The following is a 120,400-nucleotide window of genomic DNA, read 5'->3' as shown; positions in this document are numbered from 1 at the left end:
GTTTTTTCATTTTTGGGTTTTTTTTCCTTTCCTGGTGCTTGGAAAAGCACTTGAAGTGCCAATCTCTAGCTGTACAATAATTCACTGAAGACCTTTTGTCACTCAACCAGCATTGCACTGATGCCATTTTTAAAATCACTGTTAAAGCATTAGTGGATTCACACATCAGCATCAGCCAATGCGAAGAGAGAACTAGGTCAGCCTGCGAGCCTTTACACGTCTTACTGAAAACAACTTGCATGCGTTTCCAGGTTTTGGACTTGAATTGTGTTGGAGAGGTGTGTTTTTGTCACTCACTATTCAAAACGTGAACTCGCTGACTCGAAAGACAATAAGGGAAATTTACTGAATCTAACTTGTGTGTTTTAATATATTTTTAAAAATTACAGCTGGTGTTGGAAGGGCAGAGAGATGTCATCAGAATCAGTGTTGAGTCATCTGAGGTTAGTACAAGTGCTTTGGCTTCTTAGATATCAGTGAGAGTCTGTGGTGAGCATTTTAATAAAAGTGGAACAAGGGTGTGTTCACCGTGCCGTTGTAAGCCCTTCTCTTCGTTCAAAACGACATGTGCCACCCTGATTTTAGTGTTGGCATACGTCACGTATTACCAGTTTAGAATTTAAAGCATGCAGCCTCTTTTAATGGTTCTCACGTTTAATACACACCTATTTCTATTCACTTTTTTAATTAATGCTGAAGCATTGGGAGGGAAGTCATGGACTTGAACTGCGTTTACATTTTAACAGTGTGCCATGCAGTTTGTGAACAGTGAGTAAGCAGGGCACAGAGTTTGAGACGGTTGGCTGGATATTTTTTGGATACGTCACAAAATGTATTTAAAAGCTGAAAGCAGTGTGCTGCAGATGTTTTGGTGTTCAAGCCAAAAAAAAAAAAAGTGATTAATCCATGACAAGTTTGTTTTAAAGCTTCACGAGAAGGAATAATTTCTAAGGTTATGCTGTAATACATATTGGACAAAAATAATCAGTCACATAAATGTTTCATTTGGCTTAAGTTACTGAACGGACAAAGAGATTTGGATGGACTGGTGTCTCGGATACGGCGTAATATTGGATATACTACTAAAATGTTTCAGTTAGTGTTCACATAGGAACTGATGTGTGATGTCATGGATTAATTGACACGTTACTTTTTTTTTTTTTTTTTATACTTTGGCTTGATTTTTATCCTGCCACAAGAGACGAGTTTTTTTTTCCTTGAAGGCTGTCTCGGGGAACAGCAAGCTATTGACGGATAGTCGCAAAACACGGCATTGTTTGAAACTCTTTCTGCATTTCTTGCTGAAAAGCTCCTTTTTAAAAAATAAATAAAATCTGCGGAATGGACTCTTAGATCATGTGTGATCAGAGGAGCTTTGTAGTGACTGATATGTCTCGGAAGAATTTCATTGGGTTTCCTCTACCTCTCATGTTGCATTTGTTTTTATTTTGTTCACATTGAGTTCAATTTGTTTCTTTTGATCTACTTGAAGCCTAACACTGTAAATGACGTGCACATGTATACTGAGGTTTGACAAAGAGTAGCTATTTGTTTTTGTTTTTTCACTCAGCATAATTAGATAAAGATTCAGGAAACACACTGTTTAAGGGCTAATCTCATTTTGCCTATGCAAATATGTTAAGTGTCAGATTGATGGGAGAGACAATGGTCGAGGGACGTTTTTCAAGAAATCGGATGGAACATGGTTTACATTTCCCTTTGCTGAAATTCTTCAGTCTAGGTCGGAAAATATGTTTTGTTTTATTTCTGTATATAAATATATAACGTATATATGAAAACAGTATACCTTATTGATTAAAAAAAGATACTCCATTAACATTAAATAAATTTGTGTTGTGTCAGCTGTGGTTGTTTCTTAACAAATGTGAAATGCACACACTCAATGTACAAGTGTCCAAAAAATATATTTTCCGGCACAGCCTTCTGTATGACACAGGAAGGCTTCGGGTGCGAGGTGGCGTCAAGCTCATAAATTACAATCCAGTCATATAGAATGAACCAATCAACACTCAACCTGTGTTTCTAGTTTTTATGGTGCGTCAGTCCCTTTGACACATGTCGAAGGGCTGTTTTAGGCACTTTACCATGCTTTTCAAGATGATCTTGACCTCGTCTCGTCTCGTCTTCTTCCGCTTTATCCGGGACCGGGTCGCGGAGGCAGCAGTCTAAGCAGGGAAGCCCAAACTTCCCTTTCCCCAGACACCTCGGCCAGCTCCTCGGGAAGAACACCGAGGCGTTCCCAGGCCAGCCGAGAGACATAGTCCCTCCAGCGTGTCCTGGGTCTTCCCCGGGGCCTCCTCCCGGGGGGACATGCCTGGAACACCTCCCCAGGGAGGCGTCCAGGAGGCATCCGAAAAAGATGCCCGAGCCACCTCAGCTGATTCCTCTCGATGTGGAGCAGCAGCGGCTCTACTCCGAGCTCCTCCCGAGTGACTGTGCTTCTCACCCTATCTCTAAGGGAGCGCCCAGCCACCCTGCGAAGGAAACTCATTTCGGCCGCTTGTATCCGCGATCTTGTCCTTTCGGTCATTACCCAAAGCTCATGACCATAGGTGAGAGTCGGAACGTAGATCGACCGGTAAATTGAGAGCTTCGCCTTTTGGCTCAGCTCCTTCTTCACCACAACGGACCGGTAAAGCGACCGCATCACTGCGGAGGCTGCACCGATCCGCCTGTCGATCTCACGCTCCATCCTTCCCTCACTCGTGAACAAGATCCCGAGATACTTAAACTCCTCCACTTGAGGCAGAACTTCTCCACCAACCTGGAGAGGGCAAGCCACCCTTTTCCGGTCGAGAACCATGGCCTCGGACTTGGAGGTGCTGATTCTCATCCCAGCCGCTTCACACTCGACTGCAAACCGCCCCAGTGCATGCTGAAGGTCCTGGTTTGAAGAAGCCAACAGGACAACATCATCCGCAAAAAGCAGAGATGAAATCCTGTGGTTCCCAAACAGGATTCCTTCTGGCCCCTGGCTGCGCCTAGAAATTCTGTCCATAAAAATTATGAACAGAACCGGTGACAAAGGGCAGCCCTGCCGGAGTCCAACATGCACTGGGAACAGGTCTGACTTACTGCCGGCAATGCGAACCAGACTCCTGCTCCGTTCGTACAGGGACCGGACAGCCCTTAGCAAAGAGCCCCGAACCCCATACTCCCGAAGCACCCCCCACAGAATACTACGGGGGACACGGTCGAATGCCTTCTCCAGATCCACAAAGCACATGTGGACTGGTTGGGCAATCTCCCATGAACCCTCGAGCACCCTATGAAGGGTATAGAGCTGGTCCAGTGTTCCGCGACCAGGACGAAAACCGCATTGTTCCTCCTGGATCCAAGGTTCGACTATTGGTCGAATTCTCCTCTCCAGTACCCTGGAGTAAACCTTCCCTGGGAGGCTGAGAAGTGTGATTCCCCTATAATTGGGGCACACTCTCCGGTCCCCTTTCTTAAAAAGAGGGACCACCACCCCAGTCTGCCACTCCAGAGGCACTGTCCCTGACCGCCACGCGATGTTGCAGAGGCGTGTCAACCAAGACAGCCCCACAACATCCAGAGACTTGAAATACTCAGGGCGGATCTCCTCCACCCCCGGTGCCTTGCCACCGAGGAGCTTGCAAACCACCTCAGTGACTTCGGCTTGGGTAATGGACGAGTCCACCTCTGAGTCATCAGCCTCAGTCTCCTCAGTGGAAGACATGACGGTGGGATTGAGGAGATCCTCAAAGTATTCCTTCCACCGCCCGACAATGTCCCCAGTCGAGGTCAACAGCTCCCCACCCGCACTGTAAACAGTGTTGGCAGAGTACTGCTTCCCCCTCCTGAGGCGCCGGACGGTTTGCCAGAATTTCTTCGAGGCCGACCGATAGTCCTTCTCCATGGCCTCCCCGAACTCCTCCCAGTTCCGAGTTTTTGCCTCCGCAACTGCCCGAGCTGCAGCACGCCTGGCCTGCCGATACCCGTCAGCTGCCTCGGGAGTCCTGGAGGTTAACATGGCCCGATAGGACTCCTTCTTCAGCTTGACGGCATCCCTTACTTCCGGTGTCCACCACCGGGTTCGGGGATTGCCGCCACGACAGGCACCGGAGACCTTGCGGCCACAGCTCTGAACAGCTGCGTCCACAATGGAGGTAGAGAACATGGTCCACTCAGACTCAATGTCCCCCGCCTCCCTCAGAAGCTGGGAAAAGCTCTCCCGGAGGTGGGAGTTAAAGACCTCCCCGACAGAGTGCTCGGCCAGACGTTCCCAGCAGACCCTCACCATACGTTTGGGCCTGCCAGGTCTGTCCAGCTTCCTCCTCCGCCAGCGGATCCAACTCACCACCAGGTGGTGATCAGTTGACAGCTCAGCCCCTCTCTTCACCCGAGTGTCCAAGACATAGGGCCGGAGATCAGATGAAACGACTACAAAGTCTATCATTGACCTCCGACCTAAGGTGTCCTGGTGCCACGTGCACTTATGGACACCCCTATGCTCGAACATGGTGTTCGTTATGGACAAACCGTGACTAGCACAGAAGTCCAATAACAAAACACCACTCGGGTTCAGATCGGGGAGGCCGTTCCTCCCAACCACGCCCCTCCAGGTGTCACTGTCATCTCCCACGTGAGCATTGAAGTCCCCCAGTAACACAATGGAGTCCCCAGTCTGAGCACTCCTCAGTACCTCTCCCAGGGACTCCAAGAAGGCCGGATACTCTATACTGCTATTTGGGCCATAGGCACAAACAACAGCAAGAGCCCTCTCCCCAATCCGAAGGCGCAGCGAGGCGACCCTCTCGTTCACTGGGGTAAACTCCAACACATGGCGGCTGAGCTGGGGAGCTATAAGCAAGCCCACACCAGCCCGCCGCCGCTCACCACGGGCGACTCCAGAGAAGTGGAGAGTCCAGCCCCTCTCGAGGAGCTGGGTTCCAGAGCCCAAGCTGTGCGTGGAGGTGAGCCCGACTATCTCTAGCCGGTACCTCTCAACCTCCCGCACAAGCTCAGGCTCTTTCCCCCCCAGCGAAGTGACATTCCATGTCCCAACAGCCAGCTGCTGTGTCCGGGGATCAGGTCGTCGAGGCCCCTGCCTTCGACTGCCACCCAATCCACATTGCACCAGTCCCCTACTGCTACCTCTGTGGGTGGTGAACCCACAGGAGGTCGGGCCCACGTCAGCTCTTCGGGCTGAGCCCGGCCGGGCCCCATGGGCAAAGGCCCGGCCACCAAGCGCTCGCATACGAGCCCCAACCCCGGGCCTGGCTCCAGGGTGGGGCCCCGGCTGCGTCATCCCGGGCGACGTCACGGTCCTCGGATTTTTCTCCATAGGGGTTTTGGTGAACTGCTCTTAGTCTGGCCTGTCACCTAGGACCTGTCTGCCTTGGGAAACCCTGACAGGGGCATAATGCCCCCGACAACATAGCTCCTAGGATCATTCAAGCACACAAACCCCTCCACCACAATAAGGTGGCAGTTCAAGGAGGGGATCTTGACCTATCTACCTTTTTTCTTTTCTTCTTCTTCTCCCCCATTCATTCTATCCTCGTATCTAACTCATGGCACTTTCTCAGTTCAGTGGCTTTAATTCAATGTGGAAGTGTTTGACTTCGTACTTGCAAATGGCACCTCATGTCAAGAACACTGTGAAATGGAAACCTCACAGAGGAAAGATTAAGAACAAAAGCTCAGACATTACACTGTCAGAAACTGGTACAGTTGGAGTCCATTTCTGTCCCCCAAGGTACAATCTACACTAATGTACCCCCTAGTGATCATTATTGGACCTCAAGGTAACATGCATCCCTTTTTAGGGCCAAAAAGTGACACGTATGTTCCCAAGGAGTATATAAAAGGTACAAGTAAGTACCTTTAGAGGTTCCTGTCCCAATGACGAGCCATTGTACTCCTAAAGGTACGATGACGTACTTTATTTTCTGAGAGTGTAGGACTCTGTGATAGTGAGGGGAAGTACTGCCACACTCGCAGAAGGGGTAGTCAGCTGTGCGTTTCCTTGTTGCTGGGGTCGTCGTGGTGGTCTTTAAATTGTATTTTTTAAAGTGTCTTTAACCTGGAAATATGGATGTAGTGTAGCTTTAAGAATGATTTGAATGTGTGAACTGTAATTACCTTGTGCAATGCACTAAATATACCTTTCTAGGTAAAAGATGCGTACTAAAGGTACTGAAGATAACAAATTTAGCACTGTGACCAAGAAACATACAGTTAACAACTTTTCCCCCCTGAAAGTGTGAGAAACAACGCTTGATGCTGTCTGTCTTACACTTCTTTTTAGAGAAGTGTCTGCCAAGTACGTTAGGCTGTTGTACTGATGCGTAAAGTGCAGTACTGTGCAAAAGTCTTAGGCACATGCAATGAAATGCTGTAGAGCAAAGATGCCTTCAAAAATAATGAAATTAAATGTTTCTACATTTAAAAAAAAAATAGTCTCCGGTACAATGAGTGCAGTTTTATAAGGAAATGACCTGAAGGTTTTACTGAGCATCTTACAGAACCAGCCACAGTTCTTCTGGACATTTTGACTGTCACACTTGCTTCTTAATTTTCCTGCTCGGATACAAACTTTTTTTTTTTTCTTAAACTGACTTGATAATGTAGAAGTCATAAAATAGAAATCTCTAACAGTTTGTATAGGGGGGGAAAATAGGGTGCTGACTTTTTTTGCACAGTACTGTATATCCATCTATGATAAATCGATTTTAAAAAAAAATCATTATACTAGATCCAACTAATAGTTGCTCTAAAATGTTAATGACCTAATGGTCATGGTAATATTTAGTCTCTATACACTGAGCATTCAGCCAGAGGGTCAATATCGTTTACTGGAAGAGGAAGACAGGCCAATAATGCCATGTGACCACACCCCAAGAGAACATATTGACTCGGTGTTGCACCTTAGAGCCACACCCTTCCATGAGCGTGTTTACGGCTTTGAGAGCCAGCAAAAGCACTGAAATTGTATTGGTCATATTCATGAATGCGTGCACTAAGAACACTAAGCAGATAAACAAACTTCCCTTCTATTTTTATTCATTAGACTTTCAGAATTCATGAGCACTGATGCCGAGACTAGGCTTGCACATTGTCCTGGTCACTGCATAGCAGTTCAGTTCCTGCTATGCCATGTATTCATATTATATTTTAACAACTATTCCATGAAATCAAGTCGTACACGAGTTGGCTATAAGCCATGTACGATGAGATTGAGTGAGTGGAATAACTGTCTTATTCTATCCACATTCACTGGATTTTGAGAAATGGAGCATTTTTTATTTTCTGCAAATTTGATAAGTAACTTTATACAAAACGTCCAAAATAATTTCCGCTTAGAATGTAAACAAACCTGCGAAATGATGCAGCATTTTTCACAAAATACTACTATAATAATTCTTGAAAATAAAGATATACATTCTTGCCATCAAATGCTTTTTGTGGTTTTGCTTTCGAGTAGTTTTTATTTCGTCCTCGGTTGGTTCAGCAATACGCCACCATTTTTTGTTTTTCTCTCCTCATGGTATATGACCTAATAGCCTAGTAGTAGAGCAGCCAATCAGAGTGCATGATTGCTCATATCCAGTGAATGTGGATAGAATATACTGTATTAATCACGAACAATATATACTGTACGCATGCTTTTTGTGTAGTTCATTCATTACAACACATTGACGACGGTTTTTTTTTTTTTTTTGCCACCTTTTGATTTACAAGTGCAAATTGTAGCACTGGTGCATACTGTATTTGCACCAATTTACAGATTTATTTCCTGCTAAATGTTTACTTAATCTGCCGACATGCGGTGATAACATGGACAATTGACAAGGATGAACTTTTATCACTTGCAAAGAAAAGAAGGGTAAAAGGTATGGGGTGTGTCTGTATGCAGGAGGATCACATTCAGTTTGTGAAACATTTTATAAGGAGTGAAGAAGGTGGAGAAAGCTTGAGGTTGTATTTATTTAACTTGGACATAATTGTGCAGCAGCATGCAGAGTGCATGAGCAGAAATACACACTACAGTTCACTAATTATATTAATTTTTCATCATTTTATTGGATGAATTTATAAAGTGTAAACTAGATACATATAACAGTTGATATTAAGGACTGGGACAACAATTTGAAAAGGGTGTTTTTGGTTGAGAGAGAAAATAAATTGCTACAGAGCCAGTAGCAACTAGTGGGGTTTTGTTTGTTTTTAATATACATCTGCATCTGATGATGCCAGGAATGTTCTATATAATCTATATTTGTGCTGTTTAGTCCAAATACAGAGGACCTATCTGTTATAGCTTCATAATTTATTACTTTTTTTTTTGTTATAGAGATCATACTGCCTAGATTTGCAATTCCATTGAGCAGAGGCATTATTACTGACTTAGGAATCTGTCCAGAGATCTGGCATGCATCACTGAATACTCAAGAGCTCACTCAAAAAAACCTCCCATAATGAGAAGTAATCGAGGCAACAAAGAGGTCTGTAGATGATTTCAACGTTTAAAAATGATTTTTTTTTTTTCATTCCAGCCGTTCTGAAGTGCCTTTATAAGCAAACTTTAATCTTTACTTTTTGTTACATGGGAATGTGTGTCCGTACAGATAAAATCACATAAATGGGGGGGAAAACAAAACAACTGCTCACTGAAGTGAATGCAAATCTAATTCTCTCCAGCATCAGTGCTGTTCTACTTTTCAGCCCAAACTTCTGTAGATGAGTACCTAACGCATGCTGTTTGAAATGTCTGTGTACTCTGGAATTACATTTTACACCAGTGTAATTCTTAAAATGCACCCAAAAAGCATTTTTTGATGTGTTTTTAAGTTTATTATGGCTGGAAGGTTTCTGTCTAGTTGTATTGACTTTTCTCACAACAACCAGGATGTGATTCCTTAAAGCAGCTACATAAACAAATCCCTGGACTTAAATAGGAAGACGAACTTAAATAAAATTTACTGACACTTCTGCTTTTGTAGGTTCGGTAAGACTATTCCTGCTACTCAAACTGCACCAGTGTCTTCCAACAAACTCCTATATCCTCAACCAGTATGTGTTCTAGTAAACGTAGACATCTTGTAGAGCTTTGGGTTGAAATGAAGGTTGAAAAGTTTTAGAATAATTACACTGACATTTGACTTAGATTTTTGGGGAATGTCACATTCACTGTTGTGACTAAATGAACCACAGAAATAAGTAATTGCATGTACATGCTGCCAGTAGCTATATATGGAGGATATTACATGAGTGCGTGAAGAGATGTTTATCTTCAAGTGGTGAACATATTCACAAGTGAAATTTTCAATGCTCGGAGGTATAAACTTAATTTCTTCACACCACCGTGTACTGTTTATATTATATGGACACATCCACAGACGCACAAAAAAATACGCATGTTAAGAATTTTGAACCAGTTTGCCATTTTGATAATGCACATCTAATGTGCGGGAAAAAACTGGGAGTGACATCAGAGTGAAAGATCAGGAATTATTATACATACAGGACACTTTTTTCCGATGGAATAAACATGTATTCTATTCCCTTCTAGCAGGTTTGATAGCATGCGGTATTGTTAGCATATCACTTCTACGTGTATTATGTCACACTCTACCCAATGGAGAATGAGCGCTGAATATGGTTTACGATATTGCATGCTTGTCAAGACATGGCGTCACACGTCGCAGCTAATGCGACTATTCAATAAGAGTTTTCTGCTGCGCATGTGCAGAACCATTTCTTTGTGTGCTGGGAACGAGAAAGACGCGTTGAACACCCGAAAGGCTGCCAAAACTTCATTCGATATTCTTTACCCATATTTTTACAAGAGAAAAACATACCAACGGACATTGAAAAACTGGAAGAGTGTATTGGGGTTTTTTATTATTTATTTATTTTTCATGGTGTATCAGATATATTCCATTCCTCTAGCATGATGCTGAACTCCTCCTTCGACTTGTTCAGTATCATGCTAGCTGAGTGGAATATATCTGTTATACCATGAAAAAAAAGCCCGCCAATATTATTTAAATGTCACCTTAGAGCCACAATGTATTTCATATGAAAACTGTGGGGGGTTTTCAGCATGAGAAGATAAACTTCATTTCTTTAGGCCAACTTGTGTTTTTTTTTTTTTTTTTAAATAATATAGACACATTCACAAAAGTACTCATTTATCAAAACAATTCTTCAATTTCCTCATGAGACGCATAGAGATTTGTCACGAGTTTTGGTTCTCCATGTCCCGGCTGTAGCTCGTATGAAAAATGAGTGGTGTATTTCCCAGTCAAACACTTGTCCATATTATGTATACTTGTACATGTTTGGTTTGTTTGTTTGTTTTTTTGTCAGCAGGGTGCTCAAAACCTGTTTCGGCTCACAATCAGAAGCTGCATTTAAAAAAATAAATAAAAATTAAAAAAAAAATAGATGAGTAATCCCTGATGTAGCTTGAGTGGGTTTTTTTTTTTTTTTTAAATAAAGTTGATCAGAGAAGAAATTTTTCAAGTCCGGCAGAATTTATACACTTTTTTTTTTTTTTTTAAATTAACGTTATTACTGCTTTTGTTGTCCGGGATAAAAATAACCAGTACCTTTTTTGTATACGTGGGTGTGACTTTACTTAACAAATGAAAGATAAATATAAATAGTTGACTTATTGAGAACACAGCATACTGTATGAGTATGTCTTAAAGTACTGCAGTCTGCAGAATTTCTCCACTGAGTAATGTTTTTTTCTTTTAGTTGGACTTGGGGGAGGATCTGGGTTTGTTTTTTGTTCGTTTGCTTGTTTTAAATCTATAACATGACCTTGTAACCATGATGTACCAAAAGCCTCAGTATTGGATTTAACTTGAATTTTCATACTATTCCATCAATAATAGGAATGATTAAAATTTCATGTCAGTCAGCTTATTGGGTGATTTTGATGATGGTGCAAAAAGTTATTCATCCTAAAGCATATTATTTAGGAACTACAATGAAACTAAGATGAAATGTACAGAGTTAGGAGATTGAAGATCTGGGACTTGGTGACGCATCCTGGGAGTTCAAGGTGTTTAATAAGATTCTGTTTGTGCTTTTTGTTTGTAGGTGTATAAACATGGGTGTGAACCTTGTAGCCAAATTGAAAATACTAGTGCTTCTGCTCTGTGTAAGATTTACAGTACTGTATTTCATGAGCTATATAAGCCAACTTTAAGAAATAATTATATGTATCTGTTCAAAAAATGTTATTTTTAATAAGTAGGTGCTTGTACACTGTGGCCAAATGTTTGTAGACACCTGCCTGTAAGTGCCATGTGTCTATTTTGGATACAAATTTGTAAGCATACAGTTGTAGAGAGTAACTTGTATACCGTGCACAAAGTGAGGTCTGTGAAGACACGGTTTGTTGAAGCTGGCGTGAAGGAACTTGAGTATCCTGCACAGAGCCCTGACCTTAACCCTACTGAACACCTTTCAGGATGAACTGGAATGCTGACTACACACCAAGTTTCCTCGCCCAACAGCAGTGCCTGACTTCACTAATGCTCTTGTGACTGAACGAGCAAATCCTCACAGCCATGAGCCAAAATCTAATGGAAAGCCTTCCCAGAAGCTCAGAGCGAAGGTTATAATAACAGGAAAGGGGGCATACATCTGGAATGGAACATTCAAAAAGCACATAGGCATGAGTGTCAGGTGTCTACATACTTTTGGTCATGTACTGTATCTCGGCATGGAGGAGGGAGGATTTCACCAAAATTGTAGCATCTACTGTATGTGGAGGGAATAATGGACTGTATGGCAAGTATAATAATGTAGTGGTTCTAAATCCTTCACGGGGGATCCTCATGGGCTCTCTTTTGAGAAGCAACTGCATCAGGTCTATAAATGAAACCCTCTTTCTGGGAACTACGTAAAGGCTACAGTGATTTTCTGATACTCTAGAGTGCACGCTAAAATGTTCAGCGTTGTCATTGTGTGGGAAGCCAAGTTATTAGCATGGACATGTTTTGTTCACGATGTTCCTTTCAGCATAAACACTACCTTTTTTAATTATATTTATGTTGTATAACATCCTAAACTGAGGTACGTTTAAGGAAGCGCTTTAGCTTACTAATTCATCTACTCCCCCCCCCCCCCCCAAAATCCGATTCAAATCCAGTGTCATTTTTGCCTGTGTGGTAAAATCTATTTATTTATTGACTGCACAGTTGTGTGTTGTCTATGCGAGTTTTAAATATGAGCACTAACATGCATTTCAATACCAGATGATTTCATCCATTCCTCTATAACTGGCCTGTCATATCTGTCTTGTGCAGGGAGGCAATGCCTGACTCGTAGCTGTATATGAAATCTCAAAATAACACTTTTTTTTTCCTTCTCCTTCAGTGATGCTGAGCCAATCGTTTTGGGATTATTTATTTATCTTGTTTACAGATTACAAGTGGCTTTTGTAGAAGATGGACTGATTGGAGAGAGATGTTTGATATCAAACACTGTAAGGCTGTAGGCTATTCGTGTGTGTGTGTGTGTGGTGTTTTTTCAGATCTACTAACTATATTCTACATTTACCAACCACTTCATTAGGAATACAAGTACACCTGCTTATTCAGCCAGTCAGCCAATCATGTGGCAGCAGCACAATACACACAGTCTTAGTCAAACACTTCAGTTAATGTTCACACCAAACATCAGAATGACCAGGTAATGTGATGGTTTTTCCAGTCCCTTCAGCTGTCCAGGTCCCCCACAGTTGTAAAGAAGGGCTAGTTGATCACATTTTCCCTCATTATGATGATCAATTAATTTTCTAAAACAATACAGATAAAACCGAAATCATGCTTATCGGCCCCAAATCTTCATTGTCCATATCCTCCAGTTTCAGTCTTAACATCGACGATTCACTTGTTAAATCTTCATTTGTCATTAGAAACCTTGGAATATTGCTTGACCCCCTCCCTCAATTTTGATCCCTGCATTAAATCCCTCACCAAGACTGCTTTCTTCCACCTCCGGAACATTGCCCGTCTTCGTCCCTTTCTTTCCACTAGTGATGCTCAAACTTTGGTCCACTCCTTCAGTATGTCCAGCTTAGATTATTATAACTCCCTTTTCATTGGCCTCCCTACTAAATCCCTTCAAAGACTACAATACATTCAGAACTCTGCAGTGAGACTCCTCACGCATACCAAACGATCTGTTCATATCACCGCCATTCTTACTCAGCTTCACTGGCTACTACCTGTTCTGTCCCATATTAAGTATAAAATCTTATGACTCTTCAAAGCTCTCCATAACCTTGCTCCTTCTTACACGTGATCTTTTGACCCCTTATACTCCATCCTCAAAACCTCAGATCCTCTAGCTATAACCTCCTTGCTGTTCCTCGCACTAGACTCTCTACCTTGGGTAGCAGGTCCTTCAGCGCCATGGCCCTCAAGCTCTGGACTTCCCTTCCTCAACCCCTCCATGACTGCTCTTCTCTTCCTTTTCTTCAAATCTCATCTCAAAACTTTTTGTTTCATGAACACTTCACCACTAGTACATAAACTCACCACTCCTTAGCATTTTCCCCTTTGACCTATGTAAAACAACTTTGAGTTTGAGAAGGGCACAATATAAATTTATTATCATTTATTAATTTGAGCATGGGGGCGGCACGGTGGTGTAGTGGTTAGCGCTGTCGCCTCACAGCAAGAAGGTCCTGGGTTTGAGCCCCGGGGCCGGCGAGGGCCTTTCTGTGCGGAGTTTGCATGTTCTCCCCGTGTCCGCGTGGGTTTCCTCCGGGTGCGCCGGTTTCCCCCACAGTCCAAAGACATGCAGGTTAGGTTAACTGGTGACTCTAAATTGACCGTAGGTGTGAATGTGAGTGTGAATGGTTGTCTGTGTCTATGTGTCAGCCCTGTGATGACCTGGCGACTTGTCCAGGGTGTACCCCGCCTTTCGCCCGTAGTCAGCTGGGATAGGCTCCAGCTTGCCTGCGACCCTGTAGAAGGATAAAGCGGCTAGAGATAATGAGATGAGATGAGAATTTGAGCATGAACTGAAGCTCTTTACCAGTATCTACATGTATTACACTGCAGAAAGAAGATGGACTGATTGGATAACTGAATAAAAGTGATCAGGATAAGTTTATTAATTGTTTAAGTGGAAAAGTTGAATCGTTATTTGGAGTGCTTATACATGATCGTTTTTCCCATCCCTGTGAGGGGTGCCAAAAATTCCAGAGTTAACTGCAGAGAAATAAAGGTGTTGTTAATTTTTAAATAACCTTAACAAAAAGATAGTAATTAAAATAAATAACTTCAGTAGGTTTGTTGAATTTTTTTTTTTTTCTGCCAAAATCTCCTGTGCAAACTTTACAGCATGTTTGAGCCTCTTATCAAACAAGAATACTCGAAGGTCTTTAATGATGGTGCCTTAGTGTTTCCATTTCAGCGATGAAATTTTGTCCATGAAATCCTTCATAAATAAATATTCCTGTGCAGTGGGGTGGCTTTTGGTTCTTGCATCAATCACTCCGTTATCATATAGTGATGTTTCCCGGTTGAGAAAAGGACCTTCATAGAGAACTTTTCTGAGAAAAACCTTCCATCCTAGCTTCCTACATCTTTTTAAAAATGTCTCTTCGTTGCATTAAGCAGCTTTCAGTAAGATCATCCTTTTTCTTTTTCCTTATGAGTCAAAAAGCAACGGAAATGGCATGTCCATTACTGCTGTGTATGTGTACATTTTAAAAAAAAAAAGCTAAAGTACATTTGTGCCCTGATCCAGGAAGTTGCTAAATATAGAGTCCTAATTTCTCTGTGCAATCTGATAAATTGGGCATGTAATAAATGGATATCTAGCGGTTGATGCACAAAAAAATTTGCTTAACATTTATGTTCAAAGAATAATAACTGGCATATAATAAAACCTCAACAAATAAAACCGGGACAGTACAATAAAAACAGCAAATAAAACAGCCTGTTTTCATCACGTCAGGAAAAAGAAACAATACAAAGTCAAAACTAGAAGGGCACTCGGGTGCATACCTAGGCCAAGCAACATATCTAGATTTGTCTCAAAATCTAATCAATTGCTCCTTGGCCTATGACTCCCCTTTCCTCAAAATTTCATCAGAATCTGTTCACAACTTTTTGAGTCATGCTAGGAACAGACACACAAACAGAGGTGAAAACATAACCTCCTCCACCAACTTGGTTTTGAAAATCACAATGCAAAAGGTTCTCCAAATTATTAATATTCATAATTTTGGAAAATTAAAGGAACAGTCCACCGTACTTCCATAATGAAATATGCTCTTATCTGAATTGAGACGAGCTGCTCAGTACCTGTCCGAGCTTTGCGCGACCTCCCAGTCAGTCAGACGCGCTGTCACTCCTGTTAGCAATGTAGCTAGGCTCAGTATGGCCAATGGTATTTTTTGGGGCTGTAGTTAGATGCGACCAAACTCTTCCGCTTTTTTCCTGTTTACATAGGTTTATATGACCAGTGATATGAAACAAGTTCAGTTACACAAATTGAAACGTAGCGATTTTCTATGCTATGGAAAGTCCGCACTGTAATGACAGGCATACTAACACCTTCTGCGCGCTTCGACAGCGCATTGATATCTGAGCTCCGTATCAATGCGCTGCCGAAGCACGCAGAAGGTGTTAGTATGCCTGTCATTATAGTGCGGACTTTCCATAGTATAGAAAATCGCTACGTTTCACTGGTCATATAAACCTATGTAAACAGGAAAAACGCGGAAGAGTTTGGTCGCATCTAACTACAGCCCCAAAAAATACCATTGGCCATACTGAGCCTAGCTACATTGCTAACAGGAGTGACAGCGCATCTGACTGTGTCTGACTGACTGGGAGGTCGCGCAAAGCTCAGAGAGGTACGGAGCAGCTCGTCTCAATTCAGATAAGAGCATATTTCATTATGGAAGTACGGTGAACTGTTCCTTTAAAATTTAAAACCGAATGCTTTATAAAAAAAAAATTAGTCATGATTTTGAGAAGCCTAGTCAGTATTATTTTAAAAAGACTCAGTTTTGAAAAACTTGATTATGAAAACTTGAGTCATCATTTTTGAGAAGCAGTCAAACTGAATCATAATTTTCAGACTCATTGCTTGTTATGAAATCAGAAAGTCAGAGTTTTGCTTGCATGCATACAGTACATACATGAAAAATACAGTCTCATATAAGCAATCCTGTGGCAGCAGCACAATGCTCACATGTTCAAACATCAAAATGGGGAAAAGTGTGATCATCATCCCTGTGATTTTGACTATGGCATGATTGTTAGTGCCAAATGGGCTGGTTTGAGCATTTCAGAAACTGCTGAGAATTTGACACTGCAGAACGGCATGAGGAACAAAAAGACATCTTGTGAGCAGAGGGTCTGCAGGCTGAAACACCTTATTTGTGAGAGAGATCAGAGGAGAATAATCAGGGGTGGGTTTCCCCAAAGCATCGTAGCACAAAGATCATTGTTAAATGGTCAAGCAAGCAGCACAATGAACACACTCTCTCCTAGTTGAGATGCTCTTAGCTTTAAGAGGCTTTTGGGAAACCCACCCCAGACTGCTCCAAGCTGACAGGAAGTCTACAGTAACTCAAATAAGCAGCCTCGTTGATGAGAGATGTCAGAGGAAAATAGGCAGATTTGTTCAAGCTGCCAGAAAGGATATAGTAACTCGTATAATCACACTTACAATCCCGTATTCTGAAATGTTTTTCTAGTGTTCATTACTATTTGCTTTCTGTACTGTGATCTCGTAGGGAGAACTTCTTGGCTGATGTGAACCATTGATTGGCCCTTTTGATTTACTATTATAGTGCTTTGTTGCCTGGAGTTTGCATGTTCTCCCCGTGTCCGCGTGGGTTTCCTCCGGGTGCTCCGGTTTCCCCCACAGTCCAAAGACATGCAGGTTAGGTTAACTGGTGACTCTAAATTGACCGTAGGTGTGAATGTGAGTGTGAATGGTTGTCTGTGTCTATGTGTCAGCCCCGCGACGATCTGGCGGCTTGTCCAGCGTGTACCCCGCCTCTCACCCATAGTCAGCTGGGATAGGCTCCAGCTTGCCTGCGACCCTGTAGAACAGGATGAGTGGCTACAGATAATGGATGGATGGATGCTTTGTTGCCCATGTTAGTTCATGACCTAGTCATACCTCATCATAGCACCCATCCATTATCTGTAGCCGCTTATCCTGTTCTACAGGGTCACAGGCAAGCTGGAGCCTATCCCAACTGACTATGGGCGAGAGGCAGGGTACACCCTGGACAAGTCGCCAGGTTATCGTAGGACTGACACATAGACACAGACAACCATTCACACCTACAGTCAATTTAGAGCCACCAATTAGCCTAACCTGCATGTCTTTGGACTGTGGGGGGGAAACCGGAGCACCCGGAGGAAATCCATGCAGCCATGTGGAGAACATGCAAGCTCCACACAGAAAGGCCCTCGCCAGTCGCTGGGCTCAAACCCAGGACCTTCTTGCTGTGAGGCGACAGTGCTAACCACTACACCAACCGTGCCGTCCGTTCATCATAGCACGTTCTCATCTCATCTCATTATCTCTAGCCGCTTTATCCTTCTACAGGGTCGCAGGCAAGCTGGAGCCTATCCCAGCTGACTACGGGCGAAAGGCGGGGTACACCCTGGACAAGTCGCCAGGTCATCACAGGGCTGACACATAGACACAGACAACCATTCACACTCACATTCACACCTACGGTCAATTTAGAGTCACCAGTTAACCTAACCTGCATGTCTTTGGACTGTGGGGGAAACCGGAGCACCCGGAGGAAACCCACGCGGACACGGGGAGAACATGCAAACTCCACACAGAAAGGCCCTCGCCAGTCGCTGGGCTCAAACCCAGGACCTTCTTGCTGTGAGGCGACAGTGCTAACCACTACACCAACCGTGCCGTCCGTTCATCATAGCACGTTATATATAAATATATATGTAATCTTTACAACTGTACTGAGCAGAAAAGCATCTCGGAACACCCAACACATCAAACCCTGAGGTGGATAAGCTACAACAGCAGAAGCCCACATTAGGGTCTACTCCTGTCAGCCATGAACAGGAATCTGAGGCCATCAAGGGCACAAACTCACCCAAACTGGACAGCTGAAGACTGGAAAAAAACCGGCTGGTGATTTTTATTTATTTATTTATTTATTTATTTATTTATTTATATTTTATCTTCATCTGTCCAGTTTGGGTGAGTCTGTGCCCATGTTAGTCTCAGATTCCTGTTCTTGGTTAACAGGAGTATGGCACCTGATGTGGTCTTCTGCTGTTGTAGCCCATCCACCTTGAAGTTCAATGTTTTGTGCATGTCTGCTCACCATGTTTGTAAAGAGTGATTATTGGAGTTACTATATCTCTCCTGGCAGCTCAAACCAACCTGGCCATTTTCTTCTAATCACCCACAGAACTGTCGCTCACGCAATGTTTTTTTTTTGTTTCTCACACCATTCTGTGTAAACTCTTGAGACTGTTGTGTGTGTGAAAATCCCAGGAGATCAGTGGTTTCTGAAATACTCAAACCTCAAACATCCGTGCCATGATCATCATCACAGAGATCACACTTTTTCTGCATTCTGATGTTTGATGTGAACATTAACTGAAGCTCTGTATGATTTTATGCATTGTACTGCTGCCACGATTGAGTGATTTGGATAACCGCATAAATGAGACGGTGTACAGGAGTTATTCCTCGTATTGAAGTGGACGGTGAGTGTATATTCTAGAGGCTTTGATCCATCCGTCCATTTTGGCATATCACTACAGTGACGTGGCCGTTCTGACGGCTTCAGCTGTCAAAGTGTCTAGGGAACATTACAGTAGTGGTTTCCTGTTGCCTTCTACTGGATTATTATAGAGGTTTTCTCTTCTCAACCATTCACACTCACGGACAATTTAGAGTAGCCAGTTAACCTAACCGTACTGTATGTCTCTGGACTGTGGGAGAAACTGGAGCACCTGGAGGAAACCCACACAGCCACGGGGAGAACATACAAACTCCGCACAGAAAGGCCCTCGCCGGCCACTGGGCTCAAACCCAGGACCTTCTTGCTGTGAGACGACAGTGCTAATCACTTGCACCACCGTTCTGCCAGAAGCTTTGATATGGGAACAGAATAATATTCTTTAAAGTTAATTGTCTAAGATGACTGCTAGCATGGATGAAATGATGAATAGTTAAAATGAGAGTTCGTAGAAAAGACCAGTGAACAGTTTTCTTTTATTACAAACATGTTGGAGTGGATTCCTATGGTTGAGAAAGTGATTCTCATGTTTACAAGCCTCCTAGCATTTAGGATTTAACAATACCAATATCATTAGTTTTTTTTTTTCTTTTTTATCAGACATCTAGTTTTTGGGTTTGTTTACCTGACGTTTCGACGTACGACTGTCGTCTTCCTCAGAGTGTCACCGGATGTTAATTGGTGACGCATCTTTTATCAGCTGATGTTTCTGAAGGCGTGGCCTTCCTGTCTGGATTGACAGGTCGGTCACGCCTTCTACTGTCTGTTTGTCCCCTGCAAGATGGCACTCCAGGTGTGGGAGAGCATGTACGCTCCCTCATCCCGGTTGATGGTCCTCGGGCTTCGCTTACGGATCTCCATGGCCTCCCTGATCCAGCGCTGATGTTTGTTATCTTCTGTGCGGATGACTCTGGCATTCCCCCAGTCCATAATATGATTTTCCCTTTTACAGTGATCTGTTATAGTAAGCGAAGCCCGAGGACCATCAACCGGGATGAGGGAGCATACATGCTCTCCCACACCTGGAGTGCCATCTTGCAGGGGACAAACAGACAGTAGAAGGCGTGACCGACCTGTCAATCCAGACAGGAAGGCCACGCCTTCAGAAACATCAGCTGATAAAAGATGCGTCACCAATTAACATCCGGTGACACTCTGAGGAAGACGACAGTCGTACGTCAAAACATGTCAGGTAAACAAACCCAAAAACTAGATGTCTGATAAAAAAGAAAAAAAAAACTAACTATATTTAATATAAGACATAATGAACGTAATCGAAATACCAATATCATTAAACAAAAAATACAACATGACATACACAGTATATTCATATTGTGTACGCACAGCGAAATACTGTCATTAACAGACGATTCTGAATCTCATTCAGTGGAGTCATTTATCTACGTACGTGTCTAAATCATTAGACGATATATGTACTCAACAGTCCGAATGACATACAGACCCATTTAATCAGATATTTTTATTGGATGAGGTCATTTTTGTGAGGTACTATTGACACTTCAGGTTTAATTAATCATCAAAGTACCATCTTAATTAACCAAAAAAAAAAAAAGCACATGCTGCAGGAACCAAAGACTGTCTTATAACAGATGTGTCAGCTTTTGATGCTGAAAATATTTCGAATCCACCATCACTGTATTAAAATCTGAAAATTGAGAAAAGGTCTTAATGAAGATATCAAGTGTGTTAAATTTTTGTAGTTAAATTCTGAACATTAAACTGTGCAGAGGAATTAATTTATTTTAGTGTCCATGCTTTTGGGAGCCATTGTGCATATATAAAGCAGCGACACAGTGATCATGTTGACATCTAATGTCCAGTGATGAACTGCTAAGGAAATTATATTTATTTCATTTTTGCATTGGATATTCAGTGCAGTGTCTGAGCAAGCATTCCACTTCTCGCCTTGTCAGTATTATTTGTCTCTATTCAACTCCCTAGCGATGACGGACAAATTTCAAGTGATTGTTGGTCGGTTTTGTCATTTTTATTTTCTGTAAAGGGAGGCTACATGCTTCAGTGAGGTCTTATAGTCTGTGGATTTTGTGGCTGAAGGTAGTGTTGGCACCTCACAGCTCCAGGGTCACCAGTTTGGTCCAGATATCAGGTTACTGGCTTTGTGGAGTTTTTTTCCAGGTTGTTCGTGTCTGTGTGGGTTTCCTCAGGGTTCTACAGTTTCTTCCAACCTCCCAAAAACATGCCATGCCAGTAGTGTGTATGTGTAATGTACTGGCATCCCATCCAGGGTGCATTCATGCCCAGTGATCCTGGTTATAGGCTCCGGATCCTCTACTACAACCCTGACCTAGATAAAGCATTTGTATCTTGAGCACACAAGTCATAATCTTCTGATCACAGTCCCACAGGAAATCCAGAGTTCCCACCACACTGAACACTTTCAGTGCTCAGATCTGCTACACTTAATCCAACTCAACACACTCGACTTCTTCTGGAATGCTTACTTCCCCTGTTCTATAGTAATACCTTTTAATACTGAACCTTTATAATGATTTAGTTTATAAATCAAGTCTTATGAGTTGTGTGGACAAGTTGAGAAGCTCTCAGGTGCTCTTCTGCTCTGGTTTCTCCTGGAAGCCTGAGCCCGAGCCCGAGCCTGACATTTCCTGGCTCTTCTCACCCGATGCTGTGTTGTCTTTTGGCCCTGAAGTCACACTGGATGTGGCGTCTATGCTCTCGTATGCTTCTGATGTCCACTGTCAACAACAAAGAGGACATTATTAATTGTACACAACTGTTTCCATCTCACGGACACAAAGCCATCATTTTTAAATGGAATATCTCAAGTATCTCTAATGGGGGAAATAGAAATGCAAAGGCACAGGTTAGAGTGGGAATCCGAGACGTAGGACCTGTGGAACTTTGTTGTTCCAGAGTTGAGTCGTTAGTGTGTGTTCATTAGAGAAACAATTTCTGGTAGGACTACAACAACAAATCAATACAGTTCAAGAGCAAACAATTAGGCTATAAGTAGTTAAACTGATAAACATGAAATGATTTTATTTACGTAACTTACACAATGTCTATTTTTAATATGCAGTATATGTTGTGGGCGGCACGGTGGTGTAGTGGTTAGCGCTGTCGCCTCACAGCAAGAAGGTCCGGGTTTGAGCCCTGTGGCCGGCGAGGGCCTTTCTGTGCGGAGTTTGCATGTTCTCCCCGTGTCCGCGTGGGTTTCCTCCGGGTGCTCCGGTTTCCCCCACAGTCCAAAGACATGCAGGTTAGGTTAACTGGTGACTCTAAATTGAGCGTAGGTGTGAATGTGAGTGTGAATGGTTGTCTGTGTCTATGTGTCAGCCCTGTGATGACCTGGCGACTTGTCCAGGGTGTACCCCGCCTTTCGCCTGTAGTCAGCTGGGATAGGCTCCAGCTTGCCTGCGACCCTGTAGAAGGATAAAGCGTCTAGAGATAATGAGATGAGATGAGCCCTGCTTTCGGTTCACAGTGAGAGTGCTGGGAGTTAATCTCAAAAAGGGTCCCTGATCTGGGAGTCAATCCCAGAGCTTCAGAGAACGCACCAAAAATGAGTCTCCTTACACAAACCCAGCAAGCAAAATGAATTTAGCATACAGTTAGTGAGCCAGCGTATATTAGCTCATCCAGTCCACAGGCGATGAGCTTATACCATCGTGTGTTATTCGTCGTCCGTCCATCGTCGTCCACATTTCATGAAAATCGCTTCTTCTCTCTCAGTTCTTCACTGATTTGTATTCTTTTTGTCAGGAAGGTAGGTCTGCCTGGGGTGCATGTGGCTTCGACCCAAGTTTGCATAATTGCAATTAATAATGAAGATATGGAGTAATTAAACCCTAACAAGCAGTTTCCACACAAATCGCTTCTTCTCCCTCAATTCTTCACTGATTTTGATTCTTTCTGGCATAAAGGTAGGGGTACCTAGGGTGCATATAACTTCTATCCAGATTTGCTTAATTACAATTATGAGTGAAGTTATGGACTAATTAAACCTTAATGAGCAGTTCAACAAAAATCACTTCTTCTCAGTCAGTTCCTCACCATTTTGGATTCTTTCTGCCAAATAGGTCGGTATTCCTAGGGCGTATATAGCTTGTAACATTTATTGCATAAGGTGGCTCACTTTAGATCGTTCCTTCTGGACTAGACGGGGCTGGAGTGAGCTACGTCGTCATTGACGGTCTCGTTGGCCTTTACAAAAACATCAGGACTTGAGATGCAGTAAGACTCTCTTCCAGTGATTAAGACCATCACTGTATGCAACACTGATGTGATAATGTGTGCTGAACCAGTAGAGAAAAATGTACAGAATACCATGACCTCATGCTATTCTGGCTGTCTAATTAAAAAAAAAAAAGTGGTTGATTATAATCAATTGATAATATTCTCATGCTGTAACAGATTACAATACAATACACCATTTATCAGATAGTGACCTATTATTTAATTAAGACAGGTTAAGAGTTGTGAAGTTGTATTAGTGGATTGAAATGCTGCAAAAAATCTCTTTTTTTTTGTATTTAGTATTTTCTAAAAGATTCCAATTAATCAATAACTTGAACAGATTAAACCATTAGCAACAAGAAATCATCAATTGCAGCCCTAATTTTAGCCCTTAATTTTTTTTAATTATCAGCAGGAATATAAAATATATAGAGGATATTACACGGTGACGTGAAGATATTAAGTTTATCTTCGAGTGGTGAACATATTCACAAATGAGTGAAGTGAAAATATTTTCAACACAAGAAGATAAACTTCATATCTTCACACCACCATGTAATATTCTTTATATTATATGGACACATCAACACAAAGAAAAATGCAAGTTAATCAAAAGAATTTTAATTTTGAACCGGTTCGCTATTTTGACAAGAAGTGTCTAGTCAGTGGGAAAACACTGGGAGTGACATATTGGGAATTACTATACATCCAGGACACTTTTTCGATGGAATAAAAATGTGTTCTATTCCCTTTGAGTGGGTTTCATTCATTTGATTCGATAGCAGGCAAAATTGTTAGCATATCGCGTATCCTACGTGTATCCTACGTGTACTCTACCCACCGCAGAATGAGTGTTGAATATGGCTTACAATATTCCATGGTTGTCAAAACAACATGACGTCACACATCAGAGATGTAAAACTTCCGCGTTAGCAAGCGACCATAACAATTTGTAAACAAATATGGCCGCCAGGGTTGCTTCATTAAATACGGAAGATTTTGAGAGAATTTTGAAAGAGAAAGATGTATTGAACACCTGAAATGAATGTATATGTATAATAATAATAATATTGGCTGGCTGGGCGGCACGGTGGTGTAGTGGTTAGCGCTGTCGCCTCACAGCAAGAAGGTCCGGGTTCGAGCCTCGTGGCCGGCGAGGGCCTTTCTGTGTGGAGTTTGCATGTTCTCCCCGTGTCCGCGTGGGTTTCCTCCGGGTGCTCCGGTTTCCCCCACAGTCCAAAGACATGCAGGTTAGGTTAACTGGTGACTCTAAAATTGACCGTAGGTGTGAATGGTTGTCTGTGTCTATGTGTCAGCCCTGTGATGACCTGGCGGCTTGTCCGGGGTGTACCCCGCCTTTCGCCCGTGGTCAGCTGGGATAGGCTCCAGCTTGCCTGCGACCCTGTAGAAGGATGAAGCGGCTAGAGATAATGAGATGAGATGAGATATTGGCTGGCTTTTTTTCGAGGTATATCAGATATATTCCATTCAGCTACTCGTCTTCGACTCGTTCAATATCATGCTAGCTGAATGGAATATATCTGATATACCACTCAAAGCTGGCCAATATTATTCAAAGGTGTCACTTAGATCCGCGATGTGTTTCATATGAAAAATGCGAGTTTTTCAACACGAAAAGATATAAACTTCATATCTTCAAGCCAACGTGTGATGTTCTTTTTATTATATGGACACGTTCATAAACAAAAAGTATCCAAATTTATCAAAACAATTAATCGATTTCCTTACAAGTGACATATAGAGATTTATGTCACGGTTTTGGTTCTCCATGTCCTGGATGTAGCTCACAAGAAAAATACGAATGGTGTATTTCCCAGTAAAACACTCGTGTCCATATAATATAAAACATTATGGTTAAGCAGTGTAAATTGCTATAACAGTATGATAAGTCACACCACCTTCCTCATACGTGTGTGTGAAGCTGTACCTGTGTGTGGCGTACTGATGGTCCCGGGGTGATGATATTGACTGAGCTGGATGACTGTGTGTCACTGCTGTTTCCTCCCTCAGCGGCGGAGAGACCCGACATGACCAGACCACTGGAGAAGCTGCGCTTCCCGAACAGCAGGCTGAGAGTGGAGCTGGAGGAGGAGGCCTGACTGCAGCGTGGCTGAGTTGAGAGTGCGGCGCCCGCCGCAGACACACGCGGCACCTACAGTCATCATTATCATTATCAACTTTAGTTGTAGAGCAGGTCTTCTATGTGGAATGCAACTCAGCATAGAAATAATGGAAGTCATTAATATTATTACAGTATAACAGAGCAATTTAATGGAGCTGTTTGTAACTTTCAGAGCCCTCTGTTGCCTGCAAAGTGAATTACAACCGCAGTGAAAACACTGAGGAGTCACTGGAGAGTCGACTGCACTACAGACATTAGTGAGATACAGTGCATAGCAGAAGCATTCCAGTAATATCTTCAAATAGACTGGTCACATGCAAGTGGCGTCTAATTTTAGATTTAGAAACAAAAATTCTTCAAGGATTACATTTTTTGGGGGGGGGATCATCAAGTCCATTTTTATGGACTTGATGATCCCAAAACTGTAATCCTTGAAGAATTTTTGTCTCTCTACCCTGTATATGGGAGTGCAAAATAAACTTCCACGTTTATTACAGCTCTGAACATTTTCAACTTAAAGCTATTTATATAGTCATAGTCTAATTCAGGAAGGTCGACACACTTCTGTTTCATTTCATTTTGTGTTTTCTCAAGTCTTCCCCATGCTGATGAATGACATGGCTAAGAAATTAAAGCAGTAATTGTGACACATATGGCTTTATTTAAAACACACACACACAGTACCAGTCAAAAGTTTGGACACTCCTCCTAACTCAATGTTTTTTTTTCTTTATTTTTATTAATTAAAAGACACTTCTTGTCTTAAAGTAATGATGGATGTCGTTTCTCTTTACTTAGTTGAGCGGTTCTTGACATAATATGGATTACTACAGTTGTGGAATAGGGCTATTTATTGTCTCATCTCATCTCATTATCTCTAGCCGCTTTATCCTTCTACAGGGTCGCAGGCAAGCTGGAGCCTATCCCAGCTGACTACGGGCGAAAGGCGGGGTACACCCTGGACAAGTCGCCAGGTCATCACAGGGCTATTTATTGTATTGTTATTATTTACTATTTGATCTCAAACACATTAAGAAGGCAAGAAATTGCACTAATTAACTTTTGACGAGGCACCTGTTAATCAAAAATCATTCCAGGTGACTACCTCATGAAGCTGGTTAAGATAATGCCAGTAGTATGCAAAGCATCATCAAGGTAAACGCTGGCTAATTTGAAGAATTGAAAATATTAAACGTTTTTTTTTTTTTTTACTTTTTTGTTTACCCCATAATTTCATACGTTATTTCATAGTTTTGATGGATGCATTGGAACGAAGAGGAATGAAGGTGAGCAGTAGTAAAACAGAATACATGTGCATCAGTGAGAATGGGGATGAGAGTGTAGTGAAGATGCAAGGAGTAGACGTAAAGAAAGTTGGTGAATTCAAGTATCTGGGGTCAACTGTGCAGGAAAATGGGGGCTGTGATAGTGAGGTGAGAAAGAGAGTGCAGGCAGGGTGGAGCAGTTGGAGAAGGATTTCAGGAGTCATTTGTGATAGGAAAGTCCCAGCAAAAGTGAAAGGTAAGATGTATAAGACAGTAGTGAGACCAGCTGTGATGTATGGATTGGAGACCGTACCCTTAACGAAGAGACAGGAGGCAAAGTTGGAGCTGGCGGAGTTAAGGATGTTAAGGTTTGCGACAGGAGGTTGGACAGGATAAGGAACGAGCACATCAGAGGGACAGCACATGTGGAGAGCTTGGGAATTAACTCTTTACCCCTTAATGACAACCCTGTGTATATCCCATAATGACGACGTATGACGCCTTGTCTAAAACCTTGTCTTTAGACTTTTTTTCTTGTAAATATGTTCTAAGGGTGAACAGTATATACATATATATAAGGGTGGCTGTAGCAACTGCTTTAAGGGGTAAAGAGTTAAGCTAAGAGAGATGAGACTGAGATGGTATGGGCACATCCTGAGAAGAGATGCAGAGCATGTTGGAAGGAGAATGTTAAGGATGGAGCTGCCAGGCACACGAAAACGAGGAAGGCCAAAGAGGAGATACATGGATGTGGTGAGAGAGGACATGAAAGTGGCAGGTGTGGTAGAGAAGGATGCGGAAGACAGGGAGCAATGGAGACGAAAGATCCGCTGTGGCGACCCCTAATCGGGAGCAGCCAAAAGAAGAAGAAGAAGATTTCATAGTTTTGATGTCTTCAGTATTGTTCTACAATGTAGAAAATAGTGAAAACACAGAAATCCCTATGAATGACTAAGGGTTTCCAAACTTTTGACTGGTACTGTGTGTTTTTTATATATATGAGAGAGAGAGAGAGCGAGACAGAGACACGTGTTTTACTGGGAAATACACCACTCGTATTTTTCATACAAACTACATCCAGGCCTTTGAGTAACATTTTTCAATTTGTCACTCGTGAGGAAATCGATTAATAGTTTTGATAAATTTGGGTACTTTTTGTTTATGAATGTGTCTATATAATAAAAAGAAAAATCACACACTGGCTTGAAGATATGAAGTTTATCTTCTTGTGTTGAAAAACTCACATTTTTCATACGAAATACATCACGGATCTGAGTGACGTATTTAAAGAATATTGACTGGCTTTGGGGCGGCACGGTGGTGTAGTGGTTAGCGCTGTCGCCTCACAGCAAGAAGGTCCTGGGTTCGAGCCCCGGGGCCGGCGAGGGCCTTTCTGTGTGGAGTTTGCATGTTCTCCCCGTGTCCGCGTGGGTTTCCTCCGGGTGCTCCGGTTTCCCCCACAGTCCAAAGACATGCAGGTTAGGTTAACTGGTGACTCTAAATTGACCGTAGGTGTGAATGTGAGTGTGAATGGTTGTCTGTGTCTATGTGTCAGCCCTGTGATGACCTGGCGACTTGTCCAGGGTGTACCCCGCCTTTCGCCCGTAGTCAGCTGGGATAGGCTCCAGCTTGCCTGCGACCCTGTAGAAAGATAAAGCGGCTAGAGATAATGAGATGATGAGATGAGATGACTGGCTTTGAGTGGCATATCAGATATATTCCATTCAGCTAGCATGATATTGAACGAGTGGAAGATGAGTTCAATATCATGCTAGCTGAATGGAATATATGTGATATACCACAAAAAAAGTCAGCCAATATTATTATTATTATTATACATTTTTCATATCAGTATTCTCGAAGGCCAATGCTAGCTTACCCGCAAGTTAGCGCTGTGAGCATGGTAGTGAAGTCACCTTCCAGCCGCTCTGGCGTTCATCATTTGCACAGGCTAACAACTGAGAAACTAAGATTTCTGTCTCCAGACTCTTCTTCCACACACACTCACCATAGTACTTTTCATTCAGACTTAAGTATTCATTTCCCTGTGTAATTTACTTAGTTACTTTTAAAATCAACATCGACAGCTACACACAACGGAGCTGGCAGCCAAAATTCTCTCAAAATCTTCCGCTTTTAACGAAGCAAACCTCGTGGCCATGTTTGTTTACAAACTGTCACAATCACTCACTTGGCGGAAGTTTGACATCTCCGATGTGTCTCTTTTCCAGTTTTTCGATGTCCGTTGGTATGTTTTTCTCTTGAAAATATGTGTGAAGAATATATAATGAAGTTTTGGTAGCCTTTCAGGTGTTCAGCACGTATTTAGTTTCAGGCTGACAAAGAAATGATCATGCGCATGTGCAGCAGAAAAGTTTTGTCACTGGATCTTTGCATGAGCTCTAACGTGTGACGTTGTGTTGTCTTGACAACATGCAATATTATAACAATACTGCACACTAATTCTCCATTAGGGAGAGTGGCGTAATACATGGAGGATAAGCGATATGATAACAATATTGCATGCTATCGATAAACCCACTAGAAGGGAACAGAATACATGTTTTTATTCAATGAAAAAAGTGGTCCGGATGTACAATAATTTTCAATAGGTCATTCATGAAGAAATCGATGAACTGTTTTGATAAATTCGGGTACTTTTTGTTTGTGAATGTGTCTATATATCCATCCATCCATTATCTGTAGCCGCTTATCCTGTTCTACAGGGTCGCAGGCAAGCTGGAGCCTATCCCAGATGACTATGGGTGAGAGGCGGGGTACACCCTGGACAAGTCGCCAGGTCATCACAGGGCTGACACACAGAGACAAACAACCATTCACACTCACATTCACACCTACGGTCAATTTAGAGGCACCAATTAGCCTAACCTGCATGTCTTTGGACTGTGGGGGAAACCGGAGCACCCGGAGGAAACCCACACGGACACGGGGAGAACATGCAAACTCCACACAGAAAGGCCCTCGCCGGCCGCTGGGCTCAAACCCAGGACCTTCTTGCTGTGAGACGACAGTGCTAACTACTACACCACCGTGCCGCCCTGTGTCTATATAATAAAAAGAAAATCAAACGTTGGCTTGAAGATATGAAGTTTATCTTCTTGTGTTGAAAATATATAATTCCTTCACTTCATTCACTCATGAAATATACATTCACCACTCAAAGATAAACTTCATATCTACGCGTAACTGTGTAATCTCATCTCATCTCATTATCTGTAGCCACTTTATCCTTCTACAGGGTCGCAGGCAAGCTGGAGCCTATCCCAGCTGACTACGGGCGAAAGGCGGGGTACACCCTGGACAAGTCGCCAGGTCATCACAGGGCTGACACATAGACACAGACAACCATTCACACTCACATTCACACCTACGCTCAATTTAGAGTCACCAGTTAACCTAACCTGCATGTCTTTGGACTGTGGGGGAAACCGGAGCACCCGGAGGAAACCCACGCGGACACGGGGAGAACATGCAAACTCCACACAGAAAGGCCCTCGCCGGCCCCGGGGCTCGAACCCTGACCTTCTTGCTGTGAGGCGACAGCGCTAACCACTACACCACCGTGCCGCCCTAACTGTGTAATATGATATATATATATGTGTGTGTGTGTGTGTATATAATATATGTTTGATAAGGCTTTTCTTGCTTGTTTTCAGTGTAGGATTTGTTACTTAACCATAAAGACATTTTAGAACCTTCTTTTATCCATCTTTATTGGGATGCCAATAATTCTAGAGCTCACTGTATAGTGCTTAATTTAACAAAAACTGGTATAAAGGTGGTATGGTGGTGTAGTGGTTAGCGCTGTCACCTCACAGCAAGAAGGTCCTGGGTTCGAGCCCAGCGGCCGGCGAGGGCCTTTCTGTGTGGAGTTTGCATGTTCTCCGCGTGGGTTTCCTCCGGGTGCTCCGGTTTCCCCCACAGTCCAAAGACATGCAGGTTAGGTTAACTGGTGGCTCTAAATTGACCGTAGGTGTCAATGTGAGTGTGAATGGTTGTCTGTGTCTATGTGTCAGCCCTGCAATGATCTGGCGACTTGTCCAGGATGTACCCCGCCTCTCGCCCATAGTCAACTGGGATAGGCTCCAGCTTGCCCGCGACCCTGTAGGACAGGATAAGCAGCTACAGATAATGGATGGATGGATAGATATCAAATAAATATTAGGATTTTTTTTCAGTTTGCACATGAGCTTTGAGATGAACCCAGCTATCCTGGCCTTGCTAAGAGAATATGAACTCGCCTGATGATTTTTTGGGATAGTGAGTTCATCTCATCTCATTATCTGTAGCCGCTTTATCCTTCTACAGGGTCGCGGGCAAGCTGGAGCCTATCCCAGCTGACTACGGGCGAAAGGCGGGGTACACCCTGGACAAGTCGCCAGGTCATCACAGGGCTGACACATAGACACAGACAACCATTCACACTCACATTCACACCTACGCTCAATTTAGAGTCACCAGTTAACCTAACCTGCATGTCTTTGGACTGTGGGGGAAACCGGAGCACCCGGAGGAAACCCACGCGGACACGGGGAGAACATGCAAACTCCACACAGAAAGGCCCTCGCCGGCCACGGGGCTCGAACCCAGGACCTTCTTGCTGTGAGGCGACAGCGCTAACCACTACACCACCGTGCTGCCCCGGATAGTGAGTTCTGCATATAAAAAACACAGAGCACCTGGGAGAAGACAGAGGCGATGGAGGAGGTGTTGAAGGACAGCTGACTGTTGGAGAGGCGCTGCACGACGCCGTTGGAGCCCGAGCCCTGCTGGAGATCCAGGATTGGCCCCGAGCGACTGGTGACTGGGGCTCGCTGACACTGAGGCTGCACAGAGCCACTGCGGTACTCACGGCGTCCTGCAGAGGGAGACACAACAGAACATCAGCAGGTTCAAGCGAGAGATTAATCTTGAGGATATTTTGAAGACTTGAAGCATTCAGTCAGTGTGACTGACAAAATATAGAAGTCCCACTTTAGTATTTCATAATCTTTTAAAATCATTTGTGTTACTGAAGTAGAACTGGTGAAGCTTAACGGTTTTAAAGGTTGGATCACAAGTTCAAGCTCATTCATTTAACACTAGTAGACAAATATGTGATGGGCAAAGCATTTTGTATTTCTCATATTAGAATAATGTGTGAATGACTATGAAGTAAACGTCAGCCACTGTTATAATACTTCCCTGTATCCAGTATATTAAAAGAACAGCAGAAACATAAAGTTAAATAAAGAGGTTTAATTGCGAAGGTTTGAAGGAAAAATATACTATTTTCCATCTCTGCCATGCAAACTTTATAATTAATATTTGTAGTTTTCATTCATTCCTTCATCTTCAGGAAGTACTTTATCCTAGTCAAGACTGTTGTTGTTGCCAGAGTTATCTCTTGAACACTGAGCGTGAGGCAGAAATACACCCAGGACGGGCTGTCAGTCCTCCACAGGGCACCATGCACTCATATATTTAACACGTCACCAATCCACCTACTTACAGTGCCTTGCAAAAGTATTCATCCCCCTTGGTGTTCGGCCTGTTTTGTCGCATTACAAGCTGGAATTAGATTGGATTTTTGGAGGGTTAACACCATTTGATTTACACAACATGCCTACCACCTCAAGGGTGCAAATTGTTGTTTTATTGTATAGCAACATGACAACCAAGGATCACTCCAAACAGGTCAGAGACAAAGTTATAATAAATATCCCAAACTTTGAATATCCCAGGGAGCACCATTAAATCCATTATAGCAAAATGGAAAGAATATGTCACCACTACAAACCTGACAAGAGAAGGCCGCCCACCAAAACTCACAGACCGGGCACGTCCACCAGGTCCATCGGGTACCGTGTGCTGGTACATGCACGTCCTTCGCACGTACAGTACTGTGCAAAAGTCTTAGGCACATGTAAAGAAATGCTGTAGACCAAAAATGGCTTAAAAATAATGAAATGAAATGTTTCAACATTAAAAAAATACTATAAACAGTAAGCAGTAAGCCATAATAAATGAAACAAAGTCAATATTTGGTGTGAGATGACCCTTTGCTTTAAAAAAATAATGGTAATCTCCGGTACAGTGAGTGCAGTTTGATAAGGAAATGAGCTGTAGGTTTTACTGAGCATCTTACAGAACCAGCCACAGTTCTTCTGGACACTTTGTCACACTCGCTTCTTCATTTTGCACCAAAACCCAGTAGCGTTTATTATGTTTTCTTTTTTAATCTGAAAAGTCCTCTCTTATGTAAAATGCTGCTCAGATACAAACATTTCTTTTTCTGTAACATTTAATTTTGTGCTGGAAAATGAATGTTTGGACTCTAAAATGTTTTTGTACTGACTTGATAATGTAGAAGTCATAAAATAGAAATCTAGAACAAAGTTTGTATGAAAAAAAATAGGGGGCCTAAGACTTTTGCACAGTACTGTGTGTTACATACAGACATCGTATGGTCAAAAGCCATCAAAAAATCAGGTTGATGCATTACCAAATTCTCTTAAGTATGGAGCTTAACATGTTATTGGTTCATAACATGAGAAATGTCCATAATTATAAATAAAGAAATACACAAAGGCAGTCTGACCTGTACTGTGGTGTCGGGTGCGCGAGCTGCGTGGACGCGGCTGGTGTGTGCTGGCGCTTTGGGATGTGACGGAGTTGTGAGTATGACTAATGGAGGAGACAGCACAGTCCACATCCTCCATGTTCACGCCACTGTTACAACTCGTCAGATTGTCCTTCCTTACACTGACAGACAAGAGCAGAGATATTAGTGAAAATGACCGTGTGTTTATATTATAGACATCTCCAATCATGCACTGTTAACGTCACCAGAACAAAATTTTTTCACTTAAAAGATCAGGCAAAATGACATTCATATCAACCTTAAATCTAGTAACTGTGTGCTACTGTTTAATTCTTCAATCTATTGCTAGGCTTTATTTTTCTTTTACCTTCTTTCATTATTCAGCGTAAAACTGCAATTTTATTTCACATGAATTTTTGTTACATTACTAATAAAATGCACACTGAGCTGCATTTCAACTGGAAGAAAAGTGATCGCTCGTTCTGACCCACCGGAGCCATCGGGAGCAGAGCCACGTGCGGATGCCCTTGAGGCTGAGCGTGCCACCCCAGATGCTGCCCGTGTGCTTGTGTGTTCCTGCGTACGAGGTGGTGAGGGCAGACACGAACATGGGGTAACCCAGCGGCTGGTCACATGACGAGTTGATCATATTCCGCAGTGCCTGCTTTGAGTTCTGGATGCTTCCTCGCTCTGGATTACGGTTACGCAGAAAGATCAGCTCCTGCTGCTGTCCTGCCCACAGCCCACGCACACACTCTTTATTGATCTGACAGACAAACAGAGATGCATAATGGCTATTAGAGCACTTTATCGTGAGTAGGCAGGGATGAGAACCAGATTGAGGCAAAAAACGAATAAAAAGAACTTGTTCTGCAGCACTACAAGCGTGACCAACTCCTCAGGACAAGGCAGCGTTTTTAGTGTTTTCAGCTAAAATACAGTACCAGTCAAAAGTTTGGAAACGCCTCTAATTCAGTGGTTTTTCATTATTTTAAAATTTTCTGAATTGTAGATTAATACTAAAGTCATCAACATTATGAAGAAATATATATGGAATTATTTGGTAAACAAAAAAGTGTTAATCAAACCAGAATATGTTTTATATTTTAGATTCTTCAAAGTAGGCACCTTTTGCTTAGATGACAGCTTTGCACATCTTGGCATTTTCTCAGGCCAAGTTTACATTAGACCGTATCTGTCTCGTTTTCTTCGCGGATGCACTGTCCGTTTACATTAAAACGCCTGGAAACGCCGGGAAACGGGAATCCGCCAGGGTCCACGTATTCAATCCAGATCGTGTCTGGTCCGGTGCTGTGTAAACATTGAGAATACGCGGATACGCTGTGCTGAGCTCTAGCTGGCGTCGTCATTGGACAACGTCACTGTGACATCCACCTTCCTGATTCGCTGGCGTTGGTCATGTGACGCGACTGCTGAAAAACGGCGCGGACTTCCGCCTTGTATCACCTTTCATTAAAGAGTATAAAAGTATGAAAATACTGCAAATACTGATGCAAATACTGCCCATTGTGTAGTTATGATTGTCTTTAGGCTTGCCATCCTTCCACTTGCAAGTGGTAAGTGATATGCGCTGAGATCACACACACAGCGGCTCAGTCCCGAATCACTGCTCGTGCGCTATACTCGCGCGCTCTGTGAGCTGTGCAGGGCCGGAGTGCGCACCCTCCAGAGGGCACTCGCTGTTCAGGGCGGAGTGATTTGGAGCGCAGGATGCCTGCAGAGCCGAGCGTATCCGTGTATTGGTGTTGCTGTGTACACGCAAATCGTGTATTGGTGTTGCTGTGTGCACACTAATCGTTTTAAAAACGTTAATCTGATGATCCGCTGATACGGTCTAATGTAAACCCCACCTCAGTCAGCTTTACGAGGTAGTCACCTGGAATGGCTTTCAGTTTATAGCTGTGCCTTGTCAAGAGTTAATTTCTTGACCTCTTAATGTGTTTGAGACCATCAGTTGTGTTGTGAAGAGGTAGAGTTGGTATACAGTGAATGGCCCTATTTGAGTACTGTTCTAATCCATATTATGTCAAGAACTACTCAACTAAGTAAAGAAAAACGACAGTCCGTCATTACTTTAAGAAATGAAGGTCAGTTAGTCCGAAAAAGTTTGGGATGAGTTGGACCGCAGTGTGAAGGCAAAGCAGCCAACGAGTGCTCAGCACCTCTGGGAACTCCTTCAAGACTGTTGGAAAACCATTTCGAGTGATTACCTCATGAAGCTGATTGAGAGAATGTCAAGAGTGTGCAAAGCTGTAATCAAAGCAAAAGGTGCCTACTTTGAAGAATCTAAAATCTAAAACATATTTTGGTTTGATTAACATTTTAAAGTTTACTAAATGATTCCTTATGTGTTGCTGCATAGTCTGGATGACTTCAGTATTAATTTGCAATGTGGGAAAAAAAATAAATAAAAACATCAAATTTGAAGGTGTTTCCAAACTTTTGACTGGTACTGTATGTTCTTAGAATCTCAGAATCTTTTTACATAATAGGTATACTGTATTATCATACACCACTGTTTCTCAAAGTATGGTCCGCGAGTTGATGTCGTAAAATATCACGTTTTATCAGTGTCTCTCAAATCACCTGTGTGACTCCAAAAGCAAAGTTATGAGTAGCACAGATGAATTGTTTTCTATATTGAATAAAGTCCTATGTAAATTCAAATATACTGTTGAAGTAGGCTCATTGTTTTTTTTGTTCAGGATCTTTAGGGGATGGGGCGGCATGGTGGTGTAGTGGTTAGCGCTGTCGCCTCACAGCAAGAAGGTCCTGGGTTCGAGCCCCGTGGCCGGCGAGGGCCTTTCTGTGTGGAGTTTGCATGTTCTCCCCGTGTCCGCGTGGGTTTCCTCCGGGTGCGCCGGTTTCCCCCACAGTCCAAAGACATGCAGGTTAGGTTAACTGGTGACTCTAAATTGACCGTAGGTGTGAATGGGAGTGTGAATGGTTGTCTGTGTCTATGTGTCAGCCCTGTGATGACCTGGCGACTTGTCCAGGGTGTACCCCGCCTTTCGCCCGTAGTCAGCTGGGATAAGCTCCAGCTTGCCTGCGACCCTGCAGGACAGGATAAAGCGGCTAGAGATAATGAGATGAGATATTTAGGGGGTTAAGTGGTCAACAATTTTTTTTTTTTAATGGATAAAGTGGTCCTTGGTCTGAAAAAGTTTGAAAAACACTGGCATACATACAGTACGTGTATGATTTTGGATTACTGTCCTGAAATTACCTTGAGATTTAATTCCCGTTCCAGTGAAAGACACCAATACACTGCTATGTACAGTACCACATTTTTGTTAACCACATAATTCTATGTGTTATTTCATAGTTTTGATGTCTTTAGTATTGTTGTACAGTGTAGAAAATAGTCAACATACAGAAAAATCTATGAATGAGTAGGGGTGTCTAAACTTTTCATGGGTACAGTACATTACATTACAGACATTTAGTAGACGTTCTTATCCAGAGCGATGTACGATATACCCAGAGCAGCCTGGGGAGCAGTCAGGGTTAGGTGCCTTGCTCAAGGGCACTTCAGCCATTCCTGCTGGTCCAGGGAATTGAACCAGCAACCTTTTGGCCCCAAACGTGCTTCTCTAACCTTTAGGTCACGGTTTTGTTCATTTAAATAAAGAAAGAAATACTGTATGTATTTATTTAAATTCAGTGTAATTTCACATCTAATAAATACAATATAAAAATAAGAAATATCACCAAACTGAGTAATCAATCAAGAGTTCTGGATGCCCCATCATTGCTCTTGATTTGACTGATTAAGCTGTCTGCGCTTATATCAGAGCTAAAATAATTACTTTAATTCAGTGACTAATCTTTTGTTATGTTGGATAAATTTCAAATTGTTTGCTATTGTTTCGACAGAATCTATGTGCGTCACAGATCATAAGACAGCTGATCTGTAGACCAAATAAATTTCTGTGAATTTATTAGGTTTACGTTCATTTCACTATGGCACACAACCTTCTTCTTCTTCTTTCAACTGCTCCCCTTCGACTGTTCCGCATATTTGATTTGGGATAGTTTTTTACACTGGATGCCCTTCCTGACACAACCCTCCCCAGTCTATCCAGGCTTTGGACCGGCAATAAGTATGCACTGGCTTGTGTAACCCCAGTGGCTGGGTATTTTACCTAATCTGCATGTCTTTAAACTGTGGGGGAAACCAGAGCACCTGGAGGAAACCCACACAGATACGGAGAGAACATGCAAACCCCATACAGAAAGGTCTCTGTCGGCCGTGAGGTTAGAACCCGGAACCTTCTTGCTGTGAGGTGAAACTGTGTTGCCTAACCAACCAACCAACCAACGACTTGATCATAGCAAAATATTCACTGCAAGTGGAAAGTTTTCTTAACTAACTAGCAATTACACCTTTTTCAGTCTTTATGTAGACTGATTGTTTCTTTTTTTTTTAACTGGCTCCTTACCTGCATAACATGATCTTTCCAGATAGTAAATTTGGAAGGTTAATAAAAGATATAGTATTACCACATTGTTTTGGAGACCGTTACAATATTTATATTAAAGTTGTTGCGTCAAAGTGTGTGAAAGGCAGAAAATACCAGTTTCTGGCTGTTTGACAGAATTCAGCCACAGTAACAATAGAAGAAGAAGAAGAAGCAGAAGAAGTCTTTCTTTATCACACTTAAATTCAAGCACACACTCAAGCACAGTGAAATTTAACCTCTGCATTTAACCCATCTGAAGCAGTGAACACACACATGCACATATCTAGTTATGCTACAGTCCCCGGGGAGCAGTTGGGGGTTAGGTGCCTTGCTCAAGGGCAATTCAGTCCAACCTTCAGCCCAAGGCCACTCCATGTTAACCTAACCACATGTCTTTGAGCTGTGGGGGAAACCTGAGCACCCAGAGGAAACCCACGCAGACACAGGGAGAACATGCAAACTCCACACAGAAAGGCCCCTGTCGACCACTGGGCTCAAACCCAGAACCTTCTTGCTGTGAGGTGACAGTGCTAACCACTACACCACCGTGCCGCCCAATAGTATTATTATTAAGTTGAAGATTTTCATCTATACAGCGATCAATTCCATAAAAAGGTTTTAAAACGTTTTACTGCACAAAATTCTTGGACATATGCAAGCTTTCAACTCCTTCAGGAGCCTTCATCACGGATGGGAAATGACGTCACTTCCCATCCCCGATGAAGGCTCCTGAAGAAGTTGAAAGCTTGTGCAAGTCCAAGAATTTTGTGCAGTAAAAAGTATTATTATTTTTTAAAAATACTTCTATTGTGCAAATTTAGATATCAATATGATCAAATGTTGGGCGGCACGGTGGTGTAGTGGTTAGCGCTGTCACCTCACAGCAAGAAGGTCCAGGTTCGATCCCCGTGGCCGGCGAGGGCCTTTCTGTGTGGAGTTTGCATGTTCTCCCTGTGTCCGCGTGGGTTTCCTCCGGGTGCTCTGGTTTCTCCCACAGTCCAAAGACATGCAGGTTAGGTTAACTGGTGACTCTAAATTGACCGTAGGTGTGAATGGGAGTGTGAATGGTTGTCTGTGTCTATGTGTCAGCCCTGTGATGACCTGGCGACTTGTCCAGGGTGTACCCCGCCTTTCGCCTGTAGTCAGCTGGGATAGGCTCCAGCTTGCCTGCGACCCTGTAGAACAGGATAAAGCGGCTAGAGATAATGAGATGAGATGAGATGATCAAATGTGCATTACAAGATTAAAATCAATATGACAGACACAAAATAGCTCATGGTAATGTCCTATGGTAAAACGCCCTATGATTCCTATAAAAACTATAAATAATAAAACATCCTAATAATAACTACGATAACCATCCTATATTCAAAAAAGATCTTCAAGACAGATTTACGTAATGAAAAAAAAACTACACTTGTTCCTCCTGGATCCGAGGTTCGACTATTGGCCGAATTCTCCTCTCCAGTACCCTGGAGGCTGAGAAGTGTGATTCCCCTATAATTGGAGCACACACTCTGGTCCCCTTTCTTAAAAAGAGGGACCACCACCCCGGTCTGCCACTCCAGAGGCACTGTCCCCAACCGCCACGCCATGTTGCAGAGGCGTGTCAGCCAAGACCGCCCCACAACATCCAGAGACTTGAGATACTCAGGGAAGATCTCATCCACCCCCAGTGCCTTGCCACCGAGGAGCTTGCAAACCACCTCAGTGACTTTGGCTTGTGTAATGGACGAGTCCACCTCTGAGTCATCAGCCTCCACTTCCTCAATGGAAGACGTGACGGTGGGATTGAGGAGATCCTCGAAGTATTCCTTCCACCGCCCAACAATATCCCCAGTCGAGGTCAACAGCTCCCCACCCGCACTGTAAACAGTGTTGGCAGAGTACTGCTTCCCCTCCTGAGGTGCCGGACGGTTTGCCAGAATTTCCTCGAGGCCGACCAATAGTCCTCCTCCATGGCCTCACCGAACTCCTCCCAGTTCCGAGTTTTTGCCTCCGCAACTGCCCGAGCTGCGGCACGCCTGGCCTGCTGATACCCGTCAGCTGCCTCAGGAGCCCCGGAGGCCAACATGGCCCAATAGGACTCCTTCTTCAGCTTGACGGCATCCCTTACTTCCGGTGTCCACCACCAGGTTCGGGGATTGCCACCCTGACAGGCACCGGAGACCTTGCGGCCACAGCTCCGAACAGCTGCGTCGACAATGGAGGCAGAGAACATGGTCCATTCAGACTCAATGTCCCCCGCCTCCCTCGGAAGCTGGGAGACACTCTGCCGGAGGTGGGAGTTAAAGACCTCCCTGACAGAGTGCTCGGCCAGACGTTCCCAGCAGACCCTCACCATACGTTTGGGCCTGCCAGGTCTGTCCGGCTTCCTCCTCTGCCAGCGGATCCAACACACCACCAGGTGGTGATCAGTTGACAGCTCAGCCCCTCTCTTCACCCGAGTGTCCAAGACATAGGGCCGGAGATCAGATGAAACAACAACAAAGTCAATCATCGACCTCCGACCTAAGGTGTCCTGGTGCCACATGCACTTATGGACACCCCTATGCTCAAACATGGTGTTCGTTATGGACAAATCGTTACTAGCACAGAAGTCCAATAGCAAAACACCACTCAGGTTCAGATCGGGGAGGCCGTTCCTCCCAATCACACCCCTCCAGGTGTCACTGTTGTCGCCCATGTGAGCGTTAAAGTCCCCCAGTAGAACAATGGAGTCCCCAGTCTGAGCACCTCTCAGTACCTCTCCCAGGGACTCCAAGAAGGCCGGATACTCTATACTGCTATTCAGCCGGTAGGCACAAACAACAGCAAGAGCCCTCTCCCCGACCCGAAGGCACAGAGAGGCGACCCTCTCTCGTTCACTGGGGTAAACTCCAACACATGGCGGCTGAGCTAGGGAGCTATAATAAAAGTCGAGTTTGCAGTCAAGTGTGAAGCGGCTGGGATGAGAATCAGCACCTCCAAGTCCAAGGCCATGGTTCTCGACCAGAAAAGGGTGGCTTGCCCTCTTCAGGTTGGTGGAGAAGTCCTGCCTCAAGTGGAGGAGTTTAAGTATCTCGGGATCTTGTTCACGAGTGAGGGAAGGATGAAGCGTGAGATCAACAGGCGGATCAGTGCAGCCTCCGCAGTGATGCGGTTGCTTTACTGGTCCGTCGTGGTGAAGAAGGAGCTGAGCCAAAAGATGAAGCTCTCGATTTACCAGTCGATCTACGTTCCGACACTCACCTATGGTCATGAGCTTTGGGTGATGACCGAAAGAAAAAGCTCACGGATACAAGCGGCCGAAATGAGTTTCCTTTGCAGGGTGGCTGGGTGCTCCCTTAGAGATACTGTAGGGTGAGAAGCACAGTCACTCGGGAGGAGCTCGGAGTAGAGCCGCTGCTCCTCCACATCGAGAGGAATCAGCTGAGGTGGCTCGGGCATCTCTTTCGGATGCCTTCTGGACGCCTCCCTGGGGAGGTGTTCCAGGCATGTCCCCCCGGGAGGAGGCCCTGGGGAAGACCCAGGACACGCTGGAGGGACTATGTCTCTCGGCTGGCCTGGGAACACCTCGGTGTTCTTCCCGACGAGCTGGCCAAAGTGTCTGGGGAGAGGGAAGTTTGGGCTTCCATGCTCAGACTGCTGCCTCCGCGACTCGGCCCCAGATAAGCGGAAGAAAATGAGATGAGATGATAGTTTCTTAGTTTTGATAGCAGATGGTTGAAGTAGTATGCGATTATTCGATCCTAAACTATCCTGTGAATGATTCTTAATCTTAATCATATTGCATATATACTCAGGGGCAAGCCCATGTATTGCTTTAAAAATAATCATAACTAGTTTAAATTTAATTCTAAATTTCACTGGTAGCCAGTGGAAAGAGACCAAAACAACTGCAATAGTCAATGCAACATATTATTAAAGCTTGAATTAATGTTTGTGCTGCATCATTACTGACATCCAAAGGGTGTTCCAAGATCACTACACATATGTGTAAATGATATATTTTCCTTTAAAATGTCTTACCTTGATGACTTTAAAGCTGAGGTAGCGTTTATACAGCATGATGATCTTGTACTCGTCGTTGCCATCGTCCAGTGTGTGGCGTAGCGTCAGCAGTGTTTCTCTGCTGGACAGCACAGCCTTACGCCATGCTGGGTCGCCCTCATCACATATCACCAGCGAGCTCCGGTATGTGCTGATGGCCTCGTACAGCACAGCCGGCTCCTCACTCTCCTCCAGACTCGTGAAGTGGTCCTGTCATCCATATACACAGCAACAGATATGAATGAGTTTGTTTCAGAAGATGAATAGAGCCTTTAGAGGTTGCTTTCATAGATGTGTACAGTGCTGAAAACTAAACAAGGTCTGAAGAGCATGTGATTCCCAGGTCAGTGTTTCCGTTCTTCACTTTAGTGGGTTAGTAAGTATGGAGGAAACACTTATAATCTGTGTATCTAACGTATACATATTAGCATGATTGTTGGTTTATCTGACAAAAGAGACCTTTTACATAAACCTTTACAACTGTGCTTATAATTCACATAAAACTCAGATCAGTTTTCATTCATTCATGAATTCATTCATCTTTATTAATTGCTTTATCCTGGTCATGTTTGCAGTCGATCTGGCTTCTGTTCCAGGAAGACTGGCATGAGGTGAGATTATACCTGTGATGAGATGGCAGTCCATCACACCTCATCTGTTCACACCAGTGTTGTAGTCGAGTCACTAAACCTCATATCCGAGTCCAGTCTCGAGTACCCAGTGTTCAATTCCGGGTCAAGTCCAAGTCATTAAAAAAATTTCAAGTCGAGTCCAAGAGCAAGACTCCAACCGCACCATTTGACGGTGGCTGTTTTAGCTCCATTAACATTAGTTTGTTCCTGAACGTGACGTATGAACAGGTGAATGTGCATTTTCTTTATCAGGGAGTGTGAAGTATTCTGTCAGAGACGGTTGGGAGATGGATGTAAGTGCAGAAGGTGTGTTTATTAATGCAAGTGAAGACAGGTAAATAATCCAGAACGGCAGGCAAAATCGTAAAACAGTGAAACAGGCAATAGGTCGAGCGAGACACAAACAGGCTATCGTAGACTCGGCAGAATCAAAGACGAGAAGCAGGAAATCTGGGATCAGGAAACCAAACAGGAAATAAGGCTCGGTAATGTGTCAGCAACGCACCTTAATACTTCACAAAGTAAGTGCGCTTTCACAGCTTTTATACAGGCGCACTGATTGCGCCTTAATTCTGTGCAGATGCGAGTCGTTTACGATGTGAGCACGAGAATCCGCTTGGTGCGCGTGCTGTCCGGAACGTGCACAAGAGCCTATCTGATGCACGCACCAAGGTGCGCAGGTGTGACGCTCTTGCACGAAATTAATATAAAAATTAATGTAGATATAAATATGTTATGCCAAATTATTATAGCATGTTACAAAAAATAAAGAAAAAAATCAGAGTCCTCATCTCCAATTTACGAGTCTGAATGCAGTTAATGCACGAGTCCAAGTCCGAGTCATCAGTGCTCAAGTCCAAGTCGAGTCACGAGTCCTTAAAATTAGGGCACGAGTCGGACTCGAGTCCAAGTCCTGGACTCGAGTACTACAAGCTTGGTTCGCACTCCTGGACTTTCATTTAAATGTCTCACTCCTGGTGTTTACTCGTGACATGACTGATCCTCCTTATTGTCTTTGGTATCCTGGTTTGACTCTGTCTTGTTTTGGTTACCAATTCTGTCTCTGCCTTGTTTAATCTGTTTGCTGATCGCCTGACCTGTCCCTGTTCTACACTTGGGTTTGCTTTGCACTTTCAGCTTGTCTCAAGTGTTTTAATAAGACCTGCATTTGCATTGAATACATCTGTATTTAAAATGATTCCACTTAAGAAATCTGCACAACCCATTATTAGTCCTAGTGAGCTAAGACATACTGCATGTTCCTAAGTCATCATAAGATTAACCCTTTCCTAGCATTACGCTGGCGTTCCGTTCCACCGGCAGACTGGAACTCGACTTCTCGGACATTTTCAATCAAATTAATTATTTTATTGCTGCACGTCTGTTATAAGATTAGTCAGGACACTGGTGGTTATCTGTGTGTAGGAGTACCGTGACTCTGTGTTTAGCTGCTGGTGAGGAGAGCGATGGAAAATGGAGGGGTATGAGCCCCTTGCTGTGCAAACAATTCACACCTCTCCACAGAGATAAAATGGACAGCATAAATCAAGCTTTTTTGATAGTATAACACTGTATACAATTGCCACAGTAAAATTATAACATTTAAACCTAGTAGGCTAGGTAAAAAACAAATATTTATGGAAAAACTGCAAATTTTTAAAGCATGGAGTGTCTATTTTCATATGAGACATTAACCATAACTGTGGAACATGACATCACAAATAAATACAATGCTGAACACGAGCACCTCCAAAACAGACAGAAATTCCTTTTTTTTTTTGCCTCTGGTAAAGAGTTAATGATCGCAACTTATTTTGCGCTTTCCTTTTTTTATCTTAGAGTTTATAGAAATTCTTACGAATACTTTATTACAATTTGGAGCATAGCTGTAATAATTAATAAAAAGAGGACGTCATTTTAATTTCCTTTTCTTGCTCCCTATCTTCTTAGCAGTACTGCACACATTCATACCTGATGAAGTTTGAGGCTCATCCTAACCGCCGGTGCAACCACCTTCTGGAGAAAATCCATGTCAGCAAAGACCCACTCGTCTTTCGTGGCGATGCGGAAATCTCCTTTAAACAAGGTGCTAAAGCCGTACAAGAAGGACTCCAAACTGAAAGAGAAACAACAATGAGAGTTGTTATACACCTGATCCATAATTAGACTGACACACTATATAACATGAATGAGTGTATCTAGTTCACTCTATCCTCAGATGCAAAAAGTAACACTTTATGTGACAGTATAACCAGAACTTCAAGGACGTAGTAGCTCATCTGGCCTGCCATCAAAACAACCATGCCTACCCAAAACATCTAACAGAACTGAAATGTGATGGTGTGAGAGAGGACCAACCTCCACGACAAATAGTTTACAACAGGAAAATCTACAAAGGACTAAATTTTGTTCCCCAAGTGAAGATCGACCCAAAACATTGATCAGAACTGAATTCGCATGATAAATGACAGAGGAGATACAATTCTAGTCAGAAGAAAATTGGTTAAGTTGAACTAATTACTAATTTGTTCGCAAAAAATTGACAATACAATGTCCAAGTTTTTTGCAGAAGGTCTAGTCCTTTCAAATAAAACAATCAGAACTGAACTCCATTGAGAAGTGAGGGAGGAGATATGATTCAAGTGAAAGTAAACAAAGTTGTAAACAAAGTTATAAACAAATTGTTTATAACAAGAAAATCAATGAACAAATGACCAAGTTTTGTTCCCCATGGAAAGATCTACCCAAAACATCAATCAGCACTGAAATCAGGTGAGAACTGCGAGAGGAAATATAATTCTAATGAGAAGTCCCAAAACTAATCAAGTTGACCTAATTAGCAGTTTGTTAGCAAAAATTTGACAATACAATGACCAAGTGTTGTGCAGAAGCATCTAGTTCTTTCAAATAAAACCATCAAAACTGACATCCATTGAGAACTGAGGGAGGAGATATGATTTAACTGAAAAGAAACAAAGTTGTAAACAAATTGTTTTACAACAGGAAAATCAACAAGCAAACGACCAAGTTTTGTTCCTCAAGGGAAAATCTACCCAAAAGATCAATCAGAACTGAAATTGGATGAGAAATGAGAGAGAAAATTCAAGTCTAGTGAGAAGCTTGGAAAATTTGATAATTTGGCCTAATTACGAACTCGATAGCAAAAAAATTGACAAAACAACGACCAAGTTTTGTGCAGAGTGATGAGTTCTTTCAAACAAAACAATCGGAACGGAAGTCCGTGGAGAACTGACGGAGGAGACATGATTTAACTGAATTGTGGATGACGGATGTCATACCATGTCAACAGCTCATCGGCCTTATGGTCAGATGAGCTAATAAAGGCTTACACTAAGCCATTCACAAAGAACTGCATCAACATTTTACAAACAAAAACTTGCATACAACTGAGAAGTTCAGGGTTTTGCTGAAGAACCCAACAGTATTCTGAGCAGTGCTGGGATTTGATCTAAGCCCTGCTCCAATCAGTAGGCCAATGCCTTAACCTTTGAGCCACCACTTCTCTATGAAGCAGTTATAGTAAGGAATGAAGAACGTACCTGTTGGACATGTTATGTGATGCAGTTCCTAGAGATCTCCTGCCCAGGACTGACAGAGCAAAACACAGTGTGACCAGCAGAGAATCTTCATCACAGTCCACTGGCTGAGGACAGAAAGGTTGCCATTAAAAAAAATCTCTTTTTAGCATAAATGTACACATACCTCCGCCAACTTTGTTGGAGGAGGTTATGTTTTCGCCTCTGTTTCTCTTTTCCCAACGTACCTCAGAAAGTAGTGAACAGATTTTGATGAAATTTTGAGGAAAACTGAACTATGGGCCAAGGAACAATTGATTAGATTTTGATGCAAATCCGTATATGTATGCAGAGCCAGGATTTTTTTTTGTTTGTTCCCAACGTAACTCAAAAAGTAGTGAACGGGTTTTGGTGAAATTTGGTGTCCAGATTTAGTCTTATCCTAGATTCAAGTGATTTGATTTTGATGTTGATAATATGTAGCTTGGCTGAGGTACGCATTCTATCAAGTACCCTTCTAGTTGAAATGATATGATGTGATGTGTCTCAAAGCTGTAGTTATACCTTTGAGACATTACTCCAAAATGTAAAACATATCAAAATCTTTCAGTTTAACCAATACTGTGACAACAGTATCTCACTTGCTCCATCTTGCCAACGCAGTACTGGATCCACTCGAGATAGACATTGCAGTAGCTGGCCCTGGTGACACCTTGCAGGCAGTGGACATAGTCCTCATCAATCTTAACGCTGAACACCACTGGGTCTCTCTCTATATGGTGCCATTTACTGTAGGGCTGCAGGGCTTCATGGATCAATTGCTCCTTAAGCCATGTCTGTAGCTTCGGGTTGATCACTAGATAGTAGATGATACTCTAAAGACAGAAAATGTAGCATAGACATTCTTTTGGGTCATATCAGCTACCAGATTATAGTACATTCCTCTATATATTCCTTTACTTATATGTTACAGTTACTGAGCTAAAGTCCAGTGATCCACAGCGCGGTTGAGTTCTTGATTCTGATTAGTCAGATGTTGATTAATTACAGTGGATATAAAAAGTGTACACACCCCGTTAAAATGATAGGTTTTTCTGATGTAAAAAAATGAGACCACGATAAATAATTTCAAAACTTTTCCCACCTTTAATGTGACCTACAGTATAACCTGTACAATTCAATTGAAAAACAAACAAATCCGTGAGGGGGGAAAAAACATAAAAAATAAAAAACGTACAATAAGCTGGTTGCATAAGTATGCACACCCTTAAACTAATACTTTGTTGAAGCACCTTTTGATTTAATTACAGCATTCAGTCTTTTTGGGTCGGAGTCTATCAGCCTGCCACATCTAGACTTGGCAATATTTGCCCACTCTTCCTTGCAAAAGCGCTCCAAATCTGTCAGATTGCGAGGGCATCTCTTGTGCACAGCCCTCTTCAGGTCACCCCACAGATTTTCAATTGGATTTAGGTCTGGGCTCTGGCTGGGCCGTTCCAAAACTTTTAATTTTCTTCTGGTGAAGCCATTCTTTTGTTGATTTTGATGTATGCTTGGGGTCATTGTCGTGCTAAAAGATGAAATTCCTCTTCATCTTCAGCTTTCTAGCAGACACCTGAAGGTTTTGGGCCAAAACTGACTGGTATTTAGAACTGTTCATAATTCCCTCCACCCAGGGGCGTATCAAGCTTTCCAAAAGTGGGGGTGTTCTGGAATGGGGAAGCCATATCATTAGAAATCGGTTTATGGCTATATACACGCCCGGCGTGTACACTGTGATGTACTGTCAATGACCGATATGGAACTTTTTCATACCCATGGTCCATGGATGCAAATGAAAGGGAGGACAGCAGAAAGCCTATAAATCCAGTTGACTCCAGCCAAGTTCTGCATTTCATGCAGAGATCTATCATGTTGGGTTTTGGTGTTGTTACTGCCAGGGCTATGTAATTATTCAGTAAGTGAAGGCAAAAAGTATTGAGTGATAATTCTAGGTAACAGGATACTGTTCTATAACAGAGATGTCAGTATTGCTGCCTACACTGGTATACACTGATATAAACAAAACCAAAAACTTCACATAGCCCAAGAAGTCATACACAGTGTATAGATCATACACCATCATGCATAACAGTTTGGACTGGGATCACTTTGTGTGAGCAGGAGGCATGGCTAATCAGTTCATGTTGGAGAAGTGCAGCATCCTGGAAGGATCTCTTTAGTATAGCATTCAAATAAGACGGGGCAGTTCCTGCTTTTAATGTCTTTAATTATTCAAACTCGTGTACAAAACTTGTTTGCATCATGCATTACATCAGGTTTAATGCATAAAATTTGAAAATGATGCAATAGACTACACATACAACAAACACTTAATGGCCAAATAACATTACTGTACAACAATTATTGAACATTCATTCGATTTGAAATGCCTTTAAATCTCAATTGAAAAACTCTTCTATAAAGTGATAAGCAGTTATAATGCATGAAAAGTATACTTGGTACAAACACACACACTCGTAATAAAAAACTTGCCTCAACTGACTTTACAACTAGTAACTACTATTAACACAATCTTTTAGGGCATGGCACCTGGGACAACTGTTTGAACGACGGCATCGCAAGCGCTTTGAGAAGGGTCTGTCTGCAGAGCCGCAGAGCCAGGCACAGTAAGCACCGCATGCGACGTCAAACCTGGAACGGTGAATCAGGAGCGGTAAAACTGGTGTTGGCTCTGCAGCTCTGCAGACAGATACTGTATTATTGAGCGCTTTCGGCACGCTACGCAAACTGGCTATTATATTCACGCAACTGCTGATTGGTCGGGTGAGAAAAACTGTTTTGAGTCCGTTGCGTGGCTGTTTTTTGTCTAACATTATGGCAATAGTTTACTTCCTTGTTACACATTTTATAGTAGCTGTATAATTTTCATAATGATGTCATTTTAATCTGACAAAAGTGCGGGGGATGAAATTGTGTTTCAACAAAAGTGGGGGGGATGAAACGTACGCATCCCCCGCGGGTGATACGCCCCTGCCTCCACCTTGACTAAAGCCCCTGTTCAAGCTGAAGAAAAACAACCCCAAAACATGATGCTGCCACCACCATGCTTCACCGTGGGTATGGTGTTCTTTTGGTGATGCGCAGTGTTGTTTTTACACCAAACATACCTTTTGGAATTGTGGCCAAAAAGTTCAACCTTGGTTTCATCAGACCATAACACATTTTCCCACATGCTTTTGGGAGAGTTGATTTTTTTTTTTTGCAAAATTTAGCCGGGACTGGATGTTTTTCTTTGTAAGAAAAGGTGACCCTACCGCATAGTCCAGACATATGGAGAATACGGGAGATTGTTGTCACATGTAGTACACAACCAGTACTTGCCAGAAATTCCTGCAACTCCTTCAGTGTTGCTGTCGGCCTCTCGGCAGCCTCCCTGACCAGTTTTTCGTCTTGTCTTTTCATCAATTTTGGAAGGACGTCCAGTTCTTGGTAATGTCGCTGTTGTCCCATATTTTCTCCATTTCTTGATGACGGTCTTCACTGTGCTCCATGGTATATCTAATGCCGTGGAATTTTTTTGTACCCTTCTCCTGATCCCTTTCAACAATGAGATCCCTTTGATGCTTTGTAAGCTCTCTGTGAACCCTGGCTTTTGCTGGAGGATGCAACTGAGTAAATGTCTGAACTTTATTTGGGGTTAATCAGAGTCATTTTAACTGACGGTAGGTGTGAACCCAAAAAGACTGAATGTTGTAATGAAATCAAAAGATACTTCAACAAAGTATTAGTTTAAGGGTGTGCACACTTATTCAACCAGCTTACTGGACATTTTTTATTTTTTATGTTTTTCCCCCTAACAGATTTGTTTGTTTTTCAATTGAATTGTACAGGTTATAGGTCACATGAAAGGTGGGAAAAGTTTTGAAATTATTTATCGTGGTCTCATTTTTTGTTTTTTACATCAGTAAAACCTATCATTTTATCGGGATGTGTACACCACTGTATCTATAACAGCACAGCTCAGCTACTAGTGAAAAAGCATATAATTGTTGATATGGTGACATTTTTTGCGAGGAGATGTTTGTTTAGCAGTTTTGAAAAGAGTCTCCAGTGTCTGATATGAAGCTGATATAAACTTTACACTTTCAGGACTGAAGACTTGGCAGATTCTCAGTAACATTTTTTTAACTAACTTGTTTCATGGATGTTCCTCAACATAGATGAAACTATAAATGGTTAAAAGTATGGCATTCTCTCATCTCATTATCTCTAGCCGCTTTATCCTGTTCCACAGGGTCGCAGGCAAGCTGGAGCCTATCCCAGCTGACTACGGGCGAAAGGCGGGGTACACCCTGGACAAGTCACCAGGTCATCACAGGGCTGACACATAGACACAGACAACCATTCACACTCACATTCACACCTACGGTCAATTTAGAGTCACCAGTTAACCTAACCTGCATGTCTTTGGACTGTGGGGGAAACCGGAGCACCCGGAGGAAACCCACGCGGACACGGGGAGAACATGCAAACTCCGCACAGAAAGGCCCTCGCTGGCCACGGGGCTTGAACCCGGACCTTCTTGCTGTGAGGCGACAGCGCTAACCACTACACCACCGTGCCGCCCTATGGCATTCTCTCATAAACAAAAATTCTTAGCACTGGCAAATTAGTGTGGCACACGAGGAATAAAACACTTCAGGATGTGCTGTTCCTGGAAAATAATCATCATCATCACTCCAGCCACTCATTGTTTATTTTCCTTTAACAGTACACCCTGTCATGTTTTATTCCTTACATGCTGTATGACACAGACCAGGCATCTGGGATGCTTTAAATTATAATCCATGCCTCTAGGTTCCATTTAGCTACGCTGAGAGGTTTGAACGTATCTGTGACATAGCAAATGTTATGCGCATAATGACAGTGATGAGAACATTTGGCTGAAAGGAAGGTATAAATAAATGTGGGATTTTTGTGCATACATTATTATGAACAAAACATATCGGTAATTATTGTGACATGAACATTCAGTATCAGCACAATGACTCATATTTCTATTTGTGTATTTTAACTTTTGCTCTACTTTGTCAGTTTCAGTACAGCAAATCTGATCAATATAATCATCGATACCCGTATCTAACTCATAGGTTGTGTAATAAGTGTAAAATTATGTTCTGTGACTTCTCTTCTTTCACTACCTTCAAATCTCAATTGAAGACTTATCTTTTCCGTGAACAAAGCTATTGTTCATTTGGCCAATGCTCTTTCCTCTTTTACTGCTTAGTCTTTTTTCCCCTAAAGCAACTTTGGGGTTGTGAAAGGTGCTATAGAAATTATTATTATTATTATTATTATTGGTTGAATTAACCAACTGTACAATAGTAAGTAGTACCAAAGATCAAAATAAAAATACAATGTAGGGTATACAAAGCTATTGTTCATTTGGGTAATGCTCTTTCCCGAAAAAATTTACACTGGGCAGCTTGGTGGTGTAGTGGTTAGCACTGTCGCCTCACAGCAAGAAGGTTCTGGGCTCGAGCCCAGCGGCCAATGGGGGCCTTTCTGTGTGGAGTTTGCATGTTCTCCCCGTGTCTGTGTGGCAGGGCTTTACATTAACTTTTTTGCTCACCGGCCACTGTGGCTAGTGGTTTTCCCGAGTCACTAGCCATTCAGCCTTTTCACTAGCCACAATTTTGTTGCCAGGAAATCGCAGTTTTTTCTTCACCATGATACGTTAAAGTTCGGAAGATCTAGATTTAATTATGAATGGCAGCGTATAATGTATCTCTACAGTAGCACTCAAGTATTCAGTGCTGTTAAGGTAGCTCCCTATATGAAAACATGCAACCAATTCAGACAAAAATATAAACACAGTATTCTGTTTATTGAACTCAAATTCAAGCCCCTTACAATATGAAATATCGTATAATATGAAAAATAACATTCAGTACAACTGAACTGATTCTAATATTAAAAGTCCAATTCAAAACATTTATCATTGAAAAACATTTGATGTTTTGATATGCAAGTATTGTGTATTATCAAGTATTATTATGTATATTATGTATTATCTATTAATTGTGTGTGTGTGTGTGTGTGTGTGTGTGTGTGTGTGTGTGTGTGTGTGTGTGTGTGAACATGTGTAGAGAGAGACATTAAATGTCCTCATTACATTCATCATCAGATGAGTCTGAATGGTCAATGAAAAATGTTCACAGAGGTAAAATCACAGAGGTCCGTGATGTGCAAAGTGCGCGGCGAAAAATTTTCAACATATTTAAATGAGAGGGGTGAATTACACGTCACACAAGAGATCTATTCCTGAAATTACTTTTAATGGTGTTTGAACTGAATATCATCAGTTTTGAAAAAAATCATGTATGTGGCAAGAGTAAGAATAATTTAAGCTTGTTTAATGGTTTGATCTGGCCCAAGCAATGAGGACAAAAGATACCTTAACCATGTAGCCTATGGAAGTAAGATACATTAACAATCTGGCATCCATTACACCTACACAAAAAAAAAAAAATTCTGGGAAAAAATCAGTATACACCACCATGCTTTAGGCAAAGTTATCCAAGGCAAACATAAGTTGAAACTTTCCACTCTATTGCTTTGGCTTATCGAATGATTTATTTTTAAAATCACAAACAAGGTAGGCTACAACTGCGCTGCTTCGAAAATGTCAATTTAACAGCTTCATGAAAGTGCGCTGATGGTTAGCATGGAAACCCCGTGTCTCCTGCACTGCATTCCTCCCCCGAGTTGCGCGCTCATTCGCTTTTGTGTTCTTGGTCTCAGAGCCGTGCGCACCAAACACACACAGAAGACAGAATCAACGTTTAACATAATTAACAATGCACTTTTTACGGAGAAGTTTTAATGTTATTCTTTATTTTTTTTATCCAGTTGAATATTTAGCATACAAATGTATTTTCAGCTCTTAAAAATGACGGAGGTCCGGACCGCGGGGGCCTCAGAGCTGGCTACGGCCATGGAGATGAACAAGACGCTAATAGGAAGATAAGACAGTTCAATGACAAATGGAAGTTCGAGTGAGATTGGCTAGTTCATCGCAAAACCGAAAATACCATGTACTGTGAAGACTTTAGAAAGTCTGTCAAAGACAGGCACCAGTAATTTTAAACTCAAAACTATAAAGGCCATGAAAAGTCAAATGCACACATCGGTACTATAACATCAAAACCGGTGAAGATGGCTGTTCACTACAGGACAGCATTGCTTTCAGTCCCTGGCTGTCATGAAGTCGGCTGAGCTGGAGAGGATGGAGCTGCTGTTTAGAAACGTTCACGCGATTGGAAAGAAGTTGATCTCGCCCCAGCTATCAACTTATGGCCTGCTGGAAGCCTCAGGTCACGAAGACCATTTTTCATGGACCATTCAGACTCATCTGATGATGAATGTAATGAGGACATTTAATGTCTGTCTCTACACACACACACACACACACACTATTAATAGATAATACATAATATACATAATAATACTTGATAATACACATAATACTTGCATATCAAAACATCAAATGTTTTTCAATGATAAATGTTTTGAATTGGACTTTTAATATTAGAATCAGTTCAGTTGTACTGAATGTTATTTTTCATATTATACGATATTTCATATTGTAAGGGGCTTGAATTTGAGTTCAATAAACAGAATACTCTGTTTATATTTTTGTCTGAATTGGTTGCATGTTTTCATATAGGGAGCTACCTTAACAGCACTGAATACTTGAGTGCTACTGTAGAGATACCGGTACATTATACGCTGCCATTCATAATTAAATCTAGATCTTCTGAACTTTAACGTATCATGGTGAAGAAAAAAACTGTGATTTCCTGGCAACAAAATTGTGGCTAGTGAAAAGGCTGAATGGCTAGTGACTCGGGAAAACCACTAGCCACAGTGGCCGGTGAGCAAAAAAGTTAACGTAAAGCCCTGGCTCACTTATGCGTGTGTTCACTGCTTCAGATGGGTTAAATGCAGAGGATGAATTTCACTGTGCTTGAGTGTGCATGTGACAAATAAAGTCGTCTTCCTTCTTCTTCTAAAAAAAAACCTAGAAATTTAGGGAAAGGCCAATGGCTAACAAGATTTGCGAAACTCAAATATTCTCACTCGATCAGGCTGAATATCATCTTTCTAATTATCGTTTCACTTTCCCATATTACTGTTTTTTGCATTCTGTTGCAGTTTTTCTATTACATTTTCATCATCGAACAGTTCTTTAATATCATCTTTCAGTTGTTTTATTCCTCCTCCTAAACACCCTATTATCACAGGGGTTACTTAACCTTTAAATTGTTCTCGTCTTTCTCATAATTTGAAACACAGCTGTTGGTATTTTCGTTTCTTTTGGTTTCGTTTTTCTTTCTTGTTGGATTAATTCGGACACGACATATCCACGATATATATATATATATATATATATATATATATATATATATATATATATATATATATATATATCACTTTCTTTCCTGTACCCTCTAGTGTCAAATCTGGTCATCTTGCTGTACAATTTGCTCTCATTCTATGTTCCCAATCCCCAATACATTTTCTTTCCGTTTCTTTCAAATACTTTTCCTTTCTGCCATTGGAATCCTGCGAGCAGATGCTGAACTGTCTCCTTGTGTGCTCCGCATAATCTGCAATTCTCTTGATCGTCAAGTCCTCTTAGCTTCTTCCACGCTCTTGTTTCCACGAAAGATCGATGCTGTCTTTCTTGGATCCGTATCGCATTTCAGCCATCCGTGGTCTTCTCTGTTGTCTCCTGGTGGTGTTTCACGCTGTAGATTTTTCTTTGCCAAACTTTCCATTTTGTTCATTGTTTCTTCTTTGATGTTCTTCTTCAACTTGTTCCATACTACCTTCCAATTATTGCATCTTTCATTGTTGACTCGTATGCTTTCAACTTCAATTTCAACTTCCTTCTGCACTTTACTCATTGCTTCCTCTGCTTCGCTCTTTATGGATGTCTGTTCCTTGTGATATTCATTTTTCCATGTTGTTCGTATCCACTCATTCATTCATTGATGTTGCCATGTAGCATGCTAGTTTCGCTTTTTTTTTCATCGTACACTACCGTTCAAAAGTTTGGGGTCACTTTTAAATTTCCTTATTTTTGAAAGAAAAGCACTGTTCTTTTCAATGAAGATCACTTTAAACTAATCAGAAATCCACTCTATACATTGCTAATGTGGTAAATGACTATTCTAGCTGCAAATGTCTGGTTTTTGGTGCAATATCTCCATAGGTGTATAGAGGCCCATTTCCAGCAACTATCACTCCAGTGTTCTAATGGTACAATGTGTTTGCTCATTGCCTCAGAAGGCTAATGGATGATTAGAAAACCCTTGTACAATCATGTTATCACAGCTGAAAACAGTTTAGGTCTTTAGAGAAGCTATAAAACTGACCTTCCTTTGAGCAGATTGAGTTTTTGGAGCATCACATTTGTGGGGTCGATTAAATGCTCAAAATGGCCAGAAAAATGTCTCGACTATATTTTCTATTCATTTTACAACTTATGGTGGTAAATAAAAGTGTGACTTTTCATGGAAAACACAAAATTGTCTGGGTGACCCCAAACTTTTGAACGGTAGTGTATACTTCTTTGAAGCTCTTTAACCCTCTTCCTCTGTCCTCTCTTTTCTGTCCTCTGGCCTCTCTTTTATTATTATTATTATTATTATTATTAAAAGTAAAACCATAATCAAGGACTGCGTATCTGTAAGTGGATATCAATTTATGATCAAGTATATGATGTACAACAAAATCATTGACCACATTGCCGCCCAACTGTACAAACTTCAGTATGGTTTTTTGAAGGGGTTATCTACTATTAATCAGTTATTAAAGGTTTTCCATGAGATAGGCCAACTTCTTGACACCAGAATTCAAGCTGACGCAGTACACCTAGACTTCGCCAAGGCTTTTGATAGAGTAGATCACCACCTACTGCTCATGAAGCTGCGGCGGTTTGGTATTATGGGTAAACTTTTGGACTGGTTCAAGGACTACCTCTCTGATTGCTATCAGAGAGTGATAGTCTTGGGCAAAACATCGGAGCCACTTCCAGTACTCTCTGGAGTGCCACAGGGCTCTACACTTGGGCCCTTGTTGTTCCTTGTGTTTGTCAACGATTTACCCTGCGTAGTCACGTCATCGTCTGTTGCATTATACGCCGATGACACTAAGTGTTATCATGCAATTAACACCTCTGAGGACAGTGCATGCCTGCAAAACGATCTTGACAGCATATGTAGTTGGTGTGATCTCTGGAGGATGGACCTCAATCTGTCTAGGTGTGGGCTTCTGTCATTCACGAGAAGCTCCAAGCCTCTGCTGACCACATACCAACTGAAGAATGTGCCTGTCAAAATGACTGAGTCACAGAAGGACCTTGGTGTTACAGTCACACCATATCTCAAGTGGAACTCTCATGTCCAATTGGTTTTAGCTAAAGCGAGTAAAATGTTGGGCTTTGTTAGAAGATCTACTTTTAAGGTTAGAGATATCAAGGTGCAGAAGTCACTTTACATGTCTCTGGTCAGAAGCTGTTTGGTGTACTGTTCTCAGGTCTGGGCTCCGGAATCAGTTATCCTGCTCTACTCAGTTGAGAGAATCCAGAGACGCGCAACTAAGTATATTTTATCTCTTTCATTTAGATCACATGTTAACTACAAGGACAGATTGTTAAAGCTAGGACTCCTTCCTTTGTGTTGCTGGCATGAGTACCTGGACCTTGTTTATCTTTTTAAATCTATGTCAACAGACCATAATATTTCTATCGGTGTACCTAGAAGGTTTACTAGGCGATTAGATTTGTCTAGGGGAACTATGTTAAATGTACCCAAGGCTAATACTGTAACTTTTCAGACCAGTTTTTATATTTGAGGTCCTAGAATCTGGAATATTTTACCCCCGCATTTAAGGAATTTGAATCAATCACTTTCACAGTTTAAGAAGGACCTTTTTTATATTGTAGTAATTTAACTAGGCTTTATTTTGATATTGATAGACCACAGACTTTTAAATCTGTGTGTGTAAAATGTCATACACGTCGGCCAATCTCCACCCTCGGCACCAGCTTGTGCTGCTATTAGTCTGTATACTTCTAGGCCGTCCCCCCCCTTTTTCTAATATGTTTTATTTATTTATTGTACTATTTAAATTTTTGTAATTTTGCAGGACCTCAGGTATTGGAGCTTATTGTTTTGTTGATGGATTCCCTGCCATTTAATCGGCAAAGTTTATAAATTAAAAAAAAGAAAGAAAAAAACCCTTGAAAACAGCCCATGATTCATATGACACAATTTCGTAAAAATATGGTCAGAAATGAGAAGTCACTCCTGTTTAGATGCCTAAATCAATTCAGTGGCAAATCCCAATACACATTTCCTCAGTCCATGCTATTTTGAATCAGTGCAGTTGTATAAATACCAAGACTAATTTGAATCAGTGAATCTTTATACTCCAAGTTTTTTTACATGTTGTCAGTGAATCATGGAAGAAATAAAAACAATCCAAGACAAAATTCATCAGCTGTTAAAATCATGTGTTCTGTCTGAATCCAATCTGACTTTTTACCTCACCCGCGACAAAGTAAGCAGTGCGAGGTGCGAGGTATTGTAATCAGTGTGGTTTGTTTGTGTGTCTGTCTGTTAACAATCTAGCGTCTGGATGGGTGCATCAACTGACTTCAAATTTTCAGGGTAGGTGGACAATTGTACGTAGATTACCTGATTAAATTATGGGAGTAATCGGGTCAAGGTGAAGGTCAAGGTCACCAGAAAGGTCAACCTTTCGGTCAAAATAACATATTTTCCATTGTAACTCAAAAACGATTGCCGATAGACAAAGGTTTACTACTATGAGTATATAGGAACTCCCATATGGCCTTTCATTTGTCACCATGACCTTTGACCTTGGATGACTTTGAAATGTCGAACTCAAATTCATGGATTTTCATAGGACTATAACCTAACAGCTGATGATTGAGAAATATTACCATTATTAACATATACAGTGGTGCTTGAAAGTTTGTGAACCCTTTAGAATTGTCTATATTTCTGCATAAATATGACCTAAAACATCATCAGATTTTCACACAAGTCCTAAAAGTAGATAAAGAGAACCAATTTAAACAAATGAGACAAAAATATTATACTTGGTCATTTATTTATTGAGGAAAATGATCCAATATTACGTATCTCTGAGTGGCAAAAGTATGTGAACCTCTAGGATTAGTAGTTAATTTGAAGGTGAAATTAGAGTCAGGTGTTTTCAATCAATGGGATGACAATCAGGTGTGAGTGGGCACCCTGTTTTATTTAAAGAACAGGGATCTATCAAAGTCTGATATTCACAACACACGTTTGTGGAAGTGTATCATGGCACGAACAAAGGAGATTTCTGAAGACCTCAGAAAAAGTGCTGTTGATGCTCATCAGGCTGGAAAAGATTACAAAACCATCTCTAAAAAGAGTTTGGACTCCACCAATCCACAGTCAGACAAATTGTGTACAAATGGAAGAAATTCAAGACCATTGTTACCCTCTCCAGGAGTGGTTGACCAACAAAGATCACTCCAAGAGGCGTGGAATAGTCAGCGAGGTCACAAAGGACCCCAGGGTAACTTCTAAGCAACTGAAGGCCTCTCTCACATTGGCTAATGTTAATGTTCATGAGTCCACCATCAGGAGAACACTGAACAACAATGGTGTGCATGGCAGGGTTGCAAGGAGAAAGCCATTGCTCTCCAAAAAGAACATTGCTGCTCATCTGCAGTTTGCTAAAGATCACGTGGACAAGTCAGAAAGCTATTGGAAAAATGTTTTGTGGATGGATGAGACCAAAATAGAACTTTCTGGTTTAAATGAGAAGCGTTATGTTTGGAGAAAGGAAAACACTGCATTCCAGCATAAGAACCTTATCTCATCTGTGAAACATGGTGGTGGTAGTATCATGGTTTGGGCCTGTTTTGCTGCTTCTGGGCCAGGATGGCTTGCCATCACTGATGGAACAATGAATTCTGAATTATACCAGCGAATTCTAAAGGAAAATGTCAGGACATCTGTCCATGAACTGAATCTCAAGAGAAGGTGGGTCATGCAGCAAGACAACGACCCTAAGCACACAAGTCGTTCTACCAAAGAATGGTTAAAGAAGAATAAAGTTAATGTTTTGGAATGGCCAAGTCAAGTCCTGACCTTATTCCAATCAAAATGTTGTGGAAGGACCTGAAGCGAGCAGTTCATGTGAGGAAACCCACCAACATCCCAGAGTTGAAGCTGTTCTGTACAGCGGAATGGGCTAAAATTACTCCAAGCCGATGTGCAGGACTGATCAACAGTTACCGGAAATGTTTAGTTGCAGTTATTGCTGCACAAGGGGGTCACACCAGATACTGAAAGCAAAGGTTCACATACTTTTGCCACTCACAGATATGTAATATTGGATCATTTTCCTCAATAAATAAATGACCAAGTATAATATTTTTGTCTCATTTGTTTAACTGGGTTCTCTTTATCTACTTTTAGGACTTCTGTGAAAATCTGATGATGTTTTAGGTCATATTTATGCAGAAATTTAGAAAATTCCAAAGGGTTCACATACTTTCAAGCACCACTGTAGGTATAAAATAAGTGCTGCCAGGCGAGGTTTGTTTTGCCTGGCAACACTTGTTACTATAAATGATCTGTCATATGTATTTGTTACAGACCTGTGGAAACAGGTGTAAGGTAACACTAATGCAGGTGATACCTTGAGGTAGTAGGTGATGAGCAGTTTGCGTAGGTCATAGAGCTGCAGCATGGTGGCTGCATTGTTCTCACTGATGCTGTAGCTCTGAAGCACGTACTTGGTGGTAGTGAGTTCCCAGGCGAGCCAGCGCAGATTAAACGCAGCGTTACATGAGAGAACGTGGGTCAGGTGACCCGGTTCACAGCAGCAACAGCCCTCGTCCTCCTCCACGCCCTCAGTAATGGCCTCCACCTCTCGCTGCTGACAGTATGTGCCTGATCGCAATGTAAAGAACAAAAGGAAGGGATTTTACGAAAATATTTAAAATATTCTACTTCTTGTGATTTAAGTGATTTTATGTTTTTTTTTTCTGAAAGCGACAGTGACAGACAAGATGGACAGATCAAAAGAGAGGAACCAGAATGTGGTTTCCTAAAAAAATTCCATTTGAAAAGTATTTAAAAAAAGAGGTTACTCAAGGATTCATAACAGTTCCAGATTTCTAATGAGGTTTTAGTTGGTTCGTTTTCTAAACAGTGTTCACATCCAGAACACAGTTCACCAGTTTATTACCTCTGCTTCAGAGTACATATGAAAACTTTTCTAGTGTCTACACTGACTATGTTTTTAATTTCTCCCCAGTCCTGGGTAAAGTCTGAGTAACAAGGCTGTATTTTTAGAATTAAACCTGACACTGACAAACTGTAAAATATATTGCATCTGCTGAACTGCATTCTGCATTGTTTTGATAATAAATGAGGGTAAGCCTCTTGCCTCTGTCATTTAATACAGTGTTTCTCAACCACTGGGCCATCTAGTGGGCCGCAAATTTCTTTTTCAAGTTGAATCTATTTTTAGTAGGGTACAATTGCTGGGTTGCATCTGACATCACATCTGCCTGATTAGATATGCAAGACATGCAGTGGTGGCCAGCTGAGCTCACTGTTCACAAAGCGTTACCATCGCTGCGGCACCTTGCTAGTCGTTAAAATGCCCTATGCTTGCTTTGTTTTAGGGTGTTCGAATCAAACAAACCATGAAACTGATCAAAGTTTCTTCCGGGTTCCCCATGAAGTGATAACGGGTGAAAGAGGAAAGGATTTTACCAGAAGACGATGAGAAAGGTGGCTCTTGGACCTTTCGCTATGATGGAAGGGAGCTGAGTAGAAGAATGCTCGAGTTTGCAGTGATCACTTCATGAAAGGTTTATAAATTCCTCTGATGTATTTCGTTGGGATTCGCAAATCATTTTTCTCGCCATTTTCTGTTATTTTGTGATGTTTTGAAGTTAAGGAGACGCTTAAGTTCTCAGATGTGTTTTTGTTTACCATTTGATCGTGGTCACCATATTGTAAACTAACGCATATATAATATGTGTAATACCCAGGTCTTTAAAGGGGTTTCTATGGATCTTTGTGAATGATTTACCTTGAAGAGAAGAGCAGGGAGGATTGAGAATCAAGTGGCTGTGGTTTGTTTATACCTCATACTAAAACTTGTAGTTTCCTAGCAACTATCGCAAAGACGCATACAAAAAGCCCAGAAATGCCTCCTTACCCAGGTATAAACAATACAGGATTTATCTTGTAGTGTCCTGATCCCCAGATCTTTAACCCAGTCACATATAAAAAGTTGTATGCCTCCATGCTCTTCCAGGTTTTCATCTGTTTGTCCATGTAGAACAATGTCTGCAGCACCAGTGCTTTAAGTGGGCCGGTATGCACTGGTACACAGTACCGCCACTTCTAGATTTTAACCCCTGGCATACCGGGACTTTTTACAGCGTACTGGGACTTCTCACAAGCTCACAGTACCCTTTCCTGTCCTCCCTATATCAGAGTATTTCATGGCGATTCATTATGACATTTAAACTACATTACCCAGGGTGCACTACGCGACGCTCGACTCTCTCGACGCTTGCGGGATTACGTGACGCTCACTCGCTTGTTCACTGAGAAGTCGGAAACAACAAACGGGAAAAACAAAGAAACAAAAACAGGACAGTAATGTTGGCATGGCTGCAAAAGGGCACAAAGAGAATGAGAGTTGAAACGGAGTCGGATGATGACAGCTGTTCGACAGTCAAATTCTACCATGGCAGAAAATGCAGGTGGAGAGCAGCAAGCTAACACTAGCGCATCTGCTAACAGCAAAGAGCCTGTTGCTATAGCAACACCTGTTGCTACCGATACTCCAGCCAACTGCAACGTTAACAATAACCTCCTTCAACATGAATGGCCAGACTGTTGGTCAAAGGATCAAGTACAGTATTTTTGCTCACAGAACAACTGGCTTATTTGTAAAGACAAAAAGCTTGGGTGTAAGATATGTAGCTGCCCGACTCATATGCCAACAGGTGAATATGGGGAGTATCGGCACTTATTTTTTTCCACTTAAAACACTGTGCAGCACCAGGTAGTCTGAGATGTTGAGGAACTCAACAGATGAATAATTTTCCAACTCGCAGGAAAAATCCTTCTTTGTTAGCGCGTAAGGACCTAATCCCATTCAGTGGTTTCCATATCCATTTCTTTTGAGTGTACTTCTTGGTTTTAATAACTCGCTTGTTTGCTAAACACAAACATGGCAATAAGTTCTTGTGTTAATAGACCAGACTCCACTTTTGGATCATTAATCCCTTTTGACTGAGAATGACTTGCATGCATGGTTTTATGTTGGCTTCTGGCACATCCATACAGTTTTAAATACAATACCTGCAATTAAAAACAGTTTGTTTTCATCATATTTATTTAATTCCTGGGCTCCCATCTGTAACAGGGCGTGATGTTACATCCCATTAATACACTTTACAATAGATTATTAGATTCTAATAGAATAGATGAGTCAAAATAATTGGGGATCTTTTTAATGGGCCCTGACTCATTACAAGTATGAATAGGTCGGCCTTAAAGTATAAAAGATTGAGAACCCCTGATTTAATAAAATATGCATGTTGAAAACATTGTGAAGTTTTCCATTTCTCTCTATACCTACTTACCCCTGAACTCAAGACCCCTCAGCTGGAACGTGACGAGGCCATTGCCAACCTCAATGAGGTGTATGAGAGCGTTGAGGTAATCGGACGCTAGGATGAAGCAGTCACCTGTGCTGTAGTTCCCCCAGCGGCCCAGTAGCAGATCTCCACACAGAGAGTGCTGCAGTGAACGTGTCAGGTACTCATAGAAGATCGAGTTCAGATTGTTATCATCACAACCTGGAGGGAGAAATTATTTCTTATCAAGGGAATACAGCTAGTCGATAGTTCTAATAATAATACATTTACACCAAACCAATTGTTAAGCGTTTTTCTAGAAATTTACTAAGAATTTTAAGTGTCATGTTTAATATCAGTTGGCAGAAAAAAATGATCTGCTAATAGAAAAAACAATTTCATGCTTCAAATGTTTAGAAATATCCTTAATAATCTAGTGATTATATTATCATTACGGATATTAGATAGATTCAATTTTATTCTGTCCACATTCATTGGATATGAGCAATCGCACACTCTGATTGGCTACTCTACTACTAGGATATCAGCTCATATACCATGAGTAGAGAAAAACAAAATGGCAGAGCGTGTTACTGAACCAACCGAGGACGAACTAAAAATTCTACTCGAAAACAAAACCCCAGAACATATTAAAAAAGCAGCAAAATATGGAATAAAAGTATTTGATGGTAAAAACATATCTTTTGTATTTTTCAAGAATTATTATTATAGCATTTTTCACAAATTGCTCCTGTCGTTTCGCTGGTTTGTTTACATTTTAAGCGGAAATGATTTTGTCGGACGTTTTGTATAAAGTTTTTATTTATCGAATTTGCAAAAAATTTAAATAAAAATGCTCTGTTTCTCAAAATCCAGTGAATGTGGATAGAATAAAACAGTTATTCCACTCAATCTCGTCGTACATGGCTTATAGCCAACTTGGTGCTACGTGCCTCGTCGGCTATCAGCTCAGGTACGACTCGATTTTGGGGAATAACTGTTAAATATTCAACATACTGTAGATAAACTCGATACACTTTTGCAGCAGTGTTGGGACAGGATGCTTTCATGACTACGTGAAACAAGGCTTTATATATATATATATATATATATATATATATATATAAAATCCATCAGGAAGAGCAAGAGCCTTGTTTTCGAGTTAAGCATGTAAAAGTTATTTACCGGTATCCTTGTCAATCTGAGACATCAGTTGGCTGTTGGAATTATCAATACGTTTTGTGCTGAAAATGACAAATCAGAAAAATCAGTGAATAAATAATAAGTGTAAAGTGATAAAAGCATAGTTGAAATAATAGGCAAGTCTCTAGACTGCTGTGAAATCACTGTGGGAAAACAGCTGACATTCCCAAATTTCCCTTAGGGGAAGTCCATGAATCATCCAATTTCGCTGTCTTTTTCTGTACACATCAGCCTCATCAAACTACTCAAGCAATAAAAAGTAATTTTGTAATAATCTTTAAAAAAAAAAAAAAGCATGTAGACACTAGCAGAATATTCAGTGCAGTAATCTGATCCATAAGACGTGCTTCCTAAAAGAGCTTATGTATCTTCAATGAACCCTGCATTTTTGAGTGCAAGAGGTTCTTACTTGTAGTTTCTCTCCCAAAACTTGACGGGACGTGGGTAGGATGTGATGAAAATAGCACTTCCTAGAAATGGGCTCAGTGGAGTGTAAAAGACTGTGGTGATTAATGTCTGCACCAAAAGCATGGCAGAATCTGAGCACCTCTTATTAAGGAAAATCAAAACATCTGAGTAACTAATGAGTAAATGGTTATTTAGCATTCAAGCATTAACAGTAACTTGAAGGGCTGTAAATCAAAAATATTATGACAGTGATATTTACGGACTGAAAGTTACACATATTCATGAGAAAAAGCGTAATATAGAGATCTTGCAGTCACGTGACCGGAAAGTACACAACCCCCATCTTGTCGGTCAAAAACACCACTGAATACTGCTGCACTCGTGTACAGAATGGATCAATTTCAACCGATGGACTACACGGCTCATTTTTCTAATGAACAGATAACTAGATATATGTCTAAAATAAACGATCTACAGATTTGTGACCCTTATGGCTTACCGGACGGAGTTTTCACGACCGGATTTTGAACTGCCAGCGGAATACCCGGACGTGTATGATTACCTCATTAACTTTCCCTCACTGTTCAGTGGTGAAGCACTGCATGCTTATAAATCTCTGGACAGTTATCTCTACAGAAATTCAGGATTTGTCAGCGACTCAGATGTGGCATCTTGTAAACAAGAAAATAATCCTCATTGGATGGGTAAGTCACTTAAGTATTGAGTATAGCACTGACCAGCCGATTATAGAATAGAATAAGGTAATTCCAAATCGTCTGTCTTGTTTACATGGATCTGGCATTGGAGAGGTAGAGGCTTGGCAGTGGAGGTTTGAGTAGCTGTTTTCTGAGCTTAGTCAACAGGCCGGCTCTGCCTGTAGCCTCGCTTTTGCTTCCGCTCCCGACGCCGCCTCCTTCCCTTTGCTTCCAATAACAATCCACGGAGACCCCGCTGGTCTCGCCATCTCGTCCGGAATGTTATCACATGGTTGTGCGAAGATATGAAGTTTATCTTCAAATGGTGAATATATTCACGACTGGATGAAGCGAATGAATGAAAATATTTTCAACACAAGAAGATAAACTTCATATCTTCACACCACCATGTAATATTCTTTATATTATATGGACACATCCACAAAAAAAAAATAGGCAAGTTAATCAAAAGAATTTCAATTATGAACCAGTTCACCATTTTGACAACACACATCTAGTTAGCGGGAAAACACTGGGAGGGATGTCATCAGAGTGAAATATTGGGAATTATTATACATATAGGACACTTTTTCAATGGAATAAAAACATGTATTCTATTCCCTTCTAGCAGGCTTCATTCATTTGGTTGGATAGCATGTAATATAGTTAGCATATCACTTATCCTACATGTATTACGTCACTCTACCCAGTGGAGAATGAGCGTTGAATATGGTTTACGATATTGCATGGTTGTCAAGACAACATGACGTTACACGTCAGAGCTGATGTGAATATTCAACGAGAAAGTTTTCTGCTGCACACAATCATTTCTGTGTTCGTCGAGAAAGATGCGTTGAACACCCGAAAGGCTACCACAACTTCGTTAGATATTCTTCACGCATATTTACAAGAGAAAAACATACCAACGGACACTGAAAAGCTGGAAAAGAGACACGTCGGAGATGTAAAATTTCTGCACTAGCAGGCGACTGTGACAATTTGTAAAGAAACATGTCTGCCAGGTTTGCTTTATTAAATATGGAAGATTTTGAGAGAATTTTGGCTGCCAGGTCACTCCGTTGTGTGTATTTGTTGGTGTTGATTTTAAAAGTAAGTAGGTAAATTACATAGGGAAATGAATACAAAACAGAAATCTGGAGTGTGCATACTGTAGGTATTCAATCCCCCCTCCCCCCCAAAAAAAGTCAATACTTTGTAGAGCCACCTTTTGCTACAATTACAGCTGAAAGTCTCTTGGGGTATGTTTCTATCAGCTTAGCACATCTAGCCACTGGGGTTTTTGCCCATTCCTCAAGGCAAAACTGCTCCAACTCCTTCAAGTTAGATGGGTTGCATTGGTGTACAGCAATCTTCAAGTTATGCCACAGATTCTCAATTGGATTGAGGGTCTGGGCTTTGACTAGGCCATTCCAAGACATTTAAATGTTTCCCCTTAAACCACTCCAGTGTAGTTTTAGCAGTATGTTTAGGGTAATTGTCCTGCTGGAATGTGGACCTTCGTCCCAGTCTCTGGCTGAATGATTTTATTTTATTTTATTTAGGTTTTCCACATGTACATTTACAATAAAATACACATTTAACTATTATAAAGACATAAAAAACCGAGGATGACACAAAAAAGTCTAATAAAATGACTTATTTCCATTGTGGTCCTCATAAAAAATTACAAAATGGTGACAATATGATAAAGGACAAAAATTACAAAAAATGTGTAAATAAAGAAAGTGTATAAAAATAACTGTGGCAGCGGGGGCGTGGTCAAGCGCCGGTCTGTGACAGGAGGGTGGAGCCAGGGAAGGTGAGTGGCAGAATCGCTACACCTGACTGTAATTAACCTGTGTTTGTGTGTGTTTTCCCAGTAACCGCTCCCTATTTAAGGAGGCAGAGAGAGAGGAGAGGGAGCGCAACCCGGGACCAGACGAGTGTGTGTGTGTATATGAATGAGAGTAGTTAGACTGAAAAGTTGTACAAATAAAGTGCCTTATCTGCCTCCAAGCATTGTCCTGCCGTCCTCTGTGCTCCACCCACACTCGATACGCGCTACAGTGGTGCCGAAACCCAGGATTAAGGTGGAGCACCAACACAGCAGCCCCATGGAATCCTCCCCGTTCGCGGACTTGGTCCACGCCCTCGCCACGGCTCAGCAGAGCCAGCACCAGGCACTTGTCACGCTCCGAAAGGAGCAGGAGCGCCGCTTCGAAGCCCTGGTGCTGGCCGAGCAGGAAGATCGAGAGGCGTTCCGGCATCTCCTCGCGTCAGCGGGGTCCACCAGCGCCCCGGCCACGGGCCCGTCTCCCCTCACCTTGACCAAGATGGGCCCGCAGGACGACCCCGAGGCTTTCATCACATTGTTCGAGCAGGTCGCTGAAGCCTCGGGGTGGCCGATGGAGCAGCACGCGGCGCGCCTCCTCCCCCTCCTGACGGGAGAGGCGCAGCTGGCCGCACTACAGCTCCCTGCCGACCGCAGGCTGGCCTACGCCGACCTTTGCCGGGCTGTCCTCCAGCGCGTGGGGCGCACGCCGGAGCAGCAGCGCCAGCGCTTCCGCGCGCTGCGGATGGAGGAAGTCGGCAGCCCGTTCGCGTTCGGCCAGCAGCTCCGGGATGCCTGCTGGTGGTGGCTGAGGGCCGAAGATCGCGATGCCGAGGGAATCATCGACCAGGTGGCGCTGGAACAGTTCATCGCCCGCTTACCAGCTGGAACCGCGGAGTGGGTCCAGTGCCACCGCCCGGCGTCGCTGGATCAGGCCGTGGGACTGGCGGAGGATCATCTGGCAGCTGTTCCGGCGGCAGGACAGCGGACGACATCATCTTCTCTCTCCTCTTCTCTCTCTCTTTCTCCCCCCCCCTTCTCCTGTGTCCCGTCCTCGCCCCATTCCCCCACCGCGGAGGCCCGCCGCACCCGTGGTGCCCTCCCGTTTCTCCCTTCTGTGTCTGTCTCTCCCCCCCCTCAGGTGAGTGAGCCCCAGAACACAGCTGCAGAGGGAAGGCCCGGGCCGGTTTGCTGGCGCTGTGGGGAACTGGGCCACCTGCAGCAACAGTGTGCAGCGATGGAAGTGGGGGCGGTGGTGCGGATCCCCGACGCGCCAGAGGCTGCCCTCGATCGGGCCGGAGCGTATCGCATACCGGTAAGTGTACAAGGGGCTACATATCAGGCGTTGGTGGATTCGGGTTGCAATCAGACCTTGATCCGCCAAAGCCTGGTGCAAGACGAGGCATTGGGGGGAGCACAAGGGGTGATGGTGTTGTGTGTGCACGGGGATATTCACAGCTACCCATTGGTGTCGGTCCACATACATTTCAGAGGGGAAAAATCGATAGTGAAGGCGGCGGTTAATCCTCGCCTTACCCACTCTTTGATCTTGTTGACTGATTGGCCGGGATTTCGGGGTTTAATGGCACGCCTAGTAAAGAGTGGGTCCTGCCGGTTAACAGGGGAAGGTCCCGGTGTCGCTTTGGCTGGAGCTGCGGTCGCAGAGCCGTCTACGTCATCTCCGCGACAGAGTGAGGAGCCACCGGCCCCTCCTCTTTCTATTGGGGAATCCCTCGCGGATTTCCCACTGGAACAATCGCGAGACGAGACTCTGCGACACGCGTTTGACCAAGTGAGAGTAATCGATGGTCAGACGCTCCAGCCGAACGCCACCCCATCCTTCCCCTATTTTTCCATTTTGAAGGATAGGTTATACCGAGTGACGTAGGACACTCAGACAAAAGAGCGAGTCACCCAATTGTTAATTCCAAAGAGCCGCCGGGAATTGGTATTTCAGGCGGCTCACTTTAATCCCATGGCTGGACACCTCGGGCAGGATAAGACACTCGCCCGGATAATGGCCCGATTCTATTGGCCGGGGATTCGCGGCGACGTCCGTAAGTGGTGTACGGCGTGCCGCGAATGCCAGTTAGTAAATCCAGCGGCCATTCCAAAAGCGCCCTTGCGCCCCCTACCATTAATCGAGACCCTGTTCGAAAGAATTGGGATGGATCTCGTTGGGCCATTAGATCGGTCAACACGAGGGTACCGCTTTATATTGGTTCTGGTGGACTATGCAACGCGATACCCGGAAGCGGTGCCTCTTCGCAGTATCTCAGCACGCAGTATTGCGGAGGCCCTCTTCCACGTCATCTCCCGGGTTGGAATCCCGAAAGAGATTCTGACTGACCAAGGCACCTCGTTTATGTCACAAACACTGAGCGAACTGTATGGGCTACTGGGTATTAAGCTGATCCGCACCAGCGTTTATCACCCACAGACGGACGGTTTAGTTGAACGGTTCAATCACACCCTCAAGAATATTATCAAAAAATTCGTAAGTGAGGACGCACGTAACTGGGATAAGTGGCTCGAACCCTTGTTGTTTGCAGTGCGAGAGGTCCCCCAAGCCTCCACGGGGTTCTCCCCGTTTGAATTATTATATGGGCGTAAGCCGCGCGGCATCTTAGATGTCCTGCGGGAAAATTGGGAGGAGGAACCTTCACAGAGCAAAAACGAAATTCAGTACGTTATGGATCTGCGCGCAAAACTCCACACGCTCACCCACCTAACTCAGGAGAATTTGCGGCAGGCCCAGGAACGGCAAGCCCACCTGTACAACAAGGGCACGCGCCTTAGAGAGTTCACTCCGGGAGATAAGGTACTCGTCCTGTTGCCCACGTCGAGCTCCAAATTAATCGCCAAGTGGCAAGGACCCTTTGAGGTCACACGGCGAGTCGGGGACGTCGACTATGAGGTTAGGCGAACGGACAGGGAGGGGGCACTACAGATCTACCACCTCAATCTGCTGAAACGCTGGAACAAGGAGGTCCCCGTGGCGTTGGTGTCAGTAGTTCCGGAGAAGGCGGAGCTGGGGCCGGAGGTCCAAAAAGGGTCATTGGCATCACGTACCTCTCAGGTCCCCTGTGGAGACCACCTCTCCCCGACCCAACTCACGGAGGTCGCCCAGTTGCAGGCCGAGTTTTCGGATGTGTTCTCGCCCCTGCCCAGTCGCACTAACCTCATAGAACACCACATAGAGACGCCCCCGGGGGTGGTAGTGCGGAGCCGTCCTTATAGATTACCTGAACACAAAAAAAAGGTGGTTCGGGAAGAACTTCAGGCCATGCTCGAAATGGGCATCGTCAAGGAGTCCCACAGTGACTGGAGCAGCCCGGTGGTCTTGGTTCCCAAGGCCGACGGCTCGGTCCGATTCTGTGTGGACTATAGAAAAGTCAACGCGGTGTCTAAATTCGACGCATACCCAATGCCTCGTATTGATGAGCTGCTCGATCAACTAGGCACGGCTCGCTTTTACTAGACACTGGATTTGACGAAGGGATATTGGCAGATCCCCTTGACTCCATTATCCCGGGAAAAAACGGCCTTTTCCACACCGTTCGGCTTACACCAGTTCATCACACTTCCGTTTGGGCTGTTTGGGGCGCCTGCTACGTTTCAGCGGCTGATGGACCGGGTCCTCCGGCCCCACGCCACCTATGCGGCCGCTTACCTAGACGATATCATCATTTATAGTAATGATTGGCAGCGGCACCTACAACACCTGAGGGCCGTCCTTAAGTCGATGAGGTGGGCGGGACTCACTGCCAACCCGAAGAAGTGTGCGATTGGGCGGGTGGAAGTACGGTATCTGGGCTTCCACTTGGGCAACGGGCAGGTGCGTCCCCAAATTAATAAGACAGCAGCGATTGCGGCCTGCCCGAGGCCCAAGACCAAAAAGGGGGTGAGACAGTTCCTGGGGCTGGCTGGCTACTATCGTAGGTTTATACCTAATTATTCGGACGTCACCAGCCCGCTGACTGACCTCACTAAAAAGGGGGCGCCAGATCCGGTCCAGTGGACGGAGCAGTGCCAGCGAGCTTTCTCTGAGGTAAAGGCTGCACTGTGTGGGGGGCCACTTTTACACTCCCCTGACTTCTCTCTCCCTTTTTTGTTGCAGACCGATGCGTCGGACAGAGGGCTGGGGGCCGTTTTGTCCCAGCAGGTGGAGGGGGAGGACCACCCAGTCCTATACATCAGCCGGAAGCTGTCAGTGCGTGAGGGGCGCTACAGCACAATTGAGAAGGAGTGCCTGGCGATCAAGTGGGCGGTCCTCGCCCTCTGTTACTACCTGCTGGGGCGCTCTTTCACCCTCTGTTCGGACCACGCGCCCCTCCAGTGGCTCCACCGCATGAAGGATGCCAACACGCGGATCACCCGTTGGTATCTGGCACTCCAACCCTTCAACTTCAAGGTGGTCCACAGGCCGGGGGCGCAGATGGTCATGGCGGACTTCCTCTCCCGTCAAGGGGGGGGGGGAGTCGGCTGCGGGCCGGACGGGCGCCCGGCCTGAGTCGGGTGGTGGGGGTATGTGGCACCGGGGGCGTGGTCAAGCGCCGGTCTGTGACAGGAGGGTGGAGCCAGGGAAGGTGAGTGGCAGAATCGCTACACCTGACTGTAATTAACCTGTGTTTGTGTGCGTTTTCCCAGTAACCGCTCCCTATTTAAGGAGGCAGAGAGAGAGGAGAGGGAGCGCAACCCGGGACCAGATGAGTGTATGTGTGTATATGAATGAGAGTAGTTAGACTGAAAAGTTGTACAAATAAAGCGCCTTATCTGCCTCCAAGCATTGTCCTGCCGTCCTCTGTGCTCCACCCACACTCGATACGCGCTACAATAACATTAATAATATTAATAGTAAATAAATTTAAGAAATATAACTATCAAGTTTTATATATCACAAAATATCACAATTGTTATCACAGACTTATTATTTACACAGAAATTGAATGACAATTTACAAACATATTAAAAGTACATGGGAGAGTCCATTTTTAATGATTCTAATAAAAACCTTTTGACTTGTTTCTTAAACGTTTGTTTATTGGTGAGCGTTTGAACACTTAAACATGTTTTCCTCCAGAATTGCCCTGTATTTAGTGTCATCCATCTTTCCTTCAGTCCTGACCAGCTTTCCTGTCCCTCCAAATGAAAAACATCCCCACAGCATGATGCTGCCACCACCATGCTTCACTGTAGGGATGGTGTTCTCAGGGTGTTGGGTTTGCGCCACACATGGCATTTCCCATATTGGCCAAAAAGTTCAATTTTTGTCTCATTTGACCAGAGAATCTTCTTCCATGTGTTTGGGGAGTCTGCCACATGCTGTTGGGCAAACTCCAAACGTGTTTTCTTCACCAATGGCTTTTTCTGGTCACTCTTCAATCAAGCCCCACTCTGTGGCATGTACAGCTTAAAGTGGTCCTATGGACAGATACTCTCATCTCCACTGTGGATCTTTGCAGCTCCTTCAGTGTTATCTTTGGTGTCTTTGTTGCATCTCTGATCAATGCCCTCCTTGCCTGGTCTATGAGTTTTGGTGGGTGGCCTTCTCTTGTCAGGTTTGTAGTGGTGACATATTCTTTTCACTTTGGTATAATGGATTTAATGGTGCTCCCTGGAATATTCAAAGTTTGGGTTATTTTTTATAACCCAACCCTGATCCATACTTCTCCACAACTTTATGCCTGACCTGTTTGGAGGCTCCTTGGTTTTCATGTTGCTTGCTTAGTAGTGTTGCAGAGTCAGGGTCCTTCCAGAACAGGGTGATTTATACAGACATCATGTGACACTTTGATTGCACACAGGTGGCTCTTAATCAACTAATTATGTGACTTATGGAGTGAATTGGTTGGACCAGCTCTTATTTAGAAAAATCCCAGTGGCTAGGTGTGCTAAGCTAATAAAGACATACCCCAAGAGACTTGCAGCTGTAATTGCAGCAAAAGGTGGCTCTACAAAGTATTGATTTTAGGGGGTGAATACCTATGCACACTTCAGATTTGTTTTTTCATCTTAATTATTGTTTGTGTCACAATAAAAAACAATGTGCACCTTTAAAGTGGTAGGCATGTTGTGTAAATCCAATGGTGCCAACCCTCCGAAAATCCATTTTAATTCCAGCTTGTAATGTGACCAAACAGGACAAAGACCAATGGGTATGAATACCCATTCATACCCATACAGCAAGGCACTGTATAGAGATTTATGTCATGGTTTTGGTTTTCCATGTCCCAGATGTAGCTTGTATGAAAAATACGAGTGCTGTATTTCCCAGTAAAACACTCATGTCCATATAATATAATTATTTTTTTTTCGCGGTCCAGTTTCCATCAAATCCTGCTCTCTGATTGGCTGGCGAGCGGGTCCATATCCTACGATATGGACCCCAGTTACGGACCCCGGTTATGGACCTCTGGCGACTCGCTCGTTCACAACAACAACAAACATAGTAGCATTTTTTGTCAACATTTTGTCAACATCTTTTTTTTTAAAGATTTATTTATAAGATTATCAAAAATCTTATAAATTTTTGCCAGCATTTCTCAGGAGAATAGCATTAATTTTACAGCATGGATAGCAATAATAAGAGTGTTCATAGCAAAAGCGAGTTTTACTACCCTGAGGAAGAAGAAATAAAAGAAAACATTTCCGGAGAAAGCTAAAAACCTGTAACTGTTGCTAACACCAAGCAAAAACATGGCTGAATCCTGAATGACTCAATTTTGTATAAATAGGGGACTACATAGGCAGCAAAATGTAGTTTTTTTCCTGCCATGCAAGTGCACTTGTATACCGGGGAGGAAGCAATTTGCATTACAGCCGTGAATGAGGATTCAAAATGGAGGCTTGGCTCGGTTTTCCCTTTCGGGCGCTCTCGTTTTCTGTTAGAATTTGGTAAAGAAAAAAAATTAATATATTATTGACCAGCTTAAGGTCGGTCCGTATGGTGAAATACCGTGACCTTGGCCTTGAATACTGACCTCGGCCCAGAGGCCCTTGCGCAGTACTTTCAAGACCTCGGTCACAGTATTTCACCATACGGACCTCCCAGCTGGTAAATAACATATACATAGGAAGATTGCAAGCACTGTGATAAACATCTATTATCTAATACATTGACAATATATTGCTTTATATTGTGGTGAAATGAAACCGTGAGACCGTGGCACTGTGCTGATGTACTGTAACACAACAAAATGAGCTTAAGTCCAAGTTCAGACTCACACCTAACTGATACATGCCTTAATTTTACTCAAACTGAACTGTCTGAATAGTGATTAAGTCTACAGGATTGAATGCTGATGTGGGCAATTTCGGTATTCAATCATCACTATACATGTTTAACTCAACTCTGAACACAGCCCCAAATATGCATATGGTATTCTGTTTTTCCATTCGAATGTTAGCAAATAACATTTTTTACATGCAGTAATTACAGCATGCAGGTCAGACTGTAAGGATACGTGGCACGGAGAAGGGCTGGGCGAAGGCATGAAAGGCGCTGCCCCATGCTATCTGCCAGGGAGCAATGTAGACTAGAACAAAGTGCAGCTTGTGCAGAAGATCCCAAATCTGCAGACAAAACACAGAGCAGCTGACAATAAACAAACCCTGTTATTTTGGGCCATTCAGCAAATTCTGAGCTGACTCTGCAGTCAACGTGGGTAACTGATATGACACTACAAGATGCTAAAAAACAATGGAGTGGCTTGTCTGAAATCCACAGGAACGCTTAAGACACAAATTAATGCACTATTACTCTCTAAATAATGATGCAGTAGTTCAACTAAGCATGTCAAAATGATCTAAGGAGCTTGTTAAATGCCCTGAACTCTGGAGCTGTGAAGTGAAAATGCTCCCCACTGCACGAACATGCCATTATCCATTTGTATGTAATATACAGCAATTAAAATTTGGTTTGATTTTGGACAGCAATCTAGAATATTCTGAAATTATTCTGGGCATAATGCAGCCTGTCCTAAAATTTGCCCTGAGAAGTCACTTCTGCGTGCAGTAATGTCTCAGCCAGCACCTTGTGGAAGACTATGGACATGAGGAAGAAGTTGAGCAGGAAGGTCTCAGAAGCCCTGCTGTAGTCAAATTCGAAGAAAACGATGGTGAAGATGAGCGTGAGGAACTGGTAGCTGGGGTTGCAGAAGGACGAGCGCAGAAGCTTCATCCCAGCAACTGTCATCAATAAGACATCACAGCTGGAGCGAGACACAGACACCTGAGAAACTCAGGTGCAGGGGCAAGACACAGCCAAGCAAAGCACAGAGACATCAGGACAGGACGGGGAAGCTAACAGCTAACGCTGACAGGTGCTAATGCTAATAAGAGGTAAAACTGCACAAGAACTGATGCTAATAGTACGTACATACACATATAAATGTCTTTAGATTTTTAAAAACTCAATTTTTTTTTACTTATTCAAATCCATAAAAATGTTGAGTGGTCTTTATTTATTTATTTATTTATTTATTTATTGATCAACTACATAGTCACAGTGAGCATTCCAAACTGAGCTCTGTTATTCTGTTATGTTTTTTCTGATCTACTAGGACACATGACAATTTGACATGAGCTTCCCTTTTTAAAATGTGATGCTTAAGTGTGTAAATTATGAGCGCGTTTTGTTTTTTTGTGTGTGTTTTGGGTTTTTTTTTAAATCCAATGCTGCACAGACACTTACTGTATACCCAGCTTTTTCCGGTGGCTGAGGGCGAAGCCGTCATTAGTAAGGGCACTGAGCACAATGGCAGGGTACACAACATACTTCTCAAAGCTCAGGAGCCCTACATAGAGCCTCTCGAACCACATTAACTGAGCGTCCTCTGAAATGCATCCATGAAACACACACACACACACACACACACACACAGTGAGGCATTGCTTACTCTATACAATGGTGCAGGTTATGAATCCAAGAACTATATCTGCAAAACATGTCTGGAATTTAATGACAAATGATCAAAAAATACATCTAGTGGATGACATTAGTAGATACGCAGGAAACATTGGCCTTGTTATGAGTGCCAAAAAAAAACAAGAATATGTTAAGTGGAGAACACGAGTCTCCAACAGATGTCTTCATTGACCAGAAGAAAGTGGATGAAGTAGAGAACTTCACCTATTTAGGTAGTTCCATCACCAGCGTAAACGACATAGACTACAAACTGAAATGTCGTATTGGGAAGGCATTAGCAGCTTTCAACCAGCTGAACAAGATATGGAGCAACAAGAAATTCTCCCTTAAACTCAAACTATGGTTCTATAACTTAAATGTTCTATCCACATTGCTATACAGATGCGAAACCTGGCAACTGAAAACCAGCCAAGATAGAAAACTGGATGTGTTTGACACCAAATGCCTCAGAAAAATCCTAGGCATCAAATGGAACAATTTTGTGTCAAACAAGGAGATAAGAGACAGATGTTGGCAACCTCCTGTATCAACAACTATCTGCAAGCGATGCCTCCACTGGCTAGGACATGCATCGAGACTCCCCACGACAAGACCTGCAAACCAAGCCGCCGAATGGGTCCCAACAGGCAAGAGAAAAAGAGGGCGACCCAAAATGAGTTGGTGACAAACAGTGGAGATGGACCTACATTCGGTCCATAAAAATTGGAAAGATGCCAACAGAATAGCGCAGGACTGGTTGAAATGGAGCGCCTTGACTGCCTCATGCATCACTACGCGTGGGAGCGACTAAGTCTAAGTAAGTAAAATAAAAAAATATGAAAAAATTATGAAACTTTTTACCCCAGAAAACTGGAACTGTGCTTTTTCCATTGTCCACAGGCCCAGTACCGAAAGGTAAAATTTCAAAACCTTTTATGTTGATGAACTGAACAATGGTGTTATGCCAAAATGCTGGAATAGTTGCTTTTTCTGCCATTACTATGACCTGTTCATTTGTCTCTAAAGTTGGTGGAGAATTAACTAGAACTAAAAGCCCAAGTCCTGTTTGAACCAGTTCTTATTATTTAATATATGGGGGGCCTCCAAAGAGTCACATCTACGAAGGAAATGTGTAAAGCATGTGTAAAACACACAACATGAAATTGGACATCATAATCCAGCTACTAATAGTGCAAGTAAACTGTCTCACTAATGTTACTCTGAACATTAACCCCGGTCTCATCTGATTAATCGCTTACTCATATTAAAGTATTATTCATGATTCAGGAAATGTACAGTGTCTTGCAAAAGTATTCATCCCCCTTGGTGTTTGTCCTGTTTTGTTGCATTACAAGCTGAAATTAAAATGTTTTTTGGAGGGTTAGCGCCATTTGATTTACACAACATGCCTACCACTTTAAGGGTGAAATTTGTTTTGTTTTTTTATTTTAATTGTGACACAAACAATAATTAAGATGAAAAAACAGAAATCTGGAGTGTGCATAGGTATTCGCCCCCTTTCGTATGAAACCCCTGAATAAGAGCTGGTCCAACCAATTCACTTCATAAGTCATATAATTAGTTGATTAAGATCCTCCTGTGTGCAATCAAAATGTCACATGATCTGTCACATGATGTCTGTATAAATCACCCTGTTCTGGAATGATCCTGAAACAACATGAAAACCAAGGAGCACTCCAAACAGGTCAGAGACAAAGTTGTGGAGACGTACAATTTAATTCCAGCTTATAATGCAACAAAACAGGACAAACACCAAGGGGGATGAATACTTTTGCAAGACACTAAGTTTATGAGCGTGAGGAATGGAAGTCTGGACCCACAGTACTGTAAGTCCAGTAGGATTAAGGGGTTAAATGAAGATATAGAATAAGGGGCAGTACTTACCTGTGGGTTCAAACTGGGAGTACTCTTTACTCTTCAGCACTGGATGTGAGATCCACAACCAGGGATGATGTTTGCGTAACTGAGGGATGAGATAGTGGGTTACAAAGCCCACGGTTGCTGCCAGGGCATACAGTACTATGGTGACAAAGGGCTGCATTTAAAACACAAAAAAATGTTATTTGAAATGTAGCAACCTCATTGGCTATGCATATACTATAATAATGATCTCCGAAAACGATTGCATGATTACTTCCAGGACAAAAAAAAAAAAAAAAGGAACGTATTCTGCTTGGACTTGGAGCACTGACCAACAGCTGACCATTCATCCAAGTGCACAATCTAGTGACTGCACAATAAGGTTAATGATATTGGTTGATTTATTGTAACTGGTTTCTTTTTCCCTTCTATTGTTCATAACTAAAGCTTATTGCATTAAGATTTGGGAATCATACATTAATGAAGTCTGGGGAAAACTCTGTCTATGCCATCAGCGCTCATCTACAAACGATAGATAGACAGATAAGAAAAAGAGACACTGTACAACATAAAATAGAATTTAGAAGGAAAAAAATGTCATTACATTACAGGCATTTAGCAGACACTCTTATCCAGAGTGATGTACAGCATACCCAGAGAAACCTGGGGAGCAGTTAGGGTTAGGTGCCTTGCTCATTCCTGTTGGTCCAGGAAATCGAACCAGCAACCTTTTGGTCCCAAAGCTGCTTCTCTAACAATTAATCCATGGCTTCCTATCTACTTCCCGAATATGTAATGATTTTTAATAAATAAAAGTCCATCCATCCATTATCTGTAGCCACTTATCCTGTTCTACAGGGTCGCAGGCAAGCTGGATCCTATCCCAGCTGACTATGGGCGAGAGGCGGGGTACACCCTGGACAAGTCACCAGGTCATCACAGGGCTGACACAGAGACAAACAACCATTCACACTCACATTCACACCTACGGTCAATTTAGAGCCACCAATTAGCCTAACCTGCATGTCTTTGGACTGTGGGGGAAACCGGAGCACCCAGAGGAAACCCACACAGACACGGGGAGAACATGCAAACGCCACACAGAAAGGCCCTCACCGGCCGCTGGGCTCGAACCCAGGACCTTCTTGCTGTGAGGCGACAGTGCTAACCACTACATCACTGTGCTGCCCTCTAAATAAAAGTCAATATATTACAATCAGAAGAGCTCACCCTTAAAGATAGGAAGACGGTACTGGCAGTAACAGCAAAAGTCAAAACTGAAGCGACAGTGCACACGACCAGATCAGAGATCAGTATCTCTCTCTAAGAAAGGAAAAGAGTCGTGATCAGGCAAATAGACCAGCAGCGCTGCATCTGCACCACATGAACCATAAATGTTCTTACCACTGAGTTCTGGAGCTTTTTTGGAAGAGGATCTTCATTCTCAGAGGGCTCTTCTTCTACCTCGCCTTCACCCAACACTGGCATGAATTTGGACTTAAACAAAGTGCTGAGGTGAAGGACAGAGAAGAGTATTTAGTAATCAGGTGTGCAATATCAGATGTAGCTGGCTCTTGCAGAAATGTCTAATGATAGTCTAGCTGAGAAATCCACTATCCAAATAGGGTTTGCTTACAATAGTACAGAGGGGTCACTGCTTTGTCGACTGAGATGATACGACAGGGCTACCAGCAAAGCACAAAACCCAGAGAACAGGGCTGGGATGTGCTGCTCATTCCAAGGTTCCTGCACATGTTAGCAATGACAATGAGAAAGAAGTAAAATTCACCCCATGGAGACATTTTTATATGAATTGAGTGTGCCTGACTAAACATATGCATCTGATGTGCATGAATTGGCTTTGTTGTTAGTAAGTGTATGCAGCGGTATAAGCCTCCGTTGCTGGTTCGTGAACCTCCAACAGTTCTGGAGTTTTATTTTAAGGCCTATTTTGATCTACCATCATGCTCACACAATTCATTCCACACAAGTCAACTCAGTGCAGAATTATAAATGGTTTTGTGTCAGACCACATTACATTACACCACCCCACCACTGATGATTTTCCTATAACATCACACCTCATTGTTTTATTCCTTATTTTTTACCGATACAGTGTCTTGCAAAAGTATTCATCCCCCTTGATGTTTGTCCTGTTTTGTTGCATTACAAGCTAGAATTAGAATGGATTTTTGGAGGGTTGGCACCATTTGATTTACACAACATGCCTACCACTTTAGAGGGGTAAATTGTTGTTTTATTGTGACACAAACAATAATTAGGATGAAAAAACAGAAATCTGGAGATGTGCATAAGTATTCGCCCCCTTTCGTATGAAACCCCTAAATAAGAGCTGGTCACTTCATAAGTCACATAATTACTTGATTAAGATCCACCTGTGTGCAATCAAAGTGTCACATGATCTGCACATGATGTCTGTATAAATCAACCTGTTCTGGAAGGAACCCTGACTCTGCAACACTACTAAGCAAGCAACATGAAAACCAAGGAGCCTCCAAACAGGTCAGACATAAAGTTGTGGAGAAGTATAGATCAGGGTTGGGTTATTTAAAAAAATCCCAAACTTTGAATATCCCAGGGAGCGCCATTAAATCCATTATAGCAAAATGGAAAGAATATGTCACCACTACAAACCTGACAAGAGAAGGCCACCCAACAAAACTCACAGACCAGGCAAGGAGGGCATTAATCAGAGATGCAACAAAATAACCAAAAATAACACTGAAGGAGCTGCAAAGATCCACATTGGAGATGGGAGTATCTGTCCATAGGACCACTTTAAGCCATATGCTCCACAGAGTGGGGCTTTATGGAAGAGTGGCAAGAAAAAAGGCCATTGATTAAGAAAACATGTTTGGAGTTTGCCCAACAGCATGTAGCAGACTCCTAAAACACATGGTAGAAGATTCTCTGGTCAGATGAGGCTAATATTGAACTATTTGTTCATCATGGTAAACGCCACATGTGGCACAAACCCAACACCCTGAGAACACCATTCCTACAGTGAAGCATGGTGGTGGCAGCATCATGCTGTGGGGATATTTTTCATCTGCAGGGACAGGAAAGCTGGTCAGGACTGAAGGAAAGATGGATGGCACTAAATGCAGGGCAATTCTGGAGGAAAACCTGTTTGAGTCGGCCAGAGGTTTGAGACTGGGACGAAGTTTCACATTCCAGCAGGACAATGACCCTGAACATACTGCTAAAGCTACACTGGAGTGGTTTAAAGGGAAACATTTAAATGTCTTGGAATGGCCTAGTCAAAGCCCAGACCTCAATCTAATTGAGAATCTGTGGCATAACTTGAAGATTGCTGTACACTAACGCAACCCAGATAACTTGAAGGAGTTGGAGCAGTTTTGCCTTGAGGAATGGGTAAAAATCCCAGTGACTAGATGTGCTAAGCTAATAAAGACATACCCCAAGAGACTTGCAGCTGTAATTGCAGCAAAAGGTGGTTCTACAAAGTATTGATTTTGGGGGGTGAATACCTATGCACACTTCAGATTTGTTTTTTCATCTTAATTATTGTTTGTGTCACAATAAAACAACACTTTGCACCTTTAAAGTTGTAGGCATGTTGTGTAAATCAAATAGTGCTAACCCTCCAAAAATCCATTTTAATTCCAGCTTGTAATGTGACAAAACAGGACAAACACCAAGGGGGATGAATATTATTGCAAGACACTGTATGTTATTGATTGTATTAATTATTTGTACCAATGCATAATAGTTAGCAGATTAATTGACATACATTTAGAGCTCACAAATGAGGCATTTATTCATATTTGTGACAAATGAAACCAATCACTCAGTTGTATGTAAACTTTAATCACATTAATTGCCTTTAGTCACACTAATCTTGGCAGTGGGCGGTCGGTTTAAACTTGGCAGCAAGTATGTTGGCTTTCTTTACTAGGCCCTTAAACAAAGTGAGTGTTCCAGCATTGACACCGTCAGGTGGGAGACAGTTCCACACTGGTATGCAGTGAGCAAAATTAGAATACTTGTATGAGTCGATAGTCATTGTCGTCAGCTGTCCATCGCTAGCGATGATGACTGCTTCATTAGGATGTACAGAAATGGAGATGGGCCGTGAGGCCCGCACCAGAGCTCCTCTCCTAATGAAGCGCCTTGCACAGTAAGGTAAGACAAACAATGTCATGCCCCCATCGTGTTGTCTCTCTGGACCTCCAGCCCTGATGCCAAGTGCTGCACAAAAGTGCCACAGACCTGACGGGTATGGAAGTTGCCCCGCAGTAACAACTGACTTGCCGGGTGGTGCCATCTGTTGGCCATTTGAGTGGCTCTTCCGCGTGCCATCTGGTGGTGTGCCACTGACCCTGTTGGGTTCATCTGCCACACTGCACCGAAAAGCACCCTGCTGCCAGCGCCTTATTGGTGATGTACTTTTTAACCCATAGCTGGAACCCAGGCAGGTGCTACCACTCCGGATCAGAGCAGACCTGGGGGCAGTGGTGATTAAGGAGTAACTCCACTTTCCCCAATACTCAAATCCTCCCGGACCTGAGACTCACCACTGGTTGCAGTTTAAAGTCATACCCTGGACTAACGAGTTGATAGTAGCAGTTAGAAGCTTGTATGTCTTGCAATGTGTCTTTCTGGCACAGGAGGTATTAATAGACATGTCACGAGGAAAAGGTAAATCGACTAAGTTATACTGGATCTTGTAAAAGATAGAAAGGTCTATCAGTGTCATTTGCTCATGAAGCTTGTTGAGTAAAGAAAATACAACCCTGATTCCAAAAAAGTTGGGACAAAGTACAAATTGTAAATAAAAACAGAATGCAATAATTTACAAATCTCAAAAACTGATTATTGTATTCACAATAGAACATAGACAACATATCAAATGTCAAAAGTGAGACATTTTGAAATTTCATGCCAAATATTGGCTCATTTGAAATTTCATGACAGCAACACATCTCAAAAAAGTTGGGACAGGGGCAATAAGAGGCTGGAAAAGTTAAAGGTACAAAAAAGGAACAGCTGAAGGACCAAATTGCAACTCATTAGGTCAATTGGCAATAGGTCATTAACATGACTGGGTATAAAAAGAGCATCTTGGAGTGGCAGCGGCTCTCAGAAGTAAAGATGGGAAGAGGATCACCAATCCCCCTAATTCTGCGCCTACAAATAGTGGAGCAATATCAGAAAGGAGTTCGACAGTGTAAAATTGCAAAGAGTTTGAACATATCATCATCTACAGTGCATAATATCATCAAAAGATTCAGAGAATCTGGAAGAATCTCTGTGCGTAAGGGTCAAGGCCGGAAAACCATACTGGTTGCCCGTGATCTTCGGGCCCTTAGATGGCACTGCATCACATACAGGCATGCTTCTGTATTGGAAATCACAAAATGGGCTCAGGAATATTTCCAGAGAACATTATCTGTGAACACAATTCACCGTGCCATCCGCCGTTGCCAGCTAAAACTCTATAGTTCAAAGAAGAAGCCGTATCTAAACATGATCCAGAAGCGCAGACATCTTCTCTGGGCCAAGGCTCATTTAAAATGGACTGTGGCAAAGTAGAAAACTGTTCTGTGGTCAGACGAATCAAAATTTGAAGTTCTTTATGGAAATCAGGGACACCGTGTCATTCGGACTAAAGAGGAGAAGGACGACCCAAGTTGTTATCAGCTCTCAGTTCAGAAGCCTGCATCTCTCATGGTATGGGTTTGCATTAGTGCGTGTGGCATGGGCAGCTTACACATCTGGAAAGACACCATCGATGCTGAAAGGTGTATCCAGGTTCTAGAGCAACATATGCTCCCATCCAGACGACATCTCTTTCAGGGAAGACCTTGCATTTTCCAACATGACAATGCCAAACCACATACTGCATCAATTACAGCATCATGGCTGCGTAGAAGAAGGGTCCGGGTACTGAACTGGCCAGGCTGCAGTCCAGATCTTTCGCCCATAGAAAACATTTGGCGCATCATAAAACAGAAGATATGACAAAAAAGACCTAAGACAGTTGAGCAACTAGAATCCTACATTAGACAAGAATGGGTTAACATTCCTATCCCTAAACTTGAGCAACTTGTCTCCTCAGTCCCCAGATGTTTACAGACTGTTGTAAAGAGAAAAGGGGATGTCTCACAGTGGGAAACATGGCCTTGTCCCAACTTTTTTGAGATTTGTTGTTGTCATGAAATTTAAAATCACCTAATTTTTCTCTTTAAATGATATAATTTCTCAGTTTAAACATTTGATATGTCATTTATGTTCTATTCTGAATAAAATATGGAATTTTGAAACTTCCACATCATTGCATTCCGTTTTTATTTACAATTTGTACTTTGTCCCAACTTTTTTGGAATCAGGGTTGTACACTTGTAGATCTCTGATCGATGTTGAACACGAATCTGGCCGCACACCTTTGAACTGATTCTATGGTTGCAATTCCCTTTGCGATATCAGGGCTCCAAGCTGTACAAGCATACTCAGTGATGGGTCGTACAAGGACTCGATATGCATGTTCTTTAACTTTACGCAGCGCAGAGTGGATATTACATTGTAAGACAGCAAATACGCGATTTGCCTTCTTTTGTACTTCCTCACATTGTTTAGTCCAGTTCAGTGTACGTACATGATCTGTATACCCCAAGGTGCTTATGTAGTTCACAGTTGGGTAAAATAGCCTATGTATCTCTTTAAGTAAAGTGACATAAATAGTCACATCCACAAAACTGGGTTGTAAGAAATAGGACAGGAATTTTGCAGCTTCACCTGACATCAGAAAAATACCATTTTGGTTTTGGGTGAACATTATCCATAATTATTATACATACAGGACACTTTTTTGATGGAATAAAATCATGTATTCTATTCCCTTCTAGTGGGTTTCATTCATTTGGTTTGATACCATGCAATATTGTTAGCATATTGCTTATCCTACGTGTATTACGTCACCCAATGGAGAATGAATGTTGAATATGGTTTATGATATTGCATGGTTGTCAAAACAACATGTTACACGTTGGAGCTGATGAGATATCCAATCAGAACGTTTCCTGCTGTGCATGCACAGAAGCTTTTTTTTTGTTCGTCGGGAAAAAGAATGACGCATTGAACACAGGGCCGTAGCCAGCATTTTAAAATCACTGAGGTCCGTGATGTGCACGCAAAGTGCGCGCCGAAAAATCTTCGACATATTTAAATGAGAGGGGTGAATTACACGTCACACAAGAGATCTATTCCTGAAATTACTTTTAATGGTGTTTGAACTGAATATCATCAGTTTTGAAAAAAAAATCATGTATGTGGCAAGAGTAAGAATAATTTAAGCTTGTTTAATGGTTTGATCAGGCCCAAGCAATGAGGACAAAAGATACCTTAACCATGTAGCCTATGGAACTAAGATACATTAACAATCTGGCATCCGTTACACCTACACAAAAAAAATTCTGGGAAAAAAATCAGTATACACCACTATGTTTGAACAAAGAGTAGGGGTAACTTTAAACTTGTTGAACAGTTTGCCTTATCAACTGCGTACTTGTGTCGCAGTGTCTAGAACTGCGTTCTTTTGGGGGTCGCACTCACACACTCTCATAGCCTGCCCTATCTTGTTGGGTTTTTTTTCTGTTCTTGCTCTCCCACGCACACAAGATACAGACGCAGAGGACCCAATCCCACCAAGATCCTCTTACCCTCTCTAATATCACAAGGCAAAGTTATCCAAGGCAAACATAAGTTAAAACTTTCCACTCTATTGCTTTGGCTTATCGAATGATTTATTTTTAAAATCACAAACAAGGTAGGCTACAACTGCGCTGCTTCGAAAATGTAAATTTAACAGCTTCATGAAAGTGCGCTGATGGTTACCATGAAAAAACGTGTCTACTGCACCGCGTTCCTCCCCCAAGTCGCGCGCTCATTCGTTTTTGTATTATCAAATGTATTATCAGCTCTTAAAAACGACCGAGGTCCGGACCTCGGTGGCCTCATAGCTGGCTATGGCCATGATTGAACACCCGAAAGGCTACCAAAACTTCATCGGATATTCTTCACACCTATTTACAAGAGAAAAACATACCAATGGACATCGAAAAACTGGAAAAGAGACACAACAGAGATGTAAAACTTCCATACTGGTGAGTGGCTGTGACAATTTGTAAACAAACATGGCCACCAGGTTTGCTTTATTAAAAGCAGAAGATTTTGAGAGAATTTTGAAAAAGAACGACGCCTTGAACACCCGAAAGGAATGTGTATGTATAATAATAAAAATAATATCGGCTGGCTTTTTATCGTGGTATATCAGATATTCTATTCAGCTACTGTAGCATGATATTGAATGAGTCGAATATCTGATATACCACTCAACGCCAGCCAATATTATTTAAATGTCACTCCACTCACGTCAGAATAAACATGTTAATTTAATTTACTTTAATAACTAGGTAAGAACAGGAAAAACTGGCCCATGACTGGCCCATTCATCCATCCAGCTTTTCTCACATATCATCTTATAATTACAGGGCAGTAACAGTATAACACAGAATGTGTTCAAATTAAACCACACCTTGAGAGCGCCAAGACAAAATCCATACAGTAATGTTAACACCAACAGACTCCTGCTGATACAGTAGATGGCTGAGTAGAGTCCAGTTGCAGCTAAGAAGAAAAGAAATGGTCAGTGACAACCTTGTTAAATTGTTTATAACTTGTACTAAATTACAGAAATGTTTTACAAACCTGTTCCACCAAAAAAGTGTATATCAATTTGCTCGAGAAAGTAAATAACAAATGTGTTGATTTGTGGGAAGAGGCCGAGAAGGAAGGTTATCGGAAAGCAGTATGTAAATCCTAAAAGGAGCAAAGATAAAAGTAAAAGTAAGTATACATACATACACGTAGAATACAAATAGTAAAATACATTCTATATTAAAATAAAAATATAAAACATATTCTTTTTTTCTCTTTTTTACAGTTTGTCATTGACACTTCCCACCAATTTACTTTCAATTAAATTTCTTTAAATGTAATACTAGGGCTGTACTGTATACAAAAAAAATCATATTAAAATCACAATCATAATTAATTTCTCAATAAAATGTGATGCATTGATTCTGCACTCAGAAAAAATGTATGCAAAACAGAGTGCCAATATTTCTCCTTACTCACCCCGACCAATGACCATATCTACTGTACCACATGACGTCACCCCAAAAAAAGGGGAAGAAATTTACTCAAACTTATTTGTCCTAAACAAGTGTTTAACATTATCTATTGACTATTAAATTACCAGTAAAACAAAAATATCGTACTCAAAACCTTTCAGGGATATATTCCTCATAGAGCATGTTTATAAAGGCATAATTTCACCCACAAGTAGTTCATGAGCTGCTATGGGCCGAAGAACAGCCAACGAATGACTAATTATTCTATCCACATTCACGAGATATGAGCAATCGTGCGCTCTGATTGGCTACTCTATTACTAGGATATCAGCTCATATACCATGAGTAGAGAAAAACAAAATGGCAGAGCGTGTTGCTGAACCAATCGAGTATGAAATAAAACCTCTACTCGAAAACAAATCCCCAAATAATACAAAAAAGCAACAAAATATGGAATGAAAGTATTTGAGGGTAAGAGCGTCTTTTTTTCACAAATTATTATTATAGCATTTTTCACAAAATGCCACTCTCGTTTTGCCAGTTTGTTTACATTCTAAGCGGAAATGATTTTGTCGGACGTTTTGTATAAGGTTTTTATTTATCGAATTTGCAGAAAATAAAAATAAAAATGCTCTGTTTCTCAAAATCCAGTGAATGTGGATAGAATAAAACAGTTATTCCACTCAATCTTGTCATACATGGCTTATAGCCAACTCGGTGCGACGCCTTGCCAGCTATCAGCTCATGTACGACTCGATTTTGTGGAATAACTGTTATTTAATGAGCCATTAATACTGCTGGTTTCATTAACTTTGTGAGGATGTGCTATGTTCTCAGCATGCTAATTATAGCTATAATTTCACCCCCGGCTCTGAGCCAAACGCCATTATTTTGAAAAAAAATAAGATAGAACTCGACGCTAATGGCGTCAATGGGGATGCCTCCGCCCAGTAGACTACATGCCTTATTAAGTTGTGATTTGGGGATGGACATTTGACCTCACAGTAATCATGACCTGGAGAAATTACTTGTATCAGCCTTGGAGACATTGTGTTCACAAGGTTTTCGGACAGACATTTGACATCACAGTGACCTTGACCTTAGACCTTTTGATCTCAAAATCTAATCAGTTTATCTTTGTCCCCAAATGCACAAATGGTGAAAGTCTGGTGAAATTCCTTTCATTTGCCTTGGAGATATTGTGTTCACAAGGTTTTCGGACAGACATTTGACCTCACAGTGACCTTGACCTTAGACCTTTTGATCTCAAAATCTAAACAGTTCATGTTTGTCCCAAAGCGCACAAATGGTGAAAGTTTGGTGAAATTCCTTTCATTAGACTTTGAGATATCGCATTCACAAGGTTTCGGGACGGACGCATGTGGACAGACATTTGACCTCACAGTGACCTTGACCTTAGACCTTTTGATCTCAAAATCTAATCAGTTTATCTGTGTCCCCAAATGCACAAATGGTGAAAGTCTGGTGAAATTCCTTTCATCTGCCTTGGAGATATTGTGTTCACAAGGTTTTCGGACAGACATTTGACCTCACAGTGACCTTGACCTTAGACCTTTTGATCTCAAAATCTAATCAGTTCATGTTTGTCCCAAAGCGCACAAATGTTGAAAGTTTGGTGAAATTCTTTTCATTAGCCTTTGAGATATCGCATTCACAAGGTTTCGGGACGGACGCACAGACAGACGGACAACCCGAAAACATAATGCCTCCTGCACCTTACGGTGGTGGAGGCATTAAAAAAAAAAAACATGGGCAAGGGGCTAAGGAGAGAGGCGTAAACTCCTGCGAATGATGAGTCTCAGACAGCATAAATTTGAAAATGAGCCCAATTACACAGATTCTCACTCAAGGGTGGGGGATGGGGGAGTGGGCTATCCACCTCTGATTTGAGGTCATTAACATGTTTATATACAGTACTGTGCAAAAGTCTTCGGCACCCTATTTTTTTTTCATACAAACTTTTGTTCTAGATTTCTATTTTATGACTTCTACATTATCGAGTCAGTACAAAAACATTTTAGAGTCCAAACATTTGTTTACCAGCACAAAATTAAATGTTACAGAAAAAAATGTTTGGATCTGAGCAGCATATTACATCAGAGAGCACTTTTCAGATTAAAAAAAGAAAACATAATGAAGGCTGCTGGGTTTTGGTGCAAAATGAAGAAGCGAGTGTGACAGTCAAAGTGTCCAGAAGAACTGTGGCTGGTTCTGTAAGACGCTCAGTAAAACCTACAGCTCATTTCCTTATGAAACTGCACTCACTGTACCTGAGACTTTTTTTTTTTTTTAAAGCAAAGAGTCGTCTCACACCAAATATTGACTTTGTTTCATTTATTATGGCTTACTGATTACTGTTTATAGTATTGTTTTAATGTTGAAACATTTCATTTCATTAGATAAGTCCCAAACGGATGACTCTACGTCAGCATCGGCCTTGCAAGGTTCAGGATTATTTTAACCAGTAAATGCCCTTTTGAACCCATGCATTTCTGATTTTTATCTCATCTCATCTCATCTCATCTCATTATCTCTAGCCACTTTATCCTGTTCTACAGGGTCGCAGGCAAGCTGGAGCCTATCCCAGCTGACTACGGGCGAAAGGCGGGGTACACCCTGGACAAGTCGCCAGGTCATCACAGGGCCGACACATAGACACAGACAACCATTCACACTCACATTCACACCTACGGTCAATTTAGAGTCACCAGTTAACCTAACCTTCATGTCTTTGGACTGTGGGGGAAACCGGAGCACCCGGAGGAAACCCACGCGGACACGGGGAGAACATGCAAACTCCACACAGAAAGGCCCTCGCCGGCCACGGGGCTCGAACCCAGGACCTTCTTGCTGTGAGGCGACAGCGCTAACCACTACACCACCGTGCTGCCCATCTTAAAACATTTAATAAAAAAAAAATTGTGCAGCCCTTTAATACATAATACTTACCAATTAAAACATCTTGTAGAAATCGGAGCATGTCTGACATTACAATCGTAATGCCGTACAAGGTGAACACAGGGAGGTCTGATCTTTTCAGCTTCAACTCCAGAATCCAAATAAGGCCACAGAACATGCAGAAATATGCAGCTCGACTATAGGCAATGATTTGATTATGTCCCTAAAAACAACAGCCATAAAAGGTGATGAGTCCTAAATGAACCCCAATACATGCCATAATTAATGTTGTTCTGATTCGGTTGAACTCACGTGAGTAGGTGATGCTGCGTCTGGCTGGACACTCTGCAAAAACAAACAACAATTCATAACAGATAACAAAGCAACAAGTCATCATTTACCAAACAAAGTTTTATACGTTAGCGACAGTTCGTTATGGTTAATAATTAACACAGAGAGCTACATTACCTTTAATAAAGAGTACTGACAGCTGGCCATGACGAGACAAAACTGGAACACCCAGAAGTCCTTAAAGCAACCCTGGTTCAGGAGCACAAAACCAAGAAAAGCAACCAGGGATGCTAAAACCACAGCAGCCATGTTCTCCTTCCAGTCCTGATTCCTGTAAGGACCATGAAAGTGTTTTGTTTCGTTTCAGATGCCTTATATCCAAGCTAATACACACCAGTAAGTTTCTGACCTGTCCAACAGCGCCATTAAGGTCAACCGATCATACAAGATGTCGATCCATTTCCCAGGGAAAACTTTCAGCTTATAGTAGAGCTTCCGGGACGGCTTTTCCTCGGTAGTCGTGTCAGAGGAGTCGTCAAGAGAATCCTCCTCCTGCAGTCAAAAACTGTAAGCACACTGATGACCGATCTGTCTTCATCTGAAAACTGCTCATTTTACAGTTTACACAGTTTTCATGTGAAACATCATAAGAAGAAACAGAAAACTCACAAGTACAAATCTCTGTCGAATTTTCTCAAGAGTTTACATTATATATATAGTATTTGGCAGATGCCCTTATCCAGAGCAGCTTATGTTTATCTCATTTGTTCAACTGAGCAGTTGAGGGTTATGGACCTTGCTCAATTAATAGCACTTTCCCCTCCCTCTCGAGCAAGGCACCTCATCCCCAACTGCTCCGCAGGTGCTGTAGTTTTGCTGCCCACTGTTCTGGGTCTGTGTCTATGCTCGTTGCTCACTTGTGCATGCATGCATGTGTTCACTGCTTCAGATGGGTTAAATGCAGAGGAGGAATTTCACTGTGCTTAAGTGTACATGTGACAAATAAAGGCTTCTTCTTCTCCTCCTTCTTCTTCAAAGGCCTGGCAGTAGCAGCTTGGTGCTGCTGGGATTTGAACTCCTAACCTTCTGACCAGTAGTACAACATCTTAACCCTACCTATCACTTCCCTAGACATTTACAATGATATGAATGACCATTTCAATATCTATTACAGTGGCGCAGTGGTTAAAGGAACAGTCCACCGTACTTCCATAATGAAATATGCTCTTATCTGAATTGAGACGAGCTGCTCCGTACCTATCCGAGCTTTGCGCGACCTCCCAGTCAGTCAGACGCAGTCAGACGCGCTGTCACTCCTGTTAGCAATGTAGCTAGGCTCAGCATGGCCAATGGTATTTTTTTGGGGCTGTAGTTAGATGCGACCAAACTCTTCCACGTTTTTCCTGTTTACATAGGTTTATATGAGCAGTGATATGAAACAAGTTCAGTTACACAAATTGAAACGTAGCGATTTTCTATGCTATGGAAAGTCCGCACTATAATGACAGGCGTACTAACACCTTCTGCGCGCTTCGGCAGTGCATTGATATCTGAGCTCCGTATCAATGCGCTGCCGAAGCGCGCAGAAGGTGTTAGTACGCCTGTCATTATAGTGCGGACTTTCCATAGCATAGAAAATCGCTACGTTTCAATTTGTGTAACTGAACTTGTTTCATATCACTGCTCATATAAACCTATGTAAACAGGAAAAACACGGAAGAGTTTGGTCGCATCTAACTACAGCCCCAAAAAATACCATTGGCCATGCTGAGCCTAGCTACATTGCTAACAGGAGTGACAGCGCGTCTGACTGCGTCTGACTGACTGGGAGGTCGCGCAAAGCTCGGAGAGGTACGGAGCAGCTCGTCTCAATTCAGATAAGAGCATATTTCATTATGGAAGTACGGTGGACTGTTCCTTTAAGACTGTTGGATCACAGCAATCAGAGTCCTATTCTATTTTATTCTATTCTGTTATTAAGTATGTGCATCTATTCTGCTTTATTTTGTTGTACTATATGCTACCTTATTCTACTCTAATACATTCTATTGTATTCTACGCATCTCTTCCATTCTACTTGACTCTTCTGTTTGATTCTCTTCTACTCTATGCTCCGACTGCGAGATAGCCTAGTGGTTAGCGTGTCCGCCTCTTGACCAGGAGATCGTCAGTTCTACTCACGATCTGGTCATACCAAAGACCATCATAAAAATGGTTCCTACTACCGTCTGGCAAGGCACACTGCAATACAGGTGCGAGTCAGGAAGTCAAACTCTCACGGTTACCAGAGGACTAGCCCGTTACTGTAACCCTAGCTGTATAGGTGAGAGGCCGAGGGCTATCGAAACGGAAATCAGTGCTGCACCCGCCTTAAAGGGGAACTGAAGTCATTTTTAAACTTGCTTTATTTCTTAATTAATGTCTTATTCAATTACGTTTTCGGTTTTATTAACCTTATATTGTGACTCGTATTGGCATATCATATTACACTTATCGGCCTTTTCGGTTTTTAGCCATGTTGAATGTAGTTCGTTTGGTCCACGGCAGGCGTCGCTTATCCACGCGATCTTCATGAGACTTGTGCGAGATTTCAAACATGAAGTGTCAGCACCACCATTTTGAAAACTGTTTACACAGCGGCCAGATCGCCATACCATTCCAATTTAGATTCATTTCAAGATTTGCCAGCTTCATCAGTGATGGAGATTATTCCATACAACTTCGAACCATTGGTTAAATGAAAAAAAAAAAGCTTTCGGACACTAGTCCGTCATGCTGGTATTTACGTCATTACTGTCGCACAATTAAAACGTGCCAGATCAGTCGGCTGGTGGGTTTTCAAAATAATAAATACATGCATGTACAGTACAACCCCGATTCCAAAAAAGTTGGGACAAAGTACAAATTGTAAATAAAAACGGAATGCAATAATTTACAAATCTCAAAAACTGATATTGTATTCACAATAGAACATAGACAACACATCAAATGTCGAAAGTGAGACATTTTGAAATTTCATGCCAAATATTGGCTCATTTGAAATTTCATGACAGCAACACATCTCAAAAAAGTTGGGACAGGGGCAATAAGAGGCTGGAAAAGTTAAAGGTACAAAAAAGGAACAGCTGGAGGACCAAATTGCAACTCATTAGGTCAATTGGCAATAGGTCATTAACATGACTGGGTATAAAAAGAGCATCTTGGAGTGGCAACGGCTCTCAGAAGTAAAGATGGGAAGAGGATCACCAATCCCCCTAATTCTGCCCCGACAAATAGTGGAGCAATATCAGAAAGGAGTTCGACAGTGTAAAATTGCAAAGAGTTTGAACATATCATCATCTACAGTGCATAATATCATCAAAAGATTCAGAGAATCTGGAAGAATCTCTGTGCGTAAGGGTCAAGGCCGGAAAACCATACTGGGTGTCCGTGATCTTCGGGCCCTTAGACGGCACTGCATCACATACAGGCATGCTTCTGTATTGGAAATCACAAAATGGGCTCAGGAATATTTCCAGAGAACATCATCTGTGAACACAATTCACCATGCCATCCGCCATTGCCAGCTAAAACTCTATAGTTCAGAGAAGAAGCCGTATCTAAACATGATCCAGAAGCGCAGACGTCTTCTCTGGGCCAAGGCTCATTTAAAATGGACTGTGGCAAAGTGGAAAACTGTTCTGTGGTCAGACGAATCAAAATTTGAAGTTCTTTATGGAAATCAGGAACGCCGTGTCATTCGGACTAAAGAGGAGAAGGACGACCCAAGTTGTTATCAGCGCTCAGTTCAGAAGCCTGCAGCTCTGATGGTATGGGGTTGCATTAGTGTGTGTGGCATGGGCAGCTTACACATTTGGAAAGACACCATCAATGCTGAAAGGTATATCCAGGTTCTAGAGCAACATATGCTCCCATCCAGACGACGTCTCTTTCAGGGAAGACCTTGCATTTTCCAACATGACAATGCCAAACCACATACTGCATCAATTACAGCATCATGGCTGCGTAGAAGAAGGGTCCGGGTACTGAACTGGCCAGCCTGCAGTCCAGATCTTTCACCCATAGAAAACATTTGGCGCATCATAAAACGGAAGATACGACAAAAAAGACCTAAGACATTTGAGCAACAAGAATCCTACATCAGACAAGAATGGGTTAACATTCCTATCCCTAAACTTGAGCAACTTGTCTCCTCAGTCCCCAGACGTTTACAGACTGTTGTAAAGAGAAAAGGGGATGTCTCACAGTGGGAAACATGGCCTTGTCCCAACTTTTTTGAGATGTGTTGTTGTCATGAAATTTAAAATCACCTAACTTTTCTCTTTAAATGATACATTTTCTCAGTTTAAACATTTGATATGTCATCTATGTTCTATTCTGAATAAAATATGGAATTTTGAAACTTCCACATCATTGCATTCCGTTTTTATTTACAATTTGGACTTTGTCCCAACTTTTTTGGAATCAGGGCTGTATTTTTGTGATAAATACATCTTATACTGAGTGTATTTCCCACATTAATCAATACAAAGTCCCTGCTTCTTTCAGTTTTTTTAAATCAAGGCTGAATACTTTCTTCTTTGCCGCTGCCTTTTATTAAATCAAATTTGAGACTTTTAATTTGATTTCTTTCAGTGCAACCGCAGTGCATGATGGGATATATTGCTTTGGTTAGTGACCATCGGTTGTACACTACTTTTCGTGATGCATTGTGGGATATTTTGAGTGCACTATATAGGGTGTAAATAATCCTCACTAAGGTTTCGGACAGCACTACAAAATGGCGTCCTCACTATATAGTGCCCTATATAGTGAGTAGGGAGCGATTTCGGACATGGGGAAAACTTCCGGCTTGATTACATCAGCATTCGAAAGAGGGAGCGCGCAGCTTTGACAACGTTGGCAGATGTTGGTCACTTTGATTTCCGCTGTACGTTTTACTTCTGTCCTATGATGTCTCGCACAGGTCTCAGCGAATCTCGTTTACGGCCATTGCTTTGACATATGGACTGATATACCGTATTACAGAGCATATTTCAAACACTCATAACTTGCTGTAACAGTGACAAAATAGCTGTCAGAAATGCATTCCTACATTTTATAAAATGAGAAATAGAATTTTGATGATTAAAAATTTGCCTTCAGTTCCCCTTTAAAGAGTTAGTACTGGGACAGGAGACTGCCTGGGAAGACCAGATTCTGGCATGAGAGGGACTTTGACTTTTTGACTCTATGCTCCATTAATACGTATACCATTCTATTCTGTTCTCTTCATAATCATGTATTATACTGTGCTCTATTCTATTCTATTGTATTCTACTCTACTCAAATTCATTCTACTGTATTCTACTCATCCATTCTACTTGACTATTTTATTTTATGCTCTATGGCCAGTATTAGCTCTGTTTACAGGTAATGTACAGTACTGTGCAAAAGTCTTACGCACATGTAAAGAAATGCTGTAGACCAAAAATGGCTTAAAATAATGAAATGAAATGTTTCAACATTTAAAAAATACTATAAACAGTAATCAGTAAGCCATAATAAATGAAACAAAGTCAATATTTGGTGTGAGACAACCCTTTGCTTAAAAAAAAAACAAAAAAAACGTAGTCTCAGGCAGGGCCGTAGCCAGGATTTTTCAAATACCGAGGTCAAACATGGCTGACAGCACCGAAGCCCCCCGGCACAACTTAAATAAATAAATAAATAAATAAATAAATAATAACCAAGGATAGATTTGGTGGTGGACACATTTATTTTAACAATTCTAAAACTGTGGCACCATAACTGTGGTGTTTTATCTGACATAAAAGTAGAAAGGTAGTGAACTCTTGAACTGAGTATACATACCTAAAGTACCAGTTACCTAAAGTATTGGCATTATTTACATTGACGCATACACATGACAGAAAGGGTGTGAACTGCTGAATTGTAAGCTTTAGTATTACACCTTATAATAATAGTGTGAGAGTGTGTGTGTGTGTGTGTGTGTGTGTGAGAGAGAGAGACTGAGAGAGTTTGTGTGTTATTTGTGGGTGTCCGTATGCGTAGAGACATTCTGAGCAGTAATGTAAAGGCATCAGTCTATCTGGCTGTCTTGAATTGAGATGCATTTGCATGCATTCTCTGAAACAGAGTGTTCTCACCATTGCCTGTAATGTAAGTTTGGCCCACAACACATTTACTTTAACAATTCTAAAACTGTGCCATCAGAACTGTGGAGTTTTGTCTGACATAAAAGTCAAAACTGAACTGAACTGAGTGTATTGCTCAGCTACCTGAAGTATTGGCATTATTTACATTTCATTATCTTAAATTACATTAGAATGTAGGGCTATTAGTTCTGTGTGAAGACTATGTATTAGAGAGAGTGTGTGAGAGTGTATTATTTGTGTGTCTGTATTTGTGTGTCTGTGTGTATGTGTGTGTGTGTGAGTGAGTGAGTGAGTGAGTGAGAGTTATGAGAGAAAGAGAGAGAGTTACTCGAACAAGCCCGTTTAGTCAGCCCTGCACAGGGCTGCCTGTGACAACGTAGTTTTGAATGTTTCTCGAAATGCTAACTAAAATGTAATAGGCAATGACAATGAAACGTTTCCCCTTGGAAAGTTGGCATGACACCGCTGAACGGTCTGCCACTGCACTGACAATATTTTCTCACCTTCCCTCCTTCTCTTTCCCTGCTCTTCTGTTGGCTGTCCAAACCTTAATTTAGTTTGTTGCAACGTTTTCATTTTGCACTCGGGTAAAGCTCTATAATGCGATGTGACTATTAGCCTACGTTAGGTTAGGTAGGCATATGTGATAGAGCGTAGACTACACCCTGCCTGTTTTATCCAAAACCCAACTTCTCCGGCCGACACTAGTATAGGCTACGTCGCGTGACGCTGAGTTAGACACGGCAACGATAGAGATAGAGGCTGAGAGATTTCAGATGACATTAGACAAATGTGAATTTTATTGGGGGGGGGGATACAGATGACATGTGGATGCGGACGCTGCGTTTTACATTGATCACTGCTCGAATTCAGCGTAGACCAATTTGAAATTTCTGAAAAAAATACCGAGGACATGACCTCGGTGTCCTCAATGGTAGTTACGGCCATGGTCTCAGGTACAATGAGTGCAGTTTTATAAGGAAATGAGCTGTAGGTTTTACTGAGCGTCTTACAGAACCAGCCACAGTTCTTCTGGACACTTTGACTGTCACACTCGCTTCTTCATTTTGCACCAAAACCCAGCAGCCTTCATTATGTTTTCTTTTTTAATCTGAAAAGTGCTCCTTTATGTAAAATGCTGCTCAGATGCAAATATTTATTTTTTCTGTAACAGTTAATTTTGTGCTGGAAAACGAACGAACGTTTGGAACTCTAAAATGCTTTTGTACTGACTTGATAATGTAGAAGTCATAAAATAGAAATCTATAACAAAGTTGGTATGAAAAAACATAGGGTACCAAAGGCGTTTGCACAGTACTGTATATCATTTACTGATCATATTTTTCATTTCAGTACTTTTAGTAACACTGACATTTATAAAAACTCATGTCCCTCAGTGTATGGTAGTATAACACATGAGTCTGTGGTGACGAAATGCATTCTCCTGTCCAGCTGGAAGATGAGAAATAGGATTTCTTGCCTGAAATATCTCAGGGTGTGTTCTCCTGGGTCGAAGCCGGTGAGCTGGAATGATGCGGCGCTGAAACGGACAATCAGGATGCCCACCCACTAACCCATCCTGGCACTCCGAGTTGGAGGACGTGGAAAGGAGATCACTAACAGAAGATAATAAGGGAAAGCTAATCATACAGGTCAAGATGTAGATTTGAGTTTCTTTAACTACAAGTAATGGCTGCAATCTCTGTCTGGATAAGTACTGAATATTAGCCTTAAATTTTGGAATAGGTTTGTCAAAATCTGATATGATATTCCAGGCTTTCCACTGTACCATATGTTCCCCGTGATGAGTTCAGCACCAAGAGGTAAATTTAGCGCTCTTTCATTGTACAGCTTTCGAGGTCTGTCCCCTGAAAAACAGTTCCCATTTCCTATTAGCCTTGGTTCTTCATTTAGAAATGACTTAAAAATAATAATTACTGTAATACTTTTGCCATGGTTCAATTATCACATTTTTTTATTTATTTATTTATTTTTACTATTTGTCACTTACGGTGTACTGTGTGGAAGGTGTAGGCCTCTTCTTTGGATGTTGCTTCTGGTCTACAGATGACCTGCAGCATCGAGCTCTCTGATTGAGAAGTCTGAGAGGGCAGAGAGTCGTAGTCTGGATCCCTTTCCTTATCTGTCTGAGGACTGGCAAAGTGAAGAGAAAATGGTTATTTATGCATTCTCTATTGTCTGTCCAACAATATGGTTTAGTTAATGTGTGGTGGGTGCGTGGTTGGTTTCACATTGGTGAAATTAGAAACTAATTAGGGCTGCATAATATTGAGAATTATATCAGTGTATGTGTATCGTATGCATTTTTGCTACAGAAATAGCAAAAACACATACGCTTTTCAAATCAATGTCAACAGACCTTAATATTTCTATCAGTGTACCTAGAAGGTTTACTAGGCGATTAGATTTGTCTAGGGGAACTATGTTAAATGTACCCAAGGCTAATACTGTAACTTTTCAGACCAGTTTTTATATCCGGGGCCCTAGAATCTGGAACATTTTACCCCCGCATTTAAGGAATAGGAATCAATCACTTTCACAGTTTAAGAAGGACCTTTTTTCATATTATAGTAATTTAACTAGGCTTTATTTTGATATTGACAGACAACAGACTTTTAAATCTATGTGTGTAAAATGTCATACACGTCGGCCAATCTCCACCCTCGGCACCAGCTTGTGCTGCTATTAGTCTGTATACTCCTGGGCCGTTTTAATTTTAAATTTTTTTTCCAACTAGGATTATTTATTGTTGATTTTATTGCACTATTTAATTTTGTAATTTTTTGGGACCTCGGGTTCTGGAGCTTATTGCTCTGTTGAGGACTCCCTGCCGTTTTTAATGGCAAAGTTTATAAATAAATAAATAAAAATAAATATTGGGATTGATATATGAGCGGTCCAAATGCCTTTAAATTCTTGAACTATCTTGATACTGGTTAAAGATGCACTTGCCGGCCACTTTAATAGGAACTTGTTCTTGATTCTAAGATTCCTGTTCTTGGCTGGCAGGAGTGGAACCCAATGTGGTCTTCTGCTGTTGCATTGCTGCATGACCCACCTTCTCTTGAGATTCAGTTCATGGACAGATGTCCTGACATTTTCCTTTAGAATTTGCTGGTATAATTCAGAATTCATTGTTCCATCAATAATGGCAAGCCGTCCTGGCCCAGATGCAGCAAAACAGGCCCAAACCATGATACTACCACCACCATGTTTCACAGATGGGATAAGGTTCTTATGCTGGAATGCAGTGTTTTCCTTTCTCCAAACATAACGCTTCTCATTTAAACACAAAAGTTCTGTTTTGGTCTCATCTGTCCAGAAAACATTTTTCCAATAGCCTTCTGGCTTGTCCACGTCATCTTTAGCAAACTGCAGACGAGCAGCAATGTTCTTTTTGGAGAGCAGTGGCTTTCTCCTTGCAACCCTGCCATGCACACCATTGTTGTTCAATGTTCTCCTGATGGTGGACTCATGAACATTAACATTAGCCAATGTGAGAGAGGCCTTCAGTTGCTTATAAGTTACCCTGGGGTCCTTTGTGACCTTGCTGACTATTACACGCCTTGCTCTTGGAGTGATCTTTGTTGGTCGACCACTCCTGGGGAGGGTAACAATGGTCTTGAATTTCCTCCATTTGTACACAATCTGTCTGACTGTGGATTGGTGGAGTCCAAACTCTTTAAAGATGGTTTTATAACCTTTTCTAGCCTAATGAGCATCAACAGCGCTTTTTCTGAGGTCCTCAGAAATCTCCTTTGTTCGTGCCATGATACGCTTCCACAAACATGTGTTGTGAAGATCAGACTTTGATAGATCCCTGTTCTTTAAATAAAACAGGGTGCCCACTCACACCTGATTGTCATCCCATTGATTGAAAACACCTGACTCTAATTTCACCTTCAAATTAACTGCTGATCCTAGTGGTTCACATACTTTTGCCACTCACAAATATGTAATATTGGATCATTTTCCTCAATAAATTAATGACCAAGTATAATATTTTGTCTCATTTGTTTAATTGGGTTCTCTTTATCTACTTTTAGGACTTGTGTGAAAATCTGATGATGTTTTAGGTCATATTTATGCAGAAATATAGACAATTCAAGCACCACTGTATACAATAATACTTAGTGTGTCCATACATATGTCTGTACTTTTTATAAATAAAGTATGGCTACCATTAATTGCCACTTGAAAAATTAAGTCAAAGCTTTGTGCATTGAAGCACTGTCCATCCTACCTGTCAGGAGAGACGATGGGAATCCGTTTCTCTGGAAGGTTGTGCAGTGTGTCTGTTGCCAGACTGTTCGGAGGGTTTGGAGGACATTCCTGTCCAGTCTCTTCTGTGCTTTCTAAGTTCTTCACCACCATTGTAGTGTCCTCTGATAAGAATTAGAACCAGGACCAATAAGGTAATACAAAATACCTCTCGTATCATAGCGTCAAAGAAAAACGCAAGGTGTCCCCAAACTTTTCAATTGCAGTGTATGTGATATTAAAATCAAGTGATCAGGGGAAAAAAAACAACTATTGTTAAAACTTTGTTTTTTCAAAAGCTGACATTAATTGGAGGTATAATTAGTGTTTAATGGAATATCTGCATTTTGGACTTTTGAATATCTGTAATTTGAGTTTGTGCACACTTTTGCTAACATTCTCTCTTCATATATTTCCTAATCTATTTTCTATTCAGAAGTTCATCGGGTTCTCTCTATCCACCATTGACACCTCCAAACATAAACATTGAACCCACAAGGTCACCAGCACTGTGCATGACCCCTCTCACAGCTCTCATGTACTTTTTATCCCTCTGCCATCTGGCAGAAGATACCGGAGAATCCACCACTAGACTCCCCAACAGCGTCTTCCCTGCGGTGCTCTCCAACACCCACTTGGACTAATCCCAACACCCACCATCATACGACCATCAGTACATCCTTGCATTTGAAAACTACAGCATGTCTGTCCAATAGACAATACTGTTGTACTGCTAGGAGACCGATCTTACTGCTACGCTTTTTCTCCATCTATTTTTCAACCAAAAGTCTATGACAAGGTGGAGTCTATAGACAACTGCACTGTTTTTCCCCCATTCAATATAGTTCTGTTGTCCAGTCTAGGCACGTATTTTTGCCATGTATTTATTGTTGTATATTTTCACTCGTCTCACACTATCAGATAGTTTGCACTTTCTGTACTCCTGTATATCATCATACTACATTATGCTGCACCATGATTCTGAAGAAACAACATTTCCTTCCTGTGTTTATCGGAGGAATGATATAAAATATATTTTTCTTTGATAAATGATAAAATGTCCTGTTAATGTACTACTGTAAATTTTCTTTCACCTTGTTCTTGATCAAACTATGGTAAGATCATAAGCTCAGTGCCGAGTTTCCCAAAAGCATCGTAGAACAAAGATCATCGTTAAATGGTAGAGTGAGCAGCACAATGAACACTAATTAAGATGCTCTTAGCGTTAAAGAGGCTTTTGGGAAATCCACCATAGGTTAATTCATGCATTGTTTCAGACACTCCTTCTACTGATATTCAGTTTTGTTTGGACTCTGCACATTTCTTTCATTCATTCTGACAAGATCATCTGCCAAACGACTGTACAGTACCAGTCAAAAGTTCGGACACACCTTCTAATTAAATGTTTTTTCTTTATTTTTATTAATTAAAAGACACTTCATGTCTTAAAGTAATGATGGATGTCGTTTCTCTTTACTGAGTTGAGCGGTTCTTGACATAATACGGGTTACTACAGTTATGGAATAGGGCTCATCTCATCTCATTATCTCTAGCCGCTTTATCCTGTTCTACAGGGTCGCAGGCAAGCTGGAGCCTATCCCAGCTGACTACGGGCGAAAGGCGGGGTACACCCTGGACAAGTCGCCAGGTCATCACAGGGCTGACATATAGACACAGACAACCATTCACACTCACATTCACACCTACGGTCAATTTAGAGTCACCAGTTAACCTAACCTGCATGTCTTTGGACTGTGGGGGAAACTGGAGCACCCGGAGGAAACCCACGCGGACACAGGGAGAACATGCAAACTCCACACAGAAAGGCCCTCACCGGCCACGGGGCTCGAACCCGGACCTTCTTGCTGTGAGGCGACAGCGCTAACCACTACACCACCGTGCCACCTGGAATAGGGCTATTTACTGTATTTTTATTATTTACTATTTACTGTTTGGTCTCACATGCATTAAGAAGGCAAGAAATTGCACTAATTAACTTTTGACGAGGCACACCTGTTAATTGAAAAGCATTCCAGGTGACTACCTCATGAAGCTGGTTAAGATAATGCCAATAGTGTACAAAGAGTCATCAAGGTAAACGCTGGCTACTTTGAAGAATCTAAAATATGAAACATATTTTGTTTTTTTAAACACTTTTTTTTGTTTGCCGCATAATTCCATATATGTTCCATATATTATTACATAGTTTTGACGTCTTCAGTATTGTTCTACAACGTAGAAAATAGTCAAACTATAGAAAAACCTATGAATGAGTACGGGTGTCCCAACTTTTGACTCGTATTGTATGTAAATATTGTATAAATCCGCTTTTGCTGGTCATCTCAGGGCTTTCAACACCACACAGCCTCGCAGTGATCCTGATGCATCTATTAACTGCAGTCCATTCCTGTGACATGATGAAAAAAGTAGCTGAAGTATGTTTCTACTGATCGGTGTAGGCTATTAGCTTAGACTCCAGTTTGATTTATAAAAGATCTGATTTTTCATGTTCACACATCAAAATCAGATCTGTGATACATTTTGGGTAAACATCAAATTTGCACCACTTCAACCCGGTAAAGTGAATGTAGTCTCTGTGTTGCCCACATTATATTACAGTAAAGCAGCCCAACACAAACTCTGAATTATCAATGGAAGAGAGAAATTTTATAGATATTCCATTCTCAAATTTATTACCTCCATATACGCATGTTTTTAAAATGATCTGAACTCATGGAGGGTGGCATGGTGGTGTAGTAGCTGTTAGCACTGTTGCCTCACAGCAAGAAGGTCCTGGGTTCGAGCCCAGCGGCTGACGAGGGCCTTTCTGTGTGGAGTTTGTATGGTGTCTGTGTGGGTTTGCTCCGGTTTCCCCCACAGTCCAAAGACATGCAAGTTAGGTTAAATGGTGGCTCTAAATTGACCGTAGGTGTTAATGTGAGTGTGAATGGTTGTTTGTCTCTATGTGTCAGCCCTGCGATGACTTGTCCAGGGTGTAATCTGCCTCTCGCCTATAGTCAGCTGGGATTGGCTCCAGCCTGCCTGTGACCCTACACAGGATAAGCAGTTATAATGGATGGATGAAATCCTGGAGAATTTTGAAAGCAGTTCCTCAAGAAAGTATCAAGCGATATAAAATCTCTCTTCTGCAAATATCCAACTGATTTTCCTTATCGGGCGGCACGGTGGTGTAGTGGTTAGCGCTGTCACCTCACAGCAAGAAGGTCCGGGTTCGAGCCCTGTGGCCGGCGAGGGCCTTTCTGTGTGGAGTTTGCATGTTCTCCCCGTGTCCGCGTTGGTTTCCTCCGGGTGCTCTGGTTTCCCCCACAGTCCAAAGACATGCAGGTTAGGTTAACTGGTGACTCTAAATTGACCGTAGGTGTGAATGTGAGTGTGAATGGTTGTCTGTGTCTATGTGTTAGCCCTGTGATGACCTGGCGACTTGTCCAGGGTGTACCCCGCCTCTCGCCCGTAGTCAGCTGGCGTACTCCAGCTTGCCTGCGACCCTGTAGAACAGGATAAAGCAGCTAGAGATAATAAGATGAGATTTTCCTTATCTGAGATATAGAATGGCTTTGTAAGTTCTTTTTTGGGTTTATACTAATATACTGACAATCCTATTAAATTATCATCATTTACTGTCGAATATTACTGAGGTACATATAATGACCTCAGTCATCAAAAGTTCAGTTAGGACCTCTACACAACCATTTTAGTTACAGTATAAGTATTTGTTGAACTTTGATTGCCATTCTAGACTTTCATTGTAAGTTACTGTTACAGCTTGTCCACAGTAACACATATCCATTTGGAAAGGTGATTTTGTGTCAAAGGCATTTTTTGTGTTCTTATATCATTTCCAACACATTCTCTGTCCACACTATAACCCAGAGATGTTCATACTAGGAATCTGCAAGTAGCATGCAAACCACATCTGTACTTGTCTTTGCATGTCTGTATGGGTTTCCTCCAGGTTCTCCAGATTCATCCCACCCAGGGACGTCACTAGGTTTGAGAGACAGGGGTAGCTTAGCACCCAGAGGAGAAAAGGTATTGTGCGCGCGCAGCGCGCGCCGAACATTTTTCAGAGCACCTACCACTACCCATTGCTCAATATAGCCTAGGTAAAGTTAAGCAAATGCAAACCACTGACATCAAATTACAATCTCACCGTGTGTGTCTGCAAATGAAAGCATAGAATTCTGACTCTCTGCAAACCCAACTCAATGGAAGCCCGCACCGCGCCTGCTGCAGAATGCCCGCGTAGTTTTTTAAGTCCTACTAGCCTACCACTCGACGTGACGCTTGACACAGAGCCAATGAGGAGGAATCATAACGATATTAATAATATTGCATTAAACAATAAATAAACAAGCAGAAACTGTTGTTCGGATTAACTTGCGTTCTTGATGGCTCATGTTCAGTGCTTTACTGCCTTTGTTTTTTTTGGGAAAAAAAATAAAAATATAAATAATTTAAAAAAGGGCAAAAAATATAGGGTGGCTTTGCCATAAGATAGGGTGGCTGGAGCTACCCTAAAATGGGTCTGGCGACGTCTATGATCCCACCTCTCAAAAACATGCTGGTAGGTTGATTTGTTATGGTACTGCACATTGCCCTAGGTGTGAAAGAGTTTGTGAATATACACTGCCCAGCCAAATAAAATGTCACCATTTAGATCTAAATAAGCAAATATTTAAGAGCCTTTGATTGAATAATTACCGCAGTGATTGCATTTCAGCTGGTAAAAATTCTTTTAACCCTAACTGATGCAGTGAGTAGCTTCTCCTTTCTTAAACAACCATGTCAGAAAATGTATCCTGTGGCCGTGAAAAAGATGTTACAGTGTTTCAGAAGGGTCAAATTATTGGCCTGGATCAAGCAAAGAAAACAACTAAGGTGACTGCTAAAATTACTGGAACTGGGTTAAGAACTGAATAACACATTATTAAACCCTGAAGGATAGTGATGAACTGTCAACTTTGTGGAAGAAATGTGGTCGGAAGAAATCTTGACTGACTATGATCAGAGATCACTTAAACACTTGGTAAAGGTGAGCTATAAGAAATCAACAGTAGCACTCACAGCTATGTTTAATAGTGAAATTAAGAACATTTCCACACACACAATGTGACGAGAACTCACAGGATTGGAAGCGTATGAAGCGATGCACTGTACAAGCCTTTGGAGGCAATGTTATGATCTGGGGTTGCTTCAGTTGGTCAGGTCGAGGCTCAGAAATGTTATTGGGAAATAAAATGAAGTCAGCTGACTACCTGAATGTAATCAATGACCAGGTTATCACATCAATGGATTTTTTTTCTTCTCTGATGGCATAAAATTAGGGCTCAAATTGTGAAAGAGTGGTTCAGGAAGCATAAGGAATCATTTTCACACATGAATTAGCCACTACAGAGTCCTGACCTTAACCCCACTGAAAGTTTATGGGATGTGCTGGAGAAGCCTTTCCAGAGTGGTTCAACTCTTCCGTCGTCAGTACAAGATCTTGGCAAAAAACTAATGCAACTTTGGATGGAAATAATGTTGTGACGTTGCATAAGGATGTTGAAACAATGCCATGATGAATGCACACCATAATCAAAGCGAAAGGCAGTCCAACAAAGTATTAGCGTGTGCATTTTTAATTTTTTTTTATTTTTTGGCCAGGCAGTGTATTTGTGCACAGTGCACTATGGCTAGATTTTCATCTAGGCTATATATTCCCATCTAACTCCCAGTGTTTCCAGAATGGCTCCAGATCTACTGCAACCCCGAGCAGGATAAAGCGCTTACTGAAGATGAATGAAGGAATGCACACCTCAGTTGTATAACAGTGAATAAAAAAGTCATGCTGTGTTTATATTATGGATAGCTTTGTAAAATTGAGTGGCCAAAGCAGCACCAAGTAAAATGTCAAATATATTTATTTTAGATGTGTTGGAGTTGGGATCAGAGGACACTTAAAGGCTAATCACCAGATGACAGATATCAACATTTTTAAATATCTGGACAGAATGGACAGAAGGCCAAAGCAAAAAAAAAAAAAAAAACAACCCAACTTTAAATGTATCTGTATTACTGTGGACAGCATCTTACAGATGCAAATTACAAATCTAAAATTCTCATTGCAGTTCTGCTGATAATAGAAGTCTCATAACATGCCAAAAATATCCCTCAAAAAAGATTAAAGACCGACCATCTGTTTTAGTTTTCTGCTCCTCCTTCTGCTCATCCTCTGTCTGCTTCCCTCCCCCACTTCTGGTACTGCTGATGGACTCCAGCATTGAAACAAACTCCACAAAGTTGGATTCATTGGGCGATTGGCCCTCTTTGTCCTCCAAGTCCGACTTAGATGAGGTCATGGTCTGCAGCTTGGATTTGGCTCGGTGGCCAATCAGAACAGCGTCCCTTCCACTGTCAATGCTAAGTCCTCTTGCATGCATCCTTCCTCCCCCACCAAACCTGCCAAAGCCAGAAGGGATTTGCAAGAACCCATCAGTGTCTAACTTCAGCTCCATGTGCTCGCTCTCATCTGGATGGGAACGTACATCAATGCCCGAGGAGCTGTTATTAGTGTTCAGACTGGGATTCTCAGCCTCATGTTCAATGGACAATGCTTCCTGTTGGGAACTGGACCCAACTGGCTTATTTGAGTCTTGACTTTCATGAGTCACAGACTGTTCCTGAGGAGATGATTCATTACAATTTGGCCTCCCTTCTTTATTATCTTTGACGCAGCTTTCATCTTCTTCTCGAGGTGAATCAAAGGTAATGACTGGGATTTTGACAGGAGAATCCCCCATCTGGTCTTGCTGAGCCAGGCAGGATTGAGCTGACTCCAGGAGGCTGAGCCTGACTGACTCCTCGAGCTCGGCTGCTGTCTGAGGGTCGCAGCTCATTGTGATGACGATCTTCACCGTATCGTTCTCATCCAGGCGGGTCGATAAACCAGAATTGTCAACCAGTACCACGGAGATTTCATCTGAGCAATAGGTCTCCTCAGGCTTCTCTTCCTCCTGAGCCTCTGTAGCCTCTAAAGACCGGCTGCCAGCGTTGTTGGGGTCTGGTATTGGTGGTGTCTCTTTCTCAGCTTCTTCTTGGATCCTCTCCTCTTCACTGCTGGTAGAAGGAGGCAGACCTTCATCAACTGTGTCCCCATAGGTTGGCTGTCTCTGCTCTGACTGTAAGAGTGGGGCTGATTGGTCAGTATTGGGGCTAAATGCATCTTCAGGGGTCAGTTTCTCCTCAACTTCAGTTCTTTCCTTACATTTCTTCTGAGAGGATGTGTCATCTTGGCCTGCAAAAGCCCCATAGTCAAATAATTTACATCAATGCTATACTTTATCATAACCTTTGGTAGCAATGCTTTATGATATTTAACAGTTTCTTTTTTACCACCTATGCAAAGCCAAATAGTTCTGACTAGTTTTACACTCCAACCACCCAGTGTCACCCAGAAGAGGCTCGGTTCCTTTCGAGGTACATTCCTCATGATTTCTCAGGGAGTTTTTCCTTGTCACTGTCTCACCTGGCTTTGCTAATTAGGGATCAAATATAAATCTACTGTACCTCTGGATTTCTGTAAAGCTACTCTATAACAATGTTGACAGTTCAAAACGTTATACAAATGAACTTTAAAGGAGAACTGGAGTCATTTTTAAACTTGCTTTATTTCTTAATTAGCGTGTTATTCAATTACGCTTTCAGTTTTAGTAACCTTATATCGTGACTCGTATTGGCAACTAATTGCAATTAAATATTATACTTATTGGCCTATTCGGTTTTTAGCCATGTTGAATTTAGTTCGTTTGGTCCACGGCAGGCATCGCTTATCCGCGCGATCTTCACGAGACTTGTGCAAGACTTTGAAACATGAAGTGTCAGCCAGGTGTCAGTGCCGCCATTTTGAAAACTGTTTTCCAAACGAAATATTGCACAAAAACGAGTTTAAATGACGATTACTGCCTACTTTTTTTTTTCAAACTTTCCTGATTGCTATCAAAACAAATAAAACTTCTGGCTTAATTACATCAACATTCGAAAGAGGGCGCGCGCGTCTTCTGACAACGTTGGCAGATGTTGGTCACTTTGATTTCCGCTGTACGTTTTACTTCCGTCCTACGATGTCTCGCACAGGTCTCAACGAATCTCGTTTACGGCCATTGCTTTGACATATGGACTGATATATTGCATAGCATATTTCAAACACTCAGAACTTGCTATAGCAGTGACAAAATAGCGATCAAAAATGCATTCCTACATTTAATAAAATGAGAGAAATAGAATTTTGATGATAAAAAAATTGCCTTCAGTTCCCCTTTAACTGAATTGAATTGAACTATCCTCTCATCAAAGAGCATGACAGGAACTACAGGAAGCAGATTCGCTTCTAAGTCATATGCATGGCTTAAATAAAAATAAAGATATCCAGAACTGTCTAGCATGACATGTCTTGCAGAAATCCTTATCCATTTTGCTCAAATTAAAACTGCACATATTGACATCAAATTAAGGTTGAATACTTGGCTTTAAATTGGTTTTAGATACTAAGTATATTAAATACATCTTAGTTATGCAGGCTATCAGTGCCTGAGCCGATAAAATTGTCACCTTCTACAAGAATGCCTTTTGGGGAAAAAAGAATCACAAGAAGCACTGAGAATTGGGAAGTGCTTACACACTATGGCCTAATGTACTTCAGTAGGTATGATTATGACTTACCCTCTGTGTTCTTTGAGTCCTTTTTTAAGCATTCCTACAGTTTTAACAGGATAAAACATATTGGTGAGTATAAAAGTATGTTTTCCCAAAAGTATCCTGCTTCTGTTAACCAGTATGAGTAGGAGACCCCTCACCCCAATCAGTCCAGGGTCTGTTTCAGTCTGTTTCACTGTGACTTGGATTACTGGACTCGGCCTGTTTCTGGTCAATACTGTCATGGCAACACTATCAGGTACTGTGCTGCTCTTCCTGTGGGAGGAAAAAAATGTTTTATTCCACTGGTGTAATGATTGACATTTACCCAAAAGAGCTTCTAGATCTGTCCACAGCATTCACTTGGATTTTAAACTAGAAGAGTAGTTTTCAGCCTGTTGCAACTATTTAACAGTGATTCCACGAAATCGAGTCGTACATGAGCTGATAGCTGATGAGATGCATAGCGCCGAGTTGGCTATAAGCCATGTACAACGAGATTGAGTGGAATAACTGTTTTATTCCATCCACATTCACTGGATTTTGAGAAACAGGGCATTTTTATTTTTTGCAAATTCGATAAATAAAAACGTTGTAAGAAGAACATCCGACAAAATCATTTCCGCTTAGAATGTAAACAAACCGGTGAAATGACAGGAACAATTTGTGAAAAATGCTATAATAATAATTCTTGAAAAGTAAAAAAAAAAGATACGTTCTTACCATGTAATACTTTCATTCCATATTTTGTTGCTTTTTTGTATTTTGGGGTTTTTTATTGTCGAGTAGAGTTTTTATTTCGTCCTCAGTTGGTTCAGCAACACACTCCACCATTTTCTTCTTCTTTAGGGTTTTTTTGGTGGTTGACAAACCAATTTGAAGGTGCATTACCACCACTGACTGGGCTGGAGTGTGGAACAGGAGATACTGGGGGGGACTATATTATTTTTGCTATTTCTGTTGCTTTTAAATACTTGATAACAAAGTGATATCTGACTTGATTCACTCCACCATTTTGCTTTTCTCTACTCACAGTACAGTGCCTTGCAAAAGTATTCATACCCCTTGAACTTTTTCACATTTTTCCACCTTACAACCACGAACTTAAAAGTTTTTTATTGAGATTTTATGTGATAGACCAACACAGAGTAGCACACAATTGTGAAGTGAAACGAAAATGATAAATGGTCTTCAAAATTTTAAACAAATAAAAATCTGAAAAATGTGGTGTGCATTAGTTTTCAGCCGTCTGTACTCTGATACCTCTAAATACAATCCAGTGCAATCAATTGCCTTCAGAAGTCATCTAATTAGTTACTAGAGTCCTACTGTGTGTAATTTACTCTCAGCATAAATACACTTGTTCTGTGAAGGCCTCAGTGGTTTGTTAGAGAACACTGAAGAACAAACAGCATCATGAAGACCAAAGAACTCACCAGACAGGTCAGGGATAAAGTTCTGGAGAAGTTTAAAGCAAGGTTAGGTTATAAAAAAATCCCAAGCTCTGAACATCTCAAGAAGCACTGTTCAATCCATCATTCAAAAATGGAAAAAGTATGGCACAACTGCAAACCTACCAAGACATGGCTGTCCACCTAAACTGACAGAGCGAGCAAGGAGAGCACTGGTCAGAGAAGCAGCCAAGAGGCCCATGATCACTCTGGAGGAGCTGCAGAAATCCACAGCTCAGGTGGGAGAATCTGTGCACAGGACAACTATAAGTCGTACACTCCACAAATCTGGCCTTTTTGGAAGAGTGGCAAGAAGAAAGCCATTGTTGAAAGACGGGCATAAGAAGTCCCGTTTGCAGTTTGCCAGAAGCCATGTAGGGGACACAGCAAACATGTGGAAGAAAGTGCTTTGGTCAGATGAGACCAAAGTTGAACTTTAAGGCCTAAATGCAAAGCGCTATGTGTGGCGGAAAACTAACACTGCTCATCACCCTGCACACACCATCCCCACTGTGAAACATGGTGGTGGCAGCATCATGCTATGGGGATGCTTTCCTTCAGCAGGGACAGGGAAGCTGGTCAGAGTTGATGGGAAGATGGATGGAGCTAAATACAGGGCAATCCTGGAAGAAAACCTGTTGGAGGCTGCAAAAGACTTGAGACTGGGAAGGAGATTCACCTTCCAGCAAGACAATGACCCTAAATATACAGCCAGAGCTACAATGGAATGGTTTAGATCAAAGAATATTCATGTGTTAGAATGGCCCAGTCAAAGTCCAGACCTAAATCCCATTGAGCATCTGTGGCAAGACTTGAAAATTGCTGTTCACAGACGCTCTCCATCCAATCTGGCTGAGCTTGAGCTATTTTGCAAAGAAGAATGGGCAACAATTTCAGTGTCTAGATGTGCAAAGCTGGTAGAGACATACCACAAAAGACTTGCAGCTGTAATTGCAGCAAAAGGTGGCTCTACAAAGTATTGACGCAGGGGGGCTGAATACTAATGCACACCACATTTTTCAGATTTTTATTTGTTTAAAATTTTGAAGACCATTTATCATTTTCGTTTCACTTCACAATTATGTGCTACTCTGTGTTGGTCTATCACATAAAATCTCAATAAAAAACTTTTAAGTTCGTGGTTGTAAGGTGGAAAAATGTGAAAAAGTTCAAGGGGTATGAATACTTTTTCAAGACACTGTATATGAGCTGATAGCCTAATAGTAGAGTAGACAACCAGAGCACGCGATTGCTCATATCCAGGGAATGTGGATAGAATAATAATGAATATCCTCATTGTGTTTTATACTCCATAATAAACAAGTAATCATTTTACAAGAAAATCTCAATTATTGTGTCGTACCGCAAGCTGGCTGGACGGCAGGTGTCTGAGGCATTGCTCTTTTTTTCTGCACCTTTGCTGATATCAGACACACTGTTCCGGGGTACAATTTCACCTTCATCAAACATCAGGTGAAGGCGATAGTTCACCATCTTAATGAGGATGAAGAAAGCAGTCACTGAGGTGCAGTAAATACTGAGGGCCAAACTGGTGGGTGGAAGAGCCTGAGGAACAGTTGTAAAAGAAACACACACACACACACACACACACACACACACACACACACACACACACACTCTTATTAGTTGCTCTGTTTACCAGTAGGATGTTTCTGAGAATTCAAGTAGGTGCCCTGTTATGGGATCAAATTAATGCCAAAAGGATTCTGAGCAGCAGCACAGTGGTGTAGTGGTTAGCGCTGTCACCTCACAGCAAGAAGGTCCTGGGTTAAAGCCCAGTGGCCGGCGAGGGCCTTTCTGTATGGAGTTTGCATGCTCTCCCCGTGTCCGCATGGGTTTCCTCCGGGTGCTCCGGTTTCCCCCACAGTCCAAAGACATGCAGGTTAGGTTAACTGGTGACTCTAAATTGACCGTAGGTGTGAATGTGAGTGTGAATGGTTGGTTGTCTCTGTGTCAGCCCTGCGATGACCTGGCGACTTGTCCAGGGTGTACCCCGCCTCTCGCTCGTAGTCAGCTGGGATAGGCTCCAGCTTGCCTGCGACCCTGTAGGACAGGATAAGCGGCTACAGATAATGGATGGAAGGATTCTGAGCTTGTAAAATGATGTACACATATAAAAACCGTTTTGCAGCTGCAGAAATATTTTGTGCATGCGTGAAAAAGTTTTGCACACACAGACATCATTTGCACACACATAAAAATTTTTTGGATAGACACACAAATTTCTTACCTTCGTGTGTGACACTAAAGTTAAAAGAAAATTCTGGGATTTTTTTAACATGGGTCCTATTTTCCCATCTCTGAGTCCAAATATTTACTAGGGAAAAAACCCCGACTGAAATCGGTCCACTATTGAGTTTGAACGCTATAACTGGCAACCACAAAAGGGCTATACAACGTAATCATATCAGGCAAACATCCGCGTCAAAGTAAGATGCTTGTTTTTGCTCCTGATAGGCTCATAATGCTATTATAAGTGACCAACAACATGGAAAAGATCTCGACAGAGATACACTTGTGTCTGTTTACCTCAATAACTGTAAAAAATGACTGTTTCTATCTGATGCAGCACCCCATTCAGTGCCTGTAGTCGATTATCACACGGGTTGTTTTCTGATGTTTACGTCACGTTACAGGCATTTAGCAGACACTCTTATCCATACAACGTACCCAGAGCAGCCTGGGGAACAATTGGGGGTTAGGTGCCTTGCTCAAGGGCACTTCAGCCATTCCTGCTGGTCCAGGGAATTGAACCAGCAACCTTTTGGTCCCAAAGTTGCTTCTCTAACTATTAGGTCATGGCTTCCCCATGTTTACAAAAGCAGAAGTCATGCAAAATTTGTGAAGATTTCCAAAGCAATGCCTGAATATTACGATAATATGACTGAATGTCTGACAGAATGAAAAGGGCCCCTTTCCCTTGTGCATATTAAAAAATGACTGTGGCTAAAAATAGACAGCATGACGCTGTGAGCAGGCTCTGTGCAACAACCTTGCTTCCCAAGCCTGGGAATAGGTTTCTGAGATTCCTCTGCACATGACTCAACCATCCAGTAATCATCAACCATTTTAATAAACTGGCACGTTCCAGCTTTTACCCAGTACAAGGTCTATTCATATTAAAGTCCGTTTTAAAAGTATGGATGTGTAAATGTATTTTTTTTTTTTTAGACATGTGTGATTCACAGTGTTACGCCACGTTTCTCCATCACTTAGACAGCATGCAGAGAAAATGCGCCAAAGCCAGACTGCTGGCAGCCAGAGGCAACTGAGTGCAGGGAATAGTGGAGCTGACTACTCAGGGCCAACATGGGGAAGGACTTCGGAGAGCCGGGGACAGATTTTCTGTGCCAGTACAGAATATTAGGTCATGACAGTCATGAATATATAAATGCTGGCATAATAATTAGGTCAGTAGAGTGAACTTTCTATTTATAGAAAACACTAAAAACCTCTGGGGATTTGTGTCTCCTCTCAGAGGTGCGAATGGTTCTGTCCGGCTTCTTCAGAAATTCGTGGTCGATGCAGGCATTTAAACCCGGGTTTGGCGTATTGAAAAAGATGGGGGAAAAAAGACAATACAGTGAAAGAAAGAATGCGAGCGGGAAAGGGAGGAGAGGCAACCTGCTGTGATTTAGAAAGCAAAGTGATGGAAATGTACGAGTTCATCTACATAATGGTAGAAAGACCTATCATACTTTATATTAGATACACTGTGCTTAAGCCTCATATTATGGGAAAACCGTGCTGAAGTGACACCATGAAGAATACACTGTTAGTAACTTTTATTCAAGACACTGAAAGAAAGAAAGAAAGAAAGAAAGAAAGAAAGAAAGAAAGAAAGAAAGAAAGAAAGAAAGAAAGAAAGAAAGAATTGCTGTCATGGGTAATTACGATCCAATTAAATACATTTCTAGGTGACAGATATATCCATCCATCCATTATGTGTAGCCGCTTATCCTGTTCTACAGGGTTGCAGGGTGAAAGATATATATTAAAGATAATGTTTGTTAGGGTGGCACGGTGGTGTAGTGGTTAGCGCTGTCGCCTCACAGCAAGAAGGTCCGGGTTCGAGCCCCGTGGCCGGTGAGGGCCTTTCTGTGCGGAGGTTGCATGTTCTCCCCGTGTCCGCGTGGGTTTCCTCCGGGTGCTCCGGTTTCCCCCACAGTCCAAAGACATGCAGGTTAGGTTAACTGGTGACTCTAAATTGACCGTAGGTGTGAATGTGAGTGTGAATGGTTGTCTGTGTCTATGTGTCAGCCCTGTGATGACCTGGCGACTTGTCCAGGGTGTACCCCACCTTTCGCCCATAGTCAGCTGGGATAGGCTCCAGCTTGCCTGCGACCCTGTAGAACAGGATAAAGCGGCTAGAGATAATGAGATGAGATGAGACTGGAGAGGAAAAGATTAAAAAAATAAACATGGACAAAGAAGGGTGGATGGAATGAGTTGATTGTGCTGTATTGTATTGTATTGTATTGTATTGTATTGTAGCCTATAATTGTTTCTGCAGTGAATTAGTGATTGGAGCCATAAGACCTGACTGTGTACATAAGATGAAGTGCCACAGCCTTATTTGTTTATTCCTGCTCATATTTCCTTGACTGCTGACTCATTTCCATCCTGAAGCACACGTCGTGTCTGCGCAAAACAGTTTACTCACCAGATGCAGAGACAGAGGCAACATGAGCAGGAAGAGCCAGAGATAAAGGTGGCAGGAGTTGTTGAATTTATTCTGCTCAGGGTCGTGGTACCATCCGCCGGTCAGAGAAGCCCACACCCCCTGCCGGAGCATCTGGAGCATCTGGGAGCCCATCCTCACTGAGGCAAACACTCAAACCGGATCATTCTGGAGAGGAAATGACCCTCACTGCCATCTCCTCGAGCTCTTCTTCCCCGGTAAATGAGTGAATGCCCTACATGTTGCGGATGCTTCCATTTATGATCCAGGACCTCTAAATGCGTCGGATTTTCTTCTCGTGCTCTTGTTTTCCTGGTGTGCCATTATTAAAGGACTGGTGCTGTGCAGTGCAAACTGAGCACCATCCTCCTCCCTGTGTGTGTGTGTGTGTGGAGGAGTGTTTGTTATGTGATATCCCTTTCTCCTGCCCTCAATGAATCTTGCGCCCCCACCTCTCTTTTAATTCACTGCGGTCCAGCTCTCATCCCGCAAATCACGACTGCGCTCATATTACAGACTGTACGGTAATGCGCTATTCTGGAAGATAATTTTCTCATAATTACGACTGCCTATCTCATCTCATTATCTGTAGCCGCTTTATCCTGTTCTACAGGGTCGCAGGCAAGCTGGAGCCTATCCCAGCTGACTACGGGCGAAAGGCGGGGTACACCCTGGACAAGTCGCCAGGTCATCACAGGGCTGACACATAGACACAGACAACCATTCACACTCACATTCACACCTACGGTCAATTTAGAGTCACCAGTTAACCTAACCTGCATGTCTTTGGACTGTGGGGGAAACCGGAGCACCCAGAGGAAACCCACGCGGACACGGGGAGAACATGCAAACTCCACACAGAAAGGCCCTCGCCGGCCCCGGGGCTCGAACCCGGACCTTCTTGCTGTGAGGCGACAGCGCTAACCACTACACCACCGTGCCGCCCACTGCCTATCTCATAATAGTGAAATATGAGAAAGTTTCTCATCAATATGAAAAAGTATCTCATAATTAGGCAGCACTGTCGGCTCACAGCAAGAAGGTTCTGGGTTCGAGCCCAGTGGCCGACAGGGGCTTTTCTGTATAGAGTTCGCATGTTCTCCCTGTGTCTGCGTGGGTTTCCTCCACAGTCCAAAGACATGCAGGTTAAGCTAATTGGTGACTCTAAATTGACCGTAGGTGTGAATAGTTGTATGTGTCAGCCCTGTGATGATCTGGCGACTTGTCCAGGGTGTACCCCGCCTCTTGCCCGTAGTCAGCTGGGATAGGCTCCAGCTTGCCTGTGACCCTGTAGGACAGGATAAAGCGGCTAGAGATAATGGATGGATGGATCTCATAATTAGTCAGTGGGGCGGCATGGTGGTGTAGTGGTTAGCGTTGTCGCCTCACAGCAAGAAGGTCAGGGTTCGAGCCCCGTGGCCGGCGAGGGCCTTTCTGTGTGGAGTTTGCATGTTCTCCCCGTGTCCGCGTGGGTTTCCTCCGGGTGCTCCGGTTTCCCCCCACAGTTCAAAAGACATGCAGGTTAGGCTAATTGGTGGCTCGAAGTTGGCCGTAGGTGTGAATGTGAGTGTGAATGGTTGTTTGTGTCTATGTGTCAGCCCTGTGATGATCTTGCAACTTGTCCAGGGTGTACCCCACCTTTCGCCCGTAGTCAGCTGGGATAGGCTCCAGCTTGCCTGTGATCCTGTAGAACAGGATAAGCGGCTACAGATAATGGATGGGTGGATGGATGGGTGGTGTAGTGGTTAGCACTGTCACTTCACAGCAAGAAGGTTCCGGGTTTGAGCCCAGTGGCCGACAACGGCCTTTCTGTGTGGAGTTTGCATGTTCTCCCTGTGTCTGCGTGGGTTTCCTCCGGGTGCTCCGGTTTCCCCCCACAGTTCAAAAGACATGCAGGTTAGGCTAATTGGTGGCTCGAAGTTGGCCGTAGGTGTGAATGTGAGTGTGAATGGTTGTTTGTGTCTATGTGTCAGCCCTGTGATGATCTTGCAACTTGTCCAGGGTGTACCCCGCCTTTCGCCCGTAGTCAGCTAGGATCAAGTTCAAGTAACTTTATTTATACCTGAAGGTATACTTGTTTTGCAGTGAAGTGAGTCAGCTTTCTCTTCCACACACGCCAAACAACACTTAAAACATCTAAAATAAAAAAACATAAAACATATAACATTTAAAAAAAAAGTGACATAAAACACAACATTAAAACATAAAAACATAGAATAGGCTCCAGCTTGCCTGCGAACCTGCACAGGATAAGTGGTTATAGATAATGGATGGGTGGATGGATATCTCATAATTATGACACGCTGTGTGATTGCTAAAAAGATTGCTCATTGAGCAAGTTGTAGCTCAGTGGTTAAAGGTTTTGACTGCAAAGTTGAATTCTGGGCAAAATGTTCTATTTCTATTGCTGTTGGACTTTCGAGATGTTTCGCTGCTGCACACACTGTGTATCCTATGTGTAAATGTTTTTCAGAGATAAAATGCGCCCTACATTTTACGATTCCGGGTATTGCCGAAGCAAGTGAGCAACAAGATCACATGACCATCATGAAGCGTGTTTACCTACTTTTAACCAAAAGAAGTCGGCACTGGCAAACATAGCGGACTCGGCTCTCCCGCCAGGAAAAGAAAAGGAAAGCCTGCCTAGTGAGTGCAACTGCAAGATAGAGCGAGGTTAGATGGCATGTCATTTTTCTGGACAGATAACTAAATCATTCTAGCTAATCCTTAGCTATCTTAGACTTAGAATGCATGGGCTCGACTCCACAGTCGCGAATATGGAGTTATACACCTAATGTTTTGATCTTACAGAGAAAGAAACGATAAGACAAAAGCAGGAACAGAGAAAAGATTTATACGTGTTTTGTTTCACAGATCTATTCGCGAATGTCAACCACAAATTACATCCCTGCGACTCAAAACTCTCCGAGGTCGATGCAGAGTCACGATGTATTCCGTGAGTCGCCATCTTGGTGTGACGCAGTTCCAGAGTTATGCCAATCCTCGAGTTTGGCTGTTTCTGTAGGGCCATACTGTTTACCTCAAAAGGTAGGATATGCGGTCCTAAAACGGAGAAAAGCGACCCTCAGCATGTCAAAATTATCACATCTTGTCCACATGATATTGTTCTTACAAGACATAGGAAAATGCCATGCACAATAAAACATTTTTTAAAAATTTCAGATGACTTTGCAGTCAGCACCTTTAAGATCAGATGGTTATGTGTTCACATCCAAACTGCCATAGTTGGGTCCTTTAGACTTCAGCTCAGTTGTACCTTGCATCAATTGTAAGTCACTTTAAAAAAAAAAAGCACCAGGCAAATGTTGTAGTGTTTTATACTGTGTAAGATATTATAGTACTTTAGTGTAAATATGTTTTACAGTTGTTTACTGGATATTTTACTGTCATTTACTGGCAAATCTGCTGTAAAATCAACAGCCTTTTATTTTTTACAGTGTAGGCTACAACAGACATTACTGTAGATGCCCTCCACGATGACATAAATCACCTTCCAAACATTCACTAAAATTTTTTTAACAAATCTTATAAGAGGTGCCCTGCAATAACCTGGCGACTTGTCCAGGGTGTACCCCGCCTCTCGCCCATAGTCAGCTGGGATAGGCTCCAGCTTGCCTGCGACCCTGTAGGACAGGATAAGCGCCTACAGATAATGGATGGATTATAAGAGGTGAAGTTTTATGTGTTCCAGAAAGATCAGCGCTGTTCAATTTTAGTGTAATTGTATGGATTTCTCATGGGGAAAAGTGATTCAAGTACAACCCCGATTCCAAAAAAGTTGGAACAAAGTACAAATTGTAAATAAAAACGGAATGCAATAATTTACAAATCTCAAAAACTGATATTGTATTCACAATAGAACATAGACAATATATCAAATGTCGAAAGTGAGACATTTTGAAATTTCATGCCAAATATTGGCTCAGGGCGGCACGGTGGTGTAGTGGTTATCACTGTCGCCTCACAGCAAGAGGGTCCGGGTTCGAGCCCCGTGGCCGACGAGGGCCTTTCTGTGTGGAGTTTGCATGTTCTCCCCGTGTCCGCGTGGGTTTCCTCCGGGTGCTCCGGTTTCCCCCACAGTCCAAAGACATGCAGGTTAGGTTAACTGGTAACTCTAAATTGACCGTAGGTGTGAATGTGAGTGTGAATGGTTGTCTGTGTCTATGTGTCAGCCCTGTGATGACCTGGCGACTTGTCCAGGGTGTACCCCGCCTTTCACCCGTAGTCAGCTGGGATAGGCTCCAGCTTGCCTGCGACCCTGTAGAACAGGATAAAGCCGCTACAGATAATGAGATGAGAAGAGATGAGATGAGATGAGATATTGGCTCATTTGAAATTTCATGACAGCATCACCTCAAAAAAGTTGGGACAAGGGCAATAAGAGGCTGGAAAAGTTAAAGGTACAAAAAAGGAACAGCTGGAGGACCAAACTGCAACTCATTAGGTCAATTGGGAATAGGTCATTAACATGACTGGGTATAAAAAGGGCATCTTGGAGTGGCAGCGGCTCTCAGAAGTAAAGATGGAAGAGGATCACCAATCCCCCTAATTCTGCGCTGACAAATAGTGGAGCAATATCAGAAAGGAGTTCGACAGTGTAAAATTGCAAAGAGTTTGAACATATCATCATCTACAGTGCATAATATCATCAAAAGATTCAGAGAATCTGGAAGAATCTCTGTGCGTAAGGGTCAAGGCCGGAAAACCATACTGGGTGCCCGTGATCTTCAGGCCCTTAGATGGCACTGCATCACATACAGGCATGCTTCTGTATTGGAAATCACAAAATGGGCTCAGGAATATTTCCAGAGAACATTATCTGTGAACACAATTCACCGTGCCATCCGCCATTGCCAGCTAAAACTCTATAGTTCAAAGAAGAAGCCGTATCTACACATGATCTAGAAGCGCAGACGTCTTCTCTGGGCCAAGGCTCATTTAAAATGGACTGTGGCAAAGTGGAAAACTGTTCTGTGGTCAGACGGATCAAAATTTGAAGTTCTTTATGGAAATCAGGGACGCCGTGTCATTCGGAGTAAAGGGGAGAAGGACAACCCAAGTTGTTGTCAGCGCTCAGTTCAGGAGCCTGCATTTCTGATGGTATGGGGTTGCATTAGTGCGTGTGGCATGGGCAGCTTACACATCTGGAAAGACACCATCAATGCTGAAAGGTATATCCAGGTTCTAGAGCAACATATGCTCCCATCCAGATGACGTCTCTTTCAGGGAAGACCTTGCATTTTCCAACATGACAATGCCAAACCACATACTGCATCAATTACAGCATCATGGCTGCGTAGAAGAAG

The 120,400-nt window shown here is 42.3% G+C and overlaps 1 protein-coding gene across 1 annotated transcript; it reads right to left on the bottom strand.

The window, feature by feature from the left end:
- Window positions 1–21,360: 21,360 nt before the first annotated feature.
- pcnx2 (pecanex 2) lies at window positions 21,361–115,208 on the bottom strand. Its single transcript, XM_060925000.1, has 35 exons — window positions 115,056–115,208; window positions 111,735–111,937; window positions 109,082–109,196; window positions 108,948–108,981; window positions 106,423–107,523; window positions 100,210–100,351; window positions 97,957–98,099; window positions 97,735–97,813; window positions 97,426–97,561; window positions 90,197–90,339; window positions 89,965–90,118; window positions 89,809–89,841; window positions 89,548–89,719; window positions 86,153–86,263; window positions 85,980–86,071; window positions 79,038–79,147; window positions 78,806–78,911; window positions 78,632–78,724; window positions 77,426–77,576; window positions 75,308–75,449; window positions 74,648–74,825; window positions 74,079–74,187; window positions 64,088–64,217; window positions 63,661–63,719; window positions 62,482–62,697; window positions 59,505–59,758; window positions 46,352–46,585; window positions 45,735–45,838; window positions 44,146–44,290; window positions 41,522–41,752; window positions 33,518–33,792; window positions 33,024–33,187; window positions 31,123–31,301; window positions 24,963–25,187; window positions 21,361–21,513 (listed from the first exon to the last, which is right to left on the bottom strand). The coding sequence occupies exons 1-35, from the start codon at window positions 115,206–115,208 to the stop codon at window positions 21,361–21,363; spliced, it is 6,069 nt and encodes a 2,022-aa protein (XP_060780983.1).
- Window positions 115,209–120,400: the final 5,192 nt, after the last annotated feature.

This window comes from Neoarius graeffei, chromosome 7, assembly GCF_027579695.1.
Source record: "Neoarius graeffei isolate fNeoGra1 chromosome 7, fNeoGra1.pri, whole genome shotgun sequence".
NCBI classification, from domain to species: Eukaryota; Metazoa; Chordata; class Actinopteri; order Siluriformes; family Ariidae; genus Neoarius; species Neoarius graeffei.
This window is presented reverse-complemented; position numbering and strand designations above follow the sequence as displayed.

Coding starts and splice junctions, on each gene's coding strand:
- pcnx2 (XM_060925000.1), bottom strand. CDS start 115,208: ATGGGCTCCCAGATGCTCCAGATGCTCCGGCAGGGGGTGTGGGCTTCT. Junction 78,725..78,805: donor AAAAGCTCCAGAACTCAGTG/GTAAGAACATTT, acceptor TTCCTTTCTTAG/AGAGAGATACTGATCTCTGA. Junction 25,188..31,122: donor TCGCCTCTGTCTTCTCCCAG/GTGCTCTGTGTT, acceptor TGATGACTGTAG/GTGCCGCGTGTGTCTGCGGC.